The 144,179-nt window shown below is 36.3% G+C and overlaps 1 protein-coding gene across 1 annotated transcript; it reads right to left on the reverse strand.

Annotated features, from left to right (window-relative positions):
* Positions 1 to 30,515: 30,515 nt before the first annotated feature.
* Positions 30,516 to 83,084, reverse strand: LOC149207242 (uncharacterized). Its single transcript, XM_089395671.1, has 5 exons — positions 82,147 to 83,084; positions 60,342 to 60,378; positions 59,989 to 60,225; positions 59,817 to 59,864; positions 30,516 to 31,456 (listed from the first exon to the last, which is right to left on the reverse strand). The coding sequence occupies exons 1-5, from the start codon at positions 82,446 to 82,448 to the stop codon at positions 30,926 to 30,928; spliced, it is 1,155 nt and encodes a 384-aa protein (XP_089251797.1). The 5' UTR covers positions 82,449 to 83,084; the 3' UTR covers positions 30,516 to 30,925.
* Between the last annotated feature and the right edge of the window lie 61,095 nt (positions 83,085 to 144,179).

Consider the following 144,179-nt stretch of genomic DNA (forward strand, 5'->3'; position numbering starts at 1 on the left):
ACTAGTTCAACAACCTATTCAAAGTAGACCTAAAACACTTATTCAGGCTATTGTCCAAACATTTATTCAGCAATCAGTTCCAAGTTCAACTCAGACACCTATCCTGGGAGTATCACAAGTGATTGTCCAAGTTACCCCTAAAATTTTGTTCAACAACCTACATAGTTTATCCCTCAAGCATCTGCTTATCAAACTGGTCCTACTTTCCATTCTATAACACATATTCCTATCGAGCAACCTAGTATAGGGATAATGCAAACACCGTATCAAGGTCAAGCTTTTCAAAGCCAACGTTTACAGGGTCAAATTTTCCAAGGCCAGCCTGTTCAAAGTCAATTTTCTTAAGGTGTATATTTTTATATAGATTCAATAGCTCATGTGATATACTAAAACACAAGACAAGAATCTACTCTACTTGTTAGAGCAGAAACCAAGAATTATCGATGAAAACAATAAGAAAAAAGAGGAGGAATATCAACCGCACATAACACAATATTTCTCTGGGGATATCCACTGCTCAAAACCCTGACTATCTATATTGCATTAACAGAAGATCTGAGAAGCAAATACAATTCTTGCTCACACTAGAACAATTCATGCACAAGTATAATCTAACTCTCTACCTCACAAGCCAGCTCAATCCAACACTTAATCAATTTTGTTGTCTACCAAGCCCCTACTTCCTTGTGCAATTCCTGAGAGAATTAGCCCATATTTAATTGGGAGATCCTTCCTCCATAATTGCGCAATCCAAACATATGTCCTCAACTAGTTTCATGCACCATTTGTGCAACTCGTAAAATTATACAATTGATAGTATAATATCCCTGAACTCTAATCTCAACTGGGTCTTCCTCTGAATTGACATACATGAGTTTTTTATGATTGAATCTTCAGTTAACTGGTGTGGTACTGGTGATGCACCGGTGCACTACTCCACTACTAGACCTCTACTAGTTCCTCCAACAACTAGAACTAGTTTAACTTATTATAACTCAGTTAGAGTTATCTAATTGCAACTCCAAAGAACTCAAATTGGGCCCCTAAAATTTATGGATCACTCTACATGACTCTAGATAGACTTCCAACTCGAATTTCCTAAGTCAGTTAATTCGATTTAACTTGAATAACTATTACAAGTTGCTATGAGAATAGAATTACAATTTTTATTCACAATTTATTTCAAGGACAAATTAAATTGGAATTTCTTCTTGTTATTTTTAACACTCCATCTCAACAAGAAAGGGATTATCAGTTACCCCGATCATGTCTCTATGAAACTTGAATTTACATGTAATAATGCCTTTGTCCAGATATTTTCATCCTTCTCCTCTGTGAGAATGTACTCCAACAACATAATCCTCCTTTGCACACAATCTTGAAGATGATGATACCGATATCAATATGCTTGGATCGATCATGAAAAACTGGATTTTCATAGAGTTTGATAAAACTCTGATTGTCATGGTAAATCACAATTTGATCCATATGCTAACCAAACAAGCCAACCAAAATCTTCCTTATCGAGATGGCCTCACAAGTTGCTTAACTAGCATCCATGTATTATGCCTTTGTTGAACTGAGTGCAACTGATCTATGTTTCTTTTTGTACCAAGAAACAACTATTGACCCAATACCGAAGATCCCTCCTATTGTTCTCTTCCTATAGGATGGATTCCCTGACCAATCTACATTGGTGAAGCCTTGAAACTTCACTCCCTCTGTCTATTTGCACCACAAATCATATTGAGTAGTGCCTATGAGGTATCTCAACACATGCTTGGTTGCCTTCCAACACAGCTTGGTCGGCCTAACCATCGCTTGACTAAGTTGGTTAACTGCATAGCATATGTTCGTTCATGTGTTCACCAAATACATGAATGAACCCACAAGCTACCTGTAAATGGTAGCTTCCACTACTTCACCGGAAGTAACATCTTCCTTCCTCCAGTTACCTTAGAGGAGTCTCCATGGGTTTACTACTCTCCATGTGGAACCTTTTCAGTATCTCGTTGGAATACTTGCCCTGACAGACAAAAATTTCCCCATCACCTTGCCATACTTCCATGCCCAGAAAGTAGTGCATGAGCCCCAAGTCCTTCATTTCAAACTCTCTTGCAAGATCCTCTTTGCAAGACTTGATCAGCTTATAATCACTTGTCAGAATCAAATCGTCGACGTATAAAACAATAATCAACAATTTACCCTCAACCACAATATGGTAAAGGTTCGCATCTGCTTCACTTTTGGTGAAGCCCGACCCGGTGAAGTAGCTATCAATCCTCGTGTACCAAGCACGGGGTGCTTTCTTCAGCCCATACAACGCTCGCTTGAGTCAGCACACATGTGACTCTTGGTCAAAGGTCTCAAAACCTTCAAGATACTCAATACATACCTCTTCCTCAATCATTCCATTAAGGAAGGTTGTCTTTACATCTATTTGATGTATCTTCCAACCCATTTGCGCCAACAGTGCCAAGATGGATCTGATTGATGAGTACCTTGCAATAGGAGAAAAGGTCTCATCGTAATCAATCCCCTCCACCTGAGAAAATCCTCGAGCCATGAACCTGGCCTTATGTTTCTCCAAACTACCATCTGATGCTTGCTTTAACTTGTAAATCCATCGGGAACTCACCACTGACTTGTCCACTGGTCTTGGGACCACATCTGACAGTGGAGTCATACTCCTCAACCATGGTATCAACCCAAACCAATTTATGCACTAACTCCTCAAAAGAAGATGGCTTTATCTCAACACATCCGCTCATAAGAGCCATGCATCCAGTGTACCTCTTAGTGACCTCCTATTCCTGCATTGTGATGTGGGTGCAACCACATTCTCTCTCGCATCATGAAATAACATGTCAGCCTCTCTGGTGCGCTTTCTCCCATCTCTAGAAGACTCTACCTGAGTGGATGTCTCCACTCCCATATCCAATGGATGTGGTTTCTCCACATCAATCTGAGGTTCCTCCTTAGGATCTAAAATCTCCTCAACTGCATGTAGTTGAAGCTCCCTCTCAAGGGAACATCTCATGGCCTTCTCTTCATCGAATTTTACATCCCTGCGAACCATTGTCATCCTGTTGGTCGATAGGTACACCCGATAGTTATGAGGTGTATCAGTGTACCCCTCAAATATCCCAACTCTATTATCAGCTCAAGCTTCTTCCGTGCATATTTGGTGACATGGAAATATATCGATGATCCAAAAATCCTGAAGTGACCCACATCCGGTCTCTTCCCTAAGAAAGCCTCCTCTAGTGTACTCATCCCAAGAATTCGATAAGGGCTTCTGTTCTACAAATAAATAGTTGTGTTGCATGCCTCAGCCCACAAGTGTAGTGGTAGGCCCTGATCATGTAACATCACCCGTGATGCCCCTACAATGCTTCTATGCTTCCTTTCAACCACCCCATTCTGTTGTGGGTTATAAGGTGATGTCAATTCACGTCGAATACCTTCTTCCACACAGAAGTTTTTAAACCCATTTGACACATACTCTCCATCATTATCACTCCTGAGAGCTTTAACCTTCTTGCCAATATCATTCTCGACCAATTCTTTAAATTCATAAAACTTTGCAAAAGTCTGATCTTTATTCTACATGAAAAAGATCCAGCATTTATGAGAAAAATCATCAACAAATATAACATAATACCCGTGCTTGGTCATGGATGTTTTCGAGTCTAAAGTTCCACACACATCTGAATGGAATCGATCGAGGATCGCCTATGCTCGACTGTCTTTGTCGTGAAAGGAAGCTTTGGTGTATTTTCCCAAAGTACACCCTTTGCATGCATCAACTTTCCCTAGTGTACCTTTGGGAAGACTGGTAGAAATTTTTTGCATGATTTTCAAAGCGCCATGATGCAAGTGACCCAATTGTCTGTGCCACAAATCATCAATTTCTCGGCTCTACACCTTCTTTGCTTTCATGCTCAAGGCAACACAATCTTCTACCTCCAACTTGTAGAGATTCTTCACCTGAATCCCTATCCTCTTTACCTATATCATGGCTATGTGACAAAGGAATGTATTTCCCTCAATAAAGATCACATCGTAGCCTCTATCATCCACCATGGAAATAGATACCAAGTTCTTCTTCAAACCAGGAACATGCATAACATCTCGACAAGTGAGGGGAGCACTCGACTCCCTCTTAAAGGTATCTGTACCAAGCCCGGTAGCACTATACCTCCCATCATCACCCATCTCGATATGCATTTGGAGATCCTTCTCCTCCAAGTTACAGAAGAGCTCCTTGTTACCATCCATGTGGAAAGAAGCTCAATTGTTTGGGTACCATACACTACTCATCATCGATGACACCATACATGCGATGAGGGTAAAGTCCAATTCGAATTGTGAGGCAAGAGCCTCACCTGCCGCTCCTCCTGAGGGCTTCTTCTTGGACTTCTTGAGCGGAAAATTTGTAGAAAAATGTCCCAACTCGTGACAATGAAACCACTTGACTTTTGACATGTCCTTCTTCTTGCCTCCATGACAAGAATCTAATTTGGAATGGGACGACTTCTCTTTCCCTTTCTTTGTCTTACCCACTAAGGCACAATTTTCCTCATCATCAATCTTTAATGAGGATCTGTCTCTAGTGTTCCTTTGAATCTCTTCATGTACCAAATCCAACCACAGTCGTTCCCAATCTGGAAGCTTCTCCCTTCCATTGACGGAGTCCTAATATTTGTGCCAACTCTTGGGAAGTCCAAGAAGAGCTATGCTCACCATATCGTCATCAACTACAGTAATCCTAAAACTTCCAAGCTCATCACGATAATGAGTGAATTTGGTCAAGTATTTCAGAATATAGTCGCCCTTCTCCATCTTGATATTTCTGAGTTTTTCCTTCAATGCCAACTTCCTATGGTCACTGTTATTCTAAAATAGGTTCGTCAACGCCTTCCACATTGAGTATGTATTTTCCTTGTCGTGGAGATTTGAGACAATGTGATCTTGAACTCCCTCAAGGATAATTCGCCTTGCCTTTGCCACACACTTTCTCCATTCAGCCAGATCTTTAGCATCTGATGCTGGAGGCTTAGGAATGTCTTAATCAATGAATTTCTTGAGGCCATTGTCTTCCAACACTACTTCCATCTTGTCCTTCTAGGCAATGTAATTCTCGTTGCCTTCCAAGGCATACTCAAGTCTCAAACCATAGAAATCCATATTGCCAACTCTAAAGTATGAACTGCAAATTTTATTTTCACCTACAAAACAGACTCGAAATCTCCTCTTCTATATTTTATTCACCTTTGATACCATGTAGATTTTTCTATAGATTCAACAACTCATGTGATATAATAAAACACAAGACAAGAATCTACTCTATCTTTTACAGCGGAAACCAAAAATGATCAATGAAAACAATAAGCAGAAAGAGGAAAAATATCAATCGCACATAACACAATATTTCTCTGGGAAAATCCACTGCTCAAAACATCAACTATCTATATTGCATTAACGAGAAGATCTGAGAAGAAAATGCAATGCTTGTTCACACTAGAACAATACCTGCACAAGTATAATCTAACTCGCTGCCTCACAAACCAATGCAAGCCAACACTTAGCCAATTTTGTTCCCTGCCAAGCCCCTACTTTCTTGCACAATTCCTGAGAGAATTAGCCCATAATTAATTGGGAAATCCTTCCTCCATAACTACGCAATCCAAACATAGGTCCTCAACTGATTGCATGCACCATCTATACAACTCGGAAAATTATACAACTGATAGTACATTGTCCCTGAACTCTAATCTCAACTGACCTTCCTCTGAACTAACATGCATGATTTATTTATGAGTAAATCTTCAGTTAACTAGTGTGGTACTCGTGATGCACTAGTGCACTACTCCACTACTAGATCTCTACTAGTTCTTCCAAAAGTTAGAACTAGTTTAACTGAGTTATCTAATTACAAATCCAAAGAACTCAACCTGGGCACCTAAAATTTAGGGATCACTCTACATGACTCTGGAACTCGAATTTCCTAACTCAATTAAGTCAAATTAACTTTCTATGATAATAGAATTACAATTTTAATTCACAATTTAATTCAATGACAAATTAAATTGGAATTTCTTCTTGTTATTTTTAACAAAAGGTCAACCTTTGTAAAGTCAACCTTTATAGGGGAAATACTACTTGGATCAAATGGTTCAAAGTCCACCTTTCCAAAGTCAACCATAACCTTTTCAAATTCCATTTCAACCGCAACCTGGTATGACTCACCCTAGTTACCCTAGAGGAATCACACAAGCTATTCTAGGATATCCTGGCTATCCTCCTCCAGGGGTTGGACTTAACCCTCAGGGTTATCAAAATCCACAACAAGACTTCAACCAGTAGTTACCATTCATCGCAACCTTAGATTTTCCAGATTTATCACGGCTGACGAATGATCCTATCTATTATTATTCGTTTTGGCCAAAAATTCCTACTAAGTTACTGACTCATATACTGAAGTTTGAAGGTAAATCAGGAGAGGACCCATCAAATCACGTTATGACATATCATATTTGGTGTGCATCGAATTCATTGATCGATGATTCTATTATATTACGCCTTTTCCAACGAATTTTAACCAATTCGGAATGGTACATTGAGTTACCATGTGCTTCTTTCCATAATTTCAACTCTTTAGCAACAACATTTTTGACACATTTTTAGCTACCAATTCGATATGACACTGGTACTGAACTTTTGACTTCCCTAAAACAATCGACATCTACTTACATTTCAGATCATATACATGAATGGATATGTAAGCATCGTTTAGTCAAAGTTTATATTCCAGATCAAATTTTGGTTGAATGGTTCACAAAATCATTACTTCCCGATATTACCGAGGATGTTTCTAAAGGAGGTGTTGTAATAGAAGAGCAGGTAATTTCTCGTGCCCAGTACCTAGACCTTGTCTATACACAATTTGGAACTTTGTACAAGAAAATCCCAAATCTACCTCACCTAGCAATTTCAGATCAACCAGACTCAACTCCTACAGGATCTCACACCGCTAATGGTGTAATTGGTTATGTCAGCCATCAATATAAGGGTAAAAATAATAATTCTAAAAAACACTTAGACTTTGGCTATACAAGATTCACCCAGTGGAAACCTTTCTCCGGAAACTACTTCTAAAATTAATGTCATAGAATAATTTACTGGCAAGAATCAACCATCTGGAGGTAAAAAGAATGGGAAAGTTAAAATAAAGCATAATGCTTCTCAGAAAGAAAAACCAACCAAAAATGAACCTTCTAATGAGAAAAATAAACCTCGCTATCCTTGTCTAATATGTAATGAAGATCATTATACGAAGGAATTCCCACATCGGGCAGAGGTTACCAAATTCATAAAAGGTTCTCCAACTCCTGTTGTTTTGAAGGATCTTTTTCCTTCTCAAGACAATAAAATGGTTTCACATAATCCATATTCTTCTTCCACATCAGCAGATATCATGATGATGTCTTCGCAAGTTATGGTAGCAACAAGATCAAAATATTATAGATCTAAGGGTCCTATAGTAAATGGAAATGATGCTAGTCCATCTAGTCAACCTTCCACTTCAATTCCTTCTCCTTCTGAACCATTATAGATTGAGAAACCAAACCCTGACATGATGATTCGACTGCCTCCCAAAGGTGTTGTTCGAAAATCAGCTTTCAACCCACATGCTAGAGTTGCTCAAAACTATAACATTGTTGAAGACCTAGCGATGTCTCCTTCAGCAATGTCATCTCTTGAAGTGTTGCAAACATGTCTAGCACAAAGAAAGTTACTTTTGTCAGCTATTGGAGAAATTGATCCTCAAGATTCTAATCTTATCATCTTTGATCTTGAAATTCATATACCTAGACTCCCACATCAACTGGCATTCCAAATACCAGTTTTTGTCAAAACCAAATGAGTGTTTCGTACAGTAATTGATGAAGGAGCCTCTATGTGTATCATGTCTATTGCTTGTTGGAAATATTTGGGTTCTCCAACTATCAATCAATCTCCTACCACTTTGAAAGCCTTTGATGGAAGAGGTTTTCATCCTTACGGGATCTTAAATGATCTACCAATAGAGTTAGAAGGTAAGACGGTCGCAATCGAAGTTGAAGTCATTGATGCCCAACTTGATTACAACCTTTTACTAGGTCGAAGTTGGACTTATGTTGCAGTGGTCTCATCGCTTTTCCGCATGATATTATTTCCTCGTCAAGGGAAAATAGTAAAATTAGACCCGTTATCTTAGTATTCTTCCAACCCTAACTCTACAGGTAGTGTACCTTTTGTGGGGAAAACGATTACTCCCTATGAGGATATTGGTGTTGGTTTGCTTAAGGATTCATCACTGATGGGAACTTTTGCACTCCCTCCACCGAACTTTCCTTCTAATGTTGCCCAGGTTAACATGATCTCATCAAGCACGATGGAATCTTCTGATCCTTGGATTGTGCCTTTAGAATCTAAATTGACCTTGTATGGCAATGAGATGCCTTTAAGCCCACTTGAATTAGCTTATCAGGCAGTTCAAACGTTTTTTGATCCACCACCTTCTGAAATTGATCGAGTGAATGTGATCACTAATGATTATTCTTAATTACCTTGGTTAGAACCAATTTCATTTCCTGATCCTTTCAATAATACGTTTCCAACTAATGAAAGTATTATGGAGATTATGACTTTGGATGAAATGTCATGGGACGATTATCATCATCGTTCATCTTTTCTTCCTAACCTTGATAAAATCGAGAATGATTTTTCTACCATATTTTCGCCTGAGATTGTAGATAATCCTGAATGGCCTATGTCAATTCTTCATTCTGAATCTGAAAATAATTTGGGAAACATATCTACAACCATTCCAATTAATATCTCAATCAAATATGGAATTATCGAGAACATTCACATAGGTGCTTCGTGCTCACTTGAAGAAATTCAAACGTACAAAGCCCTATTTCAAGAATTTCATGACATTTTTGCCTGGTCTTATGAGGAAATGCCAAGAATTGACCCAAGTATTATTTTTCACGAAATTAAGACTTACCGAGATGCTAAACTTATTAGACAAAGATTATGCCCAATGCATCCATGGAAGGTTGTTGCTATCAAAGTTGAGGTTGAAAAACTACTTAAAGCAGGTTTTATCTATCATGTTCCCTTGACCGATTAGGTTTCCAATATTGTTCCTATTAACAAAAAGTAAGGGACCATCAGAGCATACGTAAATTATAGGGATATTAATAGTATTTGTCCCAAAGACAACTACCATACCCCCATATCAACCAAATCTTCGACGATTTTGTCGCTAACAAAATATTTTATTTCATGGATGGATTTTTCGAATACAACCAAATCAACATACTCCCTATTGATCAACATAAAACCGCGTTCATTTGTCCATGGGGAACTTTTTCTTATTAGAAACTCCTATTTGGATTAAGGAATGTTGGCGTGACCTTTCAACGAGCCATGTCTTACGCATTTCACAATATCAAGCATATTATACAACCCTATTTGGATGATTTACCCACTCATTCAATGAAACAGAAAGATCATCCAATGCATTTGAGAGTTATTTTTATCAAGTGTCGACACTACAATATACGCTTGAATCCTCACAAATGTGCTTTTTGTGTACAATCCGGTTGATTAATTGAATTTGTCATATCAAAGGAAGGCATTCGTGTTGATCCACTTAAGGTAGAGGCCATTCTAAATTTTCCTCCTTCCAACTTGCACCAACTCCAAAGTTTGCAAGGGAAAGCAAACTTTTTACGTCGATTCATCATGAACTATGTTGAGCTAACTAAAGGTTTTACTCGACTGTTGAAAAAGGGCATCTCATTTACATGGGATGAAGTTGCTCAAAAATATTTTGATGCACTCAAACATGCGTTGACTCATACACCGTTGTTGCATCCACCCAATTATCATCAAGATTACTTTTTGTATTTAGCTGCATCCGATGTCACCATTGGCATGGTTTTAGTTCAGGAAGATGAGTTGAATGATGAACATGTGATATATTATTTAAGTAAAAATCTTATGAAAACTTAGATAAAATACGCACATGTGGAGAAATTTGCCTTGGCAGCCGTTTCAAGTTGTTCAAATATTTCGTAACTACATTCTCTTACATAAAACAGTAGTGATTTCAGACTACAACCCTATGGTTTACATTCTCACGAGACAGTTGCTAGAGGGAAAATATTCTAAATGGATAGTTATCCTGCAAAAATTTGATTTAAAATTTATAAAATCTAAGTCCAATAAATCATTGGTGTTTGTCAAATTGTTATGTGACTTTCCCTATACTGAGACGGAAATCGTGGTAGAGGATTCTCTTCCAGGTGAATCTTTTTTTTCTTATCAGTACTTTAGACCCTTGGTATGGATATATTATTGTGTATCTTCAAACCCAGACTTTTCAACCAGAATTAACTCGAACCAAACGTCATCATATTCGGTACCAATCCCAACAATAAACTATTGTTGGCGATACACTTTATCATCGTGGTGTTGATTCCATCTTTAGACGATGTTTGACTCATGAGGACACTGAAAAAACATTGAATGATTGTCATTCTAGAGCTTGTGGTGGTCATGTGTCAAGGTTTGCCACTGCCCAAAAAATCTTGTGCATTGGGCATTTCTGGCCTTTGATGTTCAAAGACTATATAACTATGATTGAGAAATGCCACAATTGCCAAATTTACAATCGAAAAATGTGTGCACCTCCATCTCCTCTTCACCCAATCATTGTTGTCGGTCCTTTTGCAAAATGGGGCATCGATTTCCTTACATGTAACCCTCACTCGGAACATGGGTATATTATCTTAGCAGTGGATTATTTTACGAAATGGGCCTAGGTGATGCCTACATATGAGGATAATGGTGAAACTACGGCTATTTTTATATTCAATCATGTGATTGGTAGCTTCAGTATTCCACAAGCCATCGTCATGGACCATGGTAGCCATTTTCAAAATTTTATGATGACCGAACTTACTGTGAAACTAGGCTTGCATCATGATAGTTCTAGTCCATATTACCCGCAAAAAAATGGCTAAGTAGAAGTCGTAAACAAGGTTTTGACTACCTCGATTAAACGAACTATTAGAATTCATAAACAAAATTGGCATCTGATGTTTTTTCCAACCTTGTGGCATATCGTACCTTAGCAAAAACTTCGGTTTTACTCCCTTCCAACTGGTTTACGATCTGGAAAGAATATTTCCTATTGAATGTGAAATATCATCATTAAAACTGGCAATCGAATTACTACCGGCCACTTCTGTAGAGGAAGAATGTTTTTTATACTTAGCATGATTAGATGAGACTTGTTGTGATGATGCATTAGCTAGCGAGACTCATAAGAAAAGAGTTAAAGCATATTTTGATCAATATGTACATCCTTGCTCATACTCATAAGGTGACCTAGTATTGGTTTATGATCAAAAGCATGAGCCCATGTGGCATGGTCCATATATTGTAAAATGTGCACTGGCAAAAGGGGCTTATGAGCTAGTCGATTATGATGGCATTTCTTTAGGAAAGCCTAGAAATGGTCTTTACCTGAAGAGATACTATGTTTAATTCACTCCGTGAAGGCTTTGTACATTGTTGTATCATATTTTTATGTGTGGGGAAATTTTAGCATATCTTTACGATTTTCTGCTACTTCTCCTGCTTATCTTATGTTACACTTGATTTGCAGATGTCGATTCTCCCTCAAAATTACATTGGCTTTTCCGATGGCGCTAGTTGTATTACTCGGAATTTGTCTTCCACAGCTTGGGCTATTTATTCGCCCACGGATGAGTTAGTTATTATTCATGGAATATGTCTTGGTCGAACAACAAACAACATTGCAAAATATACTGCAGTGATTGAGTTATTATCTAACGCCATTTCATTTGGTATTCGTTGATTGATCATTAGGTTAGATTCTCAAAACATAGTATTACATTTAAACGGTGCCTATTTAGTATGAAGTTCCACAATGTTACGAATGATTTTGAGATTTTGTCTCTTGGAGAGAGAATTTGATTACATCGATATAAACACATTCCAAAACATTTAAAAACATTAACTGATGCATTGACTAATTATGTGCTAAATCGACATTTGTAACATCTGTAAGGAAAAAACAATATCCATCCACATATTGTACAAGATAAACTGAGATAATAGTAGTAGTTTCCATTAGTCAAAATGTTTGTAAAAAGTGTGGCTTTACAAAATGTCATCCAAGACATATGAGGTCTTGTGGCCATTATTTATCTAAACATGCTGATATATCAAAAAACAAAATCTAGCCCTATGACTAGTAGTTAAGCATGGTGATCATGGTAGCAAACGATGACGCAAGTAACTAATCAGCCCAGGAACTCCCACGGTATGCCTCTGGTAATGGAGGGGCAAATCACCAATCCCAACGTCAGGGATATCCAGAGTCAACCTCTCCAGGTTTTGCTCAAGCTCAGTTAAGGCCTCTGCTAGATCAGGGTTTTGTACCATAGGATTTGTTGGCTTCTCACCACATCTTTCAAATCGACATGGTCCTGCTAGTATTATCAGGCCCACATCTACATGATTATTTCAGATAGTTAGTTTTGGATGTCAAAAACAAAAAAAAAATGAAAAACACAACAACCAAAATGTGAAATTTTTATCTATGTCAGCCCACTGCATCCCGGCAGGAAGTGGGATATCTGGATTGCCAGTGTAACTGATGCCTGCATATGGAAAGTCCTCGATCATGATGATCTGGTATTCCAGCCACCCAAAAAAGTCAGGAGTATATCTCACAGTTGGACCTTCACCAACTTTGTGGTGTACCATCAATGAAACCCACTTTAGAATACGAGGATCTCGAGGTCCTCCTATGTCTATAGATACCTGTGGGGCAAGAAGAGGGATACTCTCTAGAGAAATTTATACCACAATGGCACCATACCCAAATTTTTTGAGTTTTCCAGTCTTCACTCTAGTCAGTTGCCCTTTGAGATTGGAAACAACCCCTTCACACCAATTGAATATGGTAGGTTGTGAACACTCCACAGAAATATGCATTTGAGCCTTGGTGATTAAATGAAGTGTTGCACTTCCACACAATCGTGCAATAGTGAAAGCAATGGTCCTCAACGGAAGCCTCTCAATGGTTTTGATGTCAATCCGTCCATCTTTGAGTTGGGACCCTTCAAAACAATGTTGTTGTAGGTAAGTCATTGTTGTATCTCCACCTCGTATGTGCCCATATAAAGAAATGTCAACCCCATGGAATGAAAGCCTAGTCAAGAAATATATGTCATCTACATCTATAGTAAGTCTGTGGTCTCCAATCTGGGAGCACTCTTCCTAAACATTCCATGTTCTCACCATCCATGTCAGCAAATCTAGTTGAGCCTTCATGCTCGGGATTTGAAAAATTTGTATAGGCCACAATCTCTTAAGGCTTATAGTGTTTCTGGATGATTCAAAGGTTCTACATCATGATCTTCGTGTTCTCTCTCTCTATTCCATTCTTTCCAATCAAAGCCCTGAAAATAACCATGGAGGATGAGTAGAAAAGAATGCAATAGATTTTGCAAAGAACTTTGGGCGTTTTATCTTGCTTTTTCAAAGCCCTCGGCACTGCTCACGGCCATCTTTTACATGCAGAGTGGATTTGCACGATTTTGGCTTGAAAATCCACGCAAATCTCATTTTTCAGTCTAAAACAGTACTCATTATGGAGTTGATCAACAACATTGCTAAGGCTCATGGAGGGGTATCTGTATTTGGAGGAGTAGGAGAACGTACCCATGAAGGGAATGATCTTTACATGGAAATGAAAGAATCGGGAGTAATTGATGAACAAAACCGGCAGGGCTCGACTAAAAGGAGAGGTTTTTGGTGCTCGAAATAAGGTTAGTATGAAGTATGGTGGATGGATACCCCCTTCGTAGGCGCTTACTTAAGGGAACTCCGGAAGTTGCTTAAGGTATCTCCGGCGATTCTCCTTTAAGTCTTTCAATTCCCACCTCACATAGCCAGGGTTCTTTCAAAAATCGAGTTAGTGTGCGCAGACCTGATGAGGAGGGACTATGCACACCAGGGGAGACTTTTTAAATTAATAAAACCCCCAAAAAATGCTAAATTCGCAGTGAAGATCAATATTAAAGCAATCAAAACGAAGATAACGAAAAAATATCTTACTTGGAGAAAATGATTCATGATTTGGTCCACCGGTTTGGTCAGAATCCGCCTCTGAAGTTTTTGGCAGAAATGCACTCTCAAAGGCTCTTAAATGGTAAAAACACAAATGATAAAAGTTTTTTACTTTTTTGGACTTTTATAAGCTTTTTAGGTCCATTGAAATATTATTTTTTGCCTTTAGCTTCTGAAAATCCAAATTTTTAATTTTTTACTATGTTTTTGAGCAATTACGATAATTTTTTAGTCTAAATGTGCAAAACACAGGTTAATTACGAAATAAATCATTTTGGCGATGAGTACATTTTTATCATCATTTTCGAACCCATTAAAACTTACGAAAAAGTGAAACACTGAAGTTATCTTTAAGCCCTTTTAGACTCCCCAAACATGAAAAGATCGTCGAGTATTTGACTATTCGAATTCGTAGAAGTAAATGAACAATTGTCTATTCAGTATAAGTTTATCCCTTTTACAAACTGAACTAAACTATTTACGGAAAAGGTATATGTTGACTAATCATGGTCAATAGAGTTCTCTCTTGCATTACTTTACCCTTTTTCAGGCTTGAGAGACTAAATTTACAAAAAGTGACACTGTGGAGTTTACTTATGTTTTTCTCCTGGCTCTCTAAAAATGAAAAACACTAAGCTTTACTTTCTTCGGGCTTGTTAAAACTTTACGTTGAAAGAGTTGAACTAATTTTCTTTTCATGTCTTTTCAAACTCTTTAAACATGAAAACAACATCAAGTTACCCTTTCGCTGGACTCATTAAACATAAACAGTGTAGGACTCGCTAATCATGACGATACCGAACTTCCTAAGGTTCATTAAAAATACTCTAAAAGACTCATCCGAAGGATGAAATTAAAGGACAAGCACATATTATCCTCCTCAAGCTTGCACAAAAATAAAAAGGTACTTGCCAATAATGGTGGGGGGGAATTGGGAAGGAATGTTTGTTTTTGTATTACAAAAGGTAGTATATCGCTCTTGAACATGACACTCCATCACTTTTGTGTCCATGTTGGGAAATCCATTTGTCTCTTAGTTAACCATACCTCATTGAAATTATTTAGTTGGTTTTTGAGTCAAATGTTGCCAAGTCAAAATGTTGTGTCATCGATATGTTCAAGAGAAGTCCAACCTCAGTCGAAATTACCCTGCAATTCATAGTCTTCAATCACGTCGGCCAACCCTGAGTCAATCCTAGGTTACTCCAAATTCGTTCCTCAAATCTTGTCATGAGTTTCATGTTGTAGGCCCTCTTACAACAGATCGCTTCCTATCGACTTCAGCTCATTATCTAGGAAGTTGATCTAGAAACCTTCTTCAGTACCTTGGAGCCTGCATGCCTTAATGGAAGGTTTCTCACCTTCAACAACAAGTTCTCATCATTGACCTTCAATCGAATGATTCTATGAGTGTTCAACTTCAGGACATCTTTTCACACTTCATAGATTGTACTAAAAGTACCTTGAGAACCATTGTCATTATTGGTGGTTTCTCTTGCACTTGTTAACGGTTCACATCATTGACCGATAATCAAGTGGTTTCTACCATGTTCGACTATGAGACATTCACTCACATGGTTATATTCGTACTACAGATCGAGAGATGGAGATCAAGACCCTGGATCTAGTTTCATCCATCCAAGCTTTGTACAGTTATTAAACATTCAAGATTGTAAACATAGATCCATTAATGGTTGTGTCCATATTGTGTCTTCTGTTGACATGGATCTTCTTGTGTATTTCCATACTAATTCTTTGAGATATTTATGCTCTGAGTATGGGAATTCCTACCTTAGTGATGATCTTCTTATGTATTTCCATACTAATTCTTTGAAATATTTATGCTCTGAGTATGGGAATGTCTACCTTAGTGATGATTATATATTGCATTGTAACATTTGGTTGATTGTTTCAGGTCTCCAACTATGGTCTCTAATCTGAACCTTCGCATGATAAAGCACTCCAGTCCTCAAACATATTTTCTGACCTTGCACTTTAAGGGGCAATCTATTACACGTCATTTTGTCGCCATTAGGTAAATGACTGTCAATCTAGATCTTTCGCTATCCATCAAAGTGTTCCAAAACATTCCCCTACAAGGCTAGAACCTAAACAACCCTGAAAATAATGAAATTTCTAGATTACAAGGCCCAAAAACCTATTTTTTATTGCCTGCGCAATTCCCCAGCAAGTTCCTGTGCATACGCAGACTTGACATTAAAGTCAGCACAAAAGTACGCTATGTCTTATACTATGGATTGTGCACATGACTCAATGCAAATAAAAAATAAAAAGTAAAATCTAGAAGCTTTGTTAGTCAAATATTTCCCAACTAAAAGTTTCAAGTTGATGCTTACTCAAGCCTGATCCCGCTCATCATGGAGCTAATTCCCTCTCTTTGTGGATCCCCTATCCCACCATTTGAGGATCTTATCCCATATGAAGAGGATCTCAATCCTCCTCTTCTTGGCCTATAAAATAAAATACGGGCCAGAGGGTTGGGGAGGACCACTAAAGGTAGGCTTATGTTGTAGAAATAGGGCTAAAAGGCTTTTCATCTAAGGAGAAGGTTGGATATCATGGGAAGAGGCTTGTGACATCAAGGCAACCAGGTTATAAGCTTGGTCTCCTTTCAATTCAATACAAAGAAGTTGTTATTTCCTAGTTATGTTTCATCAAATGTAATTTGTGAGATTCCTTGATCACTCGCGTGGTTTATAACTGATTATTGATTCAATTATATGATGTATGTTGAGTTAAGAACTTCATTTACCTTTGATTTTATATTCGAGGTGCTTTGATATTTTTGAATGTTTTTGTCCATGCAGATCTCTTTTGGAGCATCATGGAGAAGTTGTGGAAAGTAGATCTCTTTTGGAGCATCATGGAGAAGTTGTGGAAAGCATTTGGAAAGCCTCTAAGGCATTGAGGAAAAGTTGGTTATGGAAATCACTGAAAGGACTTGAACAAGCACTTTGTTAAATAGGTAAGTGATTATTCGCATACTACTTGTTTCAATCAATCATAAGCTAGGGAAAGCTAGCAATTTTTTTCATGTTTGTTACTAGGATTTGTTGGAAATCTAGGGAGATCCATCTTGTCTGCAAGAAGGATTAGTCCGCCTAACACCATGTTTTAGTTTCTAGGATTTGATTCAATAGTCTAAAAGGTTTTGTAGAATACAATACTAGAATTTGGAAGCAAGATTTGGCCTCCCTTTTCTCTACCAGTAATGGAATGCCACCCTATTAGGCCACGACCTTTTTTGAATTCAAATTCACCCATTACTATTAAAATAACATACATTGATCAGCTTTATTTAACAAAAGTCCTTGTCTTCCACATCCCTACATAATTCCACAAAAGAAAGAAATTTAGCGTAAATCAATAAGATCAAAAATCAAAATAATAATAAAACAAATGTAAAGAAGTAGACATAACTCTATATCAAAATTCTTATGTAAATGTAAATGTTGGTTTGAACTTTCGGTTAAGAAAACTTAAAAATTTAGTAATCTTTCTGCTCAATTTTATTATGATTAACGTTATATAGTTTTATAAATTATAAGATTAAAAAATTAAATTAATAAAATAAATGTAAAATAAAAATTAAATAATTTTAAATCAAACTTTTTCAAACTTGAATTGAATTTATTTAAAAATAATAATAACTAAATCAAAGTTCTTATTAATGAACTTTGGATTTAATTTAAAAATAATAATAATAGGTGTAGTGGAGCTATCATAACCATGGAGGAACAATGAAATCAACATTTACTTGGAGTCTAAGTACCTTCACTAAGAACTAAGATAAAGTATATGCTCTTTTGCAAGAAATGAAAATTGCCATTCCCTATTGAACAATATTCCTATGGATTTCCTCTTTTGACCTAAGTGATAGAGAAAGTTAAAAGCATAAAAAAATCTTGCTCTACAATTCAACATACCATTACCAGCATGAGGGAAAACAATATTTTAATCAATGGGTATGCAAATCAATCCTTTTGTTAAGAAAGTGTACATCATCATAAATTGCAAGCGTTATTCCCAACCTATACCTTAATATGACAATGGACCAGGCACATAACATACATTCAATCTAGTGCATGGCATTTTTTAAGGTGAGTCTCTTAGCGGTTCAATCTCTGTGAAACATGCCCCCATTATTTAACATGTTTCTGAACTTGTGCTCTGTAAATCCTTTAACCATTGAGGGATCATGGCTCCTTGGTTCAGTTTCTGTGAGTGATGTCTTTGGCATTCTAAATTGACAACTGGTTTGGTGTTTTTCTTGGTCATTGGTTTTGGCCAGTGGTATTGGCTCCTCCTCTGTTTCTTGAGTAAGCCAACACCTTTAATCGTCTACCTTCTTGAAGGTTTGAACAATTCTATGTTTGTAATGCATCTCAGTTTGAAAGAATTAGCCATCGTTTCTTTCACTGAATAACCGAGGACTTCACATTTTTTTCACAGGTTTGTTGGTGTGCTTTTGAAAACAGTGGATATTCGAGTAACCCCCTCTAAATTTAAATTATCGACAAGCTCGAGGTGGAATTTTATGGTTCTAATTCGATTTATCAAAGCTCTGATCGGTCGATTATTTGTTTCGTGCCTCTTGTTTGGGTGTATATAAGGCTCACACTTAAACCTTTGTTGCTCTTATGGATTTCCCATGTTCATTCTTGCTTTGGGTATTGCTCATTGGGACAATTCAGAGTCATCTTGGTTCCAACCCATGATTACTCACGCTCTGGTTACTTTGACAAGGACCAACAGTGAAGGATATAGTAGCATTTTTATTCGCCTTTGTGATTTTACTTTTTGTTTTACTCGGATTACAGGGAACTTCAATAGATATTACGAGCTTTGTGGATGTAAGAGGAAAAAATTCAAGGAAAGCTACAGCTTAATTATTATGGCCAATGATATAAATCATGAACATGATAGCAATGTCACCTTCCAAACACAATAATAGGAACCCTAGTGCGGCAAAAATGTCGGATAAATATGATGGAGATGGATTATATTATGTCAGAAATATGGTGTTCAACCAGTCTAAAGGTGAGCAACTTGAAGCTTCTAATTGCATGTAATTAGTTATTATGATTGAAGAAAGCTAATGGAAGAAGACATCATTCATCAACTCCCAGAGAATCTGAATTGGTCAAGCAATCCTGACATCATTCATCAACTCCCAGAGAATCTGAATTGGTCAAGCAATCCTGCAACTCAACCGAGGAAACCCACCAGCGAAACTTGTTAGTATTTTGAGCCCGTAAATAATTAATCGAGGAAAAATATGGACAAAACAAGAAACTGAATTTACACAAATAAACACGGATGGTACGTGGTAAAACCCTGACACTGTGTCAAAAAAACCTCCACGGGACAAGGGATTGGAATTCTTATTATTCAAGGTCACGATGACTCTCCAAGAATACAATAAGCCTCTCGGGCAATAGTAATTTAATACAAAGGCAATTACAAAAACTATGTATCGTTACACCACTGTCTGAACAGTGAAACAAGGCCCACTGAGGGAAATTACATTTACAATCTTTTAATTGTTGTCATTTTAACAATCTCCACCTTGACAACAATTTTTGTAATCCCTTGCCCATGCCCATTTATCATCTTTTCTACAAGCTAAGAGAATCCAAACACCACCACAACTTCTTTATCAACACTGGGTTCGTGAACGTCTGCACAATTCTCCTGTGTAGACCTTTTTTAGAGCTACTTCGCTACCATCAATTACTTGGCTTTCAAAATGGTAGTTTACATCAATATGTTTAGTCTTGTTGTCATAAGCCGAATTATTAGCCAAATGGATAGTACAACTCTCACAGAATGCATTCACTTTATCCAGCGTCCTTTCAAGCTCACCCAATAGACCCTTCAACCAAATTGCCTCTTCACAAGCATGTGAAGCAGCAATATATTATGTCTCAGTAGTGGATAAAGCAATTGTTTTCTAAAGCTTTGACATCCAACTAATCGCTCCACCTGCAAGAGAAAAGACATATCTAGTAATAGATTTCCTCTTGTCCAAGTCACCAAATTAATTTGAATCAACATATATGTGCACTAAATCACCACAACCATTAAAAATGATACAATGGTCACTTGTGCCTCTAAAATACCAAAACACCCATTTCATTGCTCGCTAATGTTCTTTTCCTAGATTTTCCATGAACCTGTTGACAACTCCAACTACATGTAAAATGTCAGATCTTGTAGATACCATCACATACATTAAATTGTCTATTGCATTTGCATATAGTACACAAGTGTTAATTTTTGGTATGTTCTATGCTAGAGCAATTTATTTGAATTTTCACAATTGGCAATCACATCAGCATTATGATAAACTGCAGATAGAACATAAATATAAAACGCAGAAGACAAGCCAAGACAAGAGGACACAAGATATGGCGCAAGCCAGGGACAAACCCCACAATGTGTGGGGAAACCCTTTGATCAAATCTTCTTTTATCTTCAAAGTTCAGCGGAGAGAGAGAGAGAGAGAGTACAATGATTTTAAGTCAATACTTGACTTGCCAAATAGGAGATCAGACATCAGAGATCTTCACCTTGAAGATGACACAATGAGGTTGCAGATCTGATCCCAAGGACTGAAGATATGTAGCAGATGAACAGCTCAGTCAGTTACCCATATTACTGAAGCTTTCCTTCCATAAGACTCTCCTTCCTTTGCCGATTCACTGATCATGTCAAGGCTGCTAATCTGGTACCTTTCATAAGGACTGGTGCATGGCAGACCTGGTCATTTGTTAGGGCACCCTCTGAGAGCCACAACACCTTAACCATGCCCCACAGTTCACCTGATTACTGCAGCTAGCTTTCACACAATCCTCCAATGATACGCTGCCTTATAGGGTTGCTTACCTTCTGAACGCAGCTACTAAATAAAGGCCTCCAACTGCTGGCTATGGCCTGCGGCCTAGCCCATCAGTGGACTGTAACTTTAGTCCCTTCAAACAGTGATCCAAACAGCTCCTTAAACTACTGTCCCTAGCTCCTCCCTTTTGCGGATTCTTTTGCTCAAACATCGAGATCAAGAACAGCTTGATTATGCCCAAACAATCCTGAAATAGGCCACGCTGTTACCTACAGCAATGTAGCATTATGTCAGCGGCTTAGGTGACAGCAACTGGGTCTCTTTGAGCTGCGTATAAGGGCTCTCCTTACTGCGGCTAAGGGCACTACTATACAGCTGCTTAAGACCTCCATTTGCTGTGGCTGGAACCTCCTTCTTTGACTGCGGCTAAGGCAGATTATGACAGTGGATAAGGAGTCTCTTTCTTGCTGCATATAGGGTCAATAGACAATGGATTCAAACCTTCATTTAGGGCCTATATTAGCCCTCCTCTCATCTGCGGATGGAGCCTCTTGAGACAGCGTATAGGGGCTTATTCATGCTGCACATAAGTCTCCTCTTATCTGCATTTAGATCTTCTTATAAGCCTGCGGCTAGGGCATCATCTGCACTGCGGCTAGGGCACAACTGAACTGTGGCTAGGGCATCAGCTACTGTATATTTTAGGTGTCCCTCCTTCTCCAAAAACCCAAGACGTGGAGAGGAGGAGAGAACACACCAAGAATGTGTGTTAAAATGACTTCAAATCCTCACCAATTTATACTAGAACGTAGATGATGAATAGACACGTCTATTGGGCTTCTGAGCCTACTCAAGTTTGCTGGTCGGCTTGGTAATAATTATATAAACAAAATAAATTCATATCTCCATAAATACTTATCGGAATCGGATGATCTTTGGATCAATCCTACACCTCTCGACGAGAGGGATCCAATAAAAATATCAGCTGTCATAAATAAGCTGATCCACATGGAGTTTGGCCCTAGTTGCCAATTTAACACTCCCTCTCAACTAGGGAGAACTCCATCCAGTGATCCATAAGTCCGACTGTACAATCTCGGCCATCAGTGCCCTGCACTGCTCTGCCCAACTCTGCTCAGCTCTGCTGGCTCTGCTCTGCTCAGCTCTGCTGGCTCTGCTAGCTCTGCTCTGCTCAGCTCCGCTGAACTATGAAGAAGAAGAATTGATCGAGAATGTCTCATACCATTCTCCACTGACCCGAAGTCAGTCTCAGAGTGCGTACCACTAGTCCCAGAGTAGTCTCAGCCGACTCGAAGTCAGCTTCATAGTAAGTACCACTCCTAGCACTGGTCCCAGACCAGTATCGCAGTCTCAGAGAGTGTACCACTGGTCCCAGACCAGTTTCAACCGACCCGAAGTCAGTGTCATAGTATGTACCACTCTCACTGGTCCCAGACCAGTACTGCACTGACACAAAGTCAGTCTCGGAGTATGTACCACTGGTCCCAGACCAGTGACAGCTGACCCGAAGTCAACGTCATGGTATGTACAACTCCCACCACTGGTCCCAGACCAGTATCATTGATCCCAGATCAATGGAGGTCATCCTAGCATAGGGAGTACGGTAGATACAACGATGCGTCCATCGGTACTACTATGGTCCCTAACTTCATTTCCCTGCTCATTGATCAGATGAGAGGTACTTCCCATGAGTCCCAGACTGCATGGGTAGGATGCCTCGACAGGAGAACTTAATCAATCCTGTCCTCACAGGAGAACACATCAATCCTGCTACAATCGCCATGGAGAACACATCAATCCAGGCCTCACAGGAGAACTAATCATCCTGCCACAATCGCCATGGAGAACACATCAATCCAGGCCTCACAGGAGAACTAATCATCCTGCCACACAGGAGAGCGAATCATCCTGTTCCACAAGAGAGCGAATCATCTTGTCCCACAAGAGAGCGAATCATCTTGTTCCAGTGCACACCACCAGGGGAGGGTGAGTCACCCTGTGGTCATATGTTGCTCCAGTAGAACTGCAAGCCCCCCAGAGCTCAATGTATACAACATGTAGGACCCTTCTTCAAAGGTCTCTCGACGACTCCAAGTCGTTCAGGAAAATCACAAATTTGATCTTTCCTAGGGGCTCTGTCCTGTGCATCATCCTAATACGATGGAGCCTCCTTGCTCATCAACTTACCATGATGTCTATCTGCTGGAGCAATCGACGAATACAGGATTCCTCAATAATCGAATCCCACCTCTGGTTGTCACAGAGAATCACAGTGGTACTCATCATGTGAACAAACAGCTCACTGAAGAGCTTCAGCAACCAGACTGCCTCACAGAAGGCCATACTAGCAGCAATGTATTCTGCCTTTGGTGGTGCTCAGAGTCACCGACGTCTGCTTCCTGCTCATCCAGGGTATCGAGGCAGATTCCAAAGAGAAAGAGCACTTAAAAGTGCTTTAGTGATCCTCCACACTGCCTACCCATCAGCATTCGAATAATAATGCAATTTCATCTTTTCGGCAGTGTATCTCAATCCATGAGAGATTGTGCCCTGAAGATACCTCAGAAGATTCTTGGCACCAATCCAGTGAGGCTCAATCAAATATGAGCTCACCATGCTAACTGCAACACAGATGTCCGAACAGAGGTTCTCCAAGAACATCAACGCGAATGAGTTTATAAAACTCAGAGGCATTTCCCAAATCAGGTCCGACATCACTACCATATAACTTCTGAAAGTTAAGACCCTTGAGGTAGTCACAGGCTTGCAGCTTATCTTTTTACATTCAGAATCCAACTCCCCCTATCTCCTATAAATGAGAGGGTTTGCACCTGTCAGACATAGGTGCCGGTATGAGAGGTTTATCATCCACAACCTTCGAGTAATGGTTTGGATCAGTTTCACTCCTGGTGAGTCTCAGCTGCATTAGACAGCTATCAATCCTCTCATACTATGCCCGAGGTGTTTTGTTTCAAGCCATAGAGAGCTTTCTTCCACCTGTACACATGAGATTCCCGATCATGAGTCTTAAACTCCTCGGGTTGTTCCAAGCCTGTGGACCTGCTGCATGAAGGGAATGGTCCCCTTATAATATTTTCCTTCGGTACATTTCAGACATGTACCTACATGCTCCTCTTTGAATTCAAGCATCCGAGTCACCATCTGACTCACAGACCTCCAGTGCTGAGTCAACGGACATGGTCCCCAGTGGACTTCTAGCAACTTGATACAACCCAGAACTCAAAACATCTTAACAAGATATATTTTCAAACGTACCTTTCCATTGATAAGTGCCATCTTGTAACCTTTGATTTCCATTTCCGAGATGGTCATCGGGTTCTTCTTGCGATCAGGTACATAAAAGAGATTCAGGGGTTTCTTGCTTTCGTGGAGGAGTCGACCAATTCCTTGATGACCTGCATTACCAGTCATTCCTTTGATTATTGAAGATGTCCCAGGAATGATTGTTATCTTCATCAAGAGATGTGTCCCTGCCATTCGGACACTCCTTCGCATAACGGCCGAACTTATTTCAACAAGGCATCTGCCTTTCCTTTCACCCTTAGAACCGAACTTCCCAATGAAGGGATCATTAGATGGGCCATCAGAAACTTCTGCTGCGCCATTCTGATAACATTCTCTGCTTTGACTTCACCCTAGGTGAATTATGGGGAACCCATTGATCCTTCTGTCTTGTCCCAACTGCCTTTGGTGATTGCTCTTTCACTCTTGCTTGGGCATTGTCTTCACCTCACCTCTGATACCATGTTAATTTTTGGTATGTTCTATGCTAGAGCAATTTATTTGAATTTTCACAATTGGCAATCACATCAGCATTATGATAAACTGCAGATAGAACATAAATATAAAACGCAGAAGACAAGCCAAGACAAGAGGACACAAGATATGGCGCAAGCCAGGGACAAACCCCACAATGTGTGGGGAAACCCTTTGATCAAATCTTCTTTTATCTTCAAAGTTCAGCAGAGAGAGAGAGAGAGAGTACAATGATTTTAAGTCAATACTTGACTTGCCAAATAGGAGATCAGACATCAGAGATCTTCACCTTGAAGATGACACAATGAGGTTGCAGATCTGATCCCAAGGACTGAAGATATGTAGCAGATGAACAGCTCAGTCAGTTACCCATATTACTGAAGCTTTCCTTCCATAAGACTCTCCTTCCTTTGCCGATTCACTGATCATGTCAAGGCTGCTAATCTGGTACCTTTCATAAGGACTGGTGCATGGCAGACCTGGTCATTTGTTAGGGCACCCTCTGAGAGCCACAACACCTTAACCATGCCCCACAGTTCACCTGATTACTGCAGCTAGCTTTCATACAATCCTCCAATGATACGCTGCCTTATAGGGCTGCTTACCTTCTGAACGCAGCTACTAAATAAAGGCCTCCAACTGCTGGCTATGGCCTGCGGCCTAGCCCATCAGTGGACTGTAACTTTAGTCCCTTCAAACAGTGATCCAAACAGCTCCTTAAACTACTGTCCCTAGCTCCTCCCTTTTGCAGATTCTTTTGCTCAGCACATCGAGATCAAGAACAGCTTGATTATGCCCAAACAATCCTGAAATAGGCCACGCTGTTACCTACAGCAATGTAGCATTATGTCAGCGGCTTAGGTGACAGCAACTAGGTCTCTTTGAGCTGCGTATAAGGGCTCTCCTTACTGCGGCTAAGGGCACTACTATACAGCTGCTTAAGACCTCCATTTGCTGTGGCTGGAACCTCCTTCTTTGACTGCGGCTAAGGCAGATTATGACAGTGGATAAGGAGTCTCTTTCTTGCTGCATATAGGGTCAATAGACAATGGATTCAAACCTTCATTTAGGGCCTATATTAGCCCTCCTCTCATCTGCGGATGGAGCCTCTTGAGACAGCGTATAGGGGCTTATTCATGCTGCACATAAGTCTCCTCTTATCTGCATTTAGATCTTCTTATAAGCCTGCGGCTAGGGCATCATCTGCACTGCGGCTAGGGCACAACTGAACTGTGGCTAGGGCATCAGCTACTGTATATTTTAGGTGTCCCTCCTTCTCCAAAAACCCAAGACGTGGAGAGGAGGAGAACACACCAAGAATGTGTGTTAAAATGACTTCAAATCCTCACCAATTTATACTAGAACGTAGATGATGAATAGACACGTCTATTGGGCTTCTGAGCCTACTCAAGTTTGCTGGTCGGCTTGGTAATAATTATATAAACAAAATAAATTCATATCTCCATAAATACTTATCGGAATCGGATGATCTTTGGATCAATCCTACACCTCTCGACGAGAGGGATCCAATAAAAATATCAGCTGTCATAAATAAGCTGATCCACATGGAGTTTGGCCCTAGTTGCCAATTTAACAACAAGACATATACTCATTTTCTTCATCATTTCTAGGACTCAAACCCGAAGAAAGTTTAAAATGGGAAGCTAAATGAACAGGATTCACATTGTTCATACCGAACTTTACAAGTATATTTTCTCCACATACAAATGATGTGATACCCAAATCTTTCCATTTTACCTGTCTCTGTGTATCTCCATGCCCAAGGTTTGTTTTGCGGCTCCAAGATCCTTCATATCAAATGTCCTAGAAAGTTGTGTCTTTAACATGTTGATATCTTCCATGTTTTTGCTTGCAATAAGCATATCGTCAACATACAAAACCAAGATAATGAATATACTATTGAAACTTTTAAAATACACGCAATAATCATATTCACTTCTTGTGAAGTTCTAGCTCACCATGAAAGAGTCAAACTTCTTGTACCATTCCCTGGGTGATTGTCTCAAGCCATACAATGATTTTCTGAGCTTGCAAATTATTCGCATGTGGCAACCTTGTACAAAACCTTATGGTTGTCCCATATAGATCTCCTCATCCAAATCTCTGACGAAAAGTTGTTTTAACATCTAATTGTTCTAATTCGAGGTTAAGCAATGCAATTAGTGCTAACATCGTACGAATAGAAACAAGTTTTACAACTGACAAAAAAATTATCATGAAAGTCAATACCTTCTATATTACCCTTTTTCTACCAGTGTCGCCTTATATCTTTCAATATTTCCATCAACATTTCTCTTCAATTTGAAAACCCATTTACATCGAACAACACTTCTCCCTTAAGGAAGTTCCACAAGATCCCAGGTTTTGATCTTAGCCAAGGAATCCATTTCCTCGTCCATAGCCATCTTCCATTTTTCATTGTATGCATCATCCATTGCTTCATGATAACAAGAAAGTTCCCCATCCTCGGTAACCAAAGCTACATATGAAGCAAAACCTTTATAGCTCTTGGGTGCTCTTCTTCCCTTGTAGACCTCCTAAGAGTCACTGGTTGCCAAACTTCTACACTTTCCTTTATATCTTCTTCACCTTTTCTTTAGAGGTTTCTTGTTCCTTCTGGCTTTCCAAAAAAAGTCTCCCACTAAATTTGTTGATTCATTGATATTTGTTCTTGTTCAACTTTTTCAACATTGGTTTTTAGAAGAGAAGATTCATCAAACATTACATCTCTATTAACGATGATCTTATGCGTAGAAGGATCCCACAACCTATATCCTTTCAAAACATCGTCATACCCAACAAAGACATGACATTTTGTTTTTGGGTCTAGCTTATGACATTAATTCTTTGGAATAAGAACATAAGCATTACACCAAAAAATCAACATTTTGTTTTTGGGTCTAACTTAAAACGTTGATTCTTTGGAATAAGAACATAAGCATTACACCAAAAATTCTTGAGTATGAATAATCACAATACTAACTCAACCAAACTTCTCCAGGAATTTTACAATTAATAGCAACTAAAGGTGTTTGTTTACCAAATAACAAGTATTAGATATTGCTTTTGCCCATAGCTCTTACAAATTAGCAATGTTGATCATGCTTCTCACTCTTTCCATAAAAGTCATGTTCATACATTCAACAATGCCATTTTGCTGAGTATAGATAGCAGTTTGTGTCTAACAACCCCTTCATTCTTGCAACACTGCTCAAATTCTAAGTAAATTCACCACCATTGTGAGTTCTTAAATATTTAATTGTATTACCTATTTTCTTTTCCAACATAGCTTTAAATTGTTCAAAAACATTAAATACATCAGCCTTTTTTGTCACATATAAACCCAAACCTTCCTAGAGTAATCATCAATAAATGTTACAAAATGGGATGCAACTACATAAGGCGTTGTAGGAAATGGTCCCCAGGGATCAAAATGAATATAATCCAAAAGTCCTTTACTATTATGACTTCCAGCTTTAATTTTTTGTCTACATTGTTTTCCATGTACATAATGTTTGCAAAAATCTAAACTCAACGATTTCAAATGATTCATCAGTGCCTGAAGGTCCTTCTCGCTCATGTGACCCAACAGTTGAGCCATAGGCGAGTATCTTCTGTTGCCTACTCAAATACGTTGCCTCATTAACCCAACTACTTTCTTCAAGTTTGTAAAGGTTTTTGGTCTTCTTTGTCTTCGTAACAACCAAAGTGACCGGTGAATTTATAACCCTCCAAATCCAAAACTTCCAAACAAATCAAAGTCTTTTTCAACTCAAGTACATGTCTAACATCAGTGAATGTTATAATCGTACCATCATACATTTTAATTGTGACATTTTCCACCCCAAAAGTTTAACAAGTTACATTATTACCCATAAACATAGAACTGCCATTCAGAGTTTGATATGACGTGAACCAGTTTCTATGCAGACTCATGTGATGAGAAGCGCCAGAATCTAACAACCAATCTTCAAAATGCTGAGAAACATTGCAAGGGATTGGAACTCTTATTATTCAAGGCCACAATGACTCTCTGGCAATACAATAAACCTTGGGCAACAGCATTTTAATACAAAGAGACTTACAAAAACTCGCTATCATTACGCAACTGTCTGAACGCCAAAACAAGACTTACTGAGGTAAATTGCATTTACAATCTTTTAATTGTTCTCATTTTAACAGAACTGGCCTTTGTTAAGTTTTAAATGTATTACAAAGTTCTTCGGCTTTTAGGTGTGTTTCATAAAACCTATACTAGTAGAAATTTTTGGATAATTTTGCATCCGAAACTGCTTATGCTGTACAACTTAACACTGGTAGTTAGTCAATTTTTCATCTTCCTCTGCATTGTTTTACAACAGGCTTTATTATATTTCTGCTGCAAACACCGCTGTAATGTTTGCTTAATATAAAAATCATCCGGTTCCAATTAAAATTAAAAGTAAAAAACATTGTATACTTTTTAAAGACTAAACTTTTATTATAATCATACAATGTCAGCGTGGCTTGAAAAGTCCCAACCGATGGTGTTTTCGATCCAAAACATGGTCTTGTCGACAGGATATTTTCCAAATAACGTTATCAAGGATTGAAAGTGTTATCACAAAGTGACTGTCAAAAGCCCATGAATTCTCAAGTTTTTTGTATCCAACGAAGAGCATAAAACCTATTAATGCAAGCAATGGCTCATTGCTGAATTGGGGATTTTGAGACTCATAAGCTCATGCATTTGTCGAGGATAATTCTCTCCCTCAAAGCAGTTCTAAAGAGCTATCACCACTGATCGTCTAGGAATTGAACTAGTTGTATTGCTCAACCATTTTCATTTACAGCACAAAAGCACTGCTCAAACTCCCCGAAAGATGCGCATTGTGTTGAGAACCTAACCATTCTCGATAATTTAATCGGCAAGCTAAACCTTTCAAAAAGTTTCAATTGGAGATGTCGTCCAATATTCAAATAGAGCTCAAAAATCTTCGACGTCTAATTTTGAAACAGCTACGCAAGGTGATATCACACATTATGTGTGAATCTGTAGCAATCAATGCTGGACATACTGATTGACCGAAACAACCTTAAAGACACTTTTATTTAGCCATTGGAGTTCAAGTGTCATAGATGAATAAATCTCTATATTTTCAATACAATTTAATGTTTTCATCACTTTGCTTGATGAAGGTTTAACCTCCCCATTCTAATTGTTATTGTACACCAGCATGAATTTTGATATTCTATTATTGATAAACTAAATCATGACATAATCAGATCCATATTAACAACTAGGATAATATTTTTTTCCCACCAGCACCTTACCAAATAACGAAACAACATCCAAAGGTTGATACACCTCTCTAGCTACCTACTAGTTTTGGATTCTTATGTAGAGAATTTAACACAGCCGTGTAAATTACTTAATCCAATAAAATTCCCAATACGTGGTCATTCTCATAAAAAGTCTTTCATAATGGATGTTCATTCATCTAAACTAATTTCCTTTCACCACACATTAACATGAGAGCTGTACAGATGGCTTGATCATTGATACACCAAATTCAGAAAGAGATACAGGCTGCCCAGTTGACAACCTGGATGAAATGCAAATCCCACCTTAAATAATATTTTTATATTTTCTAAAAATACAGACTGCATGATTACATTTCATTTCCATAAAGGTAAAGCAGCAGCAAAGATTAAAGATTCGCCCCCAAAATAACAGGTAGCCGAATCAGATAATATGAGTCTGAAATCACTTTATAATGCCTTTAACTACTGGTGTTGCGGGCTGAATCGGCCAACAGTAATATTCAATTTGCCTATTTTAATCTGTCAGAGAACTGATGAGACACTTCTGATTGTGAACATACATTCTAGATCTCCATTGCAATGGTCTCCTATCCTGTGCCTTCCAGAAAACAAACTAGAAAGAGCATCTACACAGAAAATTCATTGGCGCCCAAAACAATCCAAAGATAATAGTAGGAAAAGATGATCTTTACACATTCTAACTGTCTCCCCATTCTAACCTGCCTTTGTCCTTTCCATCCGATCAATACTAGTCCTTCCTTTATCAAACTGATCTGTGCTTTTTCTAGACTTGTCATAGCGGTCCACACTATTCCGGGACTTCTCGTGCCAATCTATGCTGTTTCTTGACTTATCCGGACGATCAATGCTGTTCCTTGATTTCTCTGATCTATCTACGCTGGTCCTTGATTTGTCTCGCCGATCAGTACTTTTCCTCGACTTCTCTGATCTGTCTACGCTGCTCCTAGACTTCTCTCGCCGATCAGTGCTTCTCCTAGAAGGTTCAGAACAATCTGTGCTCCTTCTAGATGTCTCAGAACGATCAGTGCTTCTTCTAGAACTATTTCTCAGAACAGGAGATTTTTCAACAGTTGATATAAATTTTCTCAAATGTCTGATATAATCCGGATAGAGCTCCAAATTGCAATGGCTGCCTCCCTTCAGCCATAATGGTTCATACTTTTCCTTGCAGAGCTCCCAAAGCTGCTTACCATGGGAGCAATCAACAACTTCATCGGATGTTCCCTGTATTGCATGAAAGCCTAACTCAGAAAACAATTGAAGACACTAAAAACCTATTAGAAAGGATTATCTCCATGCATAAAGATAAAGGTGTGTGGATTAGCGACGCCCAGGTACAAGGGTCACCATACACTAGCCATTTGTTTCGATGGTTGTATCAGACTGGAAATCAACTCATCTCATTTTGAAATCTCTAAACAAGTAAAATGCATTTGTACAAGAAATCCTATCAAATTCAGGCAAGTCAAAGGTGACACTAAAACCAGGAGGATCAGTGTATCTAATGTTTACATTCACTCGTATATTTATCAATGTTTACATTCACTCGTATATTGAGCAGGAAATAGTAACAAAGACAGAGGAACATGAAACAATAGTCAAAAGCAAGGATGATAAAGGAGGAAAAAGACGGTACTTAACATCCATGGCAATACAGTCTATAACATGAAAACAATGACAGCCAAGAACACAACTAAAAACAAGAAATTGTAAGGCTGATCACAAACCAACTTCAAAAACAAGAATACAGCTAAATTCAAAAGCATGATATTGTAAAATATAACAAAACGAACCATTCGTGCTTTCTTAGTCACCGCTTTTAGCAAATATTTCCAATTACTTTGATATGTGCCGAATCTCAAGCATTGGTGAACTTAATGGTTCGTTTTCGGATAGAGTTTAAATACAAATTTCAAATTTAATGGCTGGGTAAATTTTTCTGTGTAACTTTCATTAGAAAACAATAAGCTTTGTTTCTTCGTTATTAAATACTTTATATAATAAAACATAAAAGTATGACATATTTTTCAACAATATATGATCTAATTTTATTAATAATTTATGAGGCGTAAATTAGCAAGTTAAAGCGACAATGGAGGCTTCGAGATCTCGTGCTCATCAGTGCGATCTGTTCAATGACAGTCGCCTCTCTATGGCTGCAATCTATGGCTGATGGCACCACTTGGGCTTAAACCCTTGCACCCATCGGCCTGTTCATCGGAGGCACCAAGTATATGGTCATTCAAGGAGAGCCTGGCTCTGTCAATTGAGGAAGGAAAGGATCTGGAGGAGTGATAATTAAGAAGACCACTTCTACCCTGGTTATGGGTATATACGATGAACCAGTGACTCCAGGATTTAGGCAGCGGAGGTCTCTTGTTGTTGCCACAGCTGCAGTGGCTAACCCTAGCCCTTTGTTCCAGGATGTCAAAGATCTCGTGAGCAAAGGCACGAGGGGTCAATTTTTTTACTCCAGCGATGCAATGTCCCTTTTTTCAGACATTGGAAAAGATAATTAAGAAGACCACTTGTACCCTGGTTATTGGTATATACAATGAACCAGTGACCCCAGGATTTCAGCAGCGGAAATCTCTTGTTGTTGCCACCGCCACAGCAGCTAACCCTAGCCCTTTGTTCCAGGATGTCAAAGATCTCGTGAGCAAAGGCACAAGGGGTCAATTTTTTTGCTCTAATGATGCAATGTCCCTTTTTTAGGACATTGGGAAAGGAAAGTATCATACTAGCCTGGGTTACAAATTAAAAGTATGGGCTATAGGATAATTAATTAATTAAAAGTGACTAGTCACTAAAGGAAAAAAATATTACAAGTTACTTTAATAAAGAAAAAAAAAACCCATAGTATTCAGATGACCCATGGTACTTTGATAGTCCATGACTATTAAACGAGACGAGAGCTCACTCCTTACGGGGATTATTGTTTTGTGTTGTTGTTGAGTTGAGCTCTTAGAGCTTGTCTAGGTGAGAGACCACATTATGTAGAGGGTTAGTTTCAATGGTCAGTGGTCGACCCTCACTGATCTAGCGAGGAGGGGTTTTGGTATTGAGAGATATACCCTAGCCACTCGAAGAGGTGTTGCTAGATATACCCTAGCCACTCAAAGTGGAGGGATCAAATCAGATCCACTCATTGGGCTTAACATGGAGATCGCGAGCAGAAGTCAATCAGACCTCTCGTAAGGCCATAATATTGGAAGAGTCATTGTCAGCCATACAGATATTTGCTGGTGTTTTTATCAGGTTCTTAGAACCATATTTGGCATGTATTTACAGATCCAAATTTAATATAACAAGGCTGAGATTTGCTGCATATGCCTCATGTTTATTTTGAGTCGCTACATTTCTGGGTTTTCATATTGCCTAGGTTACAAATTAAAATTATGGGCTATGAGATAATTAAATAATTAAAAGTGAATAAAGAAAAACAAATATTACAAGTCACTTTAATCAATGAAGTAAAAAACCTGTAGTATTTAAATGACCCATGGTATTTACCCATGGTATTCTGATAGTCCATGACTATTAAAGGAGATGAGAGCTCACTTCTTAGGCATACATTGGGGGATTATTGTTATTGTTGTTGTTGTTGAGTTGAGCTCTTACAGCTTGTCTAGGTGAGAACCCACATTATGTAGAGGGTTAGTTTCGATGGTCAGTCGTCCACCCTAGCTGATCTAGTGAGGAGGGGGTTCGGTATTGAGAGATATACCCTAGCCACTAAAAGAAGAGGGATCAAATCAGATCTACTCATTGGGCTTAACGTGGAGATCACAAGCAGAGGTCAATCAGATCTCTCGTAGGGGCATAATGTTGGAGGAGTAATAGTCAGTCATACAAATATTTGCTGGTGTTTTAATCAGGTTCTTAGAAACATATTTGGCATGTATTTCTAGATCCCGATTTAATATAATAAGGCTGAGATTTGCTGCATACATCTCATGTTTATTTTGAGTTGCCAAAATTTACTTCTTGCGCCAATAATTTAATGGTGTAAATTGTGCAACTTTATGGGGGTTTTTAAATAAAGAAATTTATGGTGCAAAATTCTGGAAATTTTAGTCAATTTATTTTTCAGGACATTACAAGTGCTATCTGATTTGGTTTTCCTGCTAGCATGAAGGGTTTTAACTTTTAATTGAGGAATCTTGCAGCGGGATCATGCCAAACATTAATTTGGGCGTGTACACAAAGATTTACAATGCCGACTTTCTTTGAAGGAGCCAAATTTATTTTGTTGGGGCGAATTCATTTTACGAGCGCAAATTTATCTAGCTGGGACAAATTTATTTACGAGGCTGAATTCATTTTGTTGTGCCGAATTTATTCCTGCTAGGTTGAATTCATCTTGCTGGGACAAATTTATTTTACGAGGCTGAATTTATTTTGTTTGGCCAAATTTACCTTGTTAGGCTGAACTTCTCTTGTTGTGCCAAATTTATCTTGTTGGGCCAACTTTATTTTGTTGGGCCAAATTAATTTTGTTGGAGGGGGCCAAGTTCATTTGAAAGGGGACGAATTGTTAATTCATTAGACCGAGCTGACATTCTGGGCAAGCAATGTCACCAAGTTCTATTTCAGAATTTCATGTAAAGATTCATCCGAAGAATTCCTTTAGTAAATAACGCTGGAGTTTTAGAATTTTAATTTTTGGGTTGCATATTGTTTTAATTGCTGGTGATTTTTGCTGCAAAAATTCTGAATGAATTTTATGGTGTTTCTCAAGCAAAATTTATGCCATAGAATTTCTGAAACACAACCTTTGAATTTTGGTAGGGTTTTTTAATGGTTGTTAGCATATTTAGCAGTAATGGAAAGGGGAAACCATAGTATCCCTTGAAATTACTAAAGAGGAATTTGAAAATTTGCAAGTTCATTGGTTCATGGATGATAGATGGAAACAGGCTTTAGAAGGCCTCACAAATGCCATAGATAACTTGGTGAAAAGGTCGCCACAGTTCAGCAGTACATCTTTGGGCAGTGATGTTCTGTTGGAGCAAAGAACAAGGCAAATTACAAACCCTTCTCCAAAGGGGTCCATGTTACTCTAGCAAAAGCGGCCAAGGGATCTACAGAAAGAAGAGGAAGTAGGATATTGGTTGTTTGTACTTGGATCAGATTTGAAGTTTATAAAGACGGGGATGTCCTCCCTAAATTGGAGGAGACACATGCTATTCCAAAGTAGCACAATCTGATTAGAGGATATTAAGTTGGGCAGTGAAGCCATCAATGCTTGCCTTAATCCAGCACAGGTTTATGGAACATCCTTGTAAGGAGGTAAGACTTGCAGTTGTTTCTTGCTTCTGTGAGATCATAAGGATAACTACTCTTGTCCCCCCCTACAACGATGACATTCTAAGAAGGGTGTTACAACTTACAATTGATTGTGGAGAGCTTCCAAGGATTGCATGATATCGAGGACCTTATCTTTGGTAAGAAACTCAAGATCTTGGATATGGTGGCCAAAACTAGAATGTGTGCCATTATGATCAATCTAGATTGCAGTGATTTGATTTTCCAAATATTCCATTGTTTCTTCACCAACATCAGAGAATATCATCTGGGCATTGTAAAAGCTAGCATGCAAAATATTTTGTCTTTTATTTTAGGTGATGATGATGTCATTTGCAAGCAACTACAATCAAAGGTGTTGGCTATTTGGAGGAAAGAGCAAGTTGTTTCACCTACTACTCATGAACTCTCAAGAAGATTCATTGACCTCAGCCGTAAATGGTTCAAAAGGTAGCTAACAGGAAGAGAGTTAAATTCAATGGGGTTGCAGGTCACACATTATGCCAACAAAGGTAAGAACCAAAAGGGAAGGAAGCAAAATTGTCCATCACAGCAGTAAGGGAGGACAGTCGATCACTGGCGAGGAATTGGTAAAGAAAAATATTTCTTACAATCAAAAGGAGCTAAGGACAAAAGAGAAGGTTAAATCGTGGAGCATAGGGTCAATGCCATACCCCAAGAAGAAAACATGTCAGCGGATGAGGAATAGGTAGAAGAAGAAAGGATTGTTTAAGCACAGTCCTCATCATCTACACAAGAGGATGACGGAAGTGGTGACATCCAAGATCAGATGGGTGAGTTGAACAGGTACGAAAAAGCTACGGATTTGCAGGAACTTGCAAGAGGCCTCTTAGAAATAAAGAAAAAAATCAAGAGGCTAAAGGGCACAATATTGAAGAAGGATAGTGAGCCTGAAGATTGGAGAGTCGGGAATGCAAGATCAACTATTAAGCTTTTCAATATTGAGGAGCAGTTAAAACACCTGAGAGGGCAACAACAAAAGCATGCTCTTAAGCTGCTCTTCACAAAAGCAGGTAGTGACATAGAGCAGCCCTCTTCAAAGGTACATAAGCAAGGCTTGCAACACATGGAGTTCATAATTGCAGGGGAGTACAAATGCAAGTAAGGAGAAACCTTGCACATTAATGCTCAACCAGCATAAGGAGAAGGTGACGGATGGATGGTACAAGGGAGCAGGAATCCAATCCTGTAGGTTGTTAGAGCAGGACGGTAAGTCCATCAGGATGCAAACTTAGAAGTCAGAACTATAGTGTAGTGGCATCTCAATTATAATCAGAGTAGCGTAGCATCAACATGGTGGTTTGTTCCGGGGATTGTTGGTGACTGGTGGGAGAGGAACTTTCCGGGAAGTCATGGGCTCCAGAGATGTTATGGTAGCATTTGAAATCTGCTATAACAGAAAACCCCAGCAGTTAGACTAGAGGGAAATTATGAGTTGGTACCCTATCAAATGGGAAATTTATGTGAGATTACTTCTAGCCAGGGGTACAACACAGTTGGAGTATTAGGACATTGGAGATGCTAGATTCCTTACTTGGCAGTGGGATCCAAGAATTGATCCTGGCATACAGATTCTAGATTTCATCTAGTGATGCAATAAGGATTCTTCAAATTCATTTGGGATCCGGGTATGCAAGTCAGAATTGCTTTGTGTCGAGCAATTTCAGCAAGGGAGGATTGTAATGTCCTTTTTTTCAGATATTGGAAAAGGATAGTATCTCATTACCCTAGGTTACAAATTAAAATTAACTATGGGCTATAGGATAATTAATTAATAAAAGTAACTAAAGAAAAAGAAATATTATAAGTCACTTTAATAAAAGAAGAAAAAGACCCATGGTATTCGGATTACCCATAGTATTATCCATGGTATTTTGATAGTCCATGACTATTAAGGGAGATGAGAGCTCACTCCTTAGGCATGCATTGGGGGATTATTGTTTTGTTGTAGTTGTTGTTGAGTTGAGCTCTTAAATCTTGTCTAGGTGAGAGCCCACATTATGTAGAGGGTTCATTCGATGGTCAGTGGTCCACCCTAGCTGATCTAGTGAGGAGAGGTTTCAGTATTGAGAGATATACCCTAGCCACTCAAAGATGAGGGATCAAATCAGATCTGCTCACTAAGCTTTAACCTGGAGATCGTGAGGAGAGGTTAATCAGATCTCTTGCAGGGGCATAACGTTGGAGGAGGCATTGTCAGCCATACAAATATTTGCTAGTGTTTTTATTAGGTTCTTGGAACCATATTTGGCATGTATTTCTAGATCCAGATTTAATATAAGAAGGCTGAGATTTACTGCATATATCTCATGTTTATTTTGTTGTTTCATTTATAGTTTTCATATTGCCAAAATTTACTTGTTCAACCAATTAATTTAATAGTGTAAATTATGCAACTTGATGGGTTTGTTTTTAAATAAAAAAAATTATGGTGCAAAATTCCGGAAATTTTAGTCAATTTATTTTTTGGGATATTACAAGCAACACCATCTCTTTGCAACGGGTCAATGAGTATTAAAGCAAAGATGGTACGGATTTTGCTCCGAGATCTGATAATTTTAGGGCTTTAACCATGGCAGCGACTCCTGTTCTAGGCCCATGAATCCAGACACCTATGGAGGCCCTGCAGATACCAAATCTACCTCCAGACCTGATAAAACAAGGGAAACCATCTATAAAGGATTTATCTCCTGATATTTTCCTAGATGAAATTGTAACTCCTGAGCTCTTGCAATTTTCAGTGGTTATCAGGTCATTTTTTGGCAAGAGCTCTGTATTATAGTGAAAGAAGCAAAACCGGTATCCACACTCGCTGCCAGACTTTAAGAAAGGACGGGAATCCCTATTGGTTTTACAACGCTTCTTCGTGAAGGACGGTAACTTTAGGAGGGACATTTACTCAATGATTATGGCATTACAAAGGATGCTTCAATTTCTCTCGTTGCAAACTTAATTGGTGGTGCCATAGGCAAGGTGGCACCTTCTACTTCTAAGCCTAAGTCCTACAAGGATGTCCTCAAGCCAGGATCCAACCCTTAGACATAAAGAACTTTCAGTCCCTGCTTTCATTGTGGAACCAAAAGGATGAAACCCTAGAAGTTTTTAAAGAGAAATGTATCGCCTACAAATCTAGCAAGGACTTTGGGCAGCATGTTTTTATTTTCCGATTCAATGGGTTTTGGCCATCAGCAATTGTGCTTCGGAATTAGATACATTAAACTTGGACACAGAATGTAGATTTGTTCCCTTGCTCAAAAGGCTTCTTTGTGGTGAAATTTGAGAATCTTTAGGATTACGATATGGCTTTTGATGATGGACCCTGGTTTTGGGGTTGAGTTGGGTTTTGCATGAAGTCGTATTTCAATTGCTTTAACCCTATTTATATGCCATCTTTGCCCACGCCCATTTGGGTTAGACTACCTAATATGCCCTTTCACATGCTCCATCCAAAAAATTTAGCTAAAGTGGGTATTGTTATCAGACATTTTATTGAAGTAGATACAGAAAAGTTGGAGAAAGGTATTGCTACATTCGTGCGCATTTGCATTGAATTAAACCTCACTAGTCCATTGCCGAATAAAATCCTTCTTCACTAGAATGGCCTGGCTTTTACATGTTGTTGGATCATGAAAATACAGCTTTCCAATGCAGACTTTTTCAACAGCTAAGGCACCTACAAAATGGATGCCCTTCTTCCTAGGGGCACTCTTCTCCTTCGACATCTAAGAATAAACCCTGAGGTTGGAAAGCCCCTAAGGTTTCAAAGGAATCTAAGAAATCTTTAGCAAACTAGCCAGAAAACCATCAGTTCCAAAAAACTTCAAATGATAAATCGAGTCCTTCACCTTCAGCCCAGCCACACATAACATCATCACATCCTTCGGATGCTAGGATGCACCCCTCGAATGAAGGTGCAAGAGCCACAACTATGGTTCTAGTTTTGTCAATAAGCGGATACAATCATTTCCATGAATCGGATCACTCAAACAATGATAAGGAGGTAGCTACAACAAATGCAGAACCCCCTTAATTGGATTTGACTCATGAAAACACGATTATTGTACCATCTTCAATTGTTCATGATGATTCTTCTGGGTGGATAGATGTCTGCAAGAAAAATGGAAAAAATGATGCTCACAGAGATCCATGATTATTCTTGGGTTTTTTTTACCCAGGATAGCAGAAATGTATGGGTTGGGTAGTTAGTCCAAGGAAGTAGTGGATGTATTGTAATGTAATGGGCTTATCAGCAATAGGAAGTGTTGTAGCATTTTTTGGTTTTGATAAGATAGAATATTTGAAAAAATGTTAAGTTAGGATATGGACATAACAATAGTGAATAAAATGTTAGTGAAAAAATATTTTGATGATAAGGTCCATATCAAAGAAAATGTTAGGTTACTTGCTCTAAAAAATCAAGGCAAAAACAAAATGTCAGGTTAAAAAGAAAAGAAAACAAATAAATTCTGAAAGTAAGCAAGTCTAAATGCCACTACTCTGTTTCTACAAAATAATGGTTGTGTGCAACTTATTTTAAATGCCATAACCCATGACAGTCAAATAGTTTAATCTTGACTGCTTCATGCTTTAAATTTAAAATTATAGTTAGAGAATAAAGATCTGGCCAAACTGTTTAATCTTGGCAGATCAGTAGTTAGGTAGAGAATAAGAAGGTACTCATCAGTTTAATCTGAGCCCTTGGAGGTTATAAAGGTAGATTTAAATAGTTTGCTTTTGTAAAATTAAAAAAAAAAAAGGAAAAGGGTTTGCTAGCTTAAATGCACCCATTAAGTGAAAAAAAAAATGATAGGATAAGCAAAGGGTAAGTAGAAGAAGGTTGCAGAATGTTTGATGGTTCATTGGACAAAGGGTACATTATCATCTTTTACCATATGTTTCTATGTCAATTAGGCAATTACACGAAGCAAATGAAGGACTAATTTACGAATTTCATCCCCATTCATTCACATATTTACTAATTTCCCCTTTCCTACCTTCATACATTCATATTCATTCATTTTCCACAAAAAACCCCTTTTCCTAAAGTCAAAACCCTTTTTGCCTATGAAAAATAAAAATCCCATGTAAAATCCCTTTTTACATGAAAAACCCACAAAAAGTGAATTTCCCTTTTCCGCATATATTTACCCTTTTCCCGCTCATATTCCATATTAACACTAACTATAGTATTAAACCGCTAAAATTTCCTTTTCCCGTATACTATTAACTCCTTATTAAAATATCCTGAAAACCTTAGTTTTATAATAAAACTATGTATTTTCATATCACATCGCAATATTGGCGGATTGCAACCTTTCAACGTGCATCTACTCCCCTCCGATTGCGATATGCAATCAACGATGGAAACCTGGACCCGATCACATATCATACATTATCTATTCCTACGTCGCATCCGGCCCCTATCACATTCCTTTGCGATGGGCCTTCCTCCGCTAAACTCCGATTGCGATACGCGATATAAACTCGGACCCGATATCATTATCTGCCCGAGTTCATAAATTTTCAAATCCACCATATGTGTTTTGTGAAGGTTTTCTGTGTTAAATCGTTTTTACGATTTAAACGAAAAATTAACCTTAAACCTCCATTTCACCGCTAATCTGGGTTTTTAACCATAATAAAGCCATCTGCCGCCATAATTTATCATTGGGACCCTTCGCGCTGCTTTTTCACTCCACCACCGTCCGATCACATACATCCAAATCCAACGGCCCTCGGCAAATTTTGGGTTGACTCTCTATACGGGCATTACCCACCCGAAAAGCGGTTTTCCACCGTCCTCCCTTGCTACGTGTCAGGCTCATATTGTATCAGGTGAACCTTTCCCAAAACCACCCACGCCTTATAAGTGATGCGATAAAAACCACCTCCCGCAAAACAACAAAATGGTTACTGTTCACTTCGCGCCATAATTCAAAAAGAAAACCTTTTTCCGTTTAAAAGCCTAAAACGCCATTTTACTCTGTTTTGCATGTTTTACACAGCGAAGCCTCCAAAGCCTCCGCGCGCCCATATAAACCATCATTTTACCTTTCGATACACTATGGACTCCTTCCAATAGCCTTTCAAGCTCAAATAAAGCCATTGAAGACCTCCTCTAACACCTATGTTTTTCTTAACAATTTTTGTGTTTTGCGGGTAAATACCCCTGTTCCAGGCTTACAAAAGAAAAAGCATGTGTACAATTGGAAGACAAATATGAAGATCATATCAATTTACTTTACCTGTAACATAAAATCTAAAGTGATTTACTGTTGAAAAACACAGTAAAAACCTCAAATGCACTGTAAAGGTAAAAAGAAACAGTAAAGATTACTCAGCAGGGTTAAAGGAGATTTACAGAGTTTAAAGAGCATTAGATGAAAGATCAAAATGAAGAAATCAACTGGTGCAAAGGATTCAAACAATTTAGCAGCTTAAGGGGCAAAATATCAGACAAACAAAGCCAATACAACCTGAATAAAGGGGGCAGCAAGAAGCAGTTCAATAGTTGCCCCTGTCTTCTTGCCTGAAGATCTTTTCCTTTCCTAGAATAAATATTAATCAATTTTAGGATATTTCTTAGTTTTATTATTGTATAAATAACTCTCTTCTTGAGATGTTATAGGTTCGGAGTTCAAGAATCATAGTTCATTGCTTGTAAAGTCTTGACTGTTAATTCTACTTTGAACCTGGAAGCCACCTTTGAAGGAAGTTTTTCTAGACACTTGATGTACTCAGTCTTTCTGGAACCTTAATACAAAGCAGAGGATTCTGAATCTAGTTTTACACAGTTTTGTGTTATCCTGTAAGTTTTTCCAGTTATCAATCATTATGTTATCTTTCATATGCTTATGACTTATAGAGATATCTAGGTAGGAGCAATTGTGTCTCAATTTATTCCTATAAGGTCCTGAAGTGATCATCTATTAAGAGAATGGATTAATGAATTGTCTGTTTAGCTAATCCCCTCAAATCAATAAATCATCAGCATCTTGTGTAAGCTTAAGTATACTGCCTTGAACCTTTGGAACGTAGTTTAGAAGGATTTCCAACTTATGATTGTTCTATTTTACAGTCTGGAAACTGTGATAATCATATTTTTTGTTGTCTTCTACTCACCACTATTTTTTATCTCTATCACTGTGTAAATCTTTATAGCAGCCCTGTGCTGAGATATTAATATAACCCAAAGGATTAATTACTTCAATTCTACATCTGTCTTCATTCATTGGTCTTCCAAAAACTAAAACCAAAAACCCCAAAAAAATTATTTTAGATGCTTTGGCATTGGTAGCTGACCTACTACTATCTCAGAGGTACAACATCACACTGGCGTCATTGCCGGGGATTCAAATTTCATTTAAGTTTCCCTTGGGACAACAATATTCATTCATTCTTTTCCTTTAAAGGTGATTAAAGGTTTAGAAAGGTCAAAATCATTCACCTAGGCGACTCCACACTCCCAAGCTGGCACCTTTTAAACATACCAGATCTCGTTCAGAAGCTGACATAGTTAGTCCTCTGTCAGATCCTGAAAGGCTTTTGAGAAAAGCCAGTTCTAAAAGGGGACACCATCCATCTTCTTCTTCCTCTTCAGTCATACAGTCTGAAGAATTAGAATCATTTGACCCCTATAGTAATATCCCATCTGATCCTGATTACTCCCATTTATCACCTAGGGTTGTTGAACTTCTAAATAGAGGAGTTGATTTTAAGTCAGCATACCTTATTCATTCATTAGAATCTCATCCAATACCCACACTACCTCCAGGATCACCTAAACCTGAATCTGAGTTGGGTGTTAATCTACCAGAATATAAACCCACAGATTTCATATCCCTTAACATCTATCGTTTTCCTTCCATTTTTGATTGACCTAAAGCTTCTTCTAAACAATCTGAGGAGACTTTCTCTATATATTCCAATCCTCTCTTTGAAACAAAAGAAGGAATTCCTTTACAGGGCCCAAAGTTAGTCCTTAGGACTCCTTTGATGTCTTTCAGGAGATCTCCTCCTCCTTCACCTCCAACTAGTTCATCAACTCCTAAATCACCATCTTCTTCCTCTACTTCTTTTTCATCCTCTACATCCACGCAAACACCTCATACTCCACCTGGACAACCTCATACACCTCCAGCGCTTCATACACCACCTGCTGTCATGGCTTTCCGACCTATTTTACAGGCTAGATATGTTGCCTTAGTCTTACCTAATAACCTCGATGCATTCCCACATGGATACTTAAAATACCTTCCCAAGTACAATGGAGAAATTGGTCCCTCAACTAAGGACCATCTTCAAGCTTTCCTAGACTTTGCAGACAACATGAATATTGAACAAGAAAACGTTTATACGAGATTGTTTGTACAGTCACTTGAAGGAAATGTGAGGATTTGGTTTAGGCAATTACCAGCAGCGACCATTAGAAATTGGGAAGAGCTTACAAACATATTTAAAAATCAATGGAGTGTGAAAAAGGTTCCTCTTTACTTCCTCACAGAATTTGAATAGCTTAAAAGGAACTTCGGTGAACCAGTATCAAATTTTATCAAAAGATTCAATAAACTCTATCACAAAATGCCTACTGATTGTAAGCCCCCTGTAGCAGCAGCTAAGTCTAGATTTTCTAAAGCTTTTGATGATGGCTTTGTTGTTATGCAATGAGAGATAAGTTCAAGAACTCTTGAAGATATGCAAACAAACGCTATAGAAGTAGAAGCAAATAGGGCAGCCTCAACTTCTTCACAAAATGCCTACTGATTGTAAGCCCCCTGTAGCAGCAGCTATGTCTAGATTTTCTAAAGCTTTTGATGATGACTTTGTTGTTATGCAACGAGAGATAAGTTCAAGAACTCTTGAAGATATACAAACAAACGCTATAGAAGTAGAAGCAAATAGGGCAGCCTCAACCTCTTTAAAACTTAAGGAAGAAAAGGCCCAAACAAAACTCAAATCTGTTCAAGAAGCCTCTAGTTCCTCTAAGACTAAATCAGAAAACTCAAAAATAGATGAAATAACATCTCTTCTTAGAAACCTGTCAAATAGGATTTTACACAGTTGTGTTATGTTGTAAGTTTCTTCATATGCTTATGACTTACAGAGATATCCAAGTAGGAACAATTGTGTCTCAATTTATCCTATAAGCTCCTGAAGTAATCATCTATCAAGAGAATGGATTAATGAACTGTCTATTTAGCTAATCCCCCCTAATCAATAAATCATCAGCATTTTGTGTAAGCTTAAGTATACTACCTTGAACCTTTGGAACATAGTTTAGAAGGTTTTCCAACTTATGATTGTTCTATTTTACAATCTAGAAACTATGATAATCATATTTTTTTGTTGTCTTCTACTCACCACTATTTTTTATCTATATCACTGTGTAAAACTTTATCAGCCCTATGCTGAGATATTAATATAACCCAAAAGATTAATTACTTCAATTCTACATCTATCTTCATTCATTGGTCTTCCAAAAACTAAAACCAAAAACCCCAAAACAATTATTTTAGATGCTTTGGCATTGGTAGCTAACCTACTACTATCTCAGAGGTACAACAGGAAGATTGATGTAATCCAAAATTTTGAAGCAATATAAATCAATTTCTAAAAAACAATATATGATGTTAATCTTTAAACACCCAACAAATAATTCAATGAATTTACAGCAATGAAAGAAATTGAAACTGAAACCTTCAAATACATTCACCAAACATACTTGAGTATTCTAACTTAGTATGCACAATGGAAAATAAAATCTAAAGACAATGACACCAAAGATACCCAAGAAACCCCATCTGAGGAAAACTTGCAATGTGTGTGTTCTTATTTCACCTTTAGCAATTGCTCTTTCAGAAAATTATAATGATGAGGGTGAAGCTTTCCTTTCACTTGGCAACATTTGAAAACCCTCTACACCCAAATTGGATTGTGCCTTGCCCTCTCGAGCTCCTTCACCTACATGCAACCCTCTCTGCCTATGCGTTGTACGAAATCCGTACAAATTCGTACTACCCTCTATGCGGCCCTCTGCATAAACAAACTCAACCCAACTGAAGGTGACGTTGGCTAGTAAATCTAAGGGGGTGTATGGCCTCTTTTCTTCTATCCTTCAACGTTTGAAATGATGCCCTAGAGCTAAGAAACCTAGATGCAAATGCTAAGAAGAACACACAATTTTAATGCCCCAAATCAGTCTTTCCACCAGCTACATTATCTCCCCATTATAAGTCGACCTAGGCCCCACCTAGCACTCCCAAAGGCTAAGAATAGTGTATATTATAAGGCTTGAATCAAATTATAAATTGACTTTAGAAAAATATTTTTTTCCTAAGTCAATACATAAGAAATAGATAAAATCTACATAATGGAAATTTGTGGGTCCCTCTACTAATATAGGCATCATAGACTACGCAGAACCCTTGCTCTCTAACTCCATTCAACACTCCCTCTTAGAGCGTAAGGTGTTTTGTACTATGCTGGTTTATCTCTGAAGTAGACAAATCTGCCTTGCTCAAAATACATGTTTGTTGCTCCTTTGTAGGCACGTACTAAAGTCTGACTATACCCCTCTAAACACAATCTTTGATATGGTCGAGTACTGAATCTCAATATGCTTGGAGCGGTCATGAAAAACTGGATTCTCAGAGAGCTTAATGCAACTCAAAATGTCACAGTGTATGATTGTGGGCTCCAACTCCTAACTGAACAACCCAACAAGTAGCTTCAAGTAGCTTCCTCAACTAGATAGCCTCACAGGCTACCAGGCCAGCAACCATGTACTCGACCTCAGTTGAGCTCAAGTGCCACTAATCTCTACTTCCTGCAGAACCAAGAAACAGTTGTTGATCCAACACTGAAGGCTCAATCTAACGTGCTCTTCTTGTCTGTAGATCTCCCTGCTCAATCTGCATTTGTGAAGCCTTCCAGCTTCACTCCATCAACTTGCTTGTACAACAACCCATTAATCTATTGTGCCTCGGAGATATCTCAACACATGCCTAGCAACAACCCAATGCACTCTGGTAGGCTCAACCATGAACTAGCTCAATTGCTTAACTGTGAAGCAAATGTCGAGCCATGTGTTCACTAGATATCAACGACCCTATAAGTTCCCTGTAAAGTGTGGCATCAACTCACTCTGCTCTGGTAGCATGCACCTTCCTCTAGTTTGTGACTATAGGCATGGTTATGTACCTACAATCCTGCATGTGGAACCTCCTGAGAATCCCAAGCATGTACTTGCCCTGTCCCAAGAAAATATTCCCATCACCCTACCATACCTCCATCCCAAGAATATAGTGCATCAACCCTAAATCCTTCATCTCTAACTCCTTTACAATATCTCTCTTGTATTCCTGGATCAAGTTGTCTACTCTTGTCAATATCAAGTCATCTACATACAACACTAGAATGAGAAAAAGGCCTCCAACCACAATGTAGTATAGGTTGGGGTCCTCTTCACTCTTAGTGAAGCCCAGTCCCAAAAGGTAGTTGTTTATCCAAGCATACCATGCCCTCAATGCCTACTTGAGCCCATATAGGGCTCTCTTCAACTTGCATACATGAATGTCTCTACTGAAAGCCTCAAACCCCTTAGGTTGCTCAACATATATCTCTTCCTCAACAATTTTGTTAAAGAAGGCAGACTTTATGTCTATTGGGTGGACCTTCCACCCCATCTGTGTTGCAAAAGCCAATATGGTCCTAATGGACGAGTATTAAGCCACGGGTGCAAATGTCTTATCATAGTTTATCCCTCACCCTAAGAGAACACTTTGGCCATGAATCTAGCCTTGTACTTCTCCACACTCCCATCAGCTCTATGCTTGATCTTATCGATCCAACCACTGATTTTCCAACCGGCCTTGGCACTACCTCCCAGATGTCATTATTCATGATGGAGGAATACTCCTCCACCATTGCATATCGCAACACCTGCTGAGAGGTTGCCTCCTTGTAACAAGATGGCTTTGAGTCTAGCAACTTAGTCATCAGTGCCATGTACCACGTATACCTTTGTGGATGTCTACTCTGTTTGAATGTGGAGATAGGGGCTCCAACTCTCTACTTAGCCTCCCTGATTAACTAATTTGCCCACTTGGCTCATCTTCTCCCTATGCTGGGAGCCACTGGCTGAGTGGACGCCACTCGCTCCCGCTGGTCTTGCGCTTTCTCCTCATTTGCATGTTGCTTGGCCTGCACAACAACTGGTTGTGACTGAATCTGTGAAGCTAGCTGAGCCTCTTGCTTGGGATCTTTGTTGCACCTCCTCTTGTGTTGCAGCGTGATCACACTCCAAGGACTACATGGAGCCCTTTCATCCTCAAACCTCACGTCACAAATGATCATGGTCTTCCTGAGTGTTAAGACGTACGCCTTGAACATCGCATTGTGGCCTACAAAATGCCCTTCTTTGTCGTGGGCTCCATCTTCTTTTGGTTCTCAGAAGGCACATGGCAATAAACAAGACTGCCAAAAATCCGAAAGTGAGATATGTTAGGCTTCTTTTCGGTGAAAGCCTCCTCTAGTGTGACTCTGCCTAGCACCTTATGTGGACTCTTGTTTTGTGTAAAAACCGCAATGTTGCATGTCTCTACCCAAAGGAACATGGGAAATCCCTAGCCATGCAACATGGCCTTAGTCGCTCCAACAATGCTTTGGTTCTTACGCTCAACCACCCCATTCTGTTGAGGGTTATAGGGTGTGGTGAGCTACCGCCTGATGCCCTCATTGGCACATAAGTCCCTGTAGGCGTTGGAGATGTACTCCCCACCGTTGTCTGACCTCAACACCTTGATCTTTTTACCTATCTAATTCTCCACCAAGTCTTTGAACTCCACGACCTTTGAGAAGACTTCATCTTTCCTCTTCAAGAAGAAGATCCAAGGCTTTCTCGAGTGGTCATCAATGTAGGTGACATAGTATATGTACCCCATAATGGATGGACAGGAAAATGGGCCACAGACATCCGAATGAACCAGCTCCAAGATGCTCTTGGTCCTATTGTCTCTGTTGGGGAAGGATGTCTTGGCATACTTGCCAAGTGTGCAACTCTTGCACACGTCATGCTAGTCTTTGTTGCATTGTGTCAACCCAGTGTCAATCTCCTTAACAATCTTCAGCGCTTCATGGTGTAAGTCATCCATACACCTATGCCAAAGCTCCCCAAAGTCACGACCCTGCTCACTGCCTCCTTTGTTGCTCAAGGTCATGACTATCTCAAACTGAAGCGTGTAGAGTTCTTCACCCTAAGTCCACTTTGCTTGGTTGTTTCATAGTTTAAGGCTTGATGAAGGCCTTTCCTCTACTGAAGACAACCTCATAACCCTCGCCCTCTAGGGCTAAGACTGAAACAAGGTCTTTCTTCAAACCTAGGATGTAAAGGACATATCTGAAGTAGAGAAGGTTCCCGCTAGGGCTGAGACTAAAACAAGGTTTTTCATTAACCATGGGTTGTAGAGGACATCTCTGAAGTAGAGAGGGTTCCCGAACTCCCCCTCAAACTTGATAGTACCAACACCTTTAGCTAGGTACCTACCATCATCGCTCTATATCCAACTGCATGTCCTTCTCGATCAACTAGTTGAAATACTCCTTGTTCCTGGTCATATGACAAGAAGCTCCATTGTCAATATACCACATGTTGCTAGCCACTAAACTTGCCATGCAAGCTAAGAGCAAGAACTCCCTCTCAAAGTGAGAAGAGAACTTGTCCACCTTTGTTGATGTTGCTACATTGTCCTTCTTGGACCCCTTCTTCATGTTTGGGCACTTTGTGGAGTAGTACCCAAACTGATGGCATGAAAAGCACTTTATCAGGCTGAGATCCTTCTCCCTTTCTTGCCTATGGCCTTGTCCCCTTTCCCAGCTAAGGCAAAGTTCTCCTCTTCCTTTGTCTTTACGTGAGACCCAACTTTGGCCTGCCTCTGGATCTCCTCTTGGACACAGTCACCCCACAGTCACTCCCAATCTGGAAGCTTTTCTCTGCCACTCAACGCGTCCGTGAAGTTTTCCCATGTCTTGGAAAAAACTAACAATGCAAAGTTGACAAGGTCTCTGTCTAAGACTATCTCCCCAACTCCAGCTAGCTCGTCCCTCACTTGAGTGAACCTGTTAAGGTATGAGACCACGGACTCTGACTTTGCGATCCCAATGTTTTTGAGTTTTTCCTTGAGTACAAGTTTCTTGGCCTCACTTGAACCTTGGTACAACCCTATAATGACTGCTCACATGGCTTGAGTTGTCTTCTTCCTGGACAGGTGAGGTGTGATGTGGTCCTTAAATCCCTCAAGGGTAATTCCTCTACTTTTGCATCTTGTTGTGTGAAGCATGCTGCTGAGGGTCAGTTGGTTGGGCTAGTGGATTGTCCCCAAACTCCCAAATGCCTTGCTCCTCCAGCACTACACCCAATCCTTTCCCTTCACGAACAGAAATATGAGGCCCCATCTAGGCAAGTCCTCAAACCTCAACCCAAGATACGCCATGCTCCTGTTCGAACTACTTAGAAAAACCCTAGCGTTGAGCTCACTGGTAAATTGTGCCTTTGTTGCCTTGGCAAGTAAACACTTGTGTGTTCTAGTCTCCAATCAAAGGCGAAGCTCTGATACCATGTTAGTTTTTAAACACGCAGCAACTAATTCAGTGAATTTACAACAATGAAAGAAATTGAAACTAAAACTTTCAAATACATTCACCAAACATACTGAGTATTCTAACCTAGCATGCACAGCGGAAAATAAAATATGAAGACAACAACACTATAAAGACACAATGACACCAAAGATACCCAGGTAACCCCAACTAAGGAAAACCTACAATGCGTGTGTTCTTATTTCTTCTTCAGCAATTGCTCTTCCATAAAATTATAATGACGAGGCAAAAACCTCCCTTTCACTCAACAACCTCTGAAAACCCCCTGCACCCAACTGGATTGTGTCTTGGCCTCTTGGCCTTCGTCACCTGTGCATTGTACAAAATCCGTACAGATTTGCACTACACTCTGCATGGCCCTTTGCACAAATGAACTGGGCCAAGCTCAAGGTGACGTTCACTGGAAAATTTGAGGGGCATATGGCCTCTTTTTTTCTGCCCTTCAACACTGTTAATGATTCCCTAAAGCTAAGAAGAATACACAATTTTTATGCCCCAAATCAGTCTTTCCACAGCTACCTTATCCCCCCTTTATAAGTCAACCAGGGCCCCACCTAACACTCCCAAAGGCTGAGAATAATTTATAATATAAGGGTGACAATAATTTATAATATAAGGCTTAGAACAAGTTATAAATTGTCTTTGGAAAAATAAATTTTTCCTTAGTCAATACATCATATGAAATAAATAAAATCTGCATAGTGGAAATTTGTGGGTCCCTCTGCTAGTCTAGGCATCATAGACTAGGCAGAACCCTTGCTCCTAACTCCATTCAACAATTCTAACATGTTTTTAAGTCATAAAAACTGTCTGAATGGAGGATTTTGTGAGTAGAATTATTTAGATCTGTCTTTTGGATCCATCACACAAAAGAATTGATTGTCGACGCGTTGCAATTAGTTCTTTTATGTGATGGGTCCGGAAGACAAGATCTAAATAAGTCATAAAAAATTTAATTAATCCTCTTTGCCAGAACATATGTCAATTTTACCATATTTTTCTCCAACGAATTTTTTCAAATTCCCTATCGTTGAATTCACGGAAACAAGGTGACTTAACCTTATTTTAGTAAAGCACAAGTAGATACCAAAATGAATTCGCCACTTATACTCTCCTAAATATAGCAGGTGTAAAGCACTAAAAACTTGAAACATTCACTATATGAATAAATTTGACTTCTTTGACCAACTGATGAGCATTCTTCAAAAACATGACCACTGATGTCCCTTGTTGAATGATAAATATTGAGATGATAAGTTCATCAAATATCTTTTGAATAAACAAAATGAAACAGATAGGATCTATTTCGTTGACAGGAAAACTTTCACAATCAACTGGAATGTATTATATTGGAGTTTTATGACTAAAGTATGGTAGCCTTGTTCAACAACACCTATGCAAAACACTAATGAATTAAACCCAAAAACATTATCAAAAAAATGGAAATTATTTAATTCCTTCACCAAGAAATTCATAAGTTTGGTAAAACTTTCAGGGGGGCAACCAAATACAGTAACTTTACCATATCGTAAAAGTTAAAACCAATATGACCAAGATTCTAAAGATTCTTTTTTTGGAAGAATCCGAAGCATTGCAACTTTTATTGTTTAACCCAAAATATGATTTTCATACGTTGTTAATATGTTCTCACTTCTCATTGTTGTGAAGACCTGCCAAAGTTCGGAAAAATGGTCTGACGATAGAAATAGCTTGTTTGTGGCACTCCACCTAGGACTTTTCCCTACCTGCCTTCCCCCTCCAAGCTTAAGTTGGCCTAAGAGTTCATCCCTTCATAGCAAGGTGGTTCTTGCTACCTTCCCCTAGAGGAGGTGGGATCTATCCCCTTGTTGATATTATGAAGCAATCCATCATGTTCGAGCAATCAAGCAGCCAAAGATCATGATTATTCTTCACAGTTCGTCAAAATTGTAATTCCAAATTATGCACCCCTATAGGCCATCATTGTAAAAATGATTCTAGTATGACTATAAAGCTATGTAAAAACATCTAGTTAAGCCTTTGATTCTTAGCAAAGAGTTTCACTCTAGGGAATTTTTTACCCTCTGCCAATTATTCGTGTTTTCTAACCCAAATAATTGGCAGAGCTTTTCTCCCTCACATACCGCAAAAAGCTAGAGTGGGGCTCAATGATAAGGGTCTCAGGTGTAGTCCTAGTGTTATCGAGTCTATGTAAATTCTCATACTAGAACATTTGTCATGTGTTGCAGAATTTGGTCACATTTAAATTGTTAAAATTCAACTTCTGTATCGGATGTCCATGTAATATTTGATGTAAAAGGTGTTGTCTAGGAATATTTTAGGTGGATGATTAATCATAATTAGACATCACCTAAATATTTTTTTAAGCCCACTTTGAGAGTGAAAATGTGTTTAATCCCCTCTAGAGTCATTTAATTTATTTTCTAGCCAAGAAAATGGAAAAAAAAAGCCAACAAATAGTTAAAAACTTAAAATGAGAAAAAATAAAAATTCTCTCCAAGTGAATAAAAACGAAATTTTGGAGATTGACTTTCCCGAAAAGATAAATTTGAAAGACATATTTCCAAGACAAAAATCCCACAAAAAATTCCTTGGACCAGAAAACAAAACAAAAAAATAAATAAATAAAATAAAAATTCTCAAGGAAAATCAATTTTTTGGGTCCAGGTGCTAAATAAAATTAGGGAATTTCAAGGAAAGAAATTAGAAAATATTTTTGAGGCCCTCTATCAAAGAGAAGAATTGATTTTTTAAGAAAAATCAAACCTTTGGACCATGGTGGTTAAGTCAGGGAGCACTTTTCAAGGAAAATGGTTGTAAAAAATATTTTTTGGACCGGGATCAAAGCCTTCTTCAACAAATTCGAATTTTTTCTTCTAGATCAAAGGACAGGATCAAAATTTGGCATGGATCAAGCATCAACTAGTAGTTATTCTCCAAGATCAAGTCAAAGTTGTGCACTTATTTGGACCTAGCCATTTTCTACTTGAAGGGGAATCTAGCTCTCTATTTTCTATATAAGGAAGCCTAAGGCTCCTCATTGAGATATCTTTGGATGGTGTAATTAGTTGTGGAAGCTCTATAATATTTTTCTGATCAATAAAATCAAAGTCTATGGGGCAAAGCTATGTGTGTATGTCTTCAGATTGTTATGGTAAATTTATTTTAATGATCTGTATCTAAATTCCTACAAAGTTTTACTTTGTTATTTCAATAGCCCTATGGATTTACTATAGCTTGCTTGCTCTTATATTTGGATTGGGAAACACATTTGATTATGCAGATCTAGTGGATCTTTGCTTGGACACTAGACTTCCTTTTTGTTGTGCTAACCAATCCCTATTCAAACTAACAAAATCTTTCAAAGTTGTGCAGAAATTTTTTTTGATTAGGCATCGAGAACTCGGCGAAATTCTCGCTTGAATCAACTAAGTACTCAAGTCGAAGATTTGGAGTAATCCTTATTTGGATCTTCATCTCCTCGGCCATAGCAACTAAGAACCCATAGTGGGACTCTCAATGGCTCATTATAAGATCGCATTGAAGGAAATTTTCTTGCCTCTTACTCTACTAAGATAATCTATTTAAAAAATTAAATCTTTCACTTATTTTAAAAACACTTTCATTGATCTATCTGCTATTTCCAAAGCTATATTGTCTAATCTATGGGCAAAGGTATCCTCATACCCATAGATTTGATTTGTAAATATTTGTCTATCTTTTTCATTGTAAATTTGTAAATAAATTGTAAATCTAACTTTGTATATAATTTTCTATATATTGTACATATTTTTCTTGCGTTTTTCTTTTGTTTTTTCTTGCAGATCTAAAGAGGAGGGCAAAGGGTTTGACAACAATTTTTTGGAGAAAATATATCTATATATTTTGTGGTTTCCAAACTTTAATTGTCACAAGTAAGATTTAGAGCAAAAATTTTAAAAGGCCACAAGTTTTTTGGGTATATTTTTTACCTGGCTGTGAGCTTTTGAGGAACAATTATGTTTTACTAAGGTTGTACACCATTTCCCAAGTGAGGGTTTCATTCAGACACCTTTTTTAGTAATATTTTTTTCAAAGAGCTTTTCCTTCATCAACTTGGTAAGAAATATTATTTAGATATTTTCTGGCTCAAAAATTTGTTGCAGATAGAGTGTTTCCATCAAGAGATTTTCAAACTGGTAAATCAACTGGGGATTCCCCCTTTCAGGCATTTATCTGATCATAAAATTTGAAATTTCTAATCAAAATTTCTAAGGGTTGTTTTATAGATTGATCTGAGAGTGTTTGTCTGCAGGTTTTCAAGTTTGTTCCAGAAAGAGAACCAAAACCATTTTGAGCTTGAATCTAAATTTTCTCCTCAGAGCCAAAAGCAAGTTTGGAAGTTGTCTTGAAATTTTTGGGCTGCAAGCCATCCCATGAGCGAAATACTACATAGCATCTGAGTAGAATTTTCTAAAGTAAATTATTTGGAAGCTTGGGGTTTTGAAAAAAGTAATTTTGGAGCCTCCATTTCCTAACTGCAAAATTTCCTCTGCATCTCGTACCCATTTTCCTCCTTGGGCCTCAGCGTCGAAATCTTTTGAAGTGTATTTTGTTTTGAGAAAGTCGTTTTCCCTTTTTGGGAGAAATTCTTCTCATTTTGATTATTAAATCATTTTGAAGACACTCTCATGTGTTAGTTTTGGGGAAACCGATTTTCGTTTGGGGTAAGTTTTAAAGTCTTTTCATTATAAAGTTTTCTCCCATTAATATTTTAAGGAAAGTGAATTTTATTTTGGAAAAAGAAATCATTTTAAAATATTTGTAAATTCATTGTATAATTTTTTCCCATATTAATATTTTGAGGAAGAGGCATTTAACACTTTATTTGTAAACCCCTTTTGAAGAGCTTTAAAACCCTTTCATTTGTCTAAGGGTTTATTTTGTAACTTTAAAAAAATAATTATTTTTCTAGAGCGAGCTTGGGATCACTTCCCATGGTATCCCACGCTCTGGTTGAGTGTAAGGTTCTTTTTGTTTGATCTACTAGCTTAGTTCAGACCTAACTAATTGTGATAATTATTGCATCCTAAATCTAACATCTTGCATATCTAATCTACTTGGTTTAAGTGCACTCGAAATACTCTTTGTCTTGTTTCATTTGCAATTTAAGATCTTAAGTAGTCTTTCTAATCACTGTTAGCAATCTCATTTGTCAAGTATTTGACTGAATAACTCTTTACTTGTTTCCACTGTCTAAGATAAGTGAAGATCATATTAAGGAACAATTCAACTAAAGGCACCTGAGTTGTTAAGTTAATTGTCATCTAATTGCCATCTCTTGTTTCTTTCAGGAATTAGTTCATGCTTCATTGGTCTTTTACGATAATATTGTTCAAAGTGCTTATCAATTCATTGTGGAATAATATTTCTCTTTAAGGATATTGATATCATTATCTCTTTTGAAGTAATTGCATTTGCATCTTAGAGTTAGATTTTGCATCCTTAAAATTAACCTCCAGGCATAAGCTTGGTTCTATAAAAAGTTAGAATCACCTTCTCCACTCTTCAATTTGAGAGGCTTGACCTTTGCTCAACAGTTAAAACAGGTGACCTTGCAGTTCTCTTGTGGGCAATCCCTTATACGAAAGGAGGCACTTGGGTCATTAGAACTCTAGGGTAGGTATCGTTAATGAGGCCCTAGCCTCCTTCCCCTAGACTTCTTTCTACAACCTTGTGTGAGACTTGCTTCAAAACAATTGAGAAGAAGGATATCATTTAGATTAGGCATTTAATTAAAAATACTCGTGATCTTGCATCTCACATTAGATCAGATCTTGCATCTCATCTTGCATTCGATCATTTGATAATTCGAATTGTGAGCTTAACCTTGTAATTGCAAGCTTGTTGTACTTTCGAATGTCATAATTACTTGGAAGCATAAGTTTCTTTCTTGCAGTTTTTCTTAAGTTGTTTAATGCTCATAGTTTCTGGTTATCTTGAACTGTTGTACTAACATCCTTCTTGCAGTACTGCTTATCTAGTAACTTGAAGCTTTTCATATTTGTGCAAGTGATATAATCTACTTTGAGCATTGTCCATTAGGCACTGATCTATATTTTTGATCTTGTTATTGCTTCATTGATCTTATTTGAATCCACCTTGTTGAGATATACTTTGTTCATTTAATAAACACTCTCGCTAATTCATTCTAAATCAAGTTTCCTAGGGAGGTAGTGATCTTGCCCTTAGTCTCCTAGGACTTGTTGTTCCAGCAACTTTTCCCCTCATCATCATCTTTAGGGACTACTCCCCTTTAGCTTGTCTAGAAGAGAGCTTAAACGGAGTGTGTAGGGATCAGAGTGACAGCCCCTACTCTGAGTGTTGTGCCTTTGGTGTACACTTTTGGCAACAACAGGTACCCCACCCATGCAAGGGACCAGTTCTGTCCCACATTCGACAGCCTTTGGTTCCTCAATTTCTATTCAAAAGGGGGAACATCCTTTCCTGCCCCCTACTAGCTTCAAATATCTTGTTGTTGGGTGTCTGGACTCTGCAGTACCTCTTGGTGTATGGTGGTCTCATTGCGTAAAAAGTCCCAGAATGCTACTTCTTTTAAGTTCAGTGCTCTGCTGATTCATACCAAAGGAACTTATTTCAGCATCCACGGGCTTATTTGTCAATTCAAGATCTACTGGACAAACCTCATTGATCTTCACTCTTGCATTTCCAACTCCTGGGAAGCCCTTTCTGTAGGGAGTGCTACTATTCATCCCTTTACAAGGCTTTTTCACTGTGGAATTTTCTGTAATTGATGATAGAGATTGTACTCCACAAAGGGCCTTGACACCAAACATTTGATCCCTTCTCAGAGGTCTTATTCTCTGTTCCAATTTGGTATGAATTCTGAACCTCCCTCTACATTTTTGGAGTTAGGATTCCCAACAGATAATAGATGGACATCTTGAAAGATATGTCTCAATCTTGCCTGATATCTCCTGCCATTTTTCCTTTTCCACAGGGATCTATGTGGAGGTGGATTTGGACTCCGCTTTTTCAGAGTAAATCCTTTAAGATGTCCATAGAGTAGATAGAGTGATTTGGAATCACAAGTTGGATTATGAACAAGTCGCTTTCCAATGCAGATCTTGTTTCAAGACTGGCCACTTGGCCACTTACTGTCCTAAGCGGGTTTTTGAGGCAGCCCCTTAAAGGGTACCAATAAAAAAGAATAAGAAATACAGGGCCACTTTGTCAAATGGTGTTATATTGCACCATCATATTATATGGTGGTTCAAAGTCATTGTACAGAGAATGGGATCACCCAGGTAGCTCCCACACCAAGTACAAAACTGGGCAGACTGGCAATTCATCAGCCGGCAACTAAAAAACATCCAACTAGCTCCGGGGGCTAATAAGATTCTTGATGGCTAGTCCCTGATGCAGGAGAAATGGATTGAAGTGAATAAAAGTCTAAAGAAAGGTAATGAAAGACAGCACTATTGAGGAAAGAGGCCCTCCAGTTTTCGAAGATTTTGCCATTCAGGATCCAACATTTTCCATTGATAAGATAGCCCCAACATCTCTGTCAAAAGGAAAATCATTGGATAATGTCAAGAAGGATAACTGTAGGACTTTAAAAAAGATGGGATCAGCCAAAGTCATATTAAGACTGTCTGTAGGCACACTTGGTAAGTCTTGCTGTAAGCATATTTTGCCCACCAGGTATAGCAGATCGGTTGTCGTTTGTGAAAGTCAGTGGAAATCTTTTCGAAACACTTTCGTTTGCATCAATGCCAGCACACTGGCTGTTTCCCAGATTTTTTACACTATAGCAGTGATAAATTCAAGCTCCTAACCTACCAAAACCTAGGAAACCGGATTCGTCCTAAACCCCCTGCGAATCCCGAATCCGGCGAATCTGACACGATTCGGTCCGGATTCGTGTCCAAATCACAGGACACGTCGTGTCCGTTTCGGATACGTCGTGTCCGAGGGCGTGTCGCGATTTTAGAACACGTGTCCGGTTTCCAGGACTCGCTAAGCTCAACGCGGCTATGAAAAGGGCGTGTTTGCTCATTAATATTTTCATTTGGTAAGTGATTTGTGCTATTGCAGCAAGGAGTAGAGCATTTTGGCAGCTTCATAATCAAGTCTAGGCCCTAGTATTGATATGCTATTCATGGTAATGTTAAATTCTTAAAGTAAAAGTGACATTCTCCTTAATCTTCATTTTCATCCTTTTACTTAAATTTTTAACATTACCATGAAATGACTCAGGATGTTTGAGAGTGGTTCCGGCCTCATTGGATTTCATATGGAGAAAGTAGAATTTTAGATTTCATTCAAAATCCAGCAGACTTATCAGTTTTTCAGGATTTTAGGATTGGGGGATTGCAATGTTTCCATTGAATTTTGTCATGTATTAGGGTATGGAACTCGTATTTAATCAAGAGCACCAAACCAAGAGCTTCTGAATATGTCGCTCCCGCTCCCGTTTTCGCTCCCGCTCCCCGCTTTCGCTCCCGCTCCCAAGTAACACTGTTCCTGATGATATGGGTCTGGACACCATTGTTGAGTTGGCATTGGCCAACATGGATCTTAATGATCCAGTGCTAGAGCCTGTTAGATTTGATGACTTAGAGGGGTCAGCCTCCATACCAGCAGATGCAAAGGCGACTATGGATACAGGGGAGGAGGAGGATGTAGAGGAGAGCAGTGGGGACCATGATGATGGGGACAGTGATGCTGATTCTAATGCTGATTGATGTCTTGAGGCTTGTATACCTGTAGTTGTTTTATATTTTCTATTTCTATTTGCCATTGGCATTGCACCAACACTACCTATGTAACACATTTTGATTTGATGACTTAATGAGAAAACTACAGTTGTCAGTGTGTTTATCTTACTATCTTGTAGTTGTAAGTTGTCTTTCAGTTATGAATTATGAATCATGATTTAAATTTTTAATAGATTTATCATTTATGTGACCAGTACCACTGACATTTATTTGAATTTTGTATTTACTATGCATGCTAATAGCTATAGATGAAGATCTATGTTTGAAATCAATAAATTTGTATCATTAATTAAAATTTGTGTAAGAAATATGATAATATCTAATTTTTAATATCTATATATATATATATATATATATATATTTTAAATATATTATATATATATATATATTTTTTAATAAAATAATATATAACGTGTCCTGTTCCCGGGGTCAGCGTGTCCCGAGTCCGACACCACGAATCCCGAATCCTACGTGTCCCGAATCCCCGTGTCAGGTGACTTAGACCAAAACTGTATGTGATAATTTCAGCAGTTAATATAATATTGTTTTGTTACACACACACACACATCTTGATAATATCATCAAATGTCGGTGCCTAGAATATTTGAGTATGAGAAACTATGATATAATGACCAGGGATTGGATCAGTTTTGATGAATACATAGACATCTAACTACAGTGCATCTGGTAACAATAAAGAAGGACGAAAGAACTAGACAGAATGCAATCATACAAAACGACAAAGAAAATGCTCTGTATAAGCCAGCTACAGGTTTATGATGACCATTATTTATTAAAATTATAGTAGTGCAAATACTCACATGTATGATCAGTACAGGACAATTCACCAGAGGCATTTTGTCAATGTTCTGCACAGGAAAATGAAAGAAATTATCCACTCAATATTAAATAGAATATCAAGCAAACCCCAGATTGATCTAAATCATATAGACTCTGGAAGAACAGATATTATATTTAGGTAACTGTAAATACCTTGTAAATGTCAAACCAGTATGTGCGCTTTACTGGGTACATAACACGTAAACCAGAAAGTATTGCACTGTGCAGGACAACAGCCCTTAAATTGGGCAAACGTGCTGCCAAATCTAAAGTTGGGCCACTTCCAACAGACTGACCATATAGAATAATGTCCTCCTCCTTTGCTCCATATTGATCTTCAAGACATTTATAGGCTGCTTCAATATCGGCATAAGTATTGTGCTCACTTGGCTGTTGCGGGTGCAAGAACAAATATTAGCTTACATCAAAAAAGGACAGAAGAACTTTCCCCTCTAGAACAAACTTTAAAGCCTCTCATACATCATGTAAAATTCTAGGACACTCACCTTCCCGCTTGATTGTCCATAACCAGAATAGTCATACCTGCAAAAACAATCACACGGAACTAACATTAAGCCAAAGGCATGTAACACAGCTATTCAACTTGCCGCTAATGAATAAAGGCCTCTGCAACAGAAGAGAAACTCCAGCTTGGTCTCATAACAATTAATGTCTTATAATGTGCATGCATCGTGCAATGACATGATAGTTGATCAAGTACAAACCAGTGTTGCAAGTACTTTAAAAATACAAAATATATTCATTCTTTTAGTTTTTTTAATATAATAATATTTTCATCAAGTAATCATATTACCACATAAATATGAAGAGAAGACGGATATGGAAATAACTAACCTATCCTCTAAAAAATATTGATATCAGTATCATTAAGCCACATAATAACAAGTCATCTCAGAAATCTTATAAGAGCAATGTTCCACCAAAAATTGAATTAGGATGGCCAAATCTTTTTACAGTTTGCCAATTTTGCTCAGCACTCAAATGTTTATATAGTCTTATATCAACTATGACAGCTCCAAGAAGAGAGAAAGATGCAAGACATTACAAGCAATGGAAAAAGGATGCCAAGCGTTTCCATAAATATGCTTCGAGGACAAAGCATTTCTAAAGTGGAAGGCAAAGCAATATATATAGATGTCGATAAGTAATAATTATTAATTATTAATTAGTGAAGAGACACGTCCTAATGAAAGGACATGTCTCAACTAAAGGACGTGACTCTTAATGAAAGGGCACTCAAACCTAGATATTTATATGGGGTCCTCGTTTGTAATCTGAATACATTTATTCAAAATATATATTTTATCCTACATGGATTTCTTTATATTCCAAATATTTTGGATATTTAATTAGTGAACCAAATTGGTTGTGACACAGAAGCAATTAAAAAACATACAAATAATACATATATTGCCAAGCTATATAGGTTTGAATGCAGTGAATCCCCCAACTCATTGCAATTAAAAACCTTAACTTCACAAAAACACAATACCAAGAAAAATATGATGACGAGTACTTTTGCCAAGCCCTTGCATCCTCATTTAGGCATTTTGAAACATCTCTTTGTGAAATAAGCAACCATCAACCTTTAAAGCAAGACCAAAAATAGTTATATCATGATGTTTGTGATCATAAACCAAAGAGTACAAAACCATAATCATTTAACTTAAGTAATTAGAAATCAATTTTTTTTCTAATTTATATGTACAAAAGTATGTTTCCAGGTAGAAACATACTGGCACCAAAATGTACAAGAATATTACATGAACAAATCTCTAACCCTTGGCCCCACGACCCTGAGAATAAAAATTGACAATTCAATGCAACACAATCCATAAACAAGTTTGGCACGCAGCTTCTACATGTAACCATACACATGGTGGAAATCAAAATATGTCCGTTCAGGCAACCACTATGAACCTTAGTAGAAAGCTAGATCTGTATAGAAATTGCTATATGAAAACTCACTTGGATAACTCAACACCAAAAGAGAGAATTCTCTTCTACCCAATGAAAGAGTTTAAATAAGGTGTGCCAATTAAATACAAATACAAGCAATAGCTAGAAGTCCATTGCTCTTCAGTTCAGTCATGTTGCTCATGTTGCTCTTTCAGGGTAATTACCTTGTGTGATGTTGTTGCATTGACAGGGTTCAATCTTCCAGTTTCTTAGATCCGAGTTGTTTCTCTTCTACATTCCATCAAATACTTGTGCTCTCCTTCAGTGACATATCCAAGGCTGCTTGGGAGAGGGAGCAGAAGCGGAAGCGGAAGCGGAAGCGGGAGTGGTTAGCAACATTTTCAAAAGCTCTTGGGTCGGGAGTGATTTTGGGAGCGAATTTTATATAATATATATTTTTATAGATTTTGATTCATATATGTCAACACAAGCATGTAGAATAATGAATTAGTGATAAAAAACATAAAAGCATGGATTAAACCATATAACATCATTCATCTAGTAGTTAATAAGTTATACATCATCAACCATAGGTCCACAAGTTGCAACATCTTGATTCTCATCAACCTTAAAGTTTCAAAGTTTCAAAATTCAATATATAACATTTGTCATCACTAAATTTGTACTTGTAACCATTACCAGTAACCAAACTATAACAAATAATATCAAAGTTTCAAACATGAAATGAAATGTTTCATGAAGCATCATACTCATAATTCATTACCCATGAGTTATAAATGCCAACTTCAAACTTAAATTGTCATATATTGTTTACAAAAAATACCATAATAACTATGAAAGCGTCAATAGTTATAAAAGGTGCTACAAAGTACAAACTAGAAAAGACATGTAAACCTATACACTCTAAAATCTCTTCTTTCCATGAGAAACTTCTAATTTCTTCAAGGATCCATGTGTTGGAAATCGTAACTAGGTTCGGTCTTCATTTAATGTATTTGAGTCATCATAAAATGTATTTGTCAAAAGAATAAAGAAAAGAATTTTTATTATTGTAACAATGACTGATTAAAGCATGGGTTACATGCTTGGGTCATCATTATATTAGTCAAAGTCCCCATTGTGGACTCCTAGGATTAATATTGAGTTTATAGAGTCATTGTATATTCAAAGTGACCTTTCTTAGGCTTTTGAATCATGTAAAAAGGTTTACTATTGAGTCAAATATAATTTATGTATCCTCCACACCAAGTTGGCCTAAGGACACTAATTTGACCTCACATGAAGCCTATAAATAGAAGCAAGTCGAAGTCATTTGGAGCAACTCATCTCAAGCAAGTTCGATATCTCAAGAGTAGTTGGAGAAGTGCAAAGTGGGACGTAGTGTGTCTAAGGAAGCTGAAGGAAGTGCGAGTTGGGGAAGTCTAAGGAGAAAAAGAAAATTGAACTTTTGGTGCCTCTCTCTCTCTGTTTCGTGCCCTAGTTTGGGAGATTGAAGTCTTCCAAGTTTCACTGATGATGGAAGCTACTGCGTAGTCGAAATTGCTGGAAAGGAGGTTAAAGATCTAGGAGGTTGACTTGGTGTGTGGTGTGGAGGGAAAGTTTAGTCTTACTCTAGGGTGAAGAGTCTCAAAGAATACTATTGAAAGGAAGAATTTTCTTGACTGGGTTTTCCACTCGAGGGGGGTTTTGCCTTGGCATAGTGCCTACATCTTGTGTCTCTTGTTTTTCTGATCATCATACACACATAATATGGTAATTGCTTGCTGAAAGATAAGATAATAAAAGTAAAAGAAGCCAACACACTCACAAGTAATTATCAAGAAAGGAGAATCAAACCCTAATATAACTGCTTTGATTTTCCAACATGGTATCAAAGTTAAGGTTAGGAAAAGTCGAAGATCACGTTGTTGGCATGGATTCTCCCCTTTTTATGAACTACATAAGAATGGGTATCAACACTACTGGAAGCTAGATCAAGAAGGTCATCTACTACTTATTCAACAAGGTCAAATGTCAAGGATTTTTGGCTACTCTTACAGGTTCTCTTAATGATGACAATGCATGGATCATTGATAGTGGAGCATTGAGACACATGACAGCAGAAAGTAAACAACTTCATACACTATCAAAGGAGCCATCTTCTCATGCAATGGAATTGGGTGACAACAAAAGCAATGTTGTTAGAGGTCTGGGATCAACATTGTTGAAGCTGGATAATGGATCGAAGTTGCACCTCAACAACATTCTATATGTTCCAGGTTTGAAAAAGAATTAGCTTTCTATTTCTTGTTTAGAAGATAAAGGGAAAAGAGTTGCTTTTGTTGATGGAAAAGTATTGGTTTGGGGAGAAGACTCTAGCATTGATAAAGCTAGGGATATTGGAGTTCGTTAAGGAAGCCTTTATCGAGTCATTACACCACCTCCTCAAGCTTTGGTTCATAAGGAATAAGTCCCATTGAGTTGTGGCATAGGAGATATGGTCATCTACATTATAAGGTCATCCCTACTCTTAGTCAATTGGTTCATGGTATTCCTAATATGAAGTTAGATCATGAAGGTGTGTGAAAGGGATGCTTTTTGGGAAGCTGGATCGAGAATGTCACCTACTACTTATTCAACAAGGTCAAATGTCAAGGATTCTTGGCTACTCTTACAGGTTCTCTTAATGATGACAATGCATGGATCATTGATAGTGGAGCATTGAGACACATGACAACAGAAAGTAAACAACTTCATACACTATCAAAGGAGCCATCTTCTCATGCAATGGAATTGGGTGACAACAAAAGTTATGTTGTTAGAGGTCTGGGATCAACATTGTTGAAGCTAGATAATGGATCGAAGTTGCACCTCAACAACATTCTATATGTTCCAAGTTTGAAAAAGAATTTGCTTTCTATTTCTTGTTTAGAAGATAAAGGGGTAAGAGTTGCTTTTGTTGATAGAAAAGTATTGGTTTGGGGAAAAGACTCTAGCATTGATAAAGCTAGGGTTATTGGAGTTCATGAAGGAAGCCGTTATCGAGTCATTACACCACCTCCTCAAGCTTTGGTTCATAAGGAAATATGTCGCATTGAGTTGTGGCGTAGGAGATATGATCATCTACATTATAAGGTCATCCCTATTCTTAGTCAATTGGTTCATGGTATTCCTAATATGAAGTTAGATCATGAAGGTGTGTGAGAGGGATGCTCTTTGGGAAAACATACAAGAAAGCCAATTCATAATAATGAAACTAGGTCTAAAGAAATATTAGACCTCATTCATTCGGATGTGTGCGGGCCCATGTCTGACAAATCACTTGGAGGTCATCTCTACAATGTGACATTCATTGATGACCATTCTAGAAAGACATGGCTCTACCTCCTCATAACAAAAGATTAAGTATTTGATAAGTTCAAGGAGTTTAGGGCCGAAGTGGAAACCCTAACCGAAAGAAAGATAAAAACTCTAAGGTCTGAGAATGGTGGGTAACACACTTCTAAGGAATTGATTGCATATTGTAAGGAAGCAGGTTTGTTCCCTATTATCCCAAACAAAATGGATTCACCGAAAGGAAGAATAGGTCAATTAAAGAAGCCATTAGAACTATGCTCCTTGATCAAAACCTACCAAAATTCTTATGGGGAGAAGCAACAATGACAGTCGTATACATTCAAAATAGAAGTCCTCATAAAAGTCTTGATAATACAACACCCGAAGAAGTATTCACAAGAAAGAAGTCGAGTATGGATCACCTCCGAACCTTTGGAAGTCCAGCATACATCCATGTTCCAAAAGACAAGCAAAAGAAGTTGGATTCTACAAGTTTCAAGGGAATATTCGTTGGATATAGTCTCTCTTCAAAAGCATATAGAATCTACATCAATGAAGCAAGATATATTAAAGTGAGCAGGGATGTCATATTTGATGAAAATCAATCATACAAGAAATCAAAAGATATTCCTATTGACTCTGATAACGAAGAAGTTCCCATATTTGAAGAAGAAGAAGTTCATCATGAAAACCCTACTACAAATCTTGAAGGAGAAAGTCAAGTGAGCCTATTCAATCGGTGGTCATCCCAACCACAAGGGAAAGGTCAAATTGGTTAAAAGCTACATTGGAAGATGCTGAAGGACATGAAGTTGCAAAAGGAACCTTCAAGGAAATGAAGAGACCGAAGAGATATTTTGGTTATGCTGCATATATGACGAAATTGATTGAAGTCGAACCATCTACATTCAAGGAAGCTGCGCATCAAGAGGTTTGGAAGAAAGCAATGCAAGAAGAATATCAATCCATCATGAAGAATGGGGTTTAGGAAATCGTTCCTAGACCTAGTGACAAATCGGTTGTCACATCTAAATGGATCTATAAGATCAAACATGTTGTTGATGGAAATATAGACAAGTACAAAGCAAGATTCGTTGCAAGGGGCTCCTCTCAAAAGGAAGGCATTGATTATGAAGAAACCTTTGCACCCACAGCAAGGTACACTACCATTAGATTGTTGGTTTCATTCGCTGCTACAATGGGGTGGAATATCCATCAAATGGATGTGAAGATTGCATTTCTGAATGGGACCATTGATGAGGAAGTGTACATCGAACAACCTGAAGGCTTTGATGTTAATAGCAGGGACTCTCATGTTTGCAGACTTAAGAAGGCCCTATATGGTTTGAAGCAAGCACCTAGGGCATGGTATGCAAGGATGGATGCATATCTACTTAGAATGGGGTTTGAGAAGAGTTTTGTTGATCTAAATATCTACATCAAGGTCATGAATGATGAGCCTGTCATTATTCTACTATATGTGGATGATCTATTCATCACAAGTGTGGAGCAAAGAATTCAAGAACGCAAGAAGTGGAGCAAAGAATTCAAGACTGCAAGAAGATGTTGACAGTTGAATTTGAAATGAAGGATCTTGGTTTGATGCACTATTACCTGGGTCTAGAAGTATGGCAGAGACTTGAGGAGATATATTTGGGGCAAGGAAAGTACATCATCAAGTTGTTGCAGAAATTCGGGATGATGGATTCCAAGTCGATGTCTACTCAAGAAGTTGAGGTACTCTGACTCTAGTCTCGTGGATCCTACCTCCTATCGACAATTGGTGGGTTCCCTAATGTATTTGGTAAATACTAGGCCAGATATATGTTTTGTAGTAAACATTCTTAGTCAGTTTCAGTTGGAGCCCCGTCATGATCACTGGATAACTACAAAACATATATTGAGGTATCTTTGTGGCACTATATATTACTGCCTAAAGTATGATAATAAGGAAGTCAAGCTAATTGGCTTCACAAACTCTGATTGGGGTGGCAGTGAGACCGATGGAAGGAGCACTACCGGAGGATGTTTTAGCCTGGGAGCCGCTATGATCTCATGGATGAGTAGGAAGCAAGATCTCATTACTTTAAGTGGTGTTGAGGCAGAATTTGTTGTTGCATGTGAAGTAGGAAAGGAGGTTGTTTAGTTAAGGAAGCTTCTGACAGATTTGTTCGAGAAGTCTTTGGGTCCTACTGTGATTAATTGTGACAATCAAAGTTGTATCAAGATGTTTGGAGATCCTGTGTTTCATTCTAGAACGAAGCATATCAACAATAAGTTCCACTTTATTAGGAACCTGGTGCAGGATGGGATTGTGAAGTTGGAGTATGTCTCGACAGATGAACAGGTAGCAGACATACTAACAAAGGCTCTTCCTAATAAGAAGTTTGAGTATCTAAGGAACCTGTTTGGTTTGGTAGACATTGCTGATTGTATTGATGATAAGGAAATGGAAGAGATTTGTTGAGCCTTTGCAAGTGAAGCATTCCCTGGGAGGACATCTGGTCAACACTTTGTGTTGATGTCTAGGTCTCAAAGTAGGGAGGGCGACGTGGGTCGTAGAGCTCTAACCATGGATATGCACATAGGTCCCTAGGGTTGGTGGTTAGCAAGTAAGCCTAGTGGTACCTAAAGGGGCTAAAAGACTGAGTCCACCTTATTCCCACTTAGATAAATTGCCCTGGTCAAGAATCTAGTCCATGGAATTGCGGTGCCTAAATTGATGGGAGACCAATGGATAGATTGCCCTAGTCATGAATCTAGTCCATGGCATTGCAGTGCCTAAAGTTCTTCATTGTTCATATAGTTTGAGATCTTCCATTGTATTTGTATATGATGAATACCTCCCTAGTTAAGAGGGAGTGTTGGAAATTGTAACTAGGTTCGGTCTTCATTTAATGTATTTGAGTCATCATGAAATGTACTTGTCAAAAAAATAAAGAAAAGAATTTTTATTATTGTAACAATGACTTATTAAAGCATGGATTTCATGCTTGGGTCATCATTATATTAGTCAAAGTCCCCATTGTGGACTCCTAGGATTAATATTGAGTTTATAGAGTCATTGTATATTCAAAGAGACCCTTCTTGGGCTTTTGAATCATGTAAAAAGGTTTACTATTGAGTCAAATATAATTTATGTATCCTCCACACCAAGTCAGCCTAGAAGAGATCAAGTCGGCCTAAGGACACTAATTCGACCTCACATGGGGCCTATAAATAGAAGCAAGTTATTTTCATTTGGAGCAACTCATCTCAAGCAAGTTCGATATCTCAAGAGTAGCTGGAGAAGTGCGAAGTGGGATGAAGTGGGGTCTAAGAAAGTTGAAGAAAGTGTGAGTTTGTGGAAGTCTAAGGCGAAGAAGAAATTTGAACTTTTGGTGCCTTTCTCTCTCTATTTCGTGCCCTAGTTTGAGAGATCGAAGTCTTCCAAGTTTCATTAAAATCGGAAGCTATTGCCTAATCGAAGTTGTTGGAAAGGAGGTTGAAGATCTAGGAGGCTGACTTGGTGAGTGGAGGGAAGGTTTGGTCTTTGTCTAAGGTGAAGAGTCTCAAAGAATACTATTGAAAAGAAGAATTTTCTTGATTGGGTTTTCCCCTCGAGGGGGGTTTTTCCCTGGCATTGTGCCTACATCTTGTGTCTCTTGTCTTTGTGATCTTCATAAACATATAATATGGTAATTGCTTGATGAAAGATAAGATAATAAAGAAGTAAGGGAAGCCAACAAACTCACAAGTAATTATCAAGAAAAGAGAATCAAACCCTAATAATTGCTTTGATTTTCTAACACCATGAATCTCCTCTCGAATAGTGGGACAACCACGTCTAGAACCAAAAGGCACGTGACCTCCACACAATGTTGCAAATGGAGGTGGCAACAAAGGCAAAGTTGGTGCCCGTGCAACTTGAGCACTGCTAGTGAATGATGGGGGTGGCAAAGCTACTGTTGCTGCTCCATCATCATCTTTCATAAGCTCTGCTTCCAATTCTTCTAAATGTATAGCTCCATCCTCCAAATCATCCTCCTCTGGGTTGTTGACCCAAGTCATATATGATCTATGAGCACAAGCCCGCTCACAATAATGTGCCAACAACCTCAAGTTTTAGTGCACAAAAACCAAGCTTTCTGCCCATTTTTCATGAGGCAGTTTCTTTTCACATTATGGATGAAGCTATAGGTGCTCTAACACCTCTTTGCAGAAGAAGTATTAACTACCTGTGAAAGCACTTTTATTTCCAATTTTGCCAAAGGTCTCTCGGAGCCATACATGTTGCACCATTCAACAAGATTCATTTTGTCCCTATCTTCGATTACATGCAAAAAATCAAACACCCCAGTTTGACTGAAGTATTTTCCTAATTCTCCATGCAATCTAGCACACTCCTCCCTGTCAAGGACAAGTTTGTCTATTGTTGCCATATACCCAACTTGTAACTCTAAATTTGTATGGCGTTTGATCCTAACTTCACCCCCAGGTGCAGGTTTGCCCAACCAAGATGGAGAGTAGCATTTTGGCATAAGGATATATGCCAAGGCATGTAGTGGAACATTAGGTTTATCCCACCGTGCACAAATATATTTGTGAATATGATCATACAAGATGAAATCTTTCAGCTAAACAATATCTTTTATTTTCCCAACATGTTATCCATCTGCTCATACACCTCCCTAATCACACGTGCATCTGTATCTACAAAATGAATCATGTTATAAATGGGCTTGGTGTATTGCAAAACATCCCTCACACTTGCCCAAAACTGACCATCAAGAGTAGTGTCCTCCACCTCTTCAAAATCTTCCCTGTCAATTGTGGTTGCACCCTTGTCCTTTAATACCTACTAATGTGGACTTGATACCATGCTAGCCAATGACTCTCTTGTTGGGTGTGGAGCCTGATTATCTTCTATATTCAAAGGTATTGCCACATTGGACCCCAGTTCGAAATGGGGCCGCCCGTAAAATATTCGCTGTAGGGGGGGGGCGGTAGAACTTATGTTTAGTTTAGGGTTTTTTTCCCTAGAAGGCAACCCCTCTCTTTGTATGAGGGCATTGTATTTGAGGCTGTGTGATAGATGTGTATTCTGTGAGCGGGAAAAAGAGAGGTGAGACTGTGAGAGAAAACAATGGATATTACAGCAGATCTGTTGTAGGTTGTGTCTCTTCATTTTGCTGGATAATAGAAAGGAAGGACTGGTTGTTCGGGGTGGATGTAACCCAAACTGGGTGAACCATGTATATCTGTGTCTCTCTTGTTTTATGCATTTTTTGTGTTTATATTTCTGCAATATTTTATGTGTTCCATTGCTCCATAATATATAATTTATAACATCTCTTACCTTCAAGAGACACTTGAAGGTAAGGTAATAGCTAGCAAATCTAGTCTTTGTAAGCTTCAATAGCTCCAACCTTTAGTGTTGCGAAAAAGGCCATGGGTATTGCTATGAATGGTAATATTTTTTATCATTTTCTTGGCTCTCTTGTACAATTCACCAATCCATCTGCATTGAGGTTTGTTCATCTTAGTAATGTCGTGCATCAAAAGGTTCATTGTGTGAACCAAACACCCAAACCAAAATATGTTCGGGTATTTATCCTCAATGATTGCTCTCGCTACCTTACAATTAGAAGCATTATCAGTGACGACTTGGATGACACTGTATGGTCCAATACTTTCAATTGTTTGAATTAATGGTTGTGCAATGTTGATGGCGGTCTTGAACTTTTCTAAAAAATCATGTGATGAAAGGAAGACTACACCAATGGCAGACACACCATGAACATTTATCAATGGCTTGCCTTTTACGTTTGTCCATCCATCAAATACAATGGATACCCCATATTCATTCCAAATTTCCAAGCATTTGTGAATTTACCCAAAGCATTTGTTATTTTGGATTTTTCATGATTAAGTCCCACAAATCTAGCTTTGCCATACCCAGGGCTCTTGTATCCTTTAGGGACATCATTGATAGCAAAAACCATTTCATGCCAATAATGTGAGAGAAGAACATTGAATGGTATCCCAAATGCAAAGAGAAACTAAAAAAAAATTGCATGTGTCATTCCTACACCCTTGATCAAGGAATTCCAATATGGTCCTACACCTTAAAGAGATGTTTTGCCTGTGGCTCCATATCCACTACCATGGGTGGATATTGATGGAGTTCTTGCTCTATGTGGGCTAGTGGTGACATGTTCAACTTCACCCTTTAATCTTTTAGATTCATATTGGGCTTCCTCCTCTTCCCTTATCTATTTGGCCCTTTGTTGTATTGACACACTTACACAGGTTTTGATTCCTATTTGGCCTAGTTCCATCCCATGCGATTTTCCCACAGAGATGCTTTCAGGCACGGGTATATGAACTTGTGTAAGTGATTTTACAATGGGGGCATGTAAATTTAGTGATTCCACCCCCTTTCTCTCCTGAAAGCCTAGTAACATATTTCCACAAGGGGGTTTGGTCTACCTTGGTTTTCTTTCCATCATCATCTCCACTCTCATTATCCTCCTCCTCCTCTTCCTCTTAGTACTCTTCTACCAGGTTTCCTAATCCAACACTACCCACTTCTTCATCATCTTCTTCACTACTTCTTTTGTTGCTCCCCACCACCATCATCATAACAAAAAAAGGAACCAACAAGAGAAGGTTAAGCCATATATCCATCATGTTTGGTGAAGTTTACATTTCTTGTCTACAATAAAATGGAGGAATGGAAATTGGGAAAGAGTAGGAGAAGAGAACATCTCTCATTCAACATATAAAAAACACAAATACTACATAGAAAAAAAAGATGGGATTAGACCCTACCCCTTTGGCTCTCCAATCGTGGTGCCTTCAATCTCCCAAGCTCTCTCAAATGGCAACCTTCAATCTCCCTTGCAAGCTCAAACCCCCTCAATCTTCCTTTCTCTCAAGCTCCTCAACTCAAGCTCCTCAATCCCTCTCAATCTCTCTCAATCTCATGAACATGATACATTGTGGGAGGGGAGGCCTTTTATTCTTTTATTCTTGTTCTGCACATAAACAACAGTATTAGATACCTCTTCCCAAAGAAACATAAGCAACTCTTGGTCATGTATCATTGCCTTGGCAGAACCAATGATGCACTAATTCTTTCTCTCTGCAACCACATTCTGTTGAGGGTTGTACGAGAATGTCATCTCCCTCTTAATCCATGCCTCCTTGCAGAAATCCTTTAAGTCATTCGCGGTCCCTATATTGATTGCATTGACATCGATCCACATACATCTAAGTGAATAAGATCCACAATCCTCTTGAGCCTACTCACACTGCTTGGAAAAACAATCTTTGCATTCTAGCCAAGTGCACACGCTCTACACATACTTTGTTGTTCAATATTGAACTTCGGGGGACCAGTGCCAATCTCCTTGAAATGGGCAATGCCCTATAGTGTAAGTGTCCCATCCTCCTAGACCATAGCTCACACAAGTTGTCACTATCATGTACCAACGCCTAAACAGGTTTCCCTATCAACCTCTATAAGTTGCTCTCTCTAACCTTGATAAGCATTGTTGTGTTTATGCTAGACTCCTTTGGACCAATGAGCACCTACCCATTTCTAAACATAACCACATGTCCTTTGTTCTCGATCACTAAGACTAATTGAAAGTTCTTCAATCCTGGTGTAAACATCACATCCTTGGCTTCCAACATCCCTCCTGACTCTAGTTGGAACTTAATGGCTTCAAACCCTTTAGTACATACCTTGCATCATTACCAAGCTCCACACGTAAATTTGAGTCTTTCTTTGTTGGACTGCTAAATAGCTCTCGTGCCTCTATCTTATGACATGATGCACCACTACCCAAGTAACAAGCCCACCACTATCCCAAGTTACAACCACTTCTAGTAATGGTACTAGTAGATAGACAAATGACAAGTCGTTGAACTTCGTTGCGAAGTCATCAAGCTGAACTTTTGTTGATGTTGTTGTCTCTCGAGAATTCCCCTTCTCCTTCTTCTCTAGATATTGTGATGCATAGTTCCCATTTTTGTGTCAAATGAAGCACTTGAGCTTGCTCTAGTCCTTCTTCCCTAACTGAGAGGTTCCCCCCTCACTGCCACTTTCTCCCCACTAGTTACAAGTTGATCCCATGTCAGGGTGATCCTCATAAAATAACTAGTAACATTATATCACACCTTTCAATCTACATGGATCTACGCTGGTTTCTCAAGATCATCTTCTTGTTCATGTTGTCACTCTGGAACAGGTCCACTAGAGTTATGAACATCTCGTAGGTTGTATTCCACTCATTATTACCCCATTCATCATTTCTCACACCTGGGTCCACATTCCTCCACTGGGTCCACATAGGGTTGGGTCATGGCCTGGAATGAAGCCCAGAGATTGATGCAACTAAAAAGTAAGATAAAAGCATATTTGGCCCCATTCAACAGGAAAATGTACCACAAAATGCAAAAAATGGTCGGGACAAACACATTTAGCACGTGGGCAAAAGCCTCCTGGCCATCACCCTGGTTCCTACAGGTTCTATGAACCTCCTTCATCGTATAGGAACCCATGATTATCCCAACCCCTGGTGGACAATGAACCGCCCTACATTTAAATGGTGTATCCCCTACTATATCTTATACATCATGCTCTTACCCCTTGAGCCCTGAGCAGTTAATCAAAGAAAATCATAAAAAGGCAAAAGGAATATAACAAAGGGTGGAAAAATCAAGGTTGGGGCACCTCATGTACCACGATTGCTCCCTCCAATACATTATAAACCCAAGTGTGGGCTTCTCTTATTAGCTAGCCTTGTACCCCCAACATGTGACCCAAGGCTACCCCTTCTCATCCCTACTTCATTCACCCATCTGTCACATGCCACCACCTTTTGAAGGATGTACCTTGAATATATTACCCCCTTTAGAAGTAGAAACCACCTAATAGGATTCTTGGTTAACCCCATTTGGAGTTTAGGAGACATTGGCACATCCCGTAACCCATTATGGAAGGGCATGCCATTATGAAGTCCCCACCTGTGGTCCATGATTGGTAAGCTCATTTCCTTGAATTCTCTAATGACTTGTTGTACTGAAAGGCTAGGGGGCGCATTAGATCTTATGCAAGATTGCAGATGATCTCCATCTTGGGTTTTGTCTCCCTATACAAGGTTTTAATCCTCCAAAGGGTTACATTGGCACATGTAGGGTATGTGTTGAGAGCCATGGGCCTCCACAACAGCAAATAGGACTCCATGGATCCCCACAGCCATTCAGAGATTGCTTGTGGTTCATTTATTGGACGCGGAAGATACACCTTATCCATCATGCCCAACTGGCCCCAGATTTGCACCATACACTTGGCAAATGATCCAAGACTTCATGATGATGTGCATCACCTACACCATCATCTTAGCCCTTGCAGGTGATCTACAGGCATCTTCGATTTGTTTGGAGACCCATGAGGACACTTGTGTGCCCCCACATGTCATTTGGAACACAACAGGTTATTCCCCTTGTCCGCTGCTTTTGAGGGTCCTACTCTTCATTATGGCACCCATGGACCTCATTAGGCCTCTTAGAGGGCCCTACGACATGCATAGATTATTATTTAATCTCTTGAGAGGCTTATTCCTTCATTTATGAGCTAGTTTAGTGGGCTTGTCACCAAAAGTTGGATTATTAAAACAATATTTTATTTTGGGGGCTTATGTAGGCCAAGGAGGCTAATTTGAACTCCTCATTAGTGTAAAAAAACAAGTGAGATGAGTTCATTATCTCATCATTATTTTGGATTGGATCTTTTCTCTCTCTTGAGAATTTCGCACTTTTTCTCGAGGGTGAATTAGAGCTTTATGGATGAATTTTGATGTCTGGATATTGGTCTATCTTATCTTGGAGCTTCTCTTTTGTCAATTGTGGATGGTTGGATATATTTTGTTACATGTAAGTACATGCTTTTAATGTTATTTTTGTTTTACTTTGTCACATACATTGAACTGGGATTTTCGCTATTGTTAGGGCTAATTGTTGCTTGCATTTACTGCTTTAAATTGTGGAATTTTGTCTCTATTATAGCATCTCTCAACGTATTGGCCATGTAATGTGAACGAAACCTCCTAGGGATAATTCTATCAACGACATGACCTTGATAAGCCATCTCCATTTCCATACCTTATCCAAGTTAGGCAAAATCATTGATTGCCATACTCTTCTCCCCTACCCTAGACTAAGTCCACTTGGTCTCGTGTGGTCTCATTCCTTTGAAAAGACAATTCTTCAAGAACCATCCGACATACCAATTTGAATAAGGCTTTTAGGGATTGGAAAATTCCTCCACAAGTCATATCCCATAAACCTAACCCTTAAATCCTCCCTTCCTTTCCCTAGAAGACATTGTACCTTGCAAGCAAGCTCTATCTTTCTAACTCTTTCGGGAAAGGGATTATTTGGGTCACTCCACATCCTTTCATTGAATTATCCTTCATCAGTGACTCCATAATATACAGGGTCTCCTCCCATTGGTGAAAGTATGTAAATAAAAGGGAGCCTTAGCTGAGATGGCAGTGGGTTAAGTCTTCATTTGTTGCCCTTGGCCTAGCATTTGCCCTTTAGGGGTCCCCCTTAGGTCCCCTGCTAGTTTGAGCAGTAACAGACCACAAGCTTGGAAACTTTGATTTGAATCAAATTTGTTTATTGGGCTCATCTATTGAATATTGTTTGGTTGGTTTTGTTGGATAGTCTTGTGATTGGTGAAGTGGAAAATTGTACTCCCTCTTTGTTGAACATTTTATGACAATCTAATTAGAAGAAGAATTTGAAAGGGTTTTCCACCTTGTGGGGTTTTCGCCCAATCTTTGACCAAAATCCTTGTGTCTCTTATTGCTCTTGATTATATTCTACAACTATGGGATGAACCTCCTTGAATAGAATTTCATTCCTGACCTTTCTAAAGTGACTTTCTAAAAATAGAAAGTCGTGTCTATCTTTGCAACCATGACTTTCCAAAAAATAGTAAATCACCTTCCATCAATTCGTAATCATATATACATGATGGAAATTCACTTAACTTGTCCTTAATCAATCTCAGTTGTTTAATTTTTAATCATCAATATTATTATTATTACTACTATTATCCTCTTTATGTTATTATTATATTATTATTAAAAAAATTCAAGTCTCTCAATCATGAGACTCGATCATGTCATGACTCATATGTAGCTTCCCTCAATTAATGCATATGTTTCTCTCTCTCTCGCTTAATGGATTCATTCTTCTCTCTTTAATGCTCTTACGCACCTCTTACACTCTCTTACACACTTTAATGAATCGTCATAAAAGGATTCCTCTTACACCTCTTTAATGCATAAGTTACACTCCTCTCCTTGATGGCATAAGTTACACTCCTATTTTGGCATATGTCACTCCTCCTCAAGGCATAGGAGTTACTCCCTCATGAATTCGACCTGCTTGCTCTTCCTATATATTTGTGTCTCTCGTCCTCACTTGACACACTTACGTGTGCTTGTGAAAGGAGAATTTGAACTTGAGAAAGAGAGAGTTTGAGAGTCTAGGGGAAGATTGAGAGAGAGAGAGAGAGATACTTGAAGAGCAAGAGCAGATTTTGGAGAGCCAAAGTGATTCAATGTTTGGATCAACCACTGCTATCAGAGATCTTCATATTTGGGTGAACTTCTTCATTCTCTCATTGTACTTTGTATCTTTGTTGAACAATTGATTTCTAATAGAAGAGAAATATGGTTGGGTTTTCCCCTTGTGGGTTTTGCCCTGGTCATTGACCTAACTTCTTTGTGTTTCATTGAGTTCTTGGTTATCTTCCATTGTGCATATGGTTTATATAGTTTATGTTCTATCTACAATTACTTAACTTTTTTTGCAGCATAAAGAGGTTCTGGATTTAAGTGATTGTAACAGCATAGAACATCAAAATTTCAACAAATTATTCCCAATAATTCGACAGAGCTCAACCAAAACAAAGCAAAGCAGAGCAATCACTGCTAAGTCAATCCACAAACAAACATTCCTGCCCATAATATCCAGCAATTTCTATCAGCCTCAACAGAATCAGTGCTAGTTTCCTTGCTGCCAGTCACTGCTAGGACAGAAATCAGGGCAACTAGAGTCCTTGTTTGCTGCATCTACAATAGGGATTGGGTATGCACCCAAAATCTCTCCATAAATGACTGAAGCTCAATTACCCCAAAAAGAAGGTACCATGAAAGTACAAAATGGCAAAATGTAAGGAATGTGAAGAGGATTAATATAGGGAGAGTATACAAAATGAGCAAAGATGATGTAGAGAATGTAAGGAGTACTTCCTTTCCTCAAACAGTTGTTTATTGGCATGTTGGGCTCAAAATGAATATTACAGAAGATCCCTTCCAGTTGTCACACATAGCACCCACCCCTCCCCCCCAATTTTCTTTCTTAGGGCATTGGTTAGCTTTTATTTATTAGTATGCATGCGTAGCTTTCCCCTTTTATTTAAGCTTTATATCATATGCCCTTTCTGCGTTTCATCCAATAATCAACATGGTGTACAACATATTATCTCCATTATAAAAGTGACATCAACAACATATCAAGAATATGAATAAGCAACACTATGTTTGAACTCTGCACTGGTATACTTCCTAGAAAGATAAAAACAAATTTAAATTTAGGACTGAGCACATTAGGTTGTAAGGCTTAAGAATACACCACAAAGGGGAAACTGAAGTTGCAACAATGCAAATGAGCAATATAATAGTGCACTATGCAACTAAAGGTTAAAAGTGTTACAAAAGATAAAGTGCCACAGTCCAGAAGGCTAACATTAAGATAGGAAATATGAGGTCATTGTATCATTGTAAGTTTCCTATATCAGTTATTTTTCTATTCTTAGTGATTCTACTAAGTGCGCCTTTTGTTATATAATAGGCTATTTCGGCGATATATATAATAATAAGCCCATATTGTTGTTGGATTCCATAAATCTGAGATTATGAACTCAGCATTTATATATGTGGTTTTTGTAAAAATATAAAAAGATTGAATTTTGGAAGATCAAAACTTACCACATATAACAGCAACAGTTTCCCAACAAAGGAAATCCAAATTAAAATTCTCAACAAAGACCAACCTCTCCAAAATAGGCAAGTTATAAAGAGGAGTCATTTCACATGTAATACTAAGAATATACTGGAATTGGTGAAAATCAAACTAACCAGATACAAAACCGGATCACCAATCACTAAAGATTTAACTGACATATAAGTCCAAAAATGGAGGAAAAGTCATTCAAAGCATTGTATTTGAAATTTATGTCCAAAAATAGGAAAACCATTATGAAGTATGCATTAGCAAAGATCTGAGAATCTACGAGGACCAATGACAACATGGTGTGTTGAAAAAGGAGGCATCTCTGGAATTCAAAAGCAAGAAAAAGACCATCGACGTCAGATCAACCCAGCATTATGCAAGGTTCAAAAGAAATTCAGGAAAGGAGGCAAGCACTGACCAGAAATTTCATCCTTCTAATTGATAGGATTCCCAATTTCATAGATGCCACTCTTTGTCCAGTGATATTAGAAATTTCTATAATGTTGCAGCTTAGCCTCTAGGAAACACTGATTGGGATATCATCCTTCTAATTGACAGCATTCCTGATTTTACGGAGGCTACACTTATCAGGGAGCATCAGTAATTTCAATAATGTTGCAGCTTGGCCTCTAGGAAATGCTGGGATGAGTTCATCAATCTTCATGAACTTTCTTTTTAAAAGTTCTAGAAGTTTAACCATAGTTTGTTTTGCCGGACTTTGGAAAAAGAAATTAGCGCAAATGTTGTTAACATTGTTTACCTAAATGTCTATCCTTAACAATCATTAAAGTGAAGCCACATTGTATGGTTTCTTACGCATGTATAGTATGTACAGAGCCCAGACATCATTTTGATTATGCAGCAAACTGTTCAAATGAGATAAGAAATGTAATTATTGTGAAGGAGAGGCGTCTAAAAAGAATAATAGTATGCTTAGGGTTTTAGCCATGATGCTTTGCCTTTTTGACAAAATCTATATCATCATAACACCACTGACAGAACCTTCATCCGTAATAGCCACGTATTTAGAATATAACTTTTGATTTTCAACGTGACCCACCGAAAGAAACAGAAAAAATAAATTAAAATAAAATAAAGGACAATGGCAATAAAATAATAACCTAGCAGCATAGTTACAACTTATTGTTGTATCTGGGATAAAGATATGGAATTGCTGACAAATTACAGAATCATGATACAGTAGTATATGGTTGTATAGAATGTACAGAGCCCAGACACCATTTTGATTATCCAGCAAACTCTTCAAATGAGATAAGAAATGTAATTCTTGTAAAGGAGAGGGGTCTAAAAAGAATAATAGTATGCTCAGGGTTTTTTAGCCATGAATCATGATGCCTTGCCTTTTTGACAAAACCTATATCATAATAACACCACTGACAGAACCTTCATCCGCAATATCCATGCATTTACAATATAACTTTTGATCTAGCAGCATAGTTACTACTTATGGTATCTGGGAAGATAAAGAAATGCTGACAAACTACAGATACATTAGTATATGGTTGTATATACAGAAAATACATGTAAAGCATTGTTGATCATATATCTATATGCTATCAGATGCATGACACAGCAAAAAAAGGCCCCATATCATACATCTGAAAACAAACTAAAAACATTAAGAATTTAATGTGAATTTATAAGTTACAAATGCCATTTCACCTCATGTTTAAGTCCTGAATTTTGCCTCCCGTTCAATTCCTGAATTTCACCTTCCATTAACTTATCAGATTCTAAACAGTTGCCTGTGCCTGGCAGGCAAGCATAATGCATTTTTCTGTCTCGAAAAATCTATTTCGCCTCCCACCAGCAAGGGAAGCAATCCTGGCAGAATTTTAAAGCTGTGAAAGTAGTCGCTAAGCACTTGCAGATGAACAAACTCGAAACCAGGTGATTCAGCCAACCGCCAATATTCAGACAAAAATTATCGTCTGCTATTATCAAGATTCAAGGCACAAAAACTTCATATTATGCAACAGTTTGATGAATGCCTTATGGTTCATTTGCTAAAAAACTGTTATTAGACGAAGCAGAAGAGGATGCTTTACCTTAACCTGGTAACATAATATTCCATAAGCATTTCTCATATTTTTCAGAATACTGACATTCCATCCCAAGTGTTTCTCAAATTCAATGATGGCTTGCAATCACCATTTTGCTCAGCTTTCAGAGTTGTCAATACAACAAATTCTGCTAATAATCTTGTGTGTGTAAGCAATTCTGCTTATAGCTGTCCTTCAGATAAGCTGCTGCACTATAAGGGGCTTAGGCTAATATACTCGTATTGATATTGCTTTAAATTTTCTAAAATTTAAAAACAAAAAAGCATTGTTTTTGTTATATGTGAGATCTATGCTACTGTAATTATCCATATTTGGTATTTTCAAATACAGATTTTTGTTGTAAAATACTGTATCAGTATCCATCATTGTATATGGCAACCATGCCTTGCAAACTTTCAAATAAAAGACTCGTTTAAGATTCAAAAAAAGTATCCAAAATGCAAGGTAATGATTCACCGAAATTATAAATTAAAGGCATTGCTAGGTAAGCATAATTCCGCATAAGTGGGAACAAGAACAAAATGCAAGGTCACGCTAAGCTATATATGTAAATAAATTACACTAACTACTTTTAAGGCCAGTTCAAACAAGTGGATAAATTAAGATACGCTGAATTGAACTTTATTAATCAATCTGTCTAGCAATCTATTAATCTGTCTACCACGAAAGTTAAAATCAACCAAAGCTGAGCAAGTTCTATAGATTTCAGTGTTCAAAGATATCTTGAGAAAAATGTACACTTGCTTTTATTGAATCAACCAAATATAAGTCATTTTGATTGATCTGAAATATCAGCATCTGCCAGTTGGCTGTTGGGCCCACTTCACACAGTCCGTGAATTAATATAAGATGCAATTGTTTTCATTTCATGCAGAGGATTTTCCAAGGAAGTAAAACACTAAATTCTTCTATGTTTTCAATATCTTAGAAGATTTTTGAAGTCAACATGTCCATTTTATTTAAGTAAGTTGCTTTAAAAAGCATGCCCCAAAATTGGGGCCTGCACTCTGCATAACACAGGTTTCCCTTCAGCTTAGGTGCCGGGTATAATGGGATATTTATTCAGCCAGTACTCCTGGGACTGACCGACCTCATTCCCTGTTAGCATGCCTTCAAGTGGGATCAACCACAGCAAGAATGGATACTTGGTGGGCAGCTTAAACTCACCAGTGAACTAGGACTCCGTGGGCACCTGTCATATTTTTAATTGATTCTGTGAGAATTGTTTTGTTTTAATTTACTCAAGAGACCTCGGGGAGAGTAAAATGTCCTTAGCTAGATTATGCTTTCACAAGTGACCTTCAAGATTTTGGAGTAAATAGGACTCGAGCTTGACGTAGAACGGAAATGTGAGAATTTACCGTCAATAAATTTTTATTTGTTTAGCGACAGTGACACTCTTGTAATAGCCGTTTACACGGCTGGGTAGAATCTAGATCCTATGCCCAGAGGGCGGTAGTGATTATCCAGGCAACGGCACTGTTAGAATCTTGTGTCTGCTACGAATGTTGTTATAATAAAATCAACTACTGCCTAGTGGTGCCTAAGACATATGTAAAGATCAGTATCACCTTGAGATTTAATGTAAATAATCAGCCACTCGTAACAAAATTTCAAATAAATCGGATATTTCAGTAAAATTTAGTTTCCTAAATGATCTAATTAACAAAATGCAATATGACGCCTCGCTTGTCGTAAATTCATAATGGGATTAGGCCCTTAGAGATCCAAAATGCAGCAAGACCAGCTCGACTAATATAAATTTATGTCCCAAACAATCATTCAGAGCAATAATTTAACAGCCTACGACTGCAGTATACTTTGACAGGATTTACCCGTAGAGATCCATAATTAAAACACGAAAGGGATGGGATTTAAAGCAAGTACAAACCCCATCAGATTTACGCGGAGATGAGCGCTTAACTCGGCAAAAAGCTCGTACATCTGGCCCAAATCGGCAGCATTACCATGCGAATACAAGACCGTCAATGACGCCAGAGGATTGCGCACATAGATCGCCACGATCTCCTGACCTCTCCTCGTCGGCAGCTTCAAGACATCCACATTCTCCCTTTGCGGAACGTCCGTCATTGTCAACCGCTTTGTGACTTCGTCCTGAGTTATCTTGTATGACGGGGGATTTGGCGGAAAAAACGCAAATTTGGCAGCCATGGAAGAGGTCACCGACCCCATTTTTGTCCAGCAAAACCTCCAAACCCTAAATCAAAACCCTAGAACCTCCTAAAAATCTCCGAAGCCCTGGGATTCAGCAAGGAGAGATTGCAGTCAATCTGTTCCCTCCATTGCTAAACCCATTTCCCTCTAACCTGGCCCTCTCCTATGCGCGAAACAATGGGTCCCGATCTACTCCGATCCGATTGAGCCAAATACGTGGAGAACCAGCGATCAAAACCTGCGCATAGTTTTCGAGAGATGAGTAAATGCGATTCTGGTGAAATATAATAGCAGTGGCAGAACTCCGGAAACCCTTTTTAACACTCGATCGTGCACAGAAGCCGTGCGCCGGATTTCTCCTGAATCCTAAGCAATCCTGCCACATGATAGGGATCACCCTGCCTCGAGTTCTGTGCGCTTTAGCTTGAGGTCACATGGGTGTGTCGATCACATAAAGGTGTGCGTCATCTTAAGCTGCTGGTCATATCGGGCGGCTGGTTCCTTGCGGCTTCCTCACGCGAATAATCTTTTGATATAGAAACTGTTACTGCGAAGATTTTGGTATGAAACCTGTTACTGTGGAATTTTGGCCTCAGATGCGGGGCAATTAGAAGTGACCAGCGCGCGTTCGATTCCTTGTGTTCACTCAGCACAACTGATTTAAATTTGTAGACTAGCTAATGCACCTTCGTCAAACGGCTCTTTCCTTTTACGTCGACTGACTCCTAAATTAGCGAGTACAGTCATGGCTAACTCATAGGAACAGCTGTGTGGATAAATTTAGCAACCATTTCGATTTGGGTAGGTAAATCCCACTTTAATATGGGAGTCTTTCAACTTGGTCAATGATGACGCTCAACTAGCTTTAACTACAACCCAATGAACATCAGGTCAACTGATGAGTACAAAATTTAATACATTAATATTTTATTTATGACGAGCCATTTATGTTACTATTGACTGAACTGGAATACATTTAATTTTTCCTTGTACATATGATAAATACAATAAATTATTTAGATTATCTTCGAGTTAAAGGAATAATTTTAATTTGTTTTCCCTGATGTAATTAAAAATTTAATTACATTAATTAAAAAAAATATTATTATTATTAATTAAAAATTTAATAATTTTATTTTAAAAAAAATTAACTGGAAATTTTGGTTTTCTACAATGTTGACCAGTTTAAACAACTAAAATTCTTATTAAAAAAATGCTTTCCAGCCGATTTCCACATTTCATAGTCATTCTTCAGAATAATTCATTCTTTTAATTTTGTAAACAGATTTCCACATTTCATAGTCATTCTTTAGAATAATTCATTTTTTTAATTTGGTTTATTTCATAAAAGTTAAACAAATTTCTATACTCCATTTTTTTTTTTTTATGGAAAATTGACTAGTTTGAAATGGGAAATTTATTTGTTTTTACTAATTTTATTTATTAAAATTTTACAGTGGAAATTCATTTGTTTTTATTAATTATATTTATTAAAATTTTAATTTTATTTTTTAACTCTATTTACAAGTGGAAATTCATTTGTTTTTATTAGTTATATTTATTAAAATTTTAATTTTATTTATATATTGAAATTTAATTTGAACCATTCTAAAATTTTAGAGATTAAAAATAAATATATTAATATAAAATAGGAGGTTAGATTTAAGGTTTTTGTGATATGTAATGTAAATTTCAGATTAATCACATATTTATGAGTGATTAATTATATATAGAATATTACCCAGATGCGGGTGATTTCAGAATTCATTAATGGAGATATTAATCCATGCCAGTTGTTGGCCAGCGCTAATCTCCAAGACCTCACCTGGTGCATGATGGTTCACCTCAGGTGCGAGCCGATCAGTCTGCAGGTTGATATTAATGCTCACATCTGCCGAGACAACGTAGGAGCTGGCTTTATCATGGAGTTTTCGGCTTTCAATTCCATTGCCTGTGACCCGTCTCATATTCGCTGCTTGCCTCCTGCTAGATTCCCCTGCAGGATTTCGTTCTCAGAGGTTCAGTGCTGATTCCTGGCTATTCTTCATTCTAGTTCTGGGAGGTCTGGCTCCCACTCTTTGTCCTGCTCTCTGAGCATTCCTCAAATTCCTGTTGTGCAGTTCAGCCCCCGGCATTCTCCTAGAAGTTTTTGCGCTTCTGTGTTCTCCCCTTGTCGCCTAACCATGGTTAGGGATAGAATGAGAAACCATCATGGCGGAAACAGGGGTGGTCATGTGCGGCCTCGATCAGCTCATTCTATGGATCAGCCTTCGCCCCATGTCTCTTCGCCTTCATCCCCATCGCCTTCTCCCCGTCCAGCCCTGCTAGAAATCCCTTCCCGCATAATGCTTTTCAGTCTACCCACTTCAAATTTCATATGAGCTTAAATAAGCCCATTATTACTGCTAATATTACCATAATTTTCGCCAAGGAAGAAGCTCTGGTTCGACCTCCAGAGAGCAATGTAGCAGAGCATACTCGGGGCACTCTCAGAAGTGCGACTAGCCTTGGTTCTGGACAGACTTCTGTATATGAAGGTAAGGTGGAGGGGCATGGCGTTTCGTTCGAGAAGGAGGTTAATCCTAGCGCTTGATGGCTTTCGCTACCAGCTCCAATGGCACCCATACTGAGTCGGTTCCTCCAGATGGCAATGGAGTGGGAGAGGTGGAATGTGATGGTGTTTTCTAGCATGACAATGCATGCCCTATCATCGAGGAGCCGCCGGACCAGGACATCCCTATGTGATGCCACTTGGTCTCCTTCCTGTCTGCTCAACATTCTCCTTTTGGTCGTGGGTAAGGTTTCGGTCTCTTCTGTTTTGTGGATGCTCAGGCTTTCTATCCACGGTCAAGCCAACTGGTTCCATGTCTTTGTGACTCAGAAGTTTAAGATTCTGTTCTGCTCAGGTGGTTCGGCAGTCTGGTTTTAAGTCTTTTTGGCTCAATATCTCATGATCTCCAGGCCGGTCTGTACAATTTTGCTAACTATAGGCTTGGTTTTTGTAATGTTTCAAAGAGTTTATCCTACTTCTGCTCAATGGCTTACCAATCTATGTCAGGCTTCTATGGTTGGTTTAAGCATCACTATAATGGTCTTTTCCCAAGTTTGGGATGGCCCAGTTCTCCTGAGAGCATTCATATGCTCATGTCTGAGGCCTCTGCCTCTTTGTAACTTTATTTTCATCTTCTCTTAATAGATTTAGTCTTTAGTTAAAAAATAAATAAATAAATAATTATATATAGAATATTTGAATAAAATAACTTTTTACCACTAATACCAGAATAATTGTTTTCTTTACCTATTAACTAATTCACCAACTGCTAATTTTTAACGGCTAAATCTGGGCAATAATACATCCTTACTATTTATTCCTTCTTATCGATAGATTTCCCACATTAATTGATTCGAAATGTAAACCAAATTTTAACTATATGATTAATCTGAAAGACTTACTTCTTCGAGGTTTGTGCGAGTCTCATGTTTGTGTAAATTTTCTTCCGGATCCATCGCATTCAATTTCTTTTTAGATCAACCTTTCGAACCAGCAAACGGTGGTTCATCTTCAAGACGTAAAAGAATTAATTGAAAGATTGGTCTTATTATTTTCTTCCGGATCCATCGCATTCAATTTCTTTTTAGATCGACGTCTCGAACCAGCAAATGGTGGTCCATCTTCAAGATGTGATGCTCCTGAAGATGAACCACCGTTTGCTGGTTCGAAACGTCGATCTAAAAAGAAATTGAATGCGATGGATCCGGAAGAAAATTTACACAAACTTACTTCTATTATAAAATAAAATATTACTTAAAATTTACATTTATTAATTTATTACTTTTTAATTATTAAAATTTAATAATTAATTAATTAATATTTTTAATAAAAAATAATTTTGAATTAATAATATTTAAATCAAATTTATATTATTATTAAACCTAATTTTAAATCTCACAAAAATTATCCCAACATCCCACTCATTCAATCTTCCAGGGAAAAGTTTCCTTAAATATTACATAATAGCCAATATGATCTAAACCGGAAAAATTCAAAATGTAAAACGTATTCACTACTTTTAAAAAAAATCAAAAAGCAAAACGTGTTGACTACCTTAAATATTATTAGCAAACTTAACTTTATTAAATATGTTCATAAAATATTAGAAAAAGATGATTATTAGTCTCTCGAATCTTTAAAAAAATATATATATATATACAATTCTTTAAAAGGTGACCATTAAAAAATCATTTTATTTAAAGATTAATAAATTTTATTATAAGTATATATATATATATATATAATTTAAAATATAATATAATTTTAAAAAATAGATTTCAAACGGGTTAAATATTTTGACTTAATTCTTCCATATCTATCACGTAGAGCATTTGGGTCATCATCAAGACCATGAATTTAGGTAATTAATTTATTTTTTATATTTAATCAAATAAATTTTTAATTAAATAAAAAGTATATTAAATTATATTCTAAAATCAAAAGGCATTTTTATTTTATCTTTTTAAGTTTTGTCTTTTTATTATAATATAACAATAAAATTCAGAGCAAAGATGGTTGTTTTTCATTATTTAAATTCTAATTTTAAATATATAAGTGGATTGGACACTTCCAAAAAAATTTGAACACTTGAATTTTTTAGCATGATTGTAATATTTTATGATTTAAACTGTGTTTTTGAATGCATAAGAAGATTATGTGCTTTGAAAAACCTTTGGAACATTTGAATTGTAGATATTACATAACTCAAACTTATAATTTTAGCAAATTCTTGTGGAATTAGACTAAATTAACAAAACAATATGTCCAAAAAATGTTTGAAATTTAGAACAATTAATCATTAGATAAGGTCCCATTCCAGTCATGGCTCTACCTCGAGCCATGGGGCACCTTGAAGTAGTGGTGGAAAGAGTTGTTGCATACAAAAAGATTATATCAAATGGTCTATTGACCCGTGCACACATAAATGGATCAAAGCCCACCTCCATGGCCTCCTTTTTCCTCAAGTCCATCAAATCGGGTTAAATGGTAGAAGTCTTACACTAGAAAGTGTTTAATCACCAATTTTGGGCCTCACTCAAGTTCAAAACTTGGTTAGCCCACCTAGAATGCTTGTGGACGGTTGTGTCAAATTCAAGAGTATAGGGATATTCCCTCTGACTTAACCCAGACCTCCTCGACAATAGGCAACAAGTCTATCAATTCTCCTCAAACAAAACAAATAATAATAATATACACATACTACAATCATTAAAGCTATAATAATAAGGTCCTCAATGGATCTTAGCTCAAGTGATTTGTTAATGGCATTTATGAACTTATTCTCCAAAAATTATCATTACTATTAAAAAAAATTATAATAATAAAGTCATATACTCCCAAATAGCATTTAATCTTAATCTTGTACACCAAATATAATTTCAATTACATTTTAATTATATATAAATAAATAAACAAATTTACACCAAGATGCCCTCTTGCACTCAATATGGAAGAGAAGTTGTGGTGTCAATGTCCTCTTATAGAAATAACATTTTGGTTCGATCAAATTACATAAAAATAAAATAAATAACTATTAAAATAAAGTAAAATTTTAAAGAGCTCCAAGGGTTAGCTCAACTGGTCGAGTCCCCATTGTTAAGTACCTCGCCGATCAGGAGGTCACAGGGTCAATTCTCCTCGACGCCCTTGGGGTAAGGCCCTGCAAGTTTGGCCGACAGGCTTTAAAAGATTCCCTTCGAGGTTGATCTGCCCAAATTTTTCCAAGGAAAAAAAATAGGCTTGGAGAAGAATATTATGTATGTGTGTGTGTGTTAATTGGGTTTCTCTTAGGTAATTGGGCATAATGGTTGTTATCTCCCCCACCTAATTTCAATTCAGAACTAGTGACATGATGATGAGAAATATTATTGTAATGGCTACATGCCTATGGATATTGTTGTATTCACCCTCACTTGCCCTTGATTTGAGAAAGGGGATGATTTCCCTTGAAATATATATATATATATATATATATATTCTAGATCCATCTTGACTCTGGGTCTGTCAGTGTTGAGAGGGATCAAATCTCTCCAATTTTGCATTTAAAAAAGAGTTTGCACCTTGAGAGATTTGATCCCTCTCAACGCTTTATAGATCTCTGATAGATCCAAAGTTAAGATGGATCTAGGTTGGTAAACAATTGAGTTGAGAGGCCCTCTATAGTCCAATATGGAATAGATATTGTAATGTCTTGTTATGTTATGTAAACATTTTGACTCCATCAAAACAATAAAGTTTAAATTATTTAAAATAAAATTTATTGATATTGTTAGTTCTCAATGGTGTGTGCACACACACACACTCATACAATCTTAAACTTGCCTAGATTCATCTAGATCTATCATATTCTAAGACGGATCAAATCTCTCGGTGTGCAAACTTTTCCTCAAATTTTTTTCACCTTGGAAGATTTGTTCCCTCTCAATAAGTGATAAATCTAAAGTTAAAATAATTTTAGACTAATACTATAATAAAAAAATCATTCATCATGGTATAAATATTCTTTCTAATTTTAATACTAGAATTTTAAATAAGTATAAAATCTCAAATATTTACTAAAATTTCAACATAAAATCTCAAATATTTACCTCATATATTATGTTTTATAGAAAAAAATCGTTTTATTTTAAGTTCGACTATAAAACTTGAAAGATTTAATCCTTCCCCATACTTAATAAATGTAGAGTTAAAATACATTTAAGCTAATATTATAATAATAAAATCATTCATCATGTTATAAATATTATTCTTTATTTTAATACTAAAATTTTAAATAAACATAAAATCTCAAATATTTAATATATACATCATGTTTTGCAGCTATTATTCTTTATTTTGATATTAATATTTTGAATAAATATAAAATCTCAAATATTTGCCATATACATCATGTTTTGTGTTTTATAGGTGTTTTACAGAAAGGAATGTTTTATTGGAAATTTGATTATGAAAATTAAGAATCTAAATGAAAATGGAAACACATTATGTTACATTCTATAGTGTTATGATTTATAATATTTTTTTAATGTAACATATTGTGAATAATGAGAAAATTTTCCGTAAAAAATTATATTAGAAGTGTTTTGTCTATGTGTTTTAAATCATCTAGTGTGATTCATCATAAAGACAAGATAGAGAATCAAATTTATTTTTTTTATTCTATTATATTTATTTTTTTTATTTTATTATATAAATAAGATTGTAAATTTAAATCCAACATTAAATTCATAAAAAACTAGTGTTTATTTCATCTTATTTTATTATATCAATAAGATTGTAGTTTTAAATCTAACATTAAATTCATAAAAAACTAGTGGTTCTTTCATTCAATTATACCTATGGCAAAAATTCAAATGAACATTATAGCCCATTAAAAAAACAAATCCATTACTATTGGCATTATGTATATAGTACATAAATTCATTATCATTGTTATTATGTGCGTGGTACATAAAATATGACATTTAACTCTGTATTGAATGCAAGACTCTTAATAGTAATATGATATGATGTATGTGTTTTTTAAAAGTTATATATGACATTTAACTTGGCATTGAATGCAAGACTCTAAGCAGTGATATGATATGCTATGATATGATATGATGCATCTGTTTTTTAAAAGTTATAATTTTATTAGCGATTGCTACTAAAGGTGTAAAGATACACTAAAGGAATTTGTGAGAAGATCATTTTGAAAAACAAAAGTACTAAATATGAAATATCAATTAAAATGTATTTTGAGAGTATTAATATTTTGGAATTTTAAGTTAATTTCAATTATATATATTTTAATATTAAATAATTATTGATTATTTTTTAAAAATCTATATCATTACAACATCTATAGGAAAATATGTGATATTCTTTTGTGCAAAAATTATATTGGATTATGGAAAGATCTAGCCACTTATTTCAAACAAAATTACTAAATATAAAAAATCAATAAAAATGTATTTTCAAAATTTTGTAAATGTATTTTGAGAGTATTAATATTTTAGAATTTTAACTTAATTTCAATTACATATATTTTAATATTATTTAATTATTGATTTTTAAAAAAATCTATATCATTACAACATCTATAGGAAAATATGTGATTTTCTTTTGTGAAAAAATTATATTGGATTATGGAAGATCTAGCCACTTATTTGTTGGTTGAAAAATAATGTTTTTTTTTTTTTTTTTCTGGATAAAGGCTGATCTATTGTATTAAGAAAAAGAGAAAATATTTACAAAGAGGCCGAGGCCTCTGAAGATGCAGAGGAGCATCCTCTATCAGAGAAGACTACAGGTGCTCAAGGCAACCTGGATTACATATATGGAGAAAGTAGCAGAGAGCATATCCGACCATACATAAACGACCATACAAAAGGGCAGCATTTGATTTGAGAAGTTTTCCTTTCCAGTGTGGCTTGCTGCAGAGACCAACGTACTAAACTGTGGTGTGAAGTCCATATTCTTCAAAAGACTGGGAGTGCTGAGATTTCTTGAGAGCTCCCTACTATTAAACCGACGACTGGACCCTTCTATACCAGAATGAGTCCCCTCAAAATTCCAAAACATTTTCATTAAACAACAGAGAAAGCATGAACTAAGCCTTTGATGGCTCACCTTGATCAATTCCTGATTTGTATATTTCCTCATTCGGCTCCAGATTGCCGGAATAAGCAGGAAGCTGAGGTGAACCAAGAGCCGGAAACTGAGACAAGCCTTGAGTTGGTTGCTGAGGCGCTCTCAGTCCCGGAGGAGGCTCCATCACAGTGATATCAACAGCAAATTCATTTTCAGTATTGTCCTTCATTGCCTGTGCCCGAGCAGGGTTCAATTGTTCCAGCTCCCCATGACTGGACGAGTCGTCCTCTTCCTCAGTTGCAAGTACAGTGATAAGCAGTGAGAGACGGGTCTGATTTCTCCGGCAGCGAAAGGTGCAGCGAGAAGTGTGGACTTGACTGTCCAACTGGTCGGACTCTTCAGAGGGAGAGGATTGAGGCTCCAACATGGCCACTGGCTGAATTGCCTGGGCCTCTTGCCTTCCACGAATACCCCAAACCCCTCCACGTCTTGGGATTCCCCTTTGTCGTGGCACCATTGTCCCTGGAGAGCACACTTTGCAAGCAAAAAACAGTGAAAAAGCAGGACTGTAATTATCTAGCCGGTTCTCCTTAATAGCACTTACCCAATTCTGGTGCCTCACTGAGCGTTCCTCCAGCGGAAGCGTAGAACACACAGTTGAAACAGAGTGCCCAGAACACGCGAATGGAACAGAGGTTAGGCTATGGCCTTTCCCCCTTCCGCCGGTATTCGTCTTACTCTTACATCCAAACCACTGAACATAACTATGTCTCGAATCACTGGACTGATTCATATACCTCATTTTATAGGACCTGGAACTGAACTGTATGGCGGCAATGGAGCCAAGACTCCATAGAACTGCGTACAAGGCAATCAATTCGCCTCGCTTGAGGCCACCCCCCTTCTGCATGGCCATCTTTTCCACCGCTATCTGCGTTAATGTTTGGCAGGGGCTAGTTAATGTAGCGTCCGGCCAGACGGTCTTATAACTACAGCTGCCCTTCATTGCATGTACTCATGCGTATACAAGTGTCACCCGCATCCGGGTGGTTGAAAAATAATGTTATTCAACAATATCTTTACATCTTTATTTTTGAAACTTTGAATTATAATTACATTGATGATTTTAAATAACTCATGTGACTTATGGTGTTCGCATTAATTTATAAAAAAAAAATCTCTATGAAAAATAAATTTTATCTTGTTCATCTCACAAAATACAATATTGTTGATCTAGGAAAATGTGGTTATGAAGACCACTATCCCCTCAACAAAATTGAATTTGTGATGTATAATCTCATGATTATGAAATTATATTCTGAATTCTTCCAAACTCTAAGATGAATTAAGCTACTCCCTTCTATCAAGAATCTGATTATGCTATCGAGACTCTGATTATGCTATATTAAGAATCTAAAAACATGGCACTAAAGTTATATGACATTTAATGTAATCTATTATCATAATTTTGTAAATCTAACTAAATAAGATTATACATTTTCATTTATCCATTTTTTTATTTTTTATTTTAATTTTCGCTAACCTAATTAAGTATTTTAATATTAGGAGATTTTTTTAATTAAATACAACCATATTGTTTAATTTTGAATCTATATTGAATTAAAGGTACAATGGACCACATATTATTATTCTATTGCCTTCATCTAACGAAATAAAAAATTAAAATTAGAAAATAAAAGTATTTCAACCAAGGTCTATGTTACCATCATATGGGGCTACCGGTTGCCACGACACGACTAAATTCTTCTTTGGCAGTGCCACGATGGTAAAATTGCGCAACCTTCCTGGAGCTAGTTCTACGTGGCTTATGAATATAATTAATAGAAAGGGGTCAATGCCACCATTTGGGAGCTACCTTCGATTGCCACAATTGTTCTTTTTTTAGGGCGGTGCCATGATGGCCACACCATGCAGGGTTATGTTCTATTTATTCTCTTCTGAATAATGAACAAGCAGTTGGAGCCAGAGCTAGTGCTTCTAGGTTTGGTTGTTGAGAGTCTATGAAAATGGTGAAAAAAATGAGACTTGTACGTAGCAACAACATTATTGAGACAACATTCATGTTGGTGCACCAGATGGATTTTCCATTGTTCTAGTGGGAGGTGAGAGAGGGCATTGTCCTTGATGTAGAGGATGTTTTCCATCGCTACACCTTCGATAATGTCTCTAATTTTGGGCTTAGGTTCGATCCAGGCTCTCTAGCCCTCAACCTCCCACGTAGTCATTTTGCGGAGGTGTTTGATTGGTCCATCTAGGTTTCCATGCATCCTATCTATTATGTGATCCGGATTTAAATAGGAACACAACAAATTACAAATATAACCATAAATACAGAGATGCAGTAGAAATAATACTTCATTTCATTAATGTAAAATACTAAAATATGCTTACAAACAAAAATGGAAATAAACCAGTTAGGGCGATGGTAGCTTATCTCTGAGAAGAGATGTGGCGGCTACATGCCATTGAACTGTGTTACAATGAGGCTCTAAGGCCTATTTATTGTTGAGAAACAATGGAAAACCCTAAACATCCAAAAACCTAACCCTAGGAGATGAAACACAAAACTATGGGCCCCGTTTGGGTAAATTGGTACATCAACTTCTCGAGGTCGTAACTTTGGCATACGATCATCGTTTGACGCATACAATACCTCATTAGAAATATCTACTCGAGGACTACAACTTTGGGAAGAACATTGCTCGCAGTTTTCCCAAAAAACGTCGTTTAGGGCCTCAAAATGGCTCTGGAAGTTCAGGACCTGAAAAACTGCTAAAAATAGTAAATTATGCTACAATTAAGGAAACTGAAAAACTGAAAGAGACCGTTGTGGGGGTCCAAGTGGGATAGGTGGGTGGCCACCAACATCCACCTGGATCATTATGATATTCAGAGATAGATTTATTTCCTCTTTAGGAAGGGTGTGAAGTACACTCACCCATTCATATTCGTGCACCGAGCACTTTGCCGCATCCTTACATCAAGTATGTCATCCGTTAGCTTGTCATTGAGCTCATATCTGGTCAATGTTCATAGCTTTCTACTTTAAAGTCATATAAACCTAGTTATCCTTTTCCCCTTTTCTTCTCGTTCTCACCAATCCATAGTTCGAAGGTGATTTTCATTGGTTTTCTTTTTTGGGTAAGGATTTCATTGTAAAAGTATAACTGAGTAAGGATTTTGTTGTAGAACTATAAATGTTGTCTCATGGTATATATTGTTATTCAATCAACATGTGATAAGTTGAATTCATATTGTTCCTAAAAATAGTTAATAATTAAAAAAACCAATTTCCCTTTTTTTATGTGTTGTTTAAAGTTGACTAAAGTTTCCTTTTAATAAATTGTGAATTGTCATATCTCTTCAAATATACCTTTAATGAAAAGGGAATTGGAAAATGCGTTGATTTAAAGATGACTTTCCATTTTTAATATTAAGGAAGAGTGACAAAGTTTTGGTTGTTCAAATTAAAAATAGAATGAGTCCCTTAAATCAACATACTGGAAGCAAAGTTACGTACAATAAGCAAGACATATAAATGTCATAATGTAATAATATGAAAGAAAAATAAATGATATGATAATTATATTTTAATGCAAAATAATTCATATAATAATCATACTAAAGTTTTTAATTAATAAATTAAAAATATATATATTTGTTCTTATATTTAGTGGTTAAAATATTTGTACATTCATCATGCTGAAGGTTCTTAAGGCTTCCAAGGCCGCCTCCGGGGACTCAACCTCTCGTTCCACAAGTCGTCACTCTGATACCAACACATCTCCTCTAAAACCACCTCGTTCAGTTATGAATTCCCCTGAGTGGTGACCCCACAGACTACCACGTCCACCTCCCGCTGGCCAATTGGAGTTGCCTATGGCCATTTCGTGAAAGGAATAAATAATTATCCCCACTAAACCTTTGAATTGGCAAAACTTCAAAGGAAAACTTTGCCTGATTCTCCCAAATTCTCTTTGCCATCGGAGAGCGTTAGTGGAGGCTCAAAACCAACCTGAGTGCCACTAAGGGCATGGGATTCCACCATCCTTAGAAGAAAGGGAGGTCAAGGAGCCACTTTTTCCTATGCAGGGCTTCTCTTCTCTTCAATGAGTCAATGTTTCCTATGTAGATTATAAGTATTCGCATCCCTTCCCATATTTTTTCATCCAAGTCTTTCAACTCTTAGAGTTATAGTTTTCTCATTCTCACTGACATACTCTTCAAGCATCTATCAGATTTTAAATCGTTTGTGTATAAAGAGTGATATCTTATCTCATATCATATCGTTCATCCGCTAACAAGCTTTATGATGAAGACCCCTGGGACAAATCTTTTGATTATGGTCTCGTTCCTACCCATTGCAGAAACTATCAATGCCAAGTTGCTTATAAAGAATAACCAATTTGGTTCCCCAGATAATCCGTTGGTGGTAGTTTCTAATCTTGCTTCCCTTGTTAATGATGGACCCTGATTACACATTGTCGGTAGTCCTGCGGAAAAGAATGTGATGCATTATTTTCAAGAGAGAGACCCCAAGAGAAGCACATATGCAAGGCTTCTCTTCCTAGACCAAACTATTTTACAACAGACTATCAGTACGAGTAGGAAATCTCTTAATGAAAAAGAGAGGAGCAGAAGGAAGCATGTGGTGGAACCTCATATACCATCACAAACCCTGGCTCACTAGAACTATTCCTCCAAACATAACCTAGGAATCCATTACCCACTATATAGAAACACATAACGGCTTGCTTGTTTATGCATCCTTAGGAACTGAAACTTGGTCAACAGAGGTTTCAGTAGTCGTTCAGGAGATCGCAGTGAAGGTAGTAGACCCCATGGCAAAGTCATAGCCAATTTTAGATTGAGATAAATATGTTTCAATAAGACACTTAATTCGACATTGCTCTATCATGTGATCTTTATCTTCAACACTTTGGTGCACTTACAGTTCTCATCTAAGAATCTAAACTACTCCAACAACAATATGAATTTCCTAATCATGCTCCACTTATACCCATTTTTATCGAATATGACTGAGACCAAGCTCGAACGACTAAGACCGATGCATTATTGATAGTTGTTCTAACTTTTGGTAGATTCGTTGTTGTTCCAGGCGGCTTATTCTCTCTTCTTCTTTCTTTCTTATTCTTGGAAATTGAGCAATTAATTGTGCACTTCGTGGATGATGAACTCTGCATAATTGAAGTTAGGGGTAGGGTTATGCTTATGGTGCAGTAGAAGTAAACCTGCGACAGAATCTCAGATGTTTTAGGAGATATAAAACAAAAACCATTGCAATTACTTGGAAGGGCGTGGTATACAAAGTATGACAACTATCAATTCCTGGCCTGATAGACGACATGGGTGTTGGAAAGTTCGTACGGAGGCAACAACGGCGGACGTGAGCGCATTACTCGGTGAATTCCATGACGTCTGTAAGTTCCACGTTTCAATTTCTATTTGGAGGGGGGACGACGAAAATGGAGTGCATGGATTGGATGCGGTGAATAGTGTTTTCCAAACCAAATTCATAAATAATTATATTAAAGTTTTTAATGCAAAAGAATTCATATAATAATCATATTAAAAATTTTAATTAATAAATTATATATATGTGTGTGGTGGGGGTGGGGGGGGGGGGGGGTTTAAACTATTTGTACATTCATCATGTCAAAGGTTCCTAAGGCTTCCAAGGCCGACCCGGGGGACTCATCCTTGCGTTCCACAAATTGTCGCCTTGATACCAATTACATATCCTCTAACCCCACCTCGTTCATTTATGAATTCCCCTTAGTGGCGACCCCACAGACTACCATGTCCATCTCCCGCCAACTAATTGGCGTTGTCTATGGAAATTTCCTAAAAGGAATAAATAATTATCCTGACTGAACCTCCATATTGGCACAACTTCAAAGGAAAACTCCGCCTGATTCTCCCAAATTCTCTTTGCCACCGGAGAGCATCAATGGAGGCTCACAACCAACTCGAGTGCCACTGAGGGCGGAGGATTACACCATCCTTAAAAGCAAGGGAGACCAAGGAGCCAATTTTGCCTATGCAAGGCTTCTCTTCTATTCAATGAGTCAATGATGCCTATGCACATTATAAGTATTCGCATCCCTTGCCATACTTTCTCATCCAAGGCTTTCAACTCTCAGAATTATAGTTTTCCCATTCTCATTGACATACTCTCCGCATATCTATCATATTTTAAATCATTTTTATATAAAGAATGATATCCTATCTCATATCATATCGTTCATCCGCTAACAAGCTTTATGATGAAGAGCCCTATGACAAATCTTCTGATTATGGTCTCGTTCCTGCTCATTGCAGAAACTATCAATGTCAGGTTGCTTATGAAGAATAATCAATTTGGTTCCCCATATAATTCGTTGGTGGTAGTTTCTAATCTTGCTTCCCTTGTTGACAATGGATCTCGATTACACATTGTTCGTAATCCCATGGAGAAGAATGTGATGCAATATTTTCAAGAGAGAAACCCCAAGAGAAGCACGTCTGCAGGGCTTCTCTTCCTAGACCAAGCTAGTTTTACAACAAACTATTGGTACGAGCAGGTAATCTCTTGATGAAATTGAGAGGAGCATAAGGAAGCCTGTGGTGGAACTTTGGATACCATCATAAAGCCCAACTCACTAGAAATATTCCTCCATACATAACCCAGAAATCCATTACCCACTAGATAGAAACACATAACAACTTGCCTATTTGTGCATCCTTAGGAACTGAAACTTATAGTTATATATATATATTTTTCTAAATATAATAAATATAAATAAAAAAATAAATAAAAAAATAAAATAAAATAAAATAAATTTTAAAAAATTATAGGTAGGTGAGTTGTGTTTATTATTTTTTCAAACACTTTTAACTTTTAACTTTTTAATAGGGTAGTGAAATAAGTATATATATATATATTTTTTTAAATCATGACTCAATAAAACATACTATAAAAATGTGTTGTAAATATATTGCGAAATAGGTTATAGTTGGAAACCAGTACCAACATCACAAGGAAGAGGTAGAATCCATGATATGTGCCTTGCAAAGACACGTAGCTTTATGAACTTTGTTATTATTATTATATTCATGTTATTATATGTGTGGCACTATGTATATTTATGAAAAGTTAGAATTTTATTAGAATAGCAGAAGTGATGAAAGGGTTGTTTGCATAATTACATTATTAATTAAAAAGAGTAGAAGTAAAGATAAATATAATTGTATAAAACATTTTAAAAAGTACAATAAATATAGACATAAAAACGAAGAAAAGTAGAAGGATGAAAGAGTGGTTTAATGTAGGTAAGTTGTGTTAATTTGTTTTGCCAACAACCGTGACAATTTGTTATGGTAGTAAAATAAGTATAATTTTTTTGAAAAATTTTGAATCAATAAAATATATATTATAAATGTGTTGTAAATATATTGAAAAGTAAGTTGTAATTGGAGATTAATAAGAACTATAAGTAATAGGAAGAATCCATGACATATGGATGGCAAAGACATGCAGTATGTAGCACATAATTATGAAGTACATTTATAGATGGAATATGCCTTGTTTCGAAGAAGTTTATTGGTCTCATAAAAGTTAAAAAGTGTTATTAACAAAGCATCTAACCATGCTCTTTTCTCTTTCTCAATGTAACAAATGCATTATCTTGCATTTTTGCATAATTTTTAAAAGAGAATAAGGGTGAGATGCATAAATCTACTCGTGATCACTAAAGTTTCAATAGCTTGATCAAACAAAATATCCTACAACTTGGAGAACATATCATTGTGTTTTCAAATCCCAATCAAATCAATCAAAAACCATAAAATATTACAACTTGTTGACCTGATTTTCTACCTAATAGACATTGTGATTAACTTTATTAATATCTAATTAGGAGTTCCCAAAGGTTGTTGTTATTATTGCATGAAGCAAGGTAGTCAAACTTAGAACTCGTCAAATTAAGAAACTTTGCACCAATCATAATGAGGTCATAACTTAGATTGTTCTATGCTCATCCATAATCATTTATAGGGAGTCAACTAATGTTTCACACATACATAAAGCCACATTAAATTAATCCTAGGTTGAACAAATGGATGAAAAATGATTGTAGATAACTTAATACTTCAAAAATGGATTGGGAAACTTTGTTTTCACCAAGTTGGTTGAAGTTTATAATAATGTGATTGGACCAAGCAAAATGGTGTATCCCACATTTGATGTAAAGTAGCATTGTAGCATTATTTCCACATCTAAGAAGGCTTGTGAGACTTAATAGAAAAGAATTACAGTGGTTTTATGGTTTTGCTATGTGATCCAATATTCTAGGATCTTTTTTGTTAATCTTCGTAACATTATGATATTACTAAGTCATCATAAGAGAGATACGATGATACCTATGGAATTTGTTTCAAATGTTCTTATAGGATATGTTACATGGTTCATGTTCACTTACAAATTTAGATACCATGAAACTAAAATTAGATTCGACAATGTAAACAAAAATTCACAATTTATATATATATATATACATATATATATATATATATATATATATATATATATATACATATATATATATATAGATATATATATATATGTATATATATATATAATATTTTCTCATGCCCTCATTCAACATAAGTGGAAAGTTTGATATAGACCTTCTTAATACTCGAATTGGTTTGTTGAAGTTCAACTATCAAATTTATTGAGTTTCAAATATCAACCAAACAATAATCAAACCCTATTATGTAGCATATAGGCAAGGATGGATGGTATAGTAAGATACAAGAGCCATCCCTTCACTAGTCACTTTTACTCTATGATGTTATTGGATATGTTCAATATATAACAAAATTTGTATTATTGTCCTCATTCACTTTAAACTTGTATGAAATTCTAGTGGAATAGATGATTAAGTTAGAACATTGTAAGTTAAAAAATTAACTAATCATAATGATAAATGATCACACTCCACCATTAAGGAAAATTTATTAGTAATAGAAGAAATCCACTACCCATAGGCCTAGATAACTAATACACATTATCAAAACATTGGCACCTCCCTCCTTAGCTTCACAAGTAAAATTGATGCGTCAAATCTAAACAATATTGCTTCACTCTTGAAAAATAGATTTCAAAATTATGTGAGAACCGATCAATCTTTTGAAATGATTTTCAAAATAAAATATGATTTGTTAAAATGCATATAATAGCATTCCAATAACTAATCAAGGTACTCACCAACTTTGCTTCTCTAACTGTAGAATTTCATTATACGTTAGCACAAACCTACTAGAAATCACCACTACAACATCCCTACCTTTGTATCTCCTTGTTAGCCAAGCATACTCAAAATAGGCTATCCAAATTCTAGATCTCGACTTAACGAGTCATAAAAAATTGTGGTTAGACTCTTGGGCTTCAACTCACATTAAAATATGTTGTAGAAAACCATAACAAAATAACTGTCAATAAATTAATAGATCCTAAAACCAATGTATTATGAAGAATTTTGTATATTGCAAACCCAATGTTGCAAAATTCAATGTTCAAACTCTTTTATTGGGAAGGGATGGTTTTGAATTTTGAAAAAAAATGAAGAATGCATTTTTAAGGTTAGAATTTAAGCAATTGAAGACAACTGCACTTAACTATGAGAGCTTTGACATCTTCCCCTATATTAAAAACGATGAACGTCACCACATATTTTTTTAAATATCAAAATTGCTTCATTTGGCAAGAATCATTTAGCAACTTAATCATTGTAATCCCATCAATTGAAACACACTCTTCAGAGAAATTCAAAATTATATTTGTAAAGCTAACAATAAGAAAGTTTGCAACAAATTCCTTCCAACTCAAAGGAATTATAGACATGCCTTTCTTTATGGTGAACCTGTGATGAATCTGAATGACAATAACCAAACTGAGAAGATCATATATGTTGAAACCATATAGTGATGTAGTGGAATCAACCACATCTATGTACATGTACAAGTGGTCCATGTTGTTTCCTTGGGTGAATATCAACACACATTTAAAACAACATCACAAATCCATGAACAAATAATCCTTCATGACTATTAAATCGCTACCCAACTCAATTCGCTTCATTTTAATGTCACAAACCCTCTCACCATTTATAACCCCCTACTATGAGAACGTTCGAGTAACACCTCTTCACATTCAACTTGGAGCAATGTTCAATTTTCCCAAGTGAATTTGTATAGTGGGAACTCCTTTGTGGGTTGATTCTCCACTCTTCTCAATGAACACTAAAAACACCATAGCAAACAAATAAATTATAGAGTAGAAATTGCATAATTAAAGCAAAGGAAAAATAGGAAGAATAGGCTATTATGTAACGAAGTAACCGAGTAAATGAGCTACCCAAATCCATTGAATCATTACCATCTCAACACATAAGCTTAATTATAAATTCAAGTAGAATCCAAATGGCCTTTTTTCTCTAAATAAAAAACTAGCAGATAATAACTAGCATATAGTTTGAATTTAGTGTTGTTGGTACATATATATAATCCCCTACCCCTCCATTACATTCTCAATCATATCCTCCTTGAAGGGCTCTATGTTCAAGTTACCAAATAAGTGTTGTTAGGCTAATCTATGTGCATAAATTAGGACATAATATTTATATTAATCTAGGTGTTCGTAAACTTAGAAGCATGTTACAGTCTATAGGGAGTTAGGCTAGATTGATTGTCACTTGCAAAAATGAAATACTAGATTATGGCTAAGTGCTAAATTTGAGTGCTAATTGATTGCTTAAGATCTGAAATCCTAGATTAAGAAGAATTAATGGAATAAGCTTCGAAGCATGAAACAAAACTCTAAAAATCAAACCAATTCAAGCAGACTTCTAGGAAAATGAAACACACATATGCTCAAAATCGGTTTACTAACTAAGCATGCGTCGATGTCCCAGATTTTGCAGTCTTTTTTGTTTCCCAAGGTTACAATGGTTGACTCCCAATCTTGTACACTGTCATGTACAGTTGGTTTTGAGAATACCACACTGAAATGAAATACTTTAAAGGGGAAATTGACAAGAAATAAAAACAATGACAAAATAAGTCCAGTTTGAGGGACTTGCATGCACTAAGGCATTTCCAAATTGGGTGGGCACTCTTAGTCTGGTACAACATCTAACAGTAGGCTCGTCTCATATTTCCATTCATTGTCTAATCTATGAAAGTAGGATTTGCTCTACAAAAGCATGAACGACTAAGATGCATTGAGCCAGTGCTAGTTTGATGAATCAATAATGCATTAGGGCCTTATCTCTTTAGAAGTAAGAAGAGGCGGTCTCTCCTAATCTTTTACTGAATTCAACAATAAGATGATCTCATGCACATCAACTAATCTATGATATCTTTGCTCATGAACAATGTTTAAAAAGAAATATATGGACAACAAATAAAACAAGTATGCACAATGATCGAAATGAGTACGGACAACAAGTTAAACTAATATGGACAATCAACAAAACAAGTATGGACAACAATCCTTAAAAGCTAGTTATGGATAGTTATGAGCATATCAAGGTAGAAGTATGAGTATATACAATGTAACTTGGGAAACTACATAAAAATGAAAATACGCCAACATCAAAATAACATGAAAATATATACCATAGTGCACTTCACACACAACAAAGAAAACTAAGTGTGCAAGTTGATTGTGGGGGGCCTCCAAATCCAAACAAGCACACCTGTTGAAGACTATCAACTTTACCAACTCAAAAATATTCATTTATTGACGAAAAATACATGGATACACCTACAACACAATTTTTAGAAGTCTAAAACTAAAGCTCTCAAAACTGAGTTATGAAAATATAAAATTTACTTCAAGGCTTCACACACTTGGTGTCTTTATACGATCTTTTAAAACTAAAAGGGTTATGATTTCTCATCCCATAAATTAAAATACTATTTCTGAGAACAATTTGGGTTGAATTAAACCCTTCAAGGACCTTGAAATCTGATATAATCCCTAAAAAAGTAGAACAAATTATTTTTGGCTAAAATTAGGAGATTTTCCTCAAAATTGGCAAAGTTGACCAAGCGTTGAACGAGCATGTATAGGTTGATTTTTGATAAGGGAATAGGTGTTTGTTCATCTCTAAATCCCAAGGAACAAAACCTATGTCTCGGATTTTGGCCGACTATCCTGCATATATTCTAACGAATGAGCATTTGCAAAAAGGTTTGGTAATTTCCTAGTTAGATTTTTTTATTTAATGCACAATTTTTTATAAAAAATTCATAATTTAGAAGGAATATGACTTGGATACCCTTTTCATGTATTTTGGAACCAAAACAAGGGTAAAGTGGACAAAAAGAAGTATAAGGTTGGTGTATTATGCCAAATTTGAGATTTAGGCTGAGCAAAAATGGTCATCAAAATTGTATCCAACATCTCCCCCAAAGTGGAGATGTTGCATGCCCTCATGCAACCAAAAATTTGCATAGATCTCCTACTTCCTATGTTACCTTTAAGAGAACATCCACATTGGATTATGTTGGGTTTTGAACCTCTTCCTGATCCTATCTCTATTGCATCAACAGTCTCACCTTTAAACCTTGATTCTATGATTTCAATGCTTTATTTTGTTTGAACCATTTATATGCTTGTTTGGATCAAAACATGTCTTTCTGAGCTTTTATTTCTCTTGTTTCAACTTGTCATTTTCTTCCATGATAATTTTGCTTTGATTCCTTGGGAGCTCATTTTTGGATTTCATATACCTTTCAAAGACTTCCATCTCTTCTATTTGCTTCTTCAATTTCTTCATTTTCTTATCTCTCTTTTGTTTTGGAATGGAAGGGGGCTTATCTATGATTTCCTCTACAATCATTCAGGCTAACTCCTCAATATTTTCTTCATATTCAAAATTTACCTCTTCCTCAAGTTTAAATTTTTCCTTTTCTTCAAACTTTTGCTCTTCCTCAACTTGTACTTGTGGCTGCTCATATTGTACTTATGGTTGTTAAAACAATACTTGTGTCTCCTCAAAATGTAACTATGGCTTCCCACAACATTTTTCATTGATTATATGATGTTGATCATAGTTGGTATCATGTTCTTCATGGAGGATTCCATAAAGCTCCTTATAAATTGCATTGTGATGACTCTCCTTAGCTTCCATTCTTTCTCCGTTAAACTTGTTGAAGCAAAGTAAGGGTTTCTTAATTGTATTTATGAGCTTCAAATGTTTGTGGCTTATACTCCACAACCATTAAAACCTTCCTCGATTTGATATCCCTGTAGAAATTTGACAAGATTTAACCAAAAATAAAATGGCATTTGAGTTCAAACAAGGTTTGTGATATTCTTAGTATATATATATATATATATTTTTATCAACGCTTAAAGAATTCAAGTCATACCTAGTTGTGTTTTAAAAGCAAACCCTAGCTTTCTAATGCTTAACTCTGAAGCAGAGCTTCTTGGGGTTGGTTCTTGTGTGGCAACCACAAGAGTGTTACTTTTTTCCTTGTAGTATATAGTTGACTCTTAATTTGACCATGAGTTAGTGTTAACTTCTTTCAACCTAGAGTTGATCTGAACAACATAGAACTATCTAGGGATATCTCGAAAAAAACCAATATGGCGGATTTCTCCCTGAAGACATGCTAGTATGTAGATAAACAAAGGATTATAGGCTTTCAAGACTCTTGTAACATACTTGATTATCCATTTCTCCTAGATTACACATTTGATTTCTCATGAATTTTTGTGAGATTGTTGGTATCATCTTAGTTCTTCTACTCACCAAATTTCATAACCAACAGATGCACGAATATCGAGAAAAAAGAAAAATGGCTAAAGATTATGATGACCACTTTTCCACAAAATATGAATCTGTTTAACTCTAGATTTTTACTACTTATTCCCCTTACTATAGTGAATCTCCCTGACATATTTCATGACAATCTAATGCACGTATTTTAAGAAAAATAAAAAAAATGGTTTTAGGTGACAGTAATTGATTTATTAAAAAATACAAATTGTTTTGACTTAAAATTTGTTATGCTTTTTCACCTCACATTAATGCATCTCTCCTCCAAATTTCATGGCAAATGGATATACGAGTCGGAAGATATGAGCAATTTACTTTATGCACTATATATAATGAAAATGCGGTTGACTATAGCTTTGGCCTTGAAATCTCTACTCTAATTCAAGCTTTGAAACCATTATTTTATGACTCTGGGATTTTGTGGCTTTACACAACCTCTTGTTGGACATTTGATAAACCAACCCTCCCCGTGTGTTTCGCGACATCGACTAACCGTCTCTCGTGGATCCTTATCTCTGGCGATGCGATCATTAACTAAAACCTATGGGTTTTGGTATAACCATAATCGTGATTCCCAACAAGTGGTATCAGAGTGTGGGTCATGAGTTTGATACACACCCGACTCACATTGGGGGGAGATTATTGGACATTGGATAAACCAACCCTCCCAATGTGTTTCGCGACGTGGACTAACCGCCTCTCGTGGATCCTTATCTCTGGTGATGCGATCATTAACGAACACTTGTGGGTTTTGGTCTAACGACAATTGTGATTCCCAACACCTCCGTGGTCTTGAAAAGAGTAAAAATTTAGTTTCCCTATTCACTGTAGCACCTCAAAAATTCATGTTTCCTTTATATAGCTTTGTAGCATAATTTGGAAAGGAATTTTTAGATGAGGGACTGTATATATTTCATCCCTCATTGTGGATGCCTCTATTGTTGCAACACTATTTGAATTGCTCTTTTCAAATGTAATTTCTCAACATGCTTCTGATATACACCATCCAACAACCAACATGTTATTGAACAAGCATCTTTCGTACTTAATCATTATGTTGCGTTTGTAAAACTCCTCCGCGTTAATGTTGAATTACACCACTGATGTCATAATGAGTTACACCGTCATTGTCACAATGAGTTACACCACTATTTTTATTAGAGCACCTTGACTATCGCTTTTGAATTATACTTCCAACAACACATTTCTTTACTACTCTATCTCTGGTAGATTTATTGCATATAGTTCCTTCTTAAATGTGGGTTGATCAATTTGAATGGATTCAAGGCACAAATGTAGTCTAATCAAAATGGTTCCCAATCAAGATGACAATAAGACTGCGTAGGAGCATACAACTAGTTGTAGACTTTGTTTTATGAAGACTGCACATGATTGACTTTTAAAATGGCTGCTAATGGTTGGTTTTTGAAATGGTTGCGTCTTATTTTCCTTGGCAACCAATATATACAATGTTATAGGGCCATTAATGCGCATGGGAAGTATATTCCACTCGTCAGATAATGTACTTGCTTAAATCCAACGGGTGGCATATACTGCCCTCGTGTATAATTAATGGCCCTATAACACTTCATATATTGGTTTCCATTTTCCTTTATGCCCACTTTCTCATCGATTTTCATTTTGATATGAACTCAGGTAACACAAAAATAATGTTAGAAAGACACCTTTCCATCATTTCATTCATAACTGTTTGTATCATTGCTAAAGGTTGCAAGAGTACTTATGTTTTCAAAATTAGAGTACTTCGATTTCATTTACAAAAGTGTTATTTCTTTTATATGTTTTGTTCCATAGAATTTTCTTTTGTAAAAGTATTCTTTCCTTTCAAAACCTTTGTTCCATGAGCATTTCATTCAAAACATAGCATTTTGTTCTTGTAAGTTATATTTTTGCAAAAATAAAGCAACTTTATTGTTATTCTTGTAGGATGTCTTTCCTTTGAAAATAGAGGATTCTTGTAGGGTATTATTCCTTTGAAAATAAAATATTCCTATAGGGTATTATTTTCTCAAAATAGAGCAGTGTTTTTATCCTCTTGTGGACATTCTTATAGAGTATTTTTTCCTCAAAGAGCATTCTCTTTATCATTTCTATAGACTATCGTCCCTATTTCAAACAAAACATTGTCCTTCTAAAAATAGAGCACTATTCCACTTGAAAACAAGAAATTTTCCTCCTAAAAAACAGAGCATCATTCCTCTTGAAAACTGAGCATTTTTTTATAGCTTATGTTGCACCATGTCTTGTCAATTCTGAAGACCACCACTTCTTTAAAAACATAGTATTTCTATGAACTTTATTGACTAAAAAATAGAGCATCATTTCTATCAAATTTGGAGACCTTTCTTCTCTCAAAATCAAAGTACCCCTATGTGTCAAAACATAATACTTATGTTCTCAAAACAGAGCATGTGTTTTCTTGAGAATAGAATAGTGTTTGTTTTTGAAAAACATAACATACTTGTAATGCAAAGTATTCGTGTAGTCCTTAAAACAAACTATCCTTGAGGGTATATTGTGTCATAAAATGGAACAACACCTTTCATACAAAAATTTATTGCACTTTTATAAAGCTTTCCTATAGTATCCCCATTGAAATTTGTTTATATATGGTCATAAGATAATTTTGAAAATTTTCTTTGTTGTCACATTTAAGATGTCTATATTTATTTGCCTTCCTACATATTTGGATGGTCTATAAAGGATATTAGGGATTTTAAGGTAGAATGTTTGATTTTTATAGGTCTATGTTAGAAGTAGGACGAGATTTAGGTGAGGATGAGTTTTGTAGAGTAGGGAATGAAAATAATGGCTCATAAATGGTATTGTTATCGTCCTCTTTCTAAACGAAAATTTTCAATAAAATTTGGAAGCATAAAAAATAAACCTTACCAATTTTTTGTTCACCTCCTTTGATATGATGGTTGTCCTTCTTTCTTTGGCTTGCACTAGAGTAGTTTTAGTAGTTTTACATTGAGATTCCCACTCTTAGATTTGAGCACCTTCTTTTTTTAGGAAAGCTTATGATTCTCTTCTTTCAACTGTTCAACTTATTTTACCAAATCTAGATTTCATTATGAAAGCATCTCATTCTGAGCTTTCAAACCTAGAGGTATACTACTTATGATTTCTCTAAAAGTTGTAATTTCACTAAGCATAGAAGATAAACTCATAGTTCAAAAACAAAATTGCAATGATGATGTTTATATTATTGAATTCTCTTCTTTGATTTTTGTTGTTGTATATGAACTAACTTGTTGTTGACGATTTATTTGTCTTTAGCAGGTGTTGATTATGTCCTCTATTGGAGATTTAAAATATTTTGGCCATCCTAAATAGGCAATTTACAAATTTATTCAAAGATGAGAGTAGTTGCCTTGGAGATGAATAAAATTTTGATAATACTTATGTAGTAGAACAAGATTAGGACCTATGGATGTGAAGATAGTAATGCATACAAACCTTATATACAACATTCTCTTGGACTTATATACAAGAAATAAATAGGACATGTTGAAACTTTACAAATATTCTTTTTAGACCAATAATTGATCTAAATAGGAGATAATTGACAATAAAAAATGTCAAACATCTGGTAAATCTTTTATTAAGAATTTTCATTGGCCAGTTTCTTGGTTTTCAATGAAAATTTGAGTTTAGATTGTGCCAGAAACTTGAGTTTTCACAACTAAACTCATTATTTTCTTCTTTTCTTTCTCATATTTATATAAAGGATTGAAGAGGGGGCAAATAGAGTAAGGAATTATGGGAAGTTTGTGAAAGGAAAATAGGTTGAAGTCATGTTCTGGTAGTAAGATGGATGAATAGATAAAAGATATGGACTTCAACATGTATGATTGTGAAACTTATCGTACAATAGGGTTGATGAATGACATTATGAATAGTAGGGCTTCTGAAAGGCTTCTTCGACAGTAGGTGTGACTTGGCATGATATGGAATCTTGACTTCTTCTTGTGATGATTGAATTCATGTCATTTTCCTTGATCTCAATCCATGTTTATTCATTGTAGGGTTGTTGGTGTTATTGGTCAACAATTGAAATCAAGCTCCAAGGATTTTGAGATTTTCTTATGAACTCAAAATCAAATAATATTCTTCTTTGCTTGAATTGAATATTTTAATTTCATACTCTTGTATATGAATTTTTTAAAACTTGACTTTGAAAACCACTCATCCATAAATTTGACCCCTTAGATCCTCCTGAGACTTTCAAAACCTTACATTGGCCCGCAATACAATGTGAAATGATGGGAGAAGAGAGGTGATCAATCTTTCTTCTTCCAAAATAAACACAAAATAAATGAAAACAATGCATATAAAACAAATCCAAAGAATGTAGACAAAGAAAAATGCATTTGTTTACCTGTTGAGAAGTGATATCTAACTAACAATGTTTTGTTCATAAAAGCTTCTTTTGATGTCCGATTGGAGTGATTCAAAGCCTGATTGAAGTGAATTCATGTGGCTACTCATATTATGAACATGTTTTCAAATTGAATTAAATTGTTGTGTTAAACTCATTGAAGAACATTCGGCTTGAAAGAGTTGTTTATGATTTTTTTACTATACCAATAATCACTATTTGGAGCATAACTTTTTCATTAAAAATCGAATCATTGTGATTACACTTGGAGATAAAGGTAGGTGAAGGTAGGTCAAGAAGTCTTAAACTCAGATTGTCTATATTGATCTACGTATCTCCACTAGAAACATGTTTTTAGGATATGTTTATTTGATATCACACAAATGCTGATGATCAGACATTGGAGGTAGAGTTTCACCATGTTGATTTTAAGACATGCAATCACTACATGTGGCATAACTTTTTTACTTGACCTATAAATGAGATGACTAACATTGTGACTTAAAATATACTTTAAGTTATATCTCCCTTAGAAAAAGGTTTTGAAAAGACGATTATTTGATATGTAAAATATGTTGATGAATAATCAAGATATAGAATTGTCACAACGCAAATTTTGTGAAAAATAGATAGTAATTTGAGCAAAATTTTTTTATATGACGTCAGATTGAGGTGATTCAAATTGGGTTAGAAATTAGATTCCAATGACTATCTCACCTAGAAACAAATTGTAAAAATATGTCCATTAAATCCCTCAAAGATTGACCATACTAACTCAGTCCTTAAATTTTCCACTTGAGAACTAGTAACTATTTTGGCCATGTATTTTTCATTTGAGATCCAAATTGAAATTTAAAAATGGGTTGGAAACCATACTTCAAGGGCTACTTTGTAAAGAAACGAGTTTTAAGAATGAGCCTATATGGTCCTCCAAAATAGGACTATTTCATATGCATTTTTCCATAAAATCCTCTCAAAATGAGTATTGAACAATGATTTGAATGATTTCATGCAAGATTGAACCAAATTTATTATGAAAAACTTTCCTTAATATTTTAAATAATTTACTTATTCATTTATACTACCGTACACTATTTTGGAAAAACTAGTCATTTCCTCAAGTATAAAATAATTGCCAATGCATCCATTTGTGTAATGAGATCATAAGTAAACTCATATTAAAGTTTGAAAAATATACGTTAATGAATGTTTGGACATGAGACACCAACTACTTATATATATTTGATGCCAAGAAATGTTGATAAATAGAGTTGTATTGTGGCCTAATGATTGTTTGGAACCAAGTTTTGACGTGATATTTGTCTCCTTGGCTCTCCTTTGTTGTCATACGATAAAGTTCTTGTGAAAGTTGTTCATTACATGCTTGAATGCACATAGGATCTTGTGTCTTTTCTTCGTTGGATGTGGCCCATGACTCCTTGTTTTCCTTACAAGGATAACTAGAATAAACTTCCATGTTCTCCTCTCGTGGATCCTCTTCATGGATGCTTTTCTCCTATTCTACCTTTTGAAATAAAGATTCATTTGTGGTGACAAGTATGACTTGTGGAAAAGGATTTGAGAAGATACTTGTGGTGGCGTACCTTCCTTTACTAAATAAATTCTTTAACATCTTCCTTTGTTAGTCGATAGTTCTTGTCTTGCAAATGGGTTAGTGGTTGGTCTTTTTTTTAAGTAGTTAGGCGATTTTTGCATACCTCTCTAATCCTTAGGTCTAGTGTGAGAATGCATAAATAAACATAATTAAAACTAAATCTAATATAAGGATATATATATAAACATAACTTGGGCTTGCAAAGACCCAATTAAAGTGTATGTGCAAGTTCTTACCTCTCGTTTTACTGCCTTCACTGCTCCAAATCCAAAATGTTTATATTATGAAAAATTAAATGCAAATTCTAAGAAATTCTTCTAAATCCAGTTCTAACTCAAAATGTGCTTCCCAGACAATGACCCAAAAAATGTTAGGTTAATCTATGTGCATAAATTAGGACATGATATCCATATTAATCTAGGTGTTCGTAAACTTAGAAGGGCATGTGACAATATATATGGAGTTAGGTTAGATCGATTTTCACTTGTGAAAATGAAATACTAGATTATGTCTAAGTGCTAACATTGAGTGCTAGGTAATTGCTTAATATCTAAAATCCTATATTAAAAAGAATTAAGGGAACAAACTTAAAAAGCATGAAACAAAACTCTAAAAATCAAACCAATTCAAACACACTTATGGGAAAATGAAACACACATATGCTCAAAATTGGTTGAATGACTGGGCATGCATGAATGTCCCAGATGTTGCAACCTTCTTAGTTTCCCAAGGTTATAATGGTTGACTCCCAATCTTGTACATTGTCATGTACTATTGGTTTGGAGAATGCCACATTGAAATTAAATACTTTGAAGGGGAAGTTTACAAGAAACGAAAACAACGATAGAATAAGTCCAGTCTAAATATTTTGCATGCACTAAGGCCTTTTCAAATTGGGTGGTCACTCTAAGTCTTGTATAACATTTAACAATAGGCTCATCCTTCCATTAATTGTCTAATCTATGAAAGCAGGAACTGATATACACAAGCATGAAGAACGAAGATGTCTTAAGACAATGCTAGTTTTATAAACCAAGAATGCATTAAGTCATTTTCTCTTTAGAAGGAAGAAGATGCAATATCTCCTAATATTTTACTGAATTCAACAATAAGATGTTCTCATGCACATAAACTAATCTATGATATCTTTGCTCATGAACAATGTTTGAAAAGTAAGATATGGATAGCAAATGAAACAAGAACGCACAAATATCAAAAAAAGTATGCACAACAAGTTAAACTAGTATGTCAAGTCAACAAAATAAGCATGGTCGACAAGCCTTAAAAGCTAGATATGGACAATTATGAGCATATCAATATAGAAATATGAGTATATACAATGTAATTTGGGAAAGTACATAAAAATAAAAATATGTCAACATCAAAATAACATTAAAATATATACCATAATACACTTGATGTACAACAAAGAAAACTAAGTGTGCAAGTTGATTGTGGGGGGCCTCCACATCCAAACAAGCACACCTATTGAAGACTATCAACTTTAGCAACTCAAAATGCTTCATTTATTGATGAAAAAGACAAGGATACAACTACACCACAACTTTTAGAATTCTAAAACTAAAGGTCTCAAAACCAAGCTATGAAAATACAAAAGTTACTTCAAGTCTTCACACACTTGGTGTCTTTATACAAACTTTTAAAACTTAAAGGGCTATGATTTCTCATGCCATAAATTAAAATACTATTTTTAAGAACTATTTGGGTTGAATTCCACCCTTATATGCAGTCGAAATTTTATTTAATCCCTAAAAGACTAAAATAGATTTGATTTTTAGCTAAAAACTGGAAGCTTTGATCGAGCATGTATGGTGTAACAACCTTGTTCAAAATTTCATGTAATAAAGTTTATAAAGGCAAAATAATAACCATAGTCATGGGACATGTATTCCAAGCTTAATGTTGGGAAAAATATCTTAGTGTGGGTGTTCATTTGGTTTATTATGGTTAAGGAAATTAGCGAAGACAATGACAAAGACTTTGAAAAGGCAAGTGGCATTAATTGACATTTTATTTATGAAAATGATGGAAATTAGAAAAAAAGGAAGGTGAAAGGTCACATGTTGCATGTGAGGAGGAAAATGAAGGAATTAATGGAAAATGAAGAAATTAGAGGCCTCATTAATAAAAAGGCTTTCGAGGATTAGTTGGTACCTTGTTCAAAAAGTAAAATGTATTGACTACATTTAAAAAAATCAAAAAGCAAAATGTATTGACTACCTTAAATATTATTAGCGAACTTAACTTTATTAAATATGTTCATAAAATATTTAAAAAATGATTATTAGTCTCTCGAATCTTTAAAAAATATATATACAATTATTTAAAAAGTGACCATTAAAAAATCATTTTACTTAAAGATTAATAAATTTTATTTTATATATATATATATATATATATAAAATTTAAAATATAATATAATTTTAAAAAATAGATTTCAAACGGGTTAAATATTTTGACTTCATTCTTCCGTATTTATCACGTAGAGCATTTGGGTCATCAGCAAGACCATGAATTTAGGTAATTAATTTATTTTTTTATATTTAATCAAATAAATTTTTAATTAAATAAAAATAATATTAAATTTTATTGTAAAATTAAAAGGCATTTTTATTTTATCCTTTTAAGTTGTGTCTTTTTACTATAATATAACAATAAAATTCAGAGCAAAGATTGTTGTTTTTCATTATTTAAATTCTAATTTTAAATGCATAAGTGGATTGGACACTTCCAAAAAAATTTTGAACATTTGAATTTTCTAGCACGATTGTAATATTTTATGATTTAAATTGTATTTTTGAATGCATAAGAGGATTATGTGCTTTGAAAAACCTTTGGAACATTTGAATTTTACATACTACATAATTTAGCAAATTCTTGTTGAATTAGACTAAATTAACAAAACAATATGTCCAAAAAATGTTTGAAATTTAGAACAATTAATCATTAGATAAGGTTCCATTCCAGTCACGGCTCAACCTCAAGCCATGGGGCACCTTGAAGTAGTGGTGGAAAGAGTTGTTGCATACAAAAAGATTATATCAAATGGTTTATTGACCCGTGCACACATAAATGGATCAAAGCCCACCTCCATGGCCTCCTTTTTTCTCAAGTCCATCAGGTCGGGTTAAATGGTAGAAGTCTTACACTGGAAAATGTTTAATCACCAATTTTGGGCCTCACACAAGTTCAAAATTTGGTTAGCCCACCTAGAATGCTTGTGGACGGTTGTGTCAGATTCAAGAGTAAAGGGATAGTCCCTCTGACTTGACCCAGACCTCCTCGACAATAGGCAACAAGTCTATCAATTCTCCTCAAACAAAACTAATAATAATAATAATATACACATATTACTATCATTAAATCTATAATAATAAGGTCCTCAATGGATCTTAGCTCGAGTGATTTCTTAATGGCATTTACGAACTTATTCTCCAAAAATTATCATTACTATTAAAAAATAATTATAATAATAAAGTCATATACTCCCAAATAGCATTTAACCTTAATCCTGTACACCAAATATAATTTCAATTACAATTTAATTATATATAAATAAATAAACAAATTTACACCAAGACGCCCTCTCGAACTCAATATGGAAGAGAGGTTGTAGTGTCAATGTCCTATTATGTAAATAACATTTTGGTTCGATCGAATTACATAAAAATAAAATAAATAACTATTAAAATAAAGTAAATTTTTAAAGAGCCCCAAGGTTTAGCTCAATTAGTCAAGTCCCCATTGTTAAGTACCCCGCTGATTGGGAGGTCACAGGGTCAATTCTCCTCGACGCCCTTGGGGTAAGGCCCTGCAAGTTTGGCCGACGAGCTTTAAAAGATTCCCTTCGGGGTTGATTTGCCCAAATTTTTCCAAGGAAAAAAAAATAGGCTTGGAGAAGAATATTATGTATGTGTGTGTGTGTGTTAATTGGGTTTCTCTTAGGTAATTGGGCATAATGGTTGTTATCTCCCCCACCTAATTTCAATTCGGAACTAGTGACATGATGATGAGAAATATTATTGTAATGGCTACATGCCTATGAATATTGTTGTATTCATCCTCACTTGCCCTTGATTTGAGAAAGGGGATGATTTCCCTTGAAATATATATATGTGTGTGTGTGTGTTCTAGATCCATTTTGACTCTGGGTCTATCAGTGTTGAGAGGGATCAAATCTCTCCAGTTTTGCATTTAAAAAAGAGGTTTGCTCCTTGAGAGATTTGATCCCTCTCAACGCTTTGGATCAAACAATTGAGTTGAGAGGCACTCTATAGTCCAGTATGGAATAGATATTGTAATGTCTTGTTTTGTTATGTAAACATTTTGATTCCATCAAAAAAATAAAATTTAAATTATTTAAAATAAAATTAATCGATATTGTTAGTTCTCAATGGTGTGCACACACACACACACATACAATCTTAAACTTGCCTAGATTCATCTAGATCTATCATATTCTGAGACAGATCAAATCTCTCGGTGTGCAAACTTTTCCTCAAATTTTTTGCACCTTGGAAGATTTGTTTCCTCTCAATAAGTGATAAATCTAAAGTTAAAATAAATTTAGACTAATACTATAATAAAAAAATCATTCATCATGCTATAAATATTCTTCCTAATTTTAATACTAGAATTTTAAACAAGCATAAAATCTCAAATATTTACTAAAATTTCAATATAAAATCTCAAATATTTACCTCATATATTATGTTTTATAGAAAAAAATCGTTTTATTTTAAGTTTAACTATAAAAATTGGAAGATTTAATCCCTCCCAATACTTAATAGATATAGAGTTAAAATAAATTTAAGCTAATATTATAATAATAAAATCATTCATCATGTTATAAATATTATTCTTCATTTTAATACTAAAATTTTAAATACACATAAAATCTCAAATATTTAATATATACATCATGTTTTACAACTATTATTCTTTATTTTGATATTAAAATTTTGAATAGATATAAAATCTCAAATATTTGCCATATACATCATGTTTTGTGTTTTATGGAAAGGAATGTTTTATATATATACATCATGTTTTACAACTATTATTCTTTATTTTGATATTTGCGATATACATCATGTTTTGTGTTTTATAGAAAGGAATGCTTTATTGGAAATTTGATTATGAAAATTAAGAGTCTAAATGAAAAATTAAAACACACCATGTTACATTCTATAGTGTTATGATCTATAATATTTTTTAATATAACATATTGTGAATAATGAGAAATTTTTCCGTAAAAAATTATATTAGAAGTGTTTTGTCTATGTGTTTTGAATCATCTAGTGTGATTCATCATAAAGACAAGATGGAGAATCAAATTTTAACATCGGATTATTTATTTTTTTATTTTATTATATAAATAAGATTGTAGATTTAAATCCAACATTAAATTCATAAAAAACTAGTGGTTCTTTCATCTTATTTTATTATATCAATAAGATTGTAGTTTTAAATCTAACATTAAATTCATAAAAAACTAGTGGTTCTTTCATTCAATTATACCTATTACCTTGGCAAAAATTCAAATGAACATTATAGCCCATTAAAAAAACAAATCCATTACTATTGGCATTATGTATATAGTACATAACTTCATTACCATTGTTATTATGTGCATGGTACATAAAATATGACATTTAACTCTACATTGAATGCAAGACTCTTAATAGTAATATGATATGATGCATGTGTTTTTTAAAGTTATATATGACATTTAACTCGGCATTGAATGCAAGACTCTGAATAGTAATATGATATGATATGATATGATGCATCTGTTTTTGAAAAGTTATAATTTTATTAGCCATTACTACTAAAGGTGCAAAGATACACTAAAGGAATTTGTGAGAAGATCATTTTGAAAAACAAAAGTACTAAATATGAAAAATCAATTAAAATGTATTTTGAGAGTATGAATATTTGGAATTTTAACTTAATTTCAATTATATATATTTTTAATATTATTTAATTATTGATTATTTTTAAAAAAATCTATATCATTACAACATCTATAGGAAAATATGTGATTTTCTTTTGTGCAAAAATTATATTGGATTATGGAAAGATCTAGCCACTTGTTTCAAACAAAATTACTAAATATGAAAAATCAATAAAAATGTATTTTCAAAATTTTGTAAATGTATTTTGAGAGTATTAATATTTTAGAATTTTAACTTAATTTCAATTATACATATTTTAATATTATTTAATTATTGATTATTTTAAAAAAATCTATATCACTACAACATCTATAGGAAAATATGTGATTTTCTTTTGTGAAAAAATTATATTGGATTATGGAAGATCTAGCCACTTATTTGTTGGTTGAAAAATAATGTTATTCAATAATATCTTTACATCTTTATTTTTGAAACTTTGAATTATAATTACATTGATGATTTTAAATAACTCATGTGACTTATGGTGTTCGCATTAATTTATAAAAAAAAATCTCTATGAAAAATAATTTTTATCTTGTTCGTCTCACAAAATCCAATATTGTTGATCTAGGAAAATGTGGTTATGAAGACCACTATCCCCTCAACAAAATTGAATTTGTGATGTATAATCTCATGATTATGAAATTATATTATGAATTCTTCCAAACTCTAAGATGAATTAAGCTACTCCCTTCTATCAAGAATCTGATTATGCTATATTAAGAATCTGAAAACATGGCACTAAAGTTATGTGACATTTAATGTAGTCTATTATCATGATTTTGTAACTCTAACTAAACAAGATTATACATTTTCACGTATCCATTTTTTATTTTTTATTTTAATTTTCGCTAACCTAATTAAGTATTTTAATGCTAGGAGATTTTTTTTAATTAAATGCAACCATATTGTTTAATTTTGAACCTATATTGAATTAAAGGTACAATGGACCACATATTATTATTCTATTGCGTTCATCTAACGAAATAAAAAATTAAAATTAGAAAATAAAAGAATTTCAACCAAGGTCTATGTTACCATCATATGGGGCTACCGGTTGCCACGACACGACTAAATTCTTCTTTGGCAGTGGCATGATGGTAAAATTGTGCAACCTTCCTGGAGCTAGTTCTACGTGGCTTATGAATATAATTGAGAGAAAGGGGTCAATGCCACCATTTGGGAGCTACCTTCGATTGCCACAATTGTTCTTTTTTTAGGGCGGTGCCATGATGGCCACACCATGCAGGGTTATGTTCTATTTATTCTCTTCTGAATAACGAACAAGCAGTTGGAGCCAGAGCTAGTGCTTCTAGGTATGGTTGTTGAGCGTCTATGAAAATGGTGAAAAAAATGAGACTTGTACATAGCAACAACATTATTGAGACAACATTCATGTTGGTGCACCAGATGGATTTTCCAATGTTCTAGTGGGAGGTGAGAGAGGGCATTGTCCTTGATGTAGAGGATGTTTTCCATTGCTACACCTTTGATAATGTCTCTAATTTTGGGCTTAGGTTCGATCCAGGCTCTCTAGCCCTCAACCTCCCACGTAGTCATTTTGTGGAGGTGTTTGATTGGTCCATCTAGGTTTCCATGCATCCTATCTATTATGTGATCCGAATTTAAACAGGAACGCAACAAATTACAGATATAACCATAAAAACAGAGATGCAACAGAAATAATACTTCATTTCATTAATGTAAAATACTGAAATATGCTTACAAACAGAAATGGAAATAAACCAGTTAGGGCGATGGTAGCTTATCTCTGAGAAGAGATGTGGCGGCTACATGCCTTTGAACTGTGTTACAATGAGGCTCTAAGGCCTATTTATTGTTGAGAAACAATGGAAAACCCTAAACATCCAAAAACCTAACCCTAGGAGATGAAACACCAAACGGTGGGCCCCGTTTGGGTAAATTGGTACATCAACTTCTCGGGGTCGTAACTTTGGCATACGATCTTTGTTTGACACGCACAATACCTCGTTAGAAAGATCTACTCGAGGACTACAACTTTGGGAAGAGAAAAAATGGGTTGATGGACCCATATTGCTCGCAGTTTTCCCAAAAAACGTCGTTTAGAGCCTCAAAATCGCTCCGGAAGTTCAGGACCTGAAAAACTGCTAAAATAGTAAATTGTGCTACAATTAAGGAAACTAAAAAATTGAAAGAGACAGTTGTGGGGGTCCAAGTGAGATAGGTCGGTGGCCACCAACATCCACCTGGATCATTATGATATTCAGAGTAGTTTTATTTCCTCTTTAGGAAGGGTGTGAAGTACACTCACCCATTCATATTCGTGCATCGAGCACTTTGCCGCATCCTTACATCAAGTATGTCATCCGTTAGCTTGTCATTTAGCTCAGATCTAGTCAATATTCATAGCTTTCTACTTTAAAGTCGTATAAACGTAGTTATCCTTTCCCCCTTTTCTTCTCGTTCTCACCAATCCATAGTTCAGAGGTGATTTTCATTGGTTTTCTTTTTTGGTAAGGATTTCATTGTAGAAGTATAAATGAGTAAGGATTTTGTTGTAGAACTATAAATGTTGTCTCATGGTAAATATTGTTATTCAATCAACATGTGATAAGTTGAATTCATATTGTTCCTAAAAATAGTTAATAATTAAAAAAACCAATTTCCCTTTTTTTTTATGTGTTGTTTAAAGTCGACTAGAGTTTCCTTTTAATAAATTGTGAATTGTCATATCTCTTCAAATATACCTTTAATGAAAAGGGAATTGGAAAATGCGTTGATTTAAAGATGACTTTCCATTTTTAATATTAAGGAAGAGTGACAAAGTTTTGATTGTTCAAATTAAAAATAGAATGAGTCCCTTAGATCAACACACTGGAAGCAAAGTTATGTACAATAAGCCAGACATATAAATGTCATAATGTAATAATATGAAATAAAAATAAATGATATGATAATTATATTTTAATGCAAAATAATTCATATAATAATCATACTAAAGTTTTTAATTAATAAATTAAAAATATATATATTTGTTCTTATTTTTAGTGGTTAAAATGTTTGTACATTCATCATGCTGAAGGTTCCTAAGGCTTCCAAGGCCGCCTCCGGGGACTCAACCTCTCGTTCCACAAGTCGTCACTCTGATACCAACACATCTCCTCTAAAACCACCTCGTTCAGTTATGAATTCCCCTGAGTGGTGACCCCACAAACTACCACGTCTACCTCCCGTTGGCCAATTGGAGTTGCCTATGGCCATTTCGTGAAAGGAATAAATAATTATCCCCACTAAACTTCCGAATTGGCAAAACTTCAAAGGAAAACTTCGCCTGATTATCCCAAATTCTCTTTGCCATCGGAGAGCATTAGTGGAGGCTCAAAACCAACCTGAGTACCACTAAGGGCAGGGGAGTCCACCATCCTTAAAAGAAAGGGAGGTCAAGGAGTCAATTTTGCCTATGCAGGGCTTCTCTTCTCTTCAATGAGTCAATGTTTCCTGTGTAGATTATAAGTATTCGCATCCCTTCCCATATTTTTCATCCAAGTCTTTCAACTCTTAGAGTTATAGTTTTCTCATTCTCACTGACATACTCTTCAAGCATCTATCAGATTTTAAATCGTTTGTGTATAAAGAGTGATATCCTATCTCATATAGTATCGTTCATCCACTAACAAGCTTTATGATGAAGAGCCCTGGGACAAATCTTTTGATTATGGTCTCGTTCCTGCCCATTGTAGAAACTATCAATGCCAAGTTGCTTATGAAGAATAACCAATTTAGTTACCCAGATAATCCGTTGGTGGTAGTTTCTAATATTGCTTCCCTTTTCAATGATGGATCCCGATTACACATTGTCGGTAGTCCTATGGAAAAGAATGTGATGCATTATTTTCAAGAGAGAGACCCCAAGAGTAGCACATATGCAAGGCTTCTCTTCCTAGACCAAACTTTTTCACAACAGACTATCAGTGCGAGTAGGCATTCTCTTGATGAAAATAAGAGGAGTAGAAGGAAGCATGTGGTGGAACCTCATATACCATCACAAAACCTGGCTCACTAGAACTATTCCTTCAAACATAACCTAGGAATCCATTACCCACTATATAGAAACACATAACGGCTTGCTTGTTTATGTGTGTCACTATGTATATTTATGAAAAGTTATAATTTTATTAGAATAGCAGAAGTGATGAAAGGGTTGTTTGCATAATTACATTATTAATTAAAAAGAGTAGAAGTAAAGATAAATATAATTGTATAAAACATTTTAAAAAGTACAATAAATATAGACAAAAAAAAAACGAAGAAAAGTAGAAGGATGAAAGAGTGGTTTAATGTAGGTAAGTTTTGTTAATTTGTTTTGCCAACAACCATGACAATTTGGTATGGTAGTAAAATAAGTATAATTTTTTTGAAAAATTTTGAATCAATAAAATATATATTATAAATGTGTTGTAAATATATTGAAAGGCAGGTTGTAATTGGAGATTAGTAAGAACATTATAAGTAATAGGAAGAATCCATGACATATGGATGGCAAAGACATGCAGTATGTAGCACATAATTATGAAGTACATTTATAGATGGAATATGCCTTGCTTTGAAGAAGTTTATTGGTCTCATAAAAGTTAAAAAGTGTTATTAACAAAGCATCTAAGCATGCTCTTTTCTCTTTCTCAATGTAACAAATGCATTATCTTGCATTTTTGCATAATTTTTAAAAGAGAATAAGGGTGAGATGCATAAATCTACTCGTGATCACTAAAGTTTCAATAGCTTGATCAAACAAAAGTATCCTACAACTTGGAGAACATATCATTGTGTTTTCAAATCCCAATCAAATCAATCAAAAACCATAAAATATTACAACTTGTTGACCTGATTTTCTACCTAATAGACATTGTGATTAGCTTTATTAATATCTAATTAGGAGTTCCCAAAGGTTGTTGTTATTATTGCATGAAGCAAGGTAGTCAAACTTAGAACTCGTCAAATTAAGAAACTTTGCACCAATCATAATGAGGTCATAACTTAGATTGTTCTATGCTCATCCATAATCATTTATAGGGAGTCAGCTAATGTTTCACACATACATAAAGCCACATTAAATTAATCCTAGGTTGAGCAAATGGATGAAAAATGATTGTAGATAACTTAATACTTCAAAAAGGGATTGGGAAACTTTGTTTTCACCAAGTTGGTTGAAGTTTATAATAATGTTATTGGACCAAGCAAAATGGTGTATCCCACATTTGATGTAAAGTAGCATTGTAGCATTATTTCCACATCTAAGAAGGCTTGTGAGACTTAATAGAAAAGAATTACAGTGGTTTTATGGTTTTGCTATGTGATCCAATATTCTAGGATCTTTTTTGTTAATCTTCGTAACATTATGATATTACTAAGTCATCATAAGAGAGATATGATGATACCTATGGAATTTGTTTCAAATGTTCTTATAGGATATGTTACATGGTTCATGTTCACTTAGAAATTTAGATACCATGAAACTAAAATTAGATTCGACAATGTAAAAAAAAATTCACCATTTAGTATATATATATATAAGATTTTCTCATGCCCTCATTCAACATAAGTGGAAAGTTTGATATAGACCTTCTTGATACTCGAATTGGTTTGTTGAAGTTCAACTATCAAATTTGTTGAGTTTCAAATATCAACCAAACAATAATCAAACCCTATTACATAGCTTATAAGCAAGGATGGATGGTATAGTAAGATACAAGAGCCATCCCTTCACACTTTTACTCTATGATGTTGTTGGATATGTTCAATATATAACAAAATTTGTATTATTGTCCTCATTCACTTTAAACTTGTATGAAATTCTAGTGGAATAGATGATTAAGTTAGAACATTGTAAGTTAAAAAATTAACTAATCATAATGATAAATGATCACACTCCACCATTAAGGAAAATTTATTAATAATAGAAGAAATCCACTACCCATAGGCTTAGATAACTAATACACCTTATCAATGATCAAGTCTGAACGCGCTCTTGATCTGGAGCGTCCGTGCCCCTGCCCAGCTTTGGCTCCCGCGGCTTTCTACAGCCCCTCTGCCTAGTAGCCCCTGTTTCTGGGCCCTATTCTTCTGCTCCTGGCATCCCCACAATCGCGCTTTGCCTCCCTCCTTCAGTCAGTGCTGCCGCTGGCTCTTTTTCGGCCCCCTGGTTCTCATGGCTGGGAGTGACTCCTCCTAGTTGCAAGACTCTGATGAACAAGCTGTGATTTTCGCTTCTCTAATCTCTGAAAATGGTGCCCCACGAAACAAACCCACAGCATCAAAGTTTGTTAAAAAATTGGCTGATATCCCAGAAATCTCTCTACCTCCTAATCTCCCAAGGAAAGCAGCAATCTCTCTAGCAGAGAGAGGTTTGGTTGGCCAAATTACTAGATTGTGGCCCTCTCCCAGAGTTGTTCAGAAATGGGGGGAGCGTAACTAGAGTGCGAACATTCAAGGGAAAATCGCAATAAGATTTTGTGGAAGAGGATACTATACATTCCTCTTCGAAATCAAAGAAGACCGGAATCTCATCTTTAGAAACGACCCTTACTTCATGGACTCAAGAGGTCTCTACCTTAACAGATGGTCACTAGATTTTGACCCAGAAATGGACATCCCTAATGTAGTCCCGGTTTGGGTTCGTTTGCCTCACCTCCCTCTCCATTTTTGGGGAGATGAATCGGTTAAAGCAATAGGAAATGCTGTTGGAAAATACATTGACAAATGTGAACCAAAGGACAACATGCACGCATGTGCCAAGATTTGTGTAGAAGTCGACTTAGGGAAGGGCCTCTCGGAAGCAATCAAGATCAAAGTGGACCAGTGGACCCATATTCAACAGCTGGACTACGAACAAATCCCGTTCAAATGCAAGGTATGCCATGAATACAGTCATTTTGCTAATAGGTGTAGTAAACTAAAAGAAAATGAAATGACTAAGAATGTAGAAGCCAATGAAGACACATGGGAACAAGTCAAATAAAAGAAAACAAACTCCAAGCAATCAGGTCCAAAACCAAAGCAACCCCTAGAAAACCTGGCTGTAACCTCCTCTCCCCCTCCCATCTTGACCCAGACAATACCCTCATCATCAAACCCATTCGAATCCCTGGAAGAAGAAGATCCTTCATCCCCTCTTTCTCCTTCTCAAGACAAAGCTTTAGCAATAATACACTCCCCTATTCAGAACTTTCCTTCACCTCCTCCCGCCATAGACCGTATCCTTACAAGAAACAAAGTCAAAGAAGAAAGCAATACCTCAGAGCAACCAAAAAAATCTGGTAGGAAGTCAAATAAAGAAATAAGAGATGAAACAACAACTAAGGAAATGGCCACAGGTACTCAACAATCGATGGATTCTTTTTTGGCCAAACAAAGAGGAAGCAGGGAGAAGATAAAAGAGAAGAGTGGGGCTCACCAAAAAGCAAGTAAGTAATGGTTTTGGTCTCTTGGAACAGCAGGGTTTTGGGCTCCTCTCTAAAATCCAATGCAGCCCGGGATATCATCAGTCAAGAACAGCCAGATATCTTTTTGATCCAAGAGACCAAAATGTCCAACCAAGATTTTCAAAAATTCATAAAAAAACATAAAAGCTTTGAAGGAACAACGACAGACTCACTGGGTGCCTCAGGAGGAATAGGTACAATGTGGAATAAGAGGAAATGGGACCTCATCAGTCAAAAATCAAATTATTGGTGGGTCAGAACTGATCTCAAAAACAAAATTACAAATGAAGAATTCACAGTGTTAAACATTTATGCTCCAAACCATTACAAGGACAAAGCCTATTGTTGGGACTCTGTCAAATCAGAGATGCAGGAATGCCAAAGAAGTAAGATGGTTTTGGGAGGCGACTTGAATTTAATAAGGAACATTGAAGAAAAGATGGGAGGAAAATACTTCACTGACCCGTCAAGAGCTGCTCTAGAAGAAATAATAGAAGCCCATAAACTCATTAATATACCGCCATGTAATGGAAAATTTACATGGAGCAATAAAAGAGCTGGAACTTATAATATCAAAGAAATACTAGATAAGATCTTAATTCATGAAAGTATAGCAGCAGGATTCACATCCATAAAAAGCAAGATCGTCCATGCCATAGCCTCAGATCACAAACCAGTGGTTTTGATTCTAGACAAAATAGAAAATTTTGGGCCAATCCCATTTAAATATAATAAAAATTGGGACAGCAAGGAGGACTTCAGCAAGATCATCAAAGACAGTTGGGAGGTGGAAGTTATTGGATCCCCTCACTTTGTTTGGGAGTCCAAACTAAAAAATTTAAGAACAACAATAAAAAAGTGGGCAAAAGAGAATGAAATAACATAGAAAAAAAATCGAGCTGCATAGAAAATTGGAAAAATGGAATCAGGAAAAGGAAAGCTAGCAAACATCAGAGGAAGAGCAAGTCCAGGAAAAAGAAATTTTCATGGAATTATACAGGCAAAACAGACATGAGGAGGAGGAGCTGAGACAAAAATCGAGGTGCCTCTGGCTCAAAGCGGGAGATAAAAATACTTCTTTCTTCCATAACAATCTCAAGCTCAGAAGAGCTGGCAATCAAATAGACAAAATCCTTGCTGAGGGGAAAGAAGTAAGAGAGCAAGAGGAAATCAAAGAAGCAGCCCATAACCATTTCAAATCCCTCTTATCTGCTGATGCCCAGCCTCTGGACAGCGTGGATTTTCTCCTTCCACTGGAATGTAAAATCAGCGGGCAGCAAAACATTGAGTTGGAACAGGAGGTTTCTGAGGAAGAAATTAGAGAAGCTACGTGGAGTATGCAGCCGGATAAGGCTCCCGGGCCAGATGGATTCACCATTGCTTTTTACAGGACTCATTGGGACATAATAAAGAAAGATCTTATCAGGATGGTTAAAAATGTTTTAAGAAAAAACAAGATGGGAGAAAATACAAAAACTTCCCATTTGGCGTTCATCCCCAAAGAGCCAAACCCCCTCTGTTTTGACCATTTCAGTCCCATCTCCCTTTGTAACGCCTTCTATAAAATTGTCACAAAGATCTTGGCAAATAGGTTGAAAAAGCTCTTGCCCACTCTCATCTTAGAGAATCAAGGAGGATTTGTCCCAAAAAGATAGATAACGGACAATGTTATTATGGTGCAAGAAGCCACCCACAACAATGTGCAAAGAAAAGAAAAAAGCATGGTCATTAAACTTGACATGGCAAATGCCTTTGACAGTGTCAGCCATCAATTTCTTGTGGTTGTACTTCAGAAGTTTGGAATTTCTAATAAATTCATCAATATCATAATGGAATGTATTTCAAATCCTTGGACATCCCCCCTGATCAGTGGAAGGCCCATCCGTTACTTTCGAAGTTCTAGAGGACTGAGACAAGGTTGTCCTCTCTCCCCTTTCCTTTTCATCATCATGGCGGAAACTTTAAGCATACATCTGGAAAATCAAAGGAAAAAAGGGAGATAACTGGCATCAACATAGCGAGAGGAATAAAAGAAATCAATCACTCTCTCTTTGCCGACGATACTCTCCTAATTGGAGGAGCTTCAAGCTTAATAGCTAGGAGATTCAAGAAAATTCTTGATACTTTCCTGGCTGTCTCAGGGGGACTGCTTAACAATAAGAAGTGCAGAATATATACTTGGAATGTCTCGCCCCAAGTAATGCAAAGGATCTCACAAATCATGGATATCCCGGTCCAAAGGAACTGGAGCCATTTCTCCTACCTTGGTCTTCCTCTGGCAAAGGAAGTGGTCAAGTCCGAGACTTGGAACAAGCAGATAAAAAAAATGAGAGGGAACCTCCAAAGCTGGGGGCTGATGTGGTTAAATTTAGCGGGCAGGACCATCCTCATTAAAGCTCTCCTTTCAGCCCTTCCCATTTATCAGTATGCTGTTATTTTGGCTCCAGCTAGCATCCATAAACAAATGGAGCTAATCATGAGAGGCTTTCTCTGGCAAGGAGGGAAACAAGACACAAAAAAATTCAGTTTGGTTCGCTGGGAACAGGTGATCCTTCCCTTTGAAAAAGGAGGCATATCTATCAAGATCCCAAGTTTAACAAATAAAGCGATGGGCTTCAAACTTGTGTGGCGAATGCTAGTGGAAAAAGGCAGCTGGTGGGTCGAGGCTCTTCTGAAGAAATACCTCAATGGACAGCATTCAAAGATTCTCTCTGATCTGATCGCGGAAAGACCATGCACTCAAGCATGGAGACTCATCAAAAAGGTCATTCCTCAAATCAAAAATCATATTTCAAAGATCCCCGGAAATGGAAAAGATATAAATCTATGGACAGATAGAATAATGGGTATGGAGCCACGAAGTCATTGTCAACAGTATAGACTCTTGAAAAATTGGATGGAGGCAAAAAGTTTAAATTCCCTCCATGACATTTCGGTTTGGGATCAAAATTGCTGGTCCGCCTGGAAGGACCTTCCTCTCCCAAACCACTTAAAAAATCAGTGGGCTGATTTGAAAATAACGCTGACTGGAGCCGCCCCAACAAATAAAACCTCCCAAGACAGCTTTGTTTGGGACCCAAGCGGAGGGAAGTTTACAGTGAAAGCCGGGTATCGGCTCCTACAATCTAGTAATAACCTTGAAAATTGGAACCTTCGGACAGCAGTTTGGAAGAATGAATGCCTTCCAAAAATAATTTTTTGGCATGGACCCTTTTGAAGGGTAAAATTCTCACTGCTGAAAACCTCAAGTAAAAAGGGATTCAAGGGCCATCAATGTGTTGTTTATGCCACATCAAGGAGGAAAGCAGTCAACATTTATTCTTAGAATGCACCCTTGCTCAGCATTATTGGCGACAAATTATAAGCCTTTTGAGGTTACCTATGGAAAATTTTGATCAACTCTCAACTCTAAATAGAAATTGGGGAAAAGGCTACCCACATGCAAAAAAAGGTAAATCCACTATTATTAGAATCTGGAAATGCATCGTATCAGCTCTCTGCTGGAAAATTTGGCTCTCTAGAAATAGTTGTATCTTCAAAAACCAAAAGCCAAACCCAACACTCATTCTGGCTAAAACTTTGGGGCTAGTTGCAGAAATGATCAGTGCTAACTCAGTGTATAAAATCGACCAAACCAACTGGCAGAAAGATGAGGAAGAATGGTTCAACAAATTCCCATTGGTTTACTCAATGAATAAACAAGTGGCAACAAAGTCAGGAAAAAGAAAAAAAGAATGGAAACTCAGGGGAACTCAAAATGAAATAGAACAGTGGATACAAGACCAAAAGACTTTCACCCTTCAGTTTGATGGTGCCTCCAAAAATAACCCCGGTAAAGCAGGAGCCGGGGGAACTATCTCTGATCAAGAGGGGAAAGCCATCACTACTTATGAATGGGGACTGGGCAATATGACAAACAACAAAGCAGAGGCCTATAGTTTGCTTCTTGGCACTTGCATTCTTAAAAATCTCCAAGCTAAAAACCCAGTTATAATAGGCGACTCAGCGATAATAATCGCAGCTATGGAATCAGGGGGAGATTTCAAAAACCAGACCCTCAATAGAATTAAGCAAAGGATTATGGAAAACATCAAACAGCTGGGGATCATCAAATATAAACATGTCATGAGAAACTTTAACACTAAGGCCGATTCACTAGCCAACAATGTAGTAAACAGGCCTATTGGGCACGTTCAAGAGAATAATAGTTCATATGAAAAATCAATTCCATAATCTGTCACTCCTTGTGGTTGGGTGTGTGACTCAGAGTTCCACCAGTCACCTCAGTAAAAAGACTGCATCTCCTCATAGACAAAACAACAGGATGTCCGAACTTCTCAACACTGACATTACCCTCTATCATATCTTTAGAACAGTCAGGAATATCTCTAGGCATAGAGAAGATCCGCATTGGATGACGGAGCTGGGAAAGTCTCGTGGGAAGGACATTCAAAATTTAGGCATCAGTCAATTCGAAATCTTCAGAGGCTGCACAAGTAAAATTCGAAATGATGCTCGGGACAGGTGCAATCTTGTGCAGGATGATCTGCCTCACAGGGTTCTAGTGAACGAGTGGGCTTATAAGCAGCTTGGGGTGCGATCGTTTCATCAGAAACTCAATGCTTGTGGCAATAAGGCAGGAGTGCATTGTTTTCTTGGCAAAGGCTCGGGTTCATGCTACTATTGAATCAGGCTGCTTGTTGTGCGTTCCAGGTGTTGTAGTGGTCCCGGTGGGAGAGTCATCTCCTCTCTGTCAGTCCTGAGAGGTATTGTTTTCGCCTGCTGTGATTGTATTTATTATTTTTCCTCTAACTTCTGGTATGTCTCTGTGAACCAGACTCACTCGAACTTCTCGGTGTTTGACTCTCTGTGGATTGTCCCCTCTTCACTCTGTTTCCACCCTCCCGTGTCCCTCGCTTTCTTCTCTGTCTCCTTTCCCCCTCAGCTCATCCCCGGTGGCTTCTCCTCCCTCCCTGTAATTAATTGCTTTCCGCTCATCTCAATTTCCGGAGATCTGTTGCTTATTTTCCCCTCCCAGGACTGCTATTTTGTCCCCAATATCTTGATCCGACTGTCTTTAACTCTTAGAATTTTTGTTGATCATCATTCTCCCTTCTGGAGTAAGTTGTTCAAGTTCCGAAACAAGATCAACAAGCCAATCAAAGACACTTCAACAATGTCAGAAAATCCATTGGATCGCATTGAAACCAATAGCAGTTGCGCTCTTTTTAAAGCGCACTGCTTTATGATTGCTCGTTTCATAAAGTATTTCAATGAACTCATAGCAGAAGTCCAGTCCGAGAATAAATCAAAGAAGAAAAAACTTGAAAAATAGAAGGCGGAAATTGAAGGTCTCAAAGAGAAGTGCAATCACTTGGAAGAAGCAATCAGTTACATAAGAACGCTGAATCAAAGTATGCAAGGTGAAGCATCCACCAAGAATAACGATAAGAAAGAACAGCCACCAGACGACTTGGTCAACCAATTCTGGTGTTAACTCCACATGCATTGTAAATACTGTCTGCTTTTAGGTCAGTTCTTATGGCAATATAGCCGTTATGTCTTTCAAATCTTAAAAAACAAGAGCAGTGAATTGGATTTCGGGACTGCGTGCCCATTTTGCACCAATTCCACTGTGCTACCTCAGGCATATGTAATGGGACTTGTCCCTCTTTGGAACTTTTTTAATATATAAGTACCCGATCTTGTTAAAAAAAAAAAAAAAAACTAATACACCTTATCAAAACATTGGCACCTCCCTCCTTAGCTTCACAAGTAAAATTGATGCGTCAAATCTAAACAATATTGCTTCACTCTTGAAAAATAGATTTCAAAATTATGTGAGAACTGATCAATCTTTTGAAATGATTTTAAAAATAAAATATGATTTATTAAAATGCATATAATAGCATTCCAATAACTAATCAAGGTACTCACCAACTTTGCTTCTCTAACTGTAGAATTTCATTATACATTAGCACAAACCTATTAGAAATCACCAATGCAACATCCCTACCTTTGTATCTCCTTGTTAGCCAAGCATACTCAAAATAGGCTATCCAAATTCTAGATCTCAACTTAACGAGTCATCAAAAATTGTGGTTAGACTCTTGGGCTTCAACTCACATTAAAAGATGTTGTAGAAAACCATAACAAAATAACAGTCAATAAATTAATCGATCCTAAAACCAATGTATTATGAAGAATTTTGTATATTGCAAACCCAATGTTGCAAACTTCAATGTTCAAACTCTTTTATTGGGAAGGGATGGTTTTGAATTTTGAAAAAAAATGAAGAATGCATTTTTAAGGTTAGAATTTAAGCAATTGAAGACAACTGCACTTAACTATGAGAGCTTCGACATCTTCCCCTATATTAAAAACGATGAACGTCACCACATATTTTTTTTAAATATCAAAATTGCTTCATTTGGCAAGAATCATTTAGCAACTTAATCATTGTAATCCCATCAATTAAAACACAATCTTCTGAGAAATTCAAAATTATATTTGTAAAGCTAACAATAAGAAAGTGTGCAACAAATTCCTTCCAACTCAAAGGAATTATAGACATGCCTTTCTTTATGGTGAACCTGTGATGAATCTGAATGACAATAACCAAACTGAGAAAATCATATATGTTGAAACCATATAGTGATGTAGTGGAATCAACCACATCTATGTACATGTACAAGTGGTCCACGTTGTTTCCTTGGGTGAATATCAACACACATTTAAAACAACATCACAAATCCATGAACAAATAATCCTTCATGACTATTAAATGGCTACCCAACTTAATTCGCATTAGTTTAATATCACAAACCCTCTCACCATTTATAACCCCCTACTATGAGAACGTTCGAGTAACACCTCTTCACATTCAACTTGGAGCGATGCTCAATTTTCCCAAGTGAATTTGTATAGTGGGAACTCCTTTGTGGGTTGATTCTCCACTCTTCTCAATGAACACTAAAAACACCATAGCAAACAAATAAATTATAGAGTAGAAATTGCATAATTAAAGCAAAGGAAAAATAAGAAGAATAGGCTATTATGTAACGAAGTAACCGAGTAAATGAGCTACCCAAATCCATTGAATCATTACCATCTCAACACAAGCTTAATTATAAATTCAAGTAGAATCCAAATGGACTTTTTTCTCTAAATAAAAAACTAGCAGATAATAACTAACATATAGTTTGAATTTAGTGTTGTTGGCACATATATATAATCCCCTGCCCCTCCATTACATTCTCAATTGCATCCTCCTTGAAGGGTTCTATGTTCAAGTTACCAAATAGGTGTTGTCAGGCTAATCTATGTGCATAAATTAGGACATAATATTTATATTAATCTAGGTGTTCGTAAACGTAGAAGCATGTTACAGTCTATAGGGAGTTAGGCTAGATTGATCGTCACTTGCAAAAATGAAATACTAGATTATGGCTAAGTGCTAAATTTAAGTGCTAATTGATTGCTTAAGATCTAAAATCCTAGATTAATAAGAATTAAGGGAATAAGCTCTGAAGCATGAAATGAAACTCTAAAAATCAAACCAATTCAAGCAGACTTCTAGGAGAATGAAACACACATATGCCCAAAATTGGTTTACTGACTAAGCATGCGTCGATGTCCCAGATTTTGCAACCTTTTTGGTTTCCCAAGGTTACAATGGTTGACTCCCAATCTTGTACACTATCATGTACAGTTGGTTTTGAGAATACCACACTGAAATGAAATACTTTAAAGGGGAAATTGACAAGAAATAAAAACAATGACAAAATAAGTCCAGTTTGAGGGACTTGCATGCACTAAGGCATTTCCAAATTGGGTGGGCACTCTTAGTCTGGTACAACATCTAACAGTAGGCTCGTCTCATATTTCCATTCATTGTCTAATCTATGAAAGCAGGATTTGCTCTACAAAAGCATGAACAACTAAGATGTATTGAGCCAGTGCTAGTTTGATGAATCAATAATGCATTAGGGCCTTATCTCTTTAGAAGTTAGAAGAGATGGTCTCTCCTAATCTTTTACTGAATTCAGCAATAAGATGATCTCATGCACATCAACTAATCTATGATATCTTTGCCCATGAAAAATGTTTAAAAAGAAATATATGGACAACAAATAAAAAAAGTATGCACAATGATCGAAATGAGTACGGACAACAAGTTAAACTAATATGGACAATATCAAATGATTTATAATATTTATTTAAGTAGGTTAAAATGATTATACCAAATAAGTTATTATATTTATTTAAGTAGTTGAGTTTAAGTCTATCTAGAAAACGAGAATATGGAATAGAATAAATACTAGTAGCAAGGTTGTCAGGCCTACACATTCTTCTAAAAAAAACGAGAGTATATACCATAAGTATAGTTGTTGGGAGAGTCCACTTGGGTGGGTGTTGGGACTTGTTATTTATCTTCACTTCTGTGGAATTCCACATTGGAAATTTTCTTTGCTAGCATTAATGTCATGTTGTCTAGCTTAGTACTTTGGTTTTCGAGGGCAGCTATGTAGAGAAAAATTTCTTGTTGGGCCTCATTATACTCAACTAGAACCTTTCTCTTTATAGTCTTCATTTTCCAATACAGGTCTACATTTTCCATGTACTATGTTTCTTTGGAGTAGGTATTACTTGTATCAGGAATCAATTGCTCGACATTCTCCTCTACCTCAATGTCCAAAAGGAAATGGTGCTCAACTTATGCTTCCTACTCACCTATATCCATTTCTTCATGGGCTTCCTCAATAGTGTTTTCCTAATGACGATTCACTTAATATTTTGCATTAGCTTGGGCATGCATACGAGGGTACCCCTTCTTTTGTTACTTCCTAACTAGATTGAGAGAGGCCATAACAAGGAATGACAAAAGGAAAGAGGAGGGCAGGAAAAGTGACTTGGGAGTGGACAGATGGACAAGGGAACAAGAAGCTCTAGTTGACTAGCATTCACATCCATTGTGAACTCTTGTTGGGAAGATTCCAGAATCGACCTTTGAGAGTGTGCAGGAAAGGAGAAACAAGAAGATGAAGGATAAGAAATAATGAGGAAGAGCTCGTGAATAGAGAGTTGGAGGAAAATGAAGGGAAACAGATCCAATAGAAACCACTATACAGTTGGGGAAACTATAGAAAAATCAAAGGAGCATTGGGTCTCTTACCCAACAAAAGCAACAAGGGTGGAGACATGCCCCATTATCAGAGATTTTGGGCTCTCCTAACCATAAATTTGAAGTGACCTCCATTTTGTATGTTGAATTAAGCGAGTCTAGGTTGCAATAATGTTCAAACATGAGATGCATCCTTGAATAATGTAGGGGATAGTCGATATGACTATCCTTATCCACTGTTTACAATTGGATAACATGTGTGGCCATTAAATAATACAACTGTCCCTATTCCACGAGAGACGATGGTGTCCTTGTAATTCACCTACTATGGGTAAGAAGGGTAGCACATCAGAGTGATTTGAAGACAATGATCCCAAAGAGGAGGAGGGGTGAGATCATTCAATCAAAGATTCATAGGGTGGGGATTGTTGTTAAGACTTTCATTTGCTAGCTTGTTTGTGAGATTGTTCCCTATGGCCTTGATATGAGAGGGAAAAATGGTGAAGAGATAGGAAAGAAGACGACAAATGCATTCCAACCCCCCTTCAAGTCTCTAGCTACATGAAATTTTTTAAGGTTGACAACCAATTTGAAGTTTTTTGACCATTTAAATGATGAGTTGTGAATCCCCTTCAATGGTGAGACGAGTGTAACTCTCTTCAATAGAAACTTGAAGACCATACTCCAAGGAATATAACTCCACTATGATATTAATTTCTAGTCCTTTAAGAAACAAAATAAATATGAAGGATATGGCCTAAACAATTTCTAAATATGCCCCAGAAACTGGCTTGACCTGAATTACTCTTGGAGGCACCATTAAAATTTAGTTTTATAAAATTAGAAGGAAAGGGGGCCCAAGAGTTGGGAATACTAGTAGTTGGGGGAGGGGACAAGAGAATTAGAGAGAGGGGTAAGGGTAGTGAATAGGCCAAGGGAGTGAATAATGATGGATTATGTAGGATTGCTTTGCAATCTTTAGCGATCGAGGGAGATAAACAAAGTTAACAACTTAACGAGAACTGTACTGACTTCTCGCTTTTTTAGAGGTTGCAAAAAATTATCCAATTTTGAAAAGTGTTGATTCAGAATACACATTTTTTAACATATTTTTGACATTTTAAATTTTCTTATGTATTAAGTATGTACATTTTTTTTAAATGTTAGTGATTTTCATGCCAATTTTGAAAAGTGTTGATGCAACATCTACCCCGTTTTTTGGAAATTATTTTTGACGCTTTAAATTTTCTGATATATATATATATATATATATATATATATATATATATATAAAATGTTGCTGATTTTCATGTGGATTTTGAAAAGCGTTGATGCATAATCTACTTTATTTATTTATTATTATTTTCCGGGGGCATATTTTTGACACTTTAAATTTTCTTATGTCTTAAGTATGCACATTTTTTTTAATATTGGTTATTTAACCATTTTTCAAGTTGTCTTCTTCTTCTTCTTCTTTGTTTTCTTCCTAAGATGTCTCTATTTTTAAGTGTTTTTCAAGTTTGTGTTTTTTGTTTCTCTTTGCAATTATGTTTTTCTGTAATAATTTTTTTTTTTTTTGCAAAGTAAAAAAAAATAATATTAATATTTTGAAGTTAGGATTTTATTTAGATTTATGTATCATGAATTAATACTTCAATACACATAAAATAATTGTGGCTAAAAGATAATAATTTTGAATTACAAAAAACACATTTTGCATATAGATATAATTTAAAAAATACATATTTTGGGACTTTTTCCCAAAAATGACATGTTAAATAAATGATTTTTATGGAAAAAATTGAAGGAAAAATTTAAAAAATTATATATATATATATATATATTCTGAATTTTATTTCAAAAAATGATAATATTTTAGGTTTAAAAAAAAATAACGATTCACATAAAATTTTGAAATAAAAATAACAAAAAAAAATAATTAAAAAAATTAAAGACAACTTTAACAAAAAAAAGGGTTAAAATTACAAAACAAAAATAAATTGTTTAAAATAAAAATATATTGAAAACAAAAATTAAAACAAATAAATATTAATTTAAAACAACAATTAAAAGAAATAATTAAAAAAAATTGGAAAAAAAAAAAAAACAAAAAATGAACCAATAAATAAATAAAACAATATAATTAAGTTAAAATCAATATTTAAAAAAAATGGAAAAAGGAAATTAAAAAGCAAAAAAAATTAAACAATTATGAAAAAACCCCTGTTTCACAAATTAAAAGGAGCAGTTGGAAGACCAATTGAAATATTGAACTAGACTGAATAATCATTGAGCCAATGTTCATAAGTCAGGTGTGTGATTCCTAAAATTTTCTTGTATAGAGGCCCTAGACTGTGTGCGTAAGCCTAAATGGCTAGAGGGAGGCTCAATTAATGATTATATCACTATGGTGCTTGTTGTATAGTTGTCAAACCACTCATATAAGGAAATCTAAGCCACTGTGATGATTACTGGAGAGCTATTAAACCACCTGAACAATGGATTATAGACCCCTATAGTGCTTGCTATGAAAAGACAAATGTTAAACCACCAGAACAATGGATTTAATCTCTTGGAATAGAGCAATAGCCCATTTGAAATTTGGGTGAACCCTTGTGAATGAGCTCAAAGAGTAAGTGAGTCACTGTGGTGCTTACTGCCAGAGAGTGGTTGATAGATCACTTGGACAGTGGACTCCATCTCTTGAGTGTTAGACTAAGTTTTTGGTGTGAATCCCCTATGCAAGTATCCCCTCAAACTCTAGATTCGGGTCAAGGGTGGTCAACTGCAACAGAGATTGCAGTGTAGTTGGCCTATGGGTGTGTGGAGAGTTGAAGACCCTCCTTTAGTTTCCAGCCATTTCAATATATTTATATAAGCATGAAGTTGCAAATATTTGGATCACGGGATGTGAAAGCCTTCTTCTGTTAATGATTGTTAATACAATCTTATATATTCATGTGTGAATGTCTAAAGGTTGTTCTTACACTTGCAACTAGCTACCTTGGATATTGTGATTTCAATGTCTAGTAGAACCATGTAGTTGCCACCATATTCTTGATTTATAGGCTATTTGTATGCTTGGAGTAGAGTGTCTACATGATTGTGTTGGTAGGTTCTTACCGTGAAAGTTGTTGTAAGTTCTGAATGTCTGCAAGTTTATTTGTTAATTGTTTGGATTGTAACTCCAATTATTTACTCAGAAATTCACAATGATAAGAAATGTACGATAATCTTCTTAAGACTGGGTTGCAAACTTGTGTTATCTATTATAGGTCAAGATTAAGCATCATATTGAGCAACTCATAAAATTTGGCATTTGGGAATTTACCCCTTGTCTTAAGAAATTCCCCAAGTTTCCCTTATTTTCATTTTTTCCTTAGCACACCTATAGAATTACTAAATCTAGGGTTTGAGGTTGGAAAGGAGTAGTTCCATTGTATGCATCATGGATTTCATCTGGGGTTGGATTACGCTTTTCAAGTGCCTTTCATATCCAGTGATTTGGGGTCTAGGGATAGCAAGGATTAGTTCCATTGTACGCGACTTGGATTTCAGTTGGGGCCAGATTACTCTTTGCAAGTTCCATTCACATCCAAGATCCATGGATCCAAAGGTTTTTGATGGACAAAACTTAGGTGGAGAGCATATTTAATCTAGGGCTAGATTTCCTTTACAAAAGTTGTTCACATCTAGGGATATGAGGATTTGGCGATTGTGAGGGTACACACCTCTTCAAAGGCCCGGATATAGTTAGGCCTGAATATCATCCTTTTTCACTTGTCTCTTGGTGGCTTGATAGGGATACATAAATTTATAAAAGGGCCCACATTGCATTGATTTTGTTATGTTAGTTGAATTGGATCCAAATCTTTGGGTATTCAAAGTGTGACAAGGGCGCCCACATATGCGAAGGCCATATTATGGCTTGGGCTGAATATCTTGCGATGGAACCTATGCTGGATTACCTTCAAATGGAGTGGATCCAGGGATTCATGGATCTAGGTGTGGTGAGTGTGCACACCTATGTGTAGGCCTAGATGTAGCACGAGCTAGATATAATGATGAAATAACCTAAAATTCCATGGAGTGAGGACTCAATGGACTCTGCATTGTGTTAACATGATAATGCAATGAGGGTCAGGGAGGGACCACATGGACACCATGTGGTAAGAATAATGATGATGTGACCTAATATGATTGTATAAACTTCTGATGGGAATAAATTTCAATCTGGGTGTCAAATTGAGGTGAAATTTATATTGTCGGAAAGCACTCGATGAAATGACTGTGGTGAATCTAAGCTTCTAAACTAAAATATTCACTGACGAGTTAAATGCAATGGTGACGTTTGTTTTGAGGTCTGCAGAGTTTGAGAAAAATAGGTTTTTGTAACCCCATATTCATAACAGAGCTTGGAGATCGGGTGAAATAAAACATGTAATACATCCCACAACCAAGATAGGACAAGCAAGTGGGAGGGAGTGTTACATTATTGTCATATTTAGGAAGGTTTTTTTGACTCCTAAAGAATATATCCAAGAAAAATTTCTCTTTATTAACTACTATTAATTTTTCTAAGAGTTATTGTACGATTTTTTTCTAATCTAGTATGGACCATGGATCTTTTTCATACCAAGATTTTCTAATAGAATGCAGATTTAGTTCATCTGGATCTATGTCATACTCTTCCTATCATTTGAGATTTATTTTGTTTCTTGAACCATTTCTACATCTCTTGTTTCATTTGCACGTTCTCTTCTTTATCTGATTTCCTTCCTTTATTCTTATATTCCTCTTCCTCTGAGGGTTTGTTGGTATTGTCCTCTTGGGATTTCAGGATGCTATCTTAAGCCTATGGGATTTCCACCGAGGAGTTCGTGAATGCTTCGTATATGTGTTGGTTTTGGGGCTAGCTAAAGAAGCAAGTCTTAAGGGTTATTTATTTATTCATTTTTTGGATCTCCTTCTATTGATGAATTTATCAAATCTATCCTAATCCTTCTTGCTCCACAAATTAGATGGGGCTTGTGGAAGATTTAAAGAGAAATATCTAAAGAGATATCCATGTCTGTGGCATTTGAGACAACGAAAGTGAATGTGCTCCTAGTAAATGGGTTGAAGCCAATCGTTGCCATGATATCTAAGGTAGATAAAGGCTGGAAATGGTTTTGAGATATTCATCTAAACACAAATTCTGGCATAAGAGTTGCATTTTCCCTTTTTGGTTTCCTTTGAGGTCATAACAAAGGATTTAAGGGTGTTTCCAATTCCCTTTAGAATATCTTAATCCCATAATTCCCAAGGAAGGGAGTAAAGTCTGATCCAAATTAGTGTAGTAGAAAAATATCCCTTATGAAGACAAAATATCTCTACCCAGAAATATAGCTAAAGACTAGCGAAATTGAAAAAGTAGGGATCATTGTATAGAACTACATATCTATCCTCTAAATTGTTAAAGATTGCAGTGAAAAAGCCTTTAGAACTAAGTTTAACATCCAAAGATCCACGTTACCTTTTGGCTACAAGTATTTTCGAATCCATCCAAATAGCACTCTCTTCGTAGGCCAAATACCCATAAATTTTCCAATGAGGGCATGGTATTGCATATGCTTTATATTTTCAACAATTTTGATTGAATCAATTTCATACTTAGGAGTATTCTTAGCTTGGGGGATGCAAGAGCTCATTTTCATCTTCTGTGCAACATTCAAACCACCAAATGTTGTGTCATTTCCATCTCACTCGTGGATGCATGTGTTTCTTAGGTTGTAGGACCATTCTCTTTTTTTTTTCTCCTTGATTTGCTTTGTTGGTCTTGTTTGGGTTTTGAACTGCCCCTCCTCCAATGACTACATTACAGTAGGAGGGGCAACGCCCATCCCCATGGTGTTAACATTTTTATTAACTTGTGAAAAGTTATAGTTTTAATGTGAAAAATCATTGCTTTAATATAATAATAATAATATAATTTTTTAAAATATATATATATATATATATATATATATATATTGTTTTTTTGTTTTTGTTTTTATAAAGATCGTATAAATATTTATAAGAAAAATAAATAAATTTAGATTTTATGATTTTTTTGTTACCTAAGCATAAAAATTTATTTTGAACAAAAATATATATTTATAATTCGATTTAATTTAGGTAGTTGAAGTGTTATCATTTTTGTATAATGTTAAAATTTGTGAATAAAATATTGAATTTTTAATGAATATATTATTATATGATTTTGAATCTTAATGATTTTTTTTACTAAAAAATTTCATTCACTTTAAATACCATCTTTTAAAAGAGAAAGAATATTTTTAGTAAAAATATATTTGAGAATATATATATATATATATATATATATGGCAAGAGTAGGAAGGGTTTTTCTCAACTCTGATGGAAAAATTGAAATTGAGTACAATTGGGGATTAGGAAATTGTGCAAATAATGTGACAGAGGCATATGGATTACTACAAGGGCTTCTTTTGGCAAAAGAAGTAAATATTTTAGATGTGTTGGCATTCCGAGATTCACAACTCGTTATCCATGACCTTGTTTGTGGATCTTTTCCTAAGGATTGTAAATTGCGAAGCATTATTGATCAAATTAGGAATCTGAAACTAGCCTTCTCTACTATTAACTTCTTTCATGTGTTGATAATGAACAATTATGCTACAGATGATCTTGCCAATAAATGTGTAAACTTGAATGCAAGAGTCATAATGAGAAATAATATTCCTTCCTATTGTCGCTCAGATTGTACAGGCACTGCGACAATGAATCAGGTTAGGGGTTGTCACTTTGGTCCCTGACCTCTCCATTCTAGTTGTCTCCCAACAACAGGCTATGGGGGGTAGTCCCTATGGAAATGTGAAGATGAAGGACAAGTTAACAACCAACAAGTCTAGGAGACACAATTGAATGGCCTAGCTACTTGGTTAAATTTAACAAGACTTAAATATTAGATTAGATATAAATATGAGACTAGTGCCTTATGGAGTCAACTTTTTTCTTATTATCAATTTGATGCATAGTAACTAGATGAACAATTTTTGGTTGGATGCTTGACTATCATATATGAAGTGCAAATCCTACAAGCTAGGTGAAATGCAAAATCTTGGTTTATTTTAAGTTAGATGTCTATTCTATGTGTAACCTTCCTCTTAACTATTTTTGGAACTAGTCTCTAGAGTAGGTTGTGGGATAGAAGCCAACCGGAAGCAAATGTAGGCTTGATTAATAATACTTACCCCTGTGTTCTAATCACTTGATACCTCTGCCGCCATAGAGACTGTGGCTCTGACGACTGCAAAGTTACCGTGTTAACCATTAAAGAGGTGTTAAGCCCCACAAGCTAAATTTAGAAAGGTGGTCTTATTCTCTATCAACCAAGCTTATGCTTGGAGGTAAATTAATTCATGCAAGAGGCTATCCCTAGTATGCAAGTGTAAGAGATGAATGCTCTTAAGGTGAGATTACTTAATTTTTTAAGTACTTAATGGCAATGATTTTCAATTAAGAACAATAAGGTACTCAAACAATAAATGAATAACATCCTAACCACAAGAGAAAGTATCTAAACTTAACAGTGCTAGAGAAATGCGACATCAATATAAATAGGCAATAGCTCAAAGACAAGATTAAGGCTACTTAAGACAATTAACAATCTCCAAGATTATAATCAATAAATCACCAATATGCCACTTAGATACAAGAGATAAATTTAAATCTCTTATCACAATTATGATTAGAATAACATCCACAAGAGATATCCAATTTAACAATGAGCAATGAATCCACTCAATGACAGTAATGACAATGAGAATTTAAGAGCATTAATCCATAATGTCACTTACATCAATTAGCTAATTTAACACTTATCAACTTGATTAGAGCACTTGTGTGAATGCAAGAGTGTAAAATATGCCAATGACTAAAATTATCGCTGCAACCTTGTATTTAGAGGTCTGCAATTTTATATTAGCAGTCAAGAAGTGATGCAAGTTGCCGAAGATAAGTTAGAAATCAATGCATTTAACTTCTGATGACATTCAATTGATTATAGGATTGCTTAGACACTATAGATCAGATTTATTATGCTCAAATCACACCTCAAAATGATGTGTATCAGATCTGTAATAACTTAGAAGACCAGTGATTCAATATTTAATAAACCAACAAGGTGCCTAAATATTAATTCCATATAAGCTCCAATGATTAGCTAATCATTTTGAGTGATTTTTAGATGATATTCAGTCAATTTTGATGATTCTTATTTAGTTTATATCACTGCATAAATGGTTGTAACAAATATGAGATCTGGAAATTGCGAAACATTCCTAAAAAATAACTTATATGCAATCAATTTAAGCACAAGATTAATGCTCAATGCCTTAAGCGACTTGTTAATGAATTTAGGATTATTTTATGTGTTTATGCGCTGAATACATTGTTGTAACAATTATATCAGACCTGAAACTTTTAGATCAAACCTCTACAATTTCAAATAAGACCTTGAAAGTTATGTGACAACCAACATAAAACAATAAAATGGATATATCAAAACCTTGTAGTTTATTTTGAAGCCTTGTATGAGTTATTAACTTAATGTGTGGGTTCTTTAGGCTTGTATTATGATGATTATGCCACTGTTATATCAATATATCATATATGATATAAATTATGTAGTCAATTAAAATGAGAGATGAAGGCAATAGAAGAAAACCCCAAGGCCTAATGGCCTATGAAAAGTTTGGATATGTGAGATAAATCACTCCTCAACACCTGCACTCACAAAATGTTAGCTCAAAACCCAAAGATCAGACCTTTATGACTGCTGCAATCACAAATTATTAGAGATAAAATGTCAATCCCTTGAAGAAACACTTGTTTGCAATGAGATCTAGCCCGTGTAGGGCTCACGACCTTTTTAATTATTTCAAAATAGGTTCCAAACGCTAGCCTTTTAAGTTGGGTAAGGGCTAGGACCTTCAAATAATGGGTGTCTTCCCTAATTTGAAAATAAGCAACCTGCAAAAATGGGATAAAAAACCCTAAACGTCTAGGGTTTTTAAGGGTTGGAAACTTCAAAAGTTTACTTGTTTCTTTGATCCCTTGAGAGATTTCACATGTACAAATGAAAATAAAATTTCCCAAAAAACCCAATATATACAAAAATAAAATAAAAACCCCAAACCCCAGTTGCTGAAAAACAAGGGTTGGAAAAAAGTATTTACAAAAAATTATCTTACAAAAATAATTTATCAATTATATACAAATATACAATGTTTGAGAACTTTTTTGAAAAAATAGATTTTTTGTAGATCTTGACAATGGCTAGATGTATTTCAAAAGATAAATGTCAAACCACAACCTTAGAAAAGTTAGAAAATCACATAAAATAGTCAGAATCCAAACATAGTCGGCCTGTGCCCACAGTTTTTGAACGTGAAGCCCAAGGACTGGGGAACCTGCAAACTCTATATATTTTCTCAAGAAGAAACCATTAGAACATACAATGAATTAGATCACCTAAGATAAGCCCAAAACTTACCAATAGAATGTTCCTATCATCTACAAATGAAATAACGATTCAATTAATATTTGAAGCATAATATATAAATGCCCTTACCCTGCACATACCACAAATTAGCGAGACAAAGACACCACGAACTGCACCCCAAAGTCTTTTATTATGATGATCAAAATGTTCCTAATGGGGCAGTGGCTTTACATCAAATTTTACAAAGTTACATCAGAGAAGAGCTCAAGATCAACGTGAAAATAGAAGCAACAATGCTTCTATTTATAGAAAAATTCCTCCAAGTGGAAAATAATGACTATTTGTCTTGATCCCCATCAAAATAATCTCGGTCGTCAATAAATCTTTGATGATCTTTTAATCTCTACCATCAAAATAATTATTTTTGAGAAATTTTCGAATTTCTCATTAAAACTGTTTTTTATGAGCTCAAAAATAATTATTGAGCTAACTTCCTAAAAAAATTGACTTTGACTTAACCATCGAGGTCAAAGTGTCCAAATTTTCTTGAAATTTCCAATATTCCCTTGGTGGGGGACCTCCAAAAATTAACTTCTTTTAGACCCATGAATTTTTCCACTTGGAGAATTTAATTTCTCTAACATTTTATTTTTTGAATCTAATTAATTAATTTTTTGGCTTAGGATTTAATTTTATTTTTGCCAGAAAAATTAATTAATGGACACTTGAGGGGATTAATTATTTTTCCACCCTCAAATATTTTAGCCACGGTGTCTAAGTATGAAGGATCATGCACTAAAATATTTTTTACATGAGATGTTACAATAATTCAACCCTCAAAGGGAGAATACCGGTCCGTTATAGACCCTCAAATAACCTACCCAATTCTATGACACAATATGATCTAGTAGACCAAGTGACTTGTAATAGAATAATTTATCCAATTAGCTTAAATTATTCCCAATTCATTTTTACAAAATAGTCAATTAGAACACTAGAACTCACCTAATAGTTTGACAATAAATTCCACCCTAGATTTGGGGTGAGGCTGGATGGAAAAACTCTGCCAATCATCCGTGTTTAGAAACACATATAAATCAATGACACGAAAAACCTCCTACGATAAAAGACGTCACCAAAATCACAGGCTTACCTAGGTTGTTAC

The sequence above is a fragment of the Pinus tabuliformis genome, chromosome 1_2 (genome assembly GCF_031772625.1).
Source record: "Pinus tabuliformis cultivar Carrire ecotype Pingquan chromosome 1_2, CPIR1, whole genome shotgun sequence".
Classification (NCBI taxonomy): Eukaryota; Viridiplantae; Streptophyta; class Pinopsida; order Pinales; family Pinaceae; genus Pinus; species Pinus tabuliformis.

What these genes read in the sequence shown, in the direction of transcription:
- LOC149207242 (XM_089395671.1), bottom strand. Translation starts at nt 82,448, where the DNA reads ATGGGGTCGGTGACCTCTTCCATGGCTGCCAAATTTGCGTTTTTTCCG. An exon ending in CTCCGCGTAAATCTGATGGG is followed by an intron (nt 60,379 to 82,146) that starts GTTTGTACTTGC and finishes TTGTTTTTGCAG; the next exon opens with GTATGACTATTCTGGTTATG. An exon ending in ACTGGTTTGACATTTACAAG is followed by an intron (nt 59,865 to 59,988) that starts GTATTTACAGTT and finishes TTTCCTGTGCAG; the next exon opens with AACATTGACAAAATGCCTCT.